The 136,991-nt window shown below is 42.1% G+C and overlaps 9 protein-coding genes across 9 annotated transcripts in view; 5 read left to right on the forward strand and 4 right to left on the reverse strand.

The window, feature by feature from the left end:
* Positions 1-11,269: 11,269 nt before the first annotated feature.
* On the forward strand, positions 11,270-16,844 carry alx3 (ALX homeobox 3). Its single transcript, XM_071903262.1, has 4 exons — positions 11,270-11,612; positions 15,591-15,865; positions 16,072-16,197; positions 16,497-16,844. The coding sequence occupies exons 1-4, from the start codon at positions 11,270-11,272 to the stop codon at positions 16,842-16,844; spliced, it is 1,092 nt and encodes a 363-aa protein (XP_071759363.1).
* A 4,084-nt stretch (positions 16,845-20,928) lies between these two features.
* rbm15 (RNA binding motif protein 15) lies at positions 20,929-25,394 on the forward strand. Its single transcript, XM_071903246.2, has one exon. The coding sequence runs from the start codon at positions 21,051-21,053 to the stop codon at positions 23,607-23,609; it is 2,559 nt and encodes an 852-aa protein (XP_071759347.1). The 5' UTR covers positions 20,929-21,050; the 3' UTR covers positions 23,610-25,394.
* A 6,848-nt stretch (positions 25,395-32,242) lies between these two features.
* Positions 32,243-48,741, reverse strand: slc16a4 (solute carrier family 16 member 4). Its single transcript, XM_071903258.2, has 9 exons — positions 48,652-48,741; positions 43,104-43,239; positions 42,144-42,276; positions 41,760-41,903; positions 41,420-41,581; positions 40,554-41,219; positions 35,628-35,839; positions 34,151-34,244; positions 32,243-32,451 (listed from the first exon to the last, which is right to left on the reverse strand). The coding sequence occupies exons 1-9, from the start codon at positions 48,672-48,674 to the stop codon at positions 32,243-32,245; spliced, it is 1,779 nt and encodes a 592-aa protein (XP_071759359.1). The 5' UTR covers positions 48,675-48,741.
* A 3,446-nt stretch (positions 48,742-52,187) lies between these two features.
* lamtor5 (late endosomal/lysosomal adaptor, MAPK and MTOR activator 5) lies at positions 52,188-56,353 on the reverse strand. Its single transcript, XM_071903257.2, has 4 exons — positions 56,220-56,353; positions 56,058-56,119; positions 54,315-54,432; positions 52,188-52,570 (listed from the first exon to the last, which is right to left on the reverse strand). The coding sequence occupies exons 1-4, from the start codon at positions 56,252-56,254 to the stop codon at positions 52,510-52,512; spliced, it is 276 nt and encodes a 91-aa protein (XP_071759358.1). The 5' UTR covers positions 56,255-56,353; the 3' UTR covers positions 52,188-52,509.
* Positions 56,354-59,927: 3,574 nt separating this feature from the next.
* Positions 59,928-61,460, forward strand: prok1 (prokineticin 1). Its single transcript, XM_071903263.2, has 3 exons — positions 59,928-60,002; positions 60,705-60,830; positions 61,263-61,460. The coding sequence occupies exons 1-3, from the start codon at positions 59,928-59,930 to the stop codon at positions 61,380-61,382; spliced, it is 321 nt and encodes a 106-aa protein (XP_071759364.1). The 3' UTR covers positions 61,383-61,460.
* A 4,703-nt stretch (positions 61,461-66,163) lies between these two features.
* Positions 66,164-68,798, forward strand: LOC139914824 (pepsin A-like). The gene is made up of 9 exons (XM_071903233.2): positions 66,164-66,222; positions 66,488-66,629; positions 66,886-67,003; positions 67,128-67,246; positions 67,358-67,554; positions 67,643-67,759; positions 67,865-68,009; positions 68,280-68,378; positions 68,583-68,798. Exons 1-9 carry the CDS (start codon positions 66,164-66,166, stop codon positions 68,718-68,720), a joined length of 1,134 nt encoding a protein of 377 aa, XP_071759334.1. The 3' UTR covers positions 68,721-68,798.
* An 835-nt stretch (positions 68,799-69,633) lies between these two features.
* On the reverse strand, positions 69,634-91,337 carry LOC139927685 (uncharacterized). The gene is made up of 46 exons (XM_078288034.1): positions 91,031-91,337; positions 90,389-90,627; positions 90,005-90,153; positions 89,730-89,858; positions 89,435-89,608; positions 89,151-89,324; positions 88,886-89,059; positions 88,491-88,646; positions 88,169-88,376; positions 87,935-88,074; positions 87,677-87,827; positions 86,896-86,999; positions 86,642-86,764; positions 83,772-83,965; positions 83,175-83,451; positions 82,940-83,017; positions 81,400-82,533; positions 81,125-81,307; positions 80,862-81,026; positions 80,491-80,749; positions 80,218-80,395; positions 80,004-80,116; positions 79,873-79,891; positions 79,524-79,640; positions 78,564-78,640; positions 78,206-78,366; positions 77,856-78,076; positions 77,616-77,715; positions 77,449-77,537; positions 77,030-77,286; positions 76,435-76,549; positions 76,142-76,339; positions 75,586-75,728; positions 75,296-75,435; positions 74,192-74,289; positions 73,974-74,060; positions 73,678-73,761; positions 73,533-73,592; positions 73,322-73,427; positions 72,708-72,826; positions 71,259-71,298; positions 70,855-71,166; positions 70,494-70,632; positions 70,277-70,383; positions 70,062-70,108; positions 69,634-69,924 (listed from the first exon to the last, which is right to left on the reverse strand). Exons 1-46 carry the CDS (start codon positions 91,163-91,165, stop codon positions 69,754-69,756), a joined length of 7,644 nt encoding a protein of 2,547 aa, XP_078144160.1. The 5' UTR covers positions 91,166-91,337; the 3' UTR covers positions 69,634-69,753.
* A 13,474-nt stretch (positions 91,338-104,811) lies between these two features.
* Positions 104,812-108,080, reverse strand: adora1b (adenosine A1 receptor b). The gene is made up of 2 exons (XM_071919864.2): positions 107,740-108,080; positions 104,812-105,610 (listed from the first exon to the last, which is right to left on the reverse strand). Exons 1-2 carry the CDS (start codon positions 108,078-108,080, stop codon positions 104,812-104,814), a joined length of 1,140 nt encoding a protein of 379 aa, XP_071775965.1.
* Positions 108,081-136,624: 28,544 nt separating this feature from the next.
* The window catches only part of dclre1b (DNA cross-link repair 1B), a 2,758-nt gene continuing 2,391 nt past the window's right edge, over positions 136,625-136,991 (forward strand). The window contains exon 1 of the mRNA XM_071919921.2: positions 136,625-136,880. Coding sequence (XP_071776022.2) covers positions 136,683-136,880 — 198 coding nt within the window. The 5' untranslated portion in view covers positions 136,625-136,682. The remainder of the gene's footprint in view (positions 136,881-136,991) is intronic.

Consider the following 136,991-nt stretch of genomic DNA (forward strand, 5'->3'; position numbering starts at 1 on the left):
AGAGAGAGAGAGCGAGAGGGGAGAAAGTGTCTAAACTCCTGCATATCCATCAGCCTTCTCCATGGTGTTTGGTAACGGTATCCCCTGGTCGGAAGTGCAAATCCAGCTGCTGCGAAGTGGCCATAAATTAGATTTTCTGGAACCTGGTGCAGACGTCGTCTCCGGTGTGCCGTTTACTGGAGCGCTCAGGCCTCGCTAGCCCACTGCAGCTTTCATTATCATTACCTAAATCCCTAAAACCTAGCTGATCAGTTGTCATGTCTCTCAAATTACCTCAGTTGTGCATCAAATCTTTTGTCTGGAGGGGGGCTACTTCCCTAACAGTCAATGCAAGAAGTTGGTTTCAGTTTTACTTGAAGCTCCAGCAGAGTCTATACATAATTTATCTCCTTTAAATAACGGAGACATGTTGAAAACATTACACACTCATGCTTTTGCACTGCGAGCCTAGAGGTTAGTGTGATGTGCCTGCTGAAAGCTTTTCCAAATCACAGAGAAATCAACTAAGTAAGTTCAGATTTTTGCAGCTGCTTTCTATTCCTCAATGTGCAGAGTAATTCCAAACAGTTTATTTTCTATCCAGCCACTTCAACCCCCAAGGTCATTTACTTTTTCTCTCTCTAAACAGGCAGAAATCTCACATGTCCTTTCTTTGTAGAACTCCACTCTTTCTGATTCGATATGCTAGTCTGTTCTTCCCCAGCTGAGTTGTGACAGTCCCACTCGGATGTGTCAGAGCCCAGAGTTCCTCTAAAAAACTGATAGCAGACTGTTTCCCCCCATCTTCTGCCTGAGATCTTCTGATAACCAAATGACAAGGCCGGCTTCAGCTGCCTGAGGCCCTTTACCCGGATCACAGACTGCTAGTATACAGTGCTTTGATGGAAAAAGACGCACTCTTAATGTGTGTTTTATTATCTTCAGTTCAGCGACTGCACAAACAGCACAGTAAAAGAATGTGTGTGGATCTGTATCTGTGTGTGTGTGTGTGTGTAAGTGGTTCATGTTCATATCAACATCTGTATGTGAGTGTTTGCAGCGCAGCTATTCCCTCTATCATAGAAAGAAATTTAAGAAAAGTAAGTAAAGTTAATTTATATAGGACCTTTCACAGAGCAAAGCCACAAAAGTATAGTTAAAATAAGACCAGAAAATAGTACAAAACAGTAAGCCATAAAAGCAATAAGACAAAACAAAACAAAGGCCAGTCTGAACAGATGAGTCTTCAGCTGCTTTTTGAAAGTGTCAACAGAGTCCGCAGATCTTAAGTCCAATGGAAGATGCGACAGAGCCAAGACAAAACGCCGGCCGCCATGCTAGCAAACAGACGGCTATGGTGGGTGAAGCGGGGCATTATGGCCAGCGTCTGGGTGGCTGTTTGGGGGGTCACGCTCCGTGCCCGGGCCCTCGGGGCACCAGTAGCAGGATGGGCCCGAGCATCCGCTGGGAAGGATGACCCCAGCTATCCCCGCCGAGCTTGGCTTGTACAGCTGTATCTGATTGGACAGGAACAAAGGGCTGCGCTGCACCAGGGGGTTTGGCATTCAGCACATACACCGACCACTCCTCTAACACTAGAATCACACTTTCGCCAATATTTTCCGCTTGTGCATCTTTCTTTCCTACACTGAGAATGATGGGGGACATTTGGGGGTTCAAAGACTGATCCAAAATTTCTCTTTTGTGGCTCAATAGACTGTAGACTTGATGCTCTACAGTACTTGAGGCCCCTAAAAATTAAAAGTTAGTATGAGGAGTTGGTTTTGTTGTGATAGGAGCAACCTACCTTTTTGTATCAAGCAATATGGCAATTTGTTTCTGTTGAACTCTCCGACTTTGTCTCAGTTCAAGTTATTCACCAAACAATTAGTCACAAAGTTCAATTATTAGGCGGAATTCAACTGGGCAAATTAATACACCCAGTCCCTCTTTTCAAGACATTGTGAGGTCTATGATGATGGTGTAGACCTAATTATTGGATATCCAGTCAGAGGGTGGTATCACTGCCAGACTCTCATTAGAGAGTAATAAAAAATGGAAGCATTATGAGTCCTCCCTCTGGGCCTCAGTCATACTGAACTGTTTTCCTGTACTTGGGTTCACTTCTGCAGAGAGGGAAATATGATGACCCCCACCACACACACACACACACACACACACACACACACACCACACACACATTCACCCTTCACTGCCTAACTGTACAAGAACCAGACTCCAAAAGGTCAAGACTTTTTAATAAGCCACTTATTTTAATTTTTATCACGTTTATTATAATTCTAATTGGAAAATCCGTTAAATTAAATAAAAGCAAGCTGTTTGAATCCACGTCAGAATGAGGTTTCCTCGACACAGTTAAATGGGAATTTGTAAAATCTATTAGGCATCAAACTCCAACAAATCCCATACTGATAGCAACACTGTCAGAGAAATATGAGCACTTAAAATTCCCTGCGTCGTTTTTTATTTTACTGTTTTTATTTTGTTTTTATTATTATTATTTTTTCGGTTTCTCTGTGCTCATTGCCATCCTTTCCCTCAACTGAACTCGCAAAAAACCGACTGATTTATTGTGAGGCGCTGCGGACAGAAAAAAAAAACTGTTTTTGCTCATAAGTATTTATCCAGAATATAGCTGACAGGTTTCTCCCAAAAAAGTGAGAAACTTGGTCGGCTACCGGAGATCTCCTGTGCGTCAGGAGTTTTCTCATTTGATGCGCTGCAGACGGAGGCCGCTGCCAAAGCCGCAGGTCCTCCTCTCTGCTGCTGCTGTCTGCTGCACGACCATAAAGCTGTGTGTGTTTCTGTCCTGCATCCTGATGCCGGTGTCATGATGCCCGAGTCTAATACACACTGACACACACGAATCTTTATGGTTTATCCAAATTACAAGCGGTGGTAAAAAAAAAAAAAAAAAAGGAGGGCAAACTATGACCTCCAGTTAAGGGATCATCCTGAGGAAAAACTCACCACTGTCAACAAAAATCAATGATATTTTCAGAAAAGCACACATTTATGTTTTTTTCCTTAAAAGATCTTGTTTTCATATAATTTGGATCAGTTTTATGCCACTTACTGTGAATTTAGGTCAAAGGTTTATGTCAGCCTAAAAAGGTGGTACAATTCCGCAAAGAAAAACGTGGGCAAACTGTGTTTAGGTGAGTTTATACTACATTCCTGCTTGTAAACAGAAAGAAGCTATTTCATGCGATGTTGTATGCAGCCTACAAGGAACCAACAGTAGCCTAAAACATAACGGGTGCAACTGGACTAAAGTGAATAAATTGATAGGCTATTGTAGGCTAGATTAGTTCTTCTGACCTGCAGTCTGACTGGATAATACTGACTGTGAACACAGAGTAGCTATAATCAGTCCGATTTAACTCATTTGGCATTTCACTATTTAACTTATTTGGCCCTATTTGTCTATGTAATTTCTCTCGCTCCAAGCAATGTCTTAGCATTTCAAGACGTATATCACCATTCGCAATATAGCCTCAATGTGTGCAGCTATTAGATGAATGTTCTTATCTTTTTTTCTGCTGTGAAATTATCAGATACAAAATTGTAAATGTCAAAACTGTTGCCAAAGAATGCTATAGGCTACCAGAATGAAGGACATATTTTTAATAGTGCCCATAGTTAGTTTATTCCTTTTATTTTTTTCGTTTTAATTAATGGTGATAAGATATTGAATTCATTTGGCGGCATAAAACTGGCAGAAGATGTGGGGAAGCCCCCTTACCCGCTCATTCATCCTTCAGTCAAAAATCAGAAGAGACACCCTCAATCACGAGTGAAAAATGCCTTATTTTATCTCTGGAAAAGAATGCACCATTGTGTTGCAAGTATCTGGAAGGCAAATAGTGGGGAGATTATACCAAAAGGCTCTCTATAGCCTATGGATAGGCCTATATGATTTTTTTAGTAGGCCTACTTCTTGTACTTCTTCTAGTAGGCCTATGTTCTTGTTCATAGGCTAGCCTACTTGCATAGAGACCATGGCAAAATAGTCTATTTTGATAAGCATAATTGGCCAAATTGCTATAAATGGAGAATTTAACTGTTTGCTGAGTTTTAGGAGACATTATAGCATGTTTGCATTAATTAGCCCCTCTGTAATGCGTTCCATTAGAAACCAAATTTTTATAAATAGCCTTGCATTTTCTAATATTAACTGCTATGTCACACTGATAAGCCTATGCACTACAAATAACTTTTGTGATTGGCAAATAGCCTACTTAACCACACTGTTTAAGTTTAGCCTAAAGGATGAAATAGGTCAATATCTCATATTTCAAAATAGACTAATTATCTCACAAAAAATCTACATTGATTAGGCTGTGAAAAACTTGACGGGACAGCCACATTTCAGTTCAATGAAGCCATCAGCAGTCACACAGTAATTTTAACGGGTGTTTGTAGCCTATGTTTTAAGGTCAAATGTTTAGTGGCCTATGACATCTGTGTATCAAATCTTAAACGGCTTACTTCACGTAAACTTTTTACTGGGGCATCTCCGGTAATTTAAACCGGCGTGCTTAGATGAATGCTGGAACATGAACAACAAACCTTGCAGGTGCTATCTTGATCCCATGTGTGATGTCTTAAGCCGGAACCTGGGGTCCGGGAAGGGGTTAAGCGGGACACCGAGCCAAGTGTCTGCAGGATGGGAGGACCTGAGAGGAGGTTCCTGTCCTCTGGCTCCGGATAATGAAAATCCCATGGTTTTGCATCCGTGCCTCATGGTCACTGCTCGACCACCTCTAATTCGATCAGGGCCCCGGGGTCACAGGCTGTTTTGGGCTCGTTACTAAAAAAAAAAAACAACCAAACAAAAAACAAACAATGTATTAGGCTACTCATTATTCATTGCCTATTTCAAAAGTTATAACCTGTGTTGTTACTTTACTTATCACTCCCAATGATCAGTAATTCGTTACTCGTTACATTAGACTACTTTTCCGTTATACCACCACTAAATTTGCGGTTGCACCCTCTCTTACCTTCAGAAATGAGGCTAACTTAATAACCTCGGTTGTAAATGGTCAGGGGAACCAAATTAGCGTTGATGTCCAGTGTTTTTGTCGTCTTTTTGCTCGATACAATCAAAGTAGTGGTAACAGGCAACTTCCACCCCAAGAAGTAAACTTTTCTGTCATTTTTCGTCTAAATTAATCTAAATTAGCTTGGGGTATCGCGTCAACTGAGAGGATGACGTAGGCTACTAGCTTAAATGTGATGACAATGAATCTGAGGAAGGGGTGGGATGTTTTTGGATAATTCAACTAAAACCTTATATTTAAAGAGGCTGACAATGAAAGGAACTACTTTTTTTTTATTGGCAGCTGTATTTTAACTATACTATTTACTGGGAAAAGTAATACTATTGTAACGCGTTACTAACGCGTCACCACCCAACCGTAGTCACCGGGTCCAGGACGCTTCGCCAACGGTTCCCCGTCCACTCTAAACACATTTAGGGATTATTTATTTTTAGCGCTGGCGTGCGTCCACTGCATCGGGGCCTAGCTGCATATCCAGATGGTTTTTGCTAAGGTGCATGTTTACGGATTCCTGGAGATTGTGAGTAAGGAGCGAGGTTGTACCGGCCTGTCCTTCATTAGGAGCCAGTCAGAGCAGAGAGACATTCATCACGATAGACAGAGCTTTCATAACCCGGTGTTCCTGCACACACACACAGCGTTTCTCTCACTGGGCTACTGTTCCGTGGTCTGGAGAGAGAAAAGCCTCTCCCTAACCGTCGTTACACACACTGTGAATTCACTAAGCTCTTATTCAGCTTCCAGGAACCAATATAAAGAGGTTTAGTGGTCATAAAACTGCTAAAATATCACAAAACTGGCACCTGTGTGGGTTCTCCAGCTTGTCACTATGGCAACATCAGAAGTGCAATGTAGAACCTTTTTGATAGAACTCTTTCTAGGCCTGCAACAATTTTTCAGAGGTCTCACATTTGTGGGTTGTATCTACAGTACTTCATGCTCAAGAAGTAAAATTGGAAAATAAAAACAGGATTTGAGTGTATGTTGGCCTTTGCAACTTATCTATTTTGAGCCTAGACCTAATCCCTTCTATATTATACAGTTCCAGTTTTATGGTTGTTCTGTCTTGGATTTAACATAAGTGCTTTTGATTGCCAAAACTAGGAGAGCCACGCAGTATGTGTTGTAGCAGCAAATCTTTTGTGATAAATCAACCATGATAGGAAACAAATTCCATGTTGTGATGAACTAAGGCTGCAAGATTTTAATGACATTAATAATCTGTGAGACTGCACTGTCACACATCAATGTTATTTTGAATCACTAAAATAAAGCAGAAGATTAACAGAGGGTTAAATGACTGGCTTGCTATGTCATAATCTTTCCAACTGTGAATCTCATAAAGAAAAGAATGGAAAATGTTTCCTTTTCAAACTTTTATGCTCCTGTGTGGAAAAGAACATTTTCAGACAATAAAAAGTCTAAGCAAAACAATACCACCAAAGAACAAGCCTGTTGGAGGCTTTATTTTGAGTATCTTTTGTCAGGATAGGGCAGTGTCAGTTTGTTCGCTACTGACAGAAACACACACACTCATCTCTTGTATGTCGCGGCTGTGGATTGTGATTTGCTGCTAACATTCACTGGACTTCAGTGTGTTAGATGACGCCTCATACGAGGTCAGACAGAGGACAGCGACCCCACTTCCCATTCCCCCGCCGAACCTCCACCCCCCCAGCGCTCGCAGACCAGCTCACGCTTCCCAGAATGCACCTCTCCAGCCGGCTGACCCCGGGGTCGGCAGCTGTCAATCACGGCCTCAGCTGGCTGTGCAGCTTCTGGACACAGATCGGAGGATGTGAGGGAGGCCTCTGAGAGGAACCCGGCCTCTGCATATGGGATCATCTCTGTGCATTCATGGCGGGTAATTCAATTATCTATCCCTTCTCCTATTCTAATGCAAACCTCAGGTTGAATCGCCACCCTGTACGTGAGAGGAAAGGCCTCGGGCGGTGATGGCCAGACAAAGACAGCCGCATGTGCCGACAATGTGTATATGTTCAGTCCAGACAGAGTTGTGCTTCATACTGGCTGGCTGTCTATGTTGGTGTTCATCTCACAGGTCTATTCTAATGACTTCTCCATCTACATGCTGTTGGAGGATCACACAGGTTGTCGGTGGAGGAGGTCAGCTCTTTGTTTTCTCTCCATACACATAACAGGCTTGCCATTATAGCATCGTCAATATATTCTATTACCGCTTTTTTGCTAAGTTTTGATGATCTTATTCACAGTCTGACGTTACGTAATAAAGCAAGTCAGTGTCTCATTACTTGAATAATTTGATTACAAATGTGTGTGTGTGTGTATGTGTGTGTGTGTGTGTGTGTGTGAGGATGTAAGGTGTAGCAGGGTGTGACAAAGCCCTGCAGGCCGATGACCAGGCCAGGAGGATGTAGCGGAGGGAGGTTGGTGACGGTGTTGGTGGAAGCAGCCGGCAGCCCCGGGGCCCCAGGGCGCACGGTGAGAGTGTTCAGGGGCTCAGAGGGGTCGCCTTTATCCAGGCCGTCTGTGCCCAGAGCCGGGAGACTCCCGGCAGGCTGAACTGATTTCCTGTGCGGGGTCATGCCAGGGACAGGTTCAGAGGACGAGGGTTTAGGACCCCGGGGTGCTCGCAGAGGAGCGGCGAGCGGAGCTGCATGGTCACGGTAAAGACGGTGAGCTGGTGCTGTTTTCTGCCATTCCCCCGCTTTTCTCCACTGGCGAGTGTGTGAAGACAAAATGGACACATCTCTGGCTGAGGTAGGATTCAGTCAAAATTTGTCAGTGATAGTTTCTTTCACATAACGTGTGTATTCTTAAGGGACAGGTGGTCTGTTTGGTTTGATGTGGCTCAGATTTCAATGTCATATTTTGCCCTGAAAGTTGGGGTTTTCAGTGTTTGAGCTTGTGCATGAATGGACTTATCCCCCTCCCTCCCCCCTCCACCATAATTAAGCAAGCCATGGTAAACACAGCACACAGACGTCTACACAGACTCGTAGGAGACTCCGGTTCCTCCGCAAATAACATACCCATAATCCTCTACATCTTATGCTCTCTTGACGCAGGATTCATATAAACACTGGTACCTGGGGCGGCTCGGAGATCATAGCGCAGACGTTCTTCCTCTTACCCACAATTCTGGAATGCATTTACTCAGCTGGGCTCTCGAATTCAAGAGCGCTCCGCCGCCTCGGGCTACAGAGGACATACTTGTCACGAGATTTGGGAAACATAACCCTGTCCCCACTGTGTACATCTTAAAACTTACGCTCCTCTAACAGAATTATGAGGTTTTTAATGGTGGCCGGCCAGAGAGTTTGATAAATGCTGGCAACTACCGAGGCTTAAGTTCTCGGGGAGGAGTACGCTCAGAGTGAGGGAGTGTAAAAGGTGGCACTGTGGTTGTAATTAACATGACAGCACAGTCACTTTTAGCCCCTACACTCCCCTGACCCAAACATGCTAATCTAAGTCATGTTACACATAAATGTCATTATTCCTTATGTCAAAGGACACAAATCATTTTAAGCTTAAAGAAGCTTTTCCTTTCCATGTAAGCAGCCATGTCTTTGGAATTTGTGTCCAACATGCTGATGAAGACTTGAATTTTAATTTTGTTCACAATTACCTTTTTTGAGTAATTTGGTAAAAACGTGAACTTAGTTTGAGAGTAGTTTGAGCACACTGTAGTATAACCAGATAGTCATTAAACTGCATTAGAAAATGTTTTTCTGTTGAGTTATTAGTGTCAATTGTTTGAACACACACAGCTTGATAGCAACTTTTTTCTATTGTTTATTGAACATGTATGTCCTGATATCAGGCATAATTTGTAAAAATCAATGCAAGTCAGTATTTGAGGTCACAGGAGCCATCATTCAAATGCAGCGTTAACAACTCTACATTTCTGGTTGCACAGTCTCTTTTGCTACTTGGATCTGTTACAGTGATATGTGCACCGTCGACACTTTGAGATTTCAGAACCCAAAATGGAATCAAATGGGCCTTATTGCCCCTCTCCGCCCAAATGGACCTCATGTTTACACACTTGTCCATCAGCTGGGCAGCAGGCGGCCTCAGGTATCCAGACAGATTGTGAGATGTCCTCAAAACCAGTGTTACCGTCTCTGAACTTGGTAAGTGCACTGTGTTTAGACGTGGTTTGGCCAGATTGGAGATAACATGTCAATATCAACAGCCTTCAGAGGCAGCCTTTAATCATACACTGCTGAGTCCCACTCTGCATTATAGGATGAGAATATTCACTCAGTTTTCAGCTACATGTCAATGCTAGCAATAGACCTATTATTTTGTTTAAAAAATGAATAACACATTCTGTGCTCTGTGCCATAGAGAACACATGATTTCACTGTTTTTACTTTAAATATTGTAGTTTTTTATATTTAACGACTAGAATGAAAACAAATGTCAGTTAAATTAAAGGAAAATGTGCACAAAGATTTAAGAAGGAAGTTATTTATTGAAACTATATTTTAGTGGAATAAGCAGGGAAATGTTATGACCATCTTGACTAAGGATTGTTTTGCTATGTTTCCATCATTTCTGAAAGATATATTATTCAGTGTTCAGGGCTTCAGCGCCTCAGTTCACAGTTAAACGACAAAGAATAGACGAAGTGACATAAATAAATATGAACTAGGCTATAGGCTATCGGCCTTTGTGCGACAGACGCATCAGTAATGTAGGCTAACGAAACGAAAATTTTGTATTTAATTGGTTTGCAATATGAATGATATATCTAGCTTTCTTTATTCTGTCAAGTTTGCTTTTGCATTATTCTGAAGTTTACACGATCGAATAATCAGTTTGTTTAGATTAATAATTTTAAAAGTAAAAAACAAAAATCATTATAGGCTATTATAGATAATAACTAATCTACAATTAAAAAAAAACTATAGCTACTATAATTATGCCATTTATTTTTTGCATGAGTAATGCCAAACTATTTTAAGCGAAAATTAAGGCCTATAATTGTGATCAATAAAATAATACAAACGTCAATCACAGTAGACAGCAACTAAATTAATTTATTAATAGTTAATTATGACATTGTCCTTTTACGGGGGATTTCTTTGAATGTTTGGCGTGATTATTATTCAGTTTAGGCCCATATATCGTTGTAGCTTTGCATCCTGTTTGCGTCGGGATTTGAGTCTCATTTATGAACGAGCTTCGGCTGTTTGAGCTCGACCACAGCCGCTTTTTGAACTTAGAACTTTTATTTGTTTGCTAAATGTCATTTTCTCTCTCCACATTTGTTTAATGTAAGATGATGTGCTAGAATTAGATTAGTCTTTTGGTTAAAATACTCAAAGATGTTATTGGCTTTTCTTCTTTTTTTTGTTGGTCTATCCAGTTTCCATTTGAGTTGTTATGGAGCATTGTTTATCAGTGCCTACCTCCCTGTATGTGTTTTCAAAATTAAATGGAAACACTTTTTAGACCGTGGCTTTATCAACAATGTAGGCTAGTAATTCATCTAAATTATAGGAAAAAAATGAATACATGGGCTTTTTATTATGTTAAACACTCTCAATTGTGCATGCAGACATTTTAAGAAAATGCAAGAAAAAGTCTGAAAATCCTTTCTAATTTTACAAAGTATAACCAAAAATGAAAAAATATTTAAAACCATTATGCCTGAATGTATCCAGATTTAAAAAATCTTAACAGAAAGGCGCATCGTGTCCATCAGTGAAAGTTTGGCGTGTTTTCATTCGCTCAGTTTTCCGTGCCTAAAATGTCCTGCCTGCTGTCGGGTTCTCCCTGTCCTGTTTGTTTTTGGTGACTGTAACAATATATGAAAAAGGAATTAAATGGTTAATTGGAGGGACAGAAACCACACGTGATTGAATTTTTGGCGGATTATATCAGACTGCTGGACTGCTGTCACCCCCCCCCCCCCCCCTCCCTCCAACACACACACACACACACACACACACACACACACACACACACACACACACTTCCCATCCATCCTCCACTCTCCACTCTCCACAGACACACACACACACACACACACACACACACACACACACACACACTCACTCCACTCCCGGTTTCACGGGTCTTTGTTTCTGATCTGCTAAATCCCACCCACTTGACATGAACAGAAGGGAAAAAAAGTCTCCGTTGCGCTCTCACTCAGGCGCCCACACTATAGGCGCCCAGTCATTACTGCGTGCTGGACCCGTAAGATGGAGACGGAAAGTTGTTTGTCTTTCTCTTCGCAGACAAGCAGGACCACGCCAGAAGACTCTCCGGGACTCGAACATGGCTCTAGCTCCTTTCTGCCTTGCGACGAACTGCAGAAGTGCTCGCACCTTCCTCTCCCGCACCGCCTCAGCCTGCGCGGGGATTTCTACACTTCCACCATGGGAAGGTTTGGAGATGCTCCGGCGGACTTTACGCACGGCGCTGCCGCGGCGAACCCCCCCGCCTCACCGGCCAAACACAACAAGTACTTGGACAATATAAACCAGGATCAAAAGGGGAGAGCAATAACCGGGAAGCCGGCGTTTTATGAGAGCAACTCGGAAGGTAAGCCAAGGAAAATATATACAGGAAAAACACAGCTAACAAATAAATAGAAACAGAATGACCTTAGCAGCAGGAGCAACAGCAATATCAATATAATAATAACAATAACAACAATAATATTGATAATAATAATTATGATTATTATTTTTGTTTGCTTGTTAATTTATTCCTCTGAGCTAGATTTGTGTTTTTATTGAAAATAACACACATATTTGCCTGGCAAATATGCAGATTTTATTTGGAGTTATTTATGAGCCATAACTTACTTTTCAAAGATAAAAATAAAATTAACAAAAAAAAATATTTTGTTATGAAGTCAATCCTGGACTCAGAAAGAACTTTAAAATTTCCTCATTTAGTCCTTACAGAAATAAAAATATGGATTTTGTGTGAGAAAAATTCAAAGGGCCAGAATTTTAATATTTCGTGAGAAAGTTTGTATAAGCGACACAAATTTGGCGGATCAATTTTCCAAATATTTTCCAGAAGGCCTAACATGATACAGCCAGGCATTTTACATGTTTTGTAAACTCTTTTCAACTAATAATTAGACCTACGGAAACACATAGCAATACAATTTTACTGACTAAGTTGTGATAAAAATGTCAGCAAGTTTTCTCTGCACTTGACACTCTTCATGTCAATTAGGCTTGATGTAGAGTGAGAGAGGTTAAAGGTCAGCCTGGCAGCAAGTTGGGTGTGTCATTAGTTAGCTGTAAGCCTTTTAGGCCAAATCCGCCATTGGCCGACACTCTACAGACATGAAGACATATTTCAACCTGTAGGCCATCTCTACTCATTGTTTCTTATTTTCTTCATTTGCAAAATTTTTTTTTTTTTCATATACAATAAGACAGATATTACATATTTATGAATTCTGTGATAGCTGGCTTATACTCCAAGGCTGTCAGACATAATAACCAACAAATTCTCCTCTTGTGAAGAAAACTAACAACTGTGTATGTTGAACCGAAGCCTGAAGCAATGATGTGGTCTTTAATTTTATTTATTGGTGTTGATCATCCTGCAGAGCAACAGAGGAAGGGATATGAGTGCTGATACGGTCTTTGTGATATCTGTGTCCAGAATAATATACAGCAGCTTGATTCATGTTCCTGCCAAAGTCAGCCAATAGCCATTTTTTTATACAATTAGTTACGATAACGATATGAGCTATCTTATTTGAAAATGGCCTTTTCTTGACTTTTCTTTGAAACTCTGTTTAAATAAGAAAAAAGGCATGTGATGGCTCCCCCATCCTCTCTGTCTCTCTTTCTCTTTCTCACACACACACACACACACACACACACAGAGACACATGCATGCTCGTGCACACACAATTGTTCAGTGTCTATTTAGTTTTACTGAATTAATTATTGGCTGAAATATATACTGTTGTATAGGGCTTTGTGTGTATACATGCATATATATAAATGTATACATAGGCTATATACTGTATATATGTATATACGTATACACACACATAGTCATACCTACATATATATACGTATGAGTGTGTGGGTGTGTGTGTGTGTGTGTGTCCACACTTGGTCCTTCAATAGTGAACCGTTTTAGCGCTCGGGACTCGGGCACCTTCAATCAGACAACATGTCTTCCTGTTTTGTCTATAGTGAGAGGAAGGTTAAGAGATGGCAGGACAGCCGTGAGAAACCCTTCAACCTTCTTCACATTTTCATTACATTTTATTTTCATTTTGCAGTCGACTTTCATATAGCTTTTACAACTTGCAATATAATATCTACAATTTTATACAACTCTTTCACAGTGAATTACTTATTTTTTTATATTGTACATTTTTCCAATAAGAAATGCCCAAAACTATGTCAGTGCCGCACTATCTCTAAGAATAAAAGGGGCTTAATAGGTCAAAATAGTGTCTCTTTTTCTTGTAATTATATAGGGGACTTTTGACACTTGAATGTCTTTATTAAGGTGCTACATAAATGCTACATATACATAGAAACATGCTACAAACAAAAATATTATTCTTATTTCTCCAAAATATAAAAATCATTCCACAACTATTTAAACCCTGTGATGGAAACAACAGGTAAATTCAAGTGAAGTTCAAACTTCTGGTTACCAAAATTAGAGGCTTAAACTACGTCACCATTATTAGCATTATTAGTTTGGAGATAACAACTATAGCAGATAAATTATGCACTGCCACTCAAGAACTTTAGCAGATAAATGTAGAACCAATAACATCCAGTAGAGAGCCAAGAAGAAACACTTGTTCTTCATTGTCTAAAGCTCCATTTTGCCCACAAACTAACTCTGAAAATCCCTTTTTTATAGTGTAGAACTTCATATACAGAACAAGAGGTCAGGAAAAGAGCAGCTCAAATTTCTACCATGACGATGTATATTAAAATTGCTCCATACTTTCATGATATTCCTGGCTAGTTTTGTACATTTTGAATTTATCCTCTATATGTCCTGCCCTGCATTTCACATAGCTCTCCAGTTACATTGCAGTGGGGGGAGAGCGGATGTGGGTTCTTGACAGGGTAAAAGCTATACGATGTCCTGTGGCCCCATAGTTTGCAATCTTGACGGAGAATATTTTCAGCATGAACTGTGGTGTGAGGTTGGATCTAATGGACACGAGGAAATTAATGTTGCAATGAAAAGTGCTCTCGGTTGGGCCCAATATTGAATTAAGAGAATAGCAAAGTAGTGTCTCAACTCTCCCCTGCGAGCGCCTGCAGATAGATGGAGGGAGATTTTATTTTGGAGCCCAGGCTTAGACATAATGAACATGGACAACAACATCCAAACACTGCAGGAGGGGAGCAGCGCTTTTCATGGTCTGTCAGAATGAAGGAAAATAATGGCGTTAGATTTCCTCTTGCTGCCGTGCATACTACAAGAATTAAAGCGCAAAATGTGACTAATTAATTAAACCAATCAGATGCATTGTCAGATATAGCTGTATTATCTTTCAGTGCTATATCCTTTTTCATGTGGATATTTTGATATGGTCCAAGCATTTTCACTGAATAACTTTTAAAAATTACAATAACATACACATAAAAGAAATGGATGTATCTGTCTCAAAGGTGAACATTTAATCTCTGTGAACCTAAAACTCCTTAGTCTACTTATTGGTTTGTGGCTTTAATTCAAGCCAATTTAGGAGAGCTATGAAGGCAAACACCAACCAGACCCACTCAGTGTATGGTGTGCCTGGGCAAATCTAATTAAAACGCAGCTCAGCTAAAGGCAAAGGAGACCGGTGGAGTTCAGAGTTGTATATTGCTTCTCTCAGGCTTCTCACAGTTCAGCCTCATCTCTTGGCGTCTCTTGTTTTGGGATCAAATGGGGAAGCACAGAAACAATATGGGAAAGATTGCTATTTTCTAACAAAACTTCCCCTGCCAGACCATTTAATGATACCTCCTCAGTCAAGCTGAACCTTTGATGTGATACCCTGTGTATTATTCACAATACAGTTATAGACTGCTTTTTTTTTGCAATGTATAGCATTGATATGCATCGGTCTTAAAAATCTGACTGCTGTGTGACGGTAGTAGACTTTATTTTTGATACAGACTTCAAATAGCAATATTGACAGTGAAAAGGGGGCGGCACGGTGGATCAGTGGTTAGCGCTGGTGCCTCACAGCAAGAAGGATCTGGGTTTGATTCCCGGCCCTGGCCTTCTCTGCATGGAGATTTTATGTTCTCCCCCGTGTTCGTGTGTGTCTCCTCTGGGTGCTCTGGTTTCCTCCCAGATTCAAAAGACATGTTGGAGACCTAAATTACTTATACGTATGAATGCATTTGTGTTTCCCTGCCTCCCACTCAATATATCCTGGGGTTTGACTCTAGCTAATCAATGAATGAACAATGAAAAATGCTCAGATTTACACATACAGATTTATACATTTATACTAATCTTTGTATATCTTTATAAATGTCTGCCTCTGCTTTCTGTGTGCCCTGCATGCCTCAGTCAGAGAGAAAGCGGCTCCAAAAACCATGGGCTATCCTGTGATTGGCTCAGACTGTTGTGCCAAGCTGAAAGAGCCAACCGGCGGCATACAGGGGGATTCTATCGCCGACTCTATCGACCTGTCGGGCAAGAACAAGAAGCGGCGCAATCGCACCACCTTCAGCACCTTTCAGCTGGAGGAGCTGGAGAAAGTGTTTCAGAAGACACACTATCCTGACGTGTACGCCCGGGAGCAGCTGGCCCTCAGGACCGAGCTGACTGAGGCGCGGGTTCAGGTGTGTGTCGGGCCAACTGCTGTACACTGCACTTCACATCATCTTCCTTTACACCCTTTCATTTCACAACTATTATCAAAAGAGAATTTATGATAACCTCAATAAGGCAACGTGTGTCGTCTTCCAAAAGTCTTCCAAAATAGGCCATTACATTTCTAGACTTATGTACATTTTCTGCCTTTCAATGTCATGTTTTTATTCGTTAGGTTTGGTTCCAGAATCGCAGAGCCAAGTGGAGGAAACGGGAACGCTATGGGAAGATCCAGGAGGTGCGCAACCACTTTGCTGCTACATATGATATCTCTCTTCTCCCTCGGCATGATACATACCAGGTAGGCCACCGCAGTCTGATCACAAATAACATCATTCGTGTTGTAGTAGTAGTAGGACTTTATTGCCCCCACTGTGAGGAATTGCTTTATCACTGAAATGCCACAATTGACACAGAGCAAGCTCAATCAGGAAGTTGCCTGCATAGACAGAAACACAGAAATACAGTAGTTGTCCAGTGTTATAACTATTTGTCAGAGTATGTGTTCATAACAAAGTAGGAAACAGTTGCATATCCCTTCCATGGAAATCCAAAGGCCTTTTCCTCACAGTTTCTCACCCTAATCCCCTCCCTGTCTAGATGCAGGGCAACCTGTGGCCGGGGGCGGCTTCAGGAGGAGGCGGTGCTTCAGGCGGGGGTTGCGTCCTGGGTGCCGACTCCATCCCCTCGTCCTGCATGAGTCCCTACTCCCACCCCCACAGCAACCTGCCCGGCTTCATGGGCATGCCCGCGTCTCCCAGCCACCCGCACCACCACCACCCGCCGCACCATCCGGGCATTAACGGCCTCTACTCGCTCCACGGCTTCCCGGGAAGCCTCGGGCCGCCGTCCCTCGAGGGGCCCGAAACTGAATACAAGCCGACGGGCCTGGTGGCGCTGCGGATGAAAGCCAAGGAGCCGGGCAGCCTCCTCTCCTGGCCTACATGACCACCACAGTGCCAGCTCCCTTTTATGCACTGACTGAGCCAAAGCATATTACATTCCTGACCCATACACACATTCATACACAATCCCAAATGTACACACCCACCTCAGCATATGAGTCAAATGTTTCCTCTCCATTATAACATTTATGTAAGCCAACTTGCAGACTTTTAACGATCATGTCCCAAAAGCTCTTGGATTAGAGACTTCATGAACATGAAGGGCGACTTGAGCCTCTTGCACGAAAACCCAACATATTAATAGGAATCTTCTTGTTTCCAGTTTTAGTTTAATATTACATTGCTGAGACCAAAGAAGTGAAAAACGGTGTTATTTAAGCATGTAAAAAATGTAATTATCATATTAATCATTGTTTTATGTCTGTTGTGCTTTATAGTGTGACCAATAATAAAGACGTCCATCTATATCATCTCTCTTATTCAGTAAGAAAATATTTTTGGAAATGAGGTTCAGTGGTGGACAGATTAGAATGTCCTACTCAAGTACAAGTACTGTTACTTTGCTGATATTTTACTAAAGTAGAAGTAAAAGTACTGATGTAAAATCTACTCAAGTAAATCTAAAAAGTAGCTAATTTAAAATGTATTCAGAGTAAAAGTTACTGAGTTACTTTTTTAGAGAAGATAACATTGTTAGATGTGATCTTTTCCATGGAATTCTAAAAGGATGAAACTAGATTCTTTTAATTGGAGAATTTGGAAATTACAAAAAAAGTGCACAAACAAAGTAAAGCCAGATTACTCTTCTCTTCTCAGCTGACTGCCTGTTCACTGCAAATGGCTCCACAATTGGCCAATTTGCATCCATGGAGAGCCACAAAATGTGTGCTCTGTAATGGATGCGATTTAAAATGTGGAAGTACAATACTTCAGTAATAACAGTACACAAAAAAGCAACTCAATTACAGTAACGAGAGTAAATGTAATTAGTTACTTCCACCCTTGAAGAGGTTCAATATATGCAACAAAACAATCTGAGCCAGCTGAATTATTTTAGTCTTCACATGACTTTTTTACATGATGATGACCAACAGAGCTAACCAAAAGTCTGTGTCATATATCTGAGTGTGACTGGGGATGCAGTTGTGAGGTAAAAATGTTTTACAGGCTGTGGTTGCCATAAACATAAAGTTCTGTGCAGTGAGGGCAGCGAGCCTCTTGGTGCTGGGGAGCGCACAGAGGGACCGTACATGTGCAGCCGAGCTGGCTTCACTTCAAGACGCCTTCGGGTGGCACCTCATGCATCAGGAGCAAGTGGCAGGTCCATTAATGAAAAACTAACTGAGCGACCACACTTCACTATTGATGATAAAGTAGAGGGCCTCCCACAACAGTCTGGCTTAACATTGAGGCGGGCATTCCCTATGCACATCTGGCAGCAGTGGTAAACCCTGACTAAATGAATGATGAGCTACAGTCTGATAGAACAACCTGGGGTTACCAGGGCCCAGGCCGTACTTTGTTTGGTGATATTATTTTTCACTGCATCCATTCAGTCTCTAATCCATTACTCAGTTCTGATTGACTTGCAACATTATATCAGTTCACTCCTTTTATTTATAAATTGATGCCTATATGTGTTTATGTGTTGTTGTTTAAAAAGACATGACATGAATAAGTTGTTCTTTTTCAAGAAATGTCCTTGTTGTGCTGCTCCCAAAGCAATTTACTCGATTGTCAAGGAAACACTGAATTGCATGGCACCATCCCATCTGGTCTACATTACTATGTGCCCACATATTCATGTCAGATGTGCAAACATTACAATCTGTGTGAGATTGATAATGCAACTTGAATTGGGCAAAAAGGGAGTTCCACTAGTGGGCAAAACCCTCCCAAGCTGCACTTACTCCCCAGGAGTGTAAATGGCTTACGGGGGAATATTTGGTTCTCCCTTCCCTTTGGTTGCTTCACTGTGACAGCCATGCTGGGGCAGATTAGCTGCCAGTCCCTTTAGTCTGTGCCGGGGTTTTGTGCGAGCCGCTAACATGTGGTTCCAATAGAAGAGCGCACAAACCCATCAGAAACACTTTCCACACCCACAGCTTCAAATTCCAGCCAGGCCCTGGGAGACGGCAGCCCTCGCTGCAGTTACATAGTCCCTCTGATTAAATCCCAGATTAAGTGGAGAAGATAAGAAGACCCGTCAGTAGGGATAAGGAATTGAGGAGATGGCCATCTTGAGGAAAGCTGAGGAAATAGTAGATGGGGGATCAGTGCTCAATTATAACATGTATTTTTAGATAGAGGTGGGTTATTCAATTCTTTCTGTCCATAAACAAAAGAAACATCAGGCTTAGTGAAACTGATATGTTAACTCTTATACACTGTAAGCACTTACAATATTGTAAATGTAACATGGTTCATTCCACTTAAAACAAAATACTGAAAATAATTACCCTCAACTTGCCATAGAGGCAATCAGTTCTCACAGAGTTGTCATCAAAGTGGCAATGCTGTGGCACAAGCTTTAATCTGTCTAGACTCAATATATCAGGCTACAAAGGCCCTAGATTATTTGTCATAAATAATCATTAATCAAAAATGTTTAAAACAGCATGATGCTGGGGGCAATCATTAATTTAGCATCACTTCACTCTCTCTCTGTCAGGGTCGTTGGGTGAAGACTGTCACTGGAGTCTGTAAATTACTATATCATTAGCCTCATTATGGACACAAAATATGATTTAATGCTCATTAAAATCTGTAAAGCTGTCTGCTGACCACAGTCCCAAGCTTTGATCTCAGGAAGATTTATCTTGGCCTTGCAGTGCAACTATTTTAACCCCACATCCATGTATTTGAAGCAGTTGAAGGGCATTAACAATTTTACTCCAGTAAGCTAAATAACTGGTAGCATACAGTGTGGCCAGCTCACTAACACTGTCAGTCAAAGCTTTAATGGAATTAGGCAAGCTCAGAAAAGTATGCCACATTGTATTTGGTTACATTCAGAAAAGACATGAAGAAGCAGAACTTCATTTGGCAGTTCATCACCTAGAAGAAAATAACTTCAAATTAGGAGGTGCCACATTCAATTTGCATGTATAGCATGTACAAAAACATTTTGACAAATATCCAGAGGTGGAAACAGTAGACTACAGAAATATTTAACTCAACTACAAGTGTTGTTATTTCAGTTAAATTGTATTCAAGCCAGAGTAAGAGTGCTTGTCGAGAAAATAACTCAAGTAAAAGTCAAAGAGCAGCCAAATAAAAACAAGTCCACAGTAAATGTGTTTTAATGTGTTTTAATGTAAATGACAAACGCCATTACTTAAGTAGTAATACCAAAAATAATTACTCAAGTAGAAGTTAAAGTACACTTTTAAAGTATTCAAAAGTAGCTTACTTAAAAGTACTAAAAAATACAGTTGCTGAAAAACCTCCCTAAATACAGTAAATAGAGCAGGTGTACATTACTTACAATTAATTAGGGTGTATTAATTACTTTGTTACTTTCACCTTTACAAAATAAAATTAGGGTAATATTATAGTGTGAAGAAGGGATGACAGGTGAGAGACGTGAGAACAAATATTAGTAGCTTGCCTTTCCATTTGCAAGGTCATTTTTAAGGATTAGGTGCTCAAACCTTCTGCGTTACTGAACAAACACTGCCACCTTCTGGCAATGTGTCGACTTGTTCTGTTGAAATGGAAATATTTCACTATCCTTTCCCCCAGGAAGTATTATATTGTCTTAATATATCTTTAAATTGTCTTTTCCACATTCTCTCAACAATTTCCATTTTTGTCTTCCCTCTTGTGAAACTGCAGATTCACTTTTTAACGTTTCAAAATTCCATTGTTTCATCTGTTCAATAGATCTATAGTCCACAAAGGTCACAGTCAAAAATCGTGTAGTTCAATCCAAAACAAAGTGTAAAACAGAGACTATAAATAGCTAATTTTGGTTTTCTTTACACAAATGTCAGCATAGTCAAACTGGCGTACAGTAGTCAGCTAGATGATTGACGTGCACTGCAAAGTTTTCCACCCACTTTTTCTTCCAATCAGATCGAAGAGGCGGGCCTTCGCATTATTCTTGACAAAATGGCGAATGTTGTTGTTTTGCCGCAGGGTCAGTGAATAAATCTATTCTTCTTTTCTGATCTTTTCTGCAATAATCTGCAGAAATAACACTAAGAAACCCCTAAGCGTCGCCAGGGTCGGTTCCGTGTGGACTGAAATGAAAGGTAAAGAGCGGTCGCCGATTAAAAAACGCTCCCGGGCCTTGGACGATATCCGAGACAGGGGAGGATGCCACCCGACCAGCAAGAAAATGGGGGCTATCTCGGTTTCCAGTGGGAGTAATAATGGAAATAGCTCGACTAAAAGTGACGGCGGCTCAACGAGAAGGAGTTTGCTCGGTGAAAAGAGAGACAGAGATTTCGATGGACACAGCCGAGCCGGGAATAATCATAGCTATCAGGCTGCCGCCGCTAGCTCAATCGGTAAAAACCACAACCTAAGCCTGACATTAGATTTAGCCACGCCGCGGACCAATTCACGGGGGGACCAGCGGGCTCAGCCGCCTAATGCCGAAAGTGAGTACAAAACTCTCAAAATCAGCGAACTGGGTACTCAGTTGAGCGACGAAGACATAGAAGACGGACTTTTTCATGAATTTAAAAAATTTGGAGACGTGAGCGTCAAAATTAGCCGCAGCAACGACGAACGGATAGCCTTTGTGAACTTCAGGAAGCCGGAGGACGCCCGAGCCGCCAAGCACGCCAGGGGGAGGTTAGTGCTGTACGACCGTCCGCTGAAAATCGAGGCCGTGTACATCAACAGGAGGAGAAGTCGTTCCCCCGTGGAGAGAGATCCGTACGGTGCGGCTCAAGGCCACAGACATTTGCACACCCAGAGACCCCTCTCGCCCACCGGGCTGGGATATAGAGACTACCGGCTGCAGCAGCTGGCCTTGGGGCGGCTCCCTCCTCCTCCACCGCCCCCCCTGCCCAGAGACCTGGAGCGGGACAGGGAGTTCGCCCTCTTTGAGGCCAGGGCGCGTCCAGCTTTCATTGCAGAGCGAGCAGCTTTTCGTGAGGAGGATTTTATATCTCCAGAAGATGACCAAAGAGCCAATAGGACGTTGTTTTTGGGCAACCTGGACATAACGGTTACAGAGGCGGACCTGAGGAGGGCTTTTGACAGGTTTGGGGTTATAACAGAAGTGGACATCAAGAGACCCACGCGGGGACAAACCAGCACATATGGATTTCTTAAATTTGAGAACCTTGACATGGCCCATCGTGCCAAGCTTAGTATGTCTGGCAAAATAGTGGGCCGCAACCCCATAAAGATAGGCTACGGTAAAGCGACTCCCACCACACGCCTGTGGGTGGGTGGACTTGGACTCTGGGTCCCTTTAGCTGCACTGGCAAGAGAGTTTGATCGCTTTGGCACTATAAGGACCATTGACTACAGAAAGGGGGACACTTGGGCCTACATCCAGTATGAAAGCTTGGACGCAGCACAGGCAGCATGCACACACATGCGTGGCTTCCCGCTGGGAGGTCCGGAGAGGAGACTGCGAGTGGACTTTGCAGACACTGAGCACCGCTACCAGCAGCAGTTCTTGCAGCCTCTCCCACTGCCACCGTTTGACATGGTGGCAGAGTCATTTGTCCACCGTGCAACACCTGAACCTCTGAGGGTCAGGGAAAGGACTCCACCGCCGCTTCACTTCAGAGAGAGAGAGCTCTTTCCTGGAGCAGAGTGGACCAGCCCTGCTATTCGTGACCGGGTACGTGCCTCACCGTTTGAGCCTCTGGAGCACTTGGAGCGTGAGCGGCGGCCACGGGAACCCTGGTCTCTGGAGCGAGAGCTGCAGGGCAGAGAACCTGTGCGCAAGCGGCGTGTAATGGAGGACGGACGCCATCTAGAGTGCTCCCCTGACAGCACTGAGAGGACAGTCAGGCGTAGACGCGCCTCCCCAGATGGCAGTCCTGGGGGGAGCAGCAGAGAAGGAGGGCGCTTCAGTGACTCGGAGCGCCCTCTGCGGGGCGAGAGACCCTCTCCAGCACGAGAACGTCACAGCAGCCTGGAGCGAGGCGGGGTCGAACGGAGACTCAAAAGCCAGAGTCTCTCTGAAAGGGGGCCCTCGAGCAGCGGGGTTTCCGCAGCGGGAGAGCGTAAGCGCAAGGCAGCCGACGGCAGCAAAGGCCCGACCAAGAGAGAGCGCTCCGAGAGCAGTTCTAAAGGAAACCAGTCGTCCAAGCCGGACGGCGCCAAGCTGGGCCTGGCCTGGCACGGTATGCTGCTGCTGAAGAACAGCAACTTCCCAGCCAACATGCACCTGCTGGAGGGCGACCACAGCGTAGCCAGCGACCTGCTCATTGACGGCCCGACGGGGAGGCAGGTGAGCGAGCTGAAGATCACCCAGCGCCTCCGCCTGGACCAGCCCAAGCTCGACGAGGTCTCCCGGCGCATCAAGGTGGCCGGCCCCGGAGGCTACGCCATCCTGCTGGCAGTTCCCGGCAGCACAGAGGAGGTGTCGTCGTCGGACCCCGCAGCCTCGACTCAGCGGCCGCTTCGTAACCTGGTGTCCTACCTAAAGCAAAAACAAGCGGCTGGAGTCATCAGCCTGCCTGTGGGAGGGAGCAGAGATAAAGACAACACGGGGGTTCTTCATGCTTTCCCTCCCTGTGATTTCTCCCAGCAGTTCCTCGACTCCTCTGCCAAAGCTCTGGCGAAAACTGAGGAGGACTATCTGGTCATGATTGTAGTTCGTGGAGCATCTTAAAAAAAAAAAAAAAGTCAGAACACACTAACATCAAACGGTGTAAAAAAAATCTGCTCTATGTCAGTAACTATTGCATGCTGTGTGTTCTGCATTATGGGGTACACTAGTATGGTTCTTTGGGTGTTTGTGTGTTGCCATGTAATCCACTAAAAGGAAAAACAGTGCCCTCTCACAAAAGTAACAGGATGTGTGTTTTTAAAACCTTTTTTTTTTAAAGGGTGTATGAATTGCTCACCAAGAGTCATAAACCTGCAGTAATTGGTTCTGAATATTTTAAAGCAGTGAAGTACGAGGGACATTTAAGGAATAAAATTCAAATTGATACGTCAACATCAGATGTATCGTATAGAAGGCACTCTTTTTTTTTCATTTACAAAAACTACTTCAAACATTCTTAGAGATTCAGCTCTACTACAAAAAATCTACAAAAGTTAGGCAGTTTGGTCTTATAAGAAACGAGAAATTCTGCTCTATACAATCAGCAATCCTTTAGAAATATCTTCAGGGGAACCAAAAATCCCCTTGTAAAAGCTTTGAATTACAGAGCAATAATATTACCGTTATAGTCACATTTTTAGATGGGATACAGCAGGCATGACATCTTTGAATTTTGCCATTTTAATGTGAAGGTGTTTTAGTGGATGATTTGGTACTGCAGTTACACAGCTAATCTCTCTGGAGAAAGAAACCTGATAATATTTGGAAGGCCACAATGCTGAAAAATTCTAGATATAGTTCCTATACATTTCAGTTACCTATGTTGTGAATTCTGTTGAAGAAATTGTTGACTTATGTTCAGCTTCACGGTTTGGATTTGAGTGAAACTTTATGAAGGCGTTCCTGGGTATTGGAACACTGAATTATGTCAACTTTATGTGGAATGCTGAATACTAATAGATATGAGAACACTGCCCAGTAAACAGCCCATAACACAATACATATAGTATAGTAAAGGAAATACTAACATGTTTTTTCCAATTGTCATATTTTTTACTTTGTATTTTATTTCGTGCATCCCTACCCTAGCAATGGCTGTGTATTGTGATATATAAAAAAAATTGCAATAGTAATGGATAAAAAGGCTTAGACTAAGAATTTTGTGTTGATATTTGCCGGTCTGTTTCATTTCTTGCTTTGAAACCAGTAGGTCTACCAAGAATACCCTTCAGTATCTGCATATTAGTGAAATGTTCGTACTAAGTAATGAATACTTGCTATTTGTTCAGTAAGTAGGTCTGTGTAATTTAAAATTTTTTAAACGACTTTAACAATTTATGTTTGAATCGAAATTTTAGATGTCTAAATTGGACATTATTTTACTCATGCCTCCCAACATATTCTGAAGGCCTACTTACAGTATTTTGTTGATGCCATTGTATGTTTGTCATGCAATAGTAACCCACACTGAATTATAATTTGCTTAGTTTGGTTTTAATATGTATTGAAAAAAATCAATATGTGGAAAATGGTTGTATGTGTGAACTTCACACCCACCTCAACGTTGGACTCCTGAGGAGACAAGAGTGCAGGGCTCAAAACCTCTGCAGAGAAGGCAACTAGTGTTTGTGAGTCTTCACTGATGAGGCAGCTGTTAAGTTGTGTAGCCCATCTGCACCTGTGATGACTTCTGTTTTAAATGGAAAATTGAGCAATGTACACTTGATGTCATGGGAAAGGAAAAGCCGTAGAGCCCATGCGAAGCTGTTCACATACCTGCAAGTGCATTTGTGCACTTATGTGACCGAATATCAATAAATTGTTTCATTTGAAGGGAAACCTGTTTCTTCGGTGGAAGTAAATTGAAGAAACAAGCTGCCGTGCCTTATTGTGTTTCGAAGGAGTTGTCACTTGAAATGTTGTTTCTGCACGCGAGAAGGGAGACATCTGTTTGCAATTTGTTTAGAACCAGTAAGGAGAGACCCCTGGTTCGTGTGAGGATCGCTGTTTGCTTACAGGCCTTTTCTGACCTCCTGAGTTGCCCATCATAAATTACTCCCCCATGAATCCCCATTTACCCCCAACTGTTCCTCTTGGCACAATGTGAACACCTGGGCAGGACCGAGGAGCCTCCGCTGCCCCGTGTTTACAACCAGTGTCCAGTTTGCAGTGTGAAACAGTGGCAGAGGCACGCAGCGTTGCAGTTTGGGAGGCCAGGGCCGGAGCAAACAACAGCACATGCCACTATCCTGTTGTCTTGTCATCACAGGCCCCCCACCATTACTCTAAAGGTTTGATGTGCATTGTTCCTGGTTCTGAATAGGAGCTGAGGGAATCCCATCACCGGCCGTCACACGCTCCACTTGGGAGATTGTGGGTGACATCACTGAAGTTTCCATAGCATCTACAGCTTGAAGCTGTTTCACTGCAGAGGCCGAGTTGAACCTTTGGCCTCATTTGTCTTTGTCTTTAGAATACTTTGCCCAGTTATGATTTGATTTGACTAAATGTTTGGCTCAGGGAAGAGGATTGGCCCAAGTCTCAGCTAGGAATATTGTTTGCCCAATCATTGTGTTTTGCGTCGTCGTGTTGTCCTCTGACCGAACCTTCTCCGAGGAGATGAGGGAAGATGTTTACTCTGCTCAAGCTGCATGAAAACCTTCAGAATTTGTTCCAGCATCGCCGGAGGTCTGCGCCAACATGGAAATGAAACCCGAAAAGGCAAAAAAATTGAACCTTTTTGATGCCGCTGGAAGGAATCCACACTGCTGATCCCCTCCCCCAGTGTCCCCCAATTCTTCTTCAAGACCTGTTTATTTTGACGTTAATATGCCCTTTTATCAGTTAAGCCCCTTTTACACAGGAAAAAAAGTTTTCCATCTCCTACTACCATCCCTCTTAGTCATATTAGTGTGAAAACAAATGTCCTGTGCTGAAAAGGACGCCTCGCCTTGCCTCGCTGGAGAAACATTGCCATCTTGAGGACCAGGGAGCACCTGCTTTCCCCTCACACAGTCAACCACCTGACACATCACACTCACGCACACCCGAAATCCTGGATGGAGCTGATATCACTGTACTAGTGCTGTAAAAAGAGCATGATGGTGAGTAAGGAGCAGAAGTGCTGCCTGCCTGCCTGCCAGGTCTGTATCGGTGGCTTAGGCAGCAAAGGTAAGTATACAGTGTCAACACCACATGTTTTGCCATAGTAAATGCAAGATGCCATTCTCTAGTCTTCAGCTATCTTATCACCAAGGCTATTTCCGCTGATAAAAATCTGCAAAAAACCCCAAACCCAAAAGATAACAGCACAATTCACTGCCTACAATCACTTGTAGTTGCTTTAGTCACTGCCAGCTCAATAAGAATCAACACAACATTCAAATAGTGATAAATGAACCTTTGTTAATGAACATTTTTAAGTGCCTTCTAATTGTGTAATTCATTTGATAATATACCGCTGCAGAGGCTTTGTTCTTAAAACTAGGCAAATGTTTACCTATATTGCGATATTGCTGTAAAATGATATATAGAATGCTTGAAGGGCTTTTCACTCACACAGGCTTGTGGCCAGTAGTATAGATGGAGAGGAACATGTATTCAGACTGTGCATATTGTCAGACAATCAAAATTCGGCATCTTAGTACAATTGAACTGTATTAGATACATTTTGGCAAGGTACTGTGTGCTCAGTTGTTTTTTGCAGCCTCATTGGGGATAGTAATCTTAAAGGGGGGTACCACTCACTTTAAGGTTTAACATGTTACTAATGGCCTAGGGCACTAATTCAATAGTTAACAACTCTCCTCCAAAGCTAGAAACTAAAGAGGTAAAACTGTGATGCCATGTACAGTCTGGAGCTGCCTGACTTTGTAGACTCTGTACTGCTGTACTGTACCTACAGCTGGATGAGGAGACAGAACATCTCTCCTGTTCCTGGCTGTGGGAGACAGTCCAGTAGTATAGACTGGACTGGTCTCGGCCATAGGAAGAACATTTCACAGCTGAAAGTCATTGGTATTCCCTTGTAAGAGTCACATTCCTTTATATTATAGCCAATTTTGTCATAGATTAAGTGGGTTATAGATGAAACACAACTAAAAGCCAGATATAGATTATTTCCTGTTATTGCACCAAGCATCACTATGTGAAGCATTAGAAAAATTGAGTGAAATATCCTAAACTCTATTATATGAAGGTGAGTAGAAACAGGAGAAAATGACATCCTTAGCTTGTGGCACTAATGTCTCTTTTGCAGTAGGTGATGTTAAAGACCACACATGATAACCACAGTTAATGAAATGGCTCCATCTGAGAAATTTAATCCGAGATTTACAGAAGCCCCAGTCCTGGACCCTATAAATCCATCACATGACAGCAGTTAGCTGTTCAAACATAGCTTGTGTAAATGAATGAAACAGACAGCCTGGACCTCACTGATGCCAGTATGCCTTTCAGCCTGGTCCCAGTGTAGTCAGGCTGTATGTGCTGCACACTACTGTAGCATACACATGCCATTTGAAATAAAGCCACAGTTTCTGTTATTTGACGATTACAGAGAGTTAATCTAAAGCAGTAAGGTGTGCAGCAAATATTCTCTTTCACTCTTCAGTCTAACAACTAAGCCTGAGTATTATCAAGCCCTTTTGGAGCAGCTGTATGTTCCTTGGTAATGTGCATTTAAAGTGTTTAGTTCCAAAATGAGATATCCACCATGTCAGAAAATAACAACCAAATCAGACACCTACTCTTACAAAACAACATATAGCATGAAAAGAGAACTTCTAAGAAATAGTAGGTAACATAAGTTCTTGTTTGACAAAGTGAAAACACTTTTACAGACTGGATTCTCTATATCTTTGAAATATTGAGTTAATTATATACAGTATGTTAGATGTTTTTTCCCCACAAAATTGACACAGTGGTTTGGAAATGAACTCACTTCAACCTCTTTGTATTAAAACAAGGAATTTTGCAATTTCACAAAACTATACTGTATATTAGACAGGTTTATTTCCAAAGTGCATGTATCCAAATTTGGAAAAATCATTACCTGAAGTTCATCATTAAATATCTCTAAAATATAGAGAATCCCGTCTGTAAAAGTGTCACCATTCTATCAACCAAGGGCTTAGTTACCTATAACCTTTTCTAAAGGTACCATGATTTATTCTAATTTAATTTTGTGCTTTTTGTGCAATTTCTGTAAGAGTAAGTGGATATCTCATTTTGGAGCAAAACTCTTCATTTGTAGATTATTCCCGTGGATGATCATCCCAGTTTGACAGATATTTGATGTCATTGTGTATTTGCCTCCACATTACTGTTAGAAGGATCATTCAGTTTGACTCAGATGATTGGTGAAGGTAAGCTACAAAAGGTACAAATTTGTATCAGTAAAAAAAAAATCACAATTGACTAATAGTACCTACCGGATAATTGCAGCGCAGTTAATTGAAATATAAAGCAGTTATTTTAATATTCTTTACCCTTTGTTGATTGTGATTGATGATTTGTTGATTCTCCTTTTTAGTTGCACAAAACAAATTTTAATCTCCCAAACAAGCCTTTTCTTTTCTCTCACTTGCACAACATACACAGTATTGTAAGTGAATGAACATTTAATATTGTTAACTGCTGCCAAGATTAAAGATTAAGACATATTTGTATGTTTCCCATACAGAGTTTCACTGGAAAGCAGTTGGCACATCAGTTTCTGTTCCCAGGCCGCCCAGCACACCATCAGGTGTCATCTACTGTGAGTAGCCTGTTGCTTTCATGTACAGTACATTGACAGTCTGAAATGATGTTTGAGTAACTACTGATGGATTGTATTTTTTTTTTTTTAATCGTAATCATTATGCCAAGTATTTGTTGGGTTTACATTTGAATTTGAGATGAAAATCAATGAAAATGAAAATTATTTTGTGTTTATTCACATCAGTATGTCTGAAAGGTTTTTGATGAGTGTGTCAATAAAATGTGTTAAAGATGTTGCGACCTGTGTTTCTTTGAGAAGAGATAAAACTTTGTCTGGTATCAGTGCATTTATTGCTGAGCTGTCAGAATCACAGAAGGACAGACTGACCAAGTCACACGTCAGTTTATTGCAGCTGATTGCGCACTCTGTTACAAGGCTTACAAATGAACTACATCGGCTTTGAGCATGATGTCTATGATTGGTTAAGCATATTTTCTAAACTCAATCAAGAAACAAAATCCAGGAGCCACATCAGTGAAAAAAGAATACTTCCACAACAACTGCATTTGCTGCAATTACAATGTAATATTAAATGTCATCAAATACATGAGTAACTTTAGTAACTCAGCACCATATCAGTGGTGTTTGAGACATTACCCAAGGGACATAAAAATTCATCAAGATATTGCTTAAACATACTGTTCCTTAAAATACCCAACATTAACTGTAAAGAGTATAATAATCCAAAAACAAAATCTACTTTTAAAGCATTAAATATCTTTCATACATGATTTATGGTACAAAACATTCAGTGGCCCTCAATCACAGAAGTAGACTAGTGGTGAATGCAACTCACGAGCCAAAAGAGCCTTTGTGCATGACTGTAGTTATTGAAACAATACAAAGAGCCTTGCTGAGCATTGTGAAAGTGAGTTGAGGGGGAATAATTTGGTACTAATTGAGGCAGCATTCTTTGAGTATAAACCTTTTAGTGCCACAAGAGGGCAGCGTAACAAAACAAATGTCCATCGCTGGATTTTGGGCCGTTCTCAAGTAGAGACTTGGAAATGGCTGTGAATTATGGGTGGTCATAGTGGTTTAAATTGTATACACACTGTCCAGTCTAGCATTTCTAGAAATAAAGTTCAAGTTGTAGGTAGGTTTCTAATGTGTCTTTGGCTCACATTACAGGAAAGTTAGTAAAGATACAATACCTTATAAGGCAAACAGTGGTGATAAACAAGGAATCCACTGAAAACACAATAAAAACCTCTATTACATAAAAAAAAGATTCAACAACCAATAAGACTCCCATATATAATACAATATAATTAGAAGTTGCATCGCCTGCAGGCACTGTAGAAGTAGGGCAACATCATAATCCTACCAGCCCAGTTGGGGTACTGTGGGTAGTATTATTAGCAGGTAAAGGCATTGATTTGTTTATATGGGCAAAGTCGGCAAAACATCTCGGAAACACAGTTGGTCAGAGGTTTACACAGAAACATACAGATAACAAAATGCACCATAAACAAAGAAAACCCTGCTATTTCAGTGGAGCTGGTCAGCTCCTTCGCCCCCATCTGTCCAACTACGATCAAAATATTCAGGCATCACAGTCACTTTAAGTCACTTTAACCTCAGCTGAACAAGTTACTTCTTTCAGGAGCTTTAAACTTTCTTCTTTCAGGAGCTGGTGTCATTGCTACAGTCAAAAGGAAAGTGAGTGCAAGCGATCGTTCTCTGTGTGCGTTTGCATAGAACAGCAGCTCGGCCTGGGTTTTGCCTAATGTACAGATGCTGCATGTACTGGTTACAAAAAGTCCTTAAAATGTGTATTTGCATTAGGCTACTGTGCCTTAAAGACAAATGACAGTAACTACTGTTTGTGTGTGTGTTAAAAGTCAAAGGTCATGACTACAGTTAGGATTTAATATCAACAAAAATTATACCTATAAATGCTATTAAATGATATACAACCCAGTTCTGTGCCAACAATGCTTCTGTTGAGGCATGAGATGAAGTCATTTTTCTCTGTTTCACTGCTCAGTTACTGCTTTTTGGCTTTGAAGGGCAGATTATACATTGTGTTTTCGAAGCAGGTTACACTGAGCTGATTGCTCAGAGTCTGAACTATCTGGCAGCAGAAGGTCAATGAGACGATGTCATGCAACATGATCTTAATGTGGTCCAAAGTGCATGTGTGTGAGTACAGGTATAAATATAGAGGTTTACAAAGAAATCAGTTGAACAGTATTTCTTAACGGATATGCCTTTTTCATGAATAAGAATTCAGTCACAGAAAAACTAGTTGTTTAAAAAGCTGTAGTTGTAGTATCTTCAAGCTCAACAACACAGTCTAGCTTACATATCAGGCAACGTTATATGCGATGAAAGTCAATACCTCACCTACACAGCTCTAAACATTTTGGAGACATGTCGTCATCACTGGAGTCAGGCGTTAACCGTCAAATCATTAAATTTCATTTCCCATATTTCCTTGTTTGTGAAGAGGCAGAGGTAACAGACAGAACGTAATTAGTTTTGTAGTGTTTGCGTTGGAGAACAAAGTTAGATTATTTTTAAGTTATGGTTACAAAGTTGCTAATATTAGCACAGTGTGGATGTCTTGTGCAGGGGATGTTGTGGATGTCTTCAGTTTTTGTTTACAGTTCACAGAGTGATGCATGCACTTCTGTTGAGAACACAGGGATCAAATATATGGCAGAAAATTAAGTGAAATTTTGGCTTTCAAAGGTTACAAAACATGATCATCTATTCACTAATGTCCCCGCTATCTCCTTGGACTTCATGTAACTGTAGTCATAATCATCTTCTCCTCGCACTGTCTTCTGTCTTGTGCCCCTGCGAAAATCTAGAGCTCAATTAGGTCCTGACCATGAGCCGGGGTCACATTCAGGTCCGTGGTATGCAGGCCCATGCAAGACACGAGCGTGCTGGTTCAAGATAGAAGGCTTTCCCTGCTTTTTTCCCTCTACACAGTGCCATTGTGCAGCGGGTCGGGGGTGAAGCAGCCGTTGGTCTTCCAGCTGCTCTCTGCTCTCTTGGCCAGGGCCAGTTTCTTCCTGGTCTGCCAGCGCTGAGCGAGGGGCTCCATGAAGAGGGAGACGGAGGAGAGCAGATAGCAAACCCCAGCCAGGTAGAAAGAACAGTCATAGGTCTGGGTGTAGTCGTATAGGAATCCTGCAACACAGGAGTAGGAATTAGCAATAAACATCATGCATGAATGCAAGGTGTGTACATTGTAACAAGCAGCAATTCTCTTATTTAAAATATATGCCATTTAGCGTACACTTTCATACCAGACAATTCGTACTACACATTTTTAGCATGCGTGACCCCAGTGGGAATTCACCCGCTAATGCTGATTGGTGTCGGTGCCACACTAACAACTTTGCCAGTCTTGTGTTCTTATTCGTTGTTTTATAAAGCCACTTTGATATTCCACTTCACACAGGTGATTCAGACTGCGCTAAGTGGCCAGAGAACCGATGAAAAGCATGTGTGGCAGCATTAAAGCTGCTGTCGAGACAGCTGAAAGGCATCCTGAGGGCAGGGCTGGTCAACAGGAAAGTTAACACGACCTGTGGTCGGATCTCAGGGAGGGATCCTGGTTTGCCTAACGTCAATTCTTTCCTACATGAGCAGCAGGGACTGTAAACAGAGCTACATGCTATTTCCGTACCACCCTAAAGGGGGTCATTAGTCACGTTTCGACCCCGAAATCCATAAGCTCCTCTCAGGGATTGCCTAACAAAGAGGGCAGGGACCATGTCAGTGAGTTCAAGGGGAACCCCCCCCCCCCGATTGAGGCCAAATGTTACCAGCAAGGGCAAGAAGAGTTATTTTTCCTGGAAATACATCAGAATGTTCACAGAAAAAGATCAATATAATAAGGTCAATATGTGTTTATGAGGATCTTAGTGAAACACTGTGGAGAAGATCAGTGTAGGCCTCAGTATAGATGAAAAATGATTTGCTTCATTCGCCAGTTCATCTGTCCAGCAGATGATTAATTTGGAGCGATATTTGTTTAGCCGTCTAAGAAAAGGCGTGCTCACTACAAGGAATCGGTAACAACCCGAGACGTCAATGGAACCTTGAAAACACTGGAAGTATAAAACCTGTTCCCGAGATTAAAAACAGCTTTCTAAGACAAACAAAGACAATCTGTCACCACTTAAAACAATGTGACTCAAACCCAGCCATGAACACAACACTGTTATTCCAAGGCTCTGACTTGCCTGTGGGCAGGATGAAATCTGACCCAGTCACCCCTCTATGCATTTCTGTCAAAGCAACCCCAAAAACCCCTGTCTGTGTTGAGGGCTGGACTAACTATAGGTTGTTTTTCTCTTGTGCATTTCGGTTTACTGACACATGCATGTGCTCACACACTGACAGACACACGCATACACACACACTGACAGACACAAGTGTACACACACCCACACACACACACACACTCACACATATGCACACTCTGGGGTGTTGCTAGGAATTCGGGGCCCCATAAAAAGATATGCTGCGAGGCCCCTCAAAATATATGTTCTTAACAAAGGCTTATCAACCCCGCTGACTGATCCCCCACTCACCAATATGAAGCCCTTGTGGGTAGGCATGCACACACACACACACACACACACACACACACACACAGACATACACACACACACACAGACATACACGCAAAGACAAACACACACACTTACAAAAACACGTGCACAAACTTCATCTTTCTATATCACAAATCACTTCAAAATATAGGTCATGGCTACAATCCCATGCACATGCAGTGAGAGTATGGGTGTGTGTGGGTGTGTGTGTGTGTGTGTGTGGGTGTGTGACTCCATGAAGGTTTTCCATGACGTGATGCACTCACCTGCCAAAGGAGGCCCTGTGAGACAACCCAGGCCAACGAAAAACATGGAGAAGCCCATGGAGTTGTTGAGTTTCTCCGACCCAACCAGGTCTACCTGCATAGGGGAACAGGGCATTAAACCTCAAGCACTTCACCATCTGGCCTAGAGTCAGTGTCTGTTAGATCAAGCATGGGTTTGTAATTGTCAAATGTTTTTTGGGGGATTTTGTAAGATTGAGAGAGAATATAGATGCTATTCCTGAAACCATAGCTCATCAGAGGCTGCCATCATTTCAATTTGATCTCAATGTACACTAGGTTATGTATTGATATTAATAGATACAAATCTGCCTGATCATTGAAAGGTTATGTATTGAGATGGGGAATGGGCAACGGTTGGCTGTTGTATGCAGTGTAGTTGAACTTACTTTATACTTTGCAGGGGGCAACTTACAGATTCATTTTTGCAATTTATTTTTCTTGCAAGCCCTTTCTACCTGTGTCAATACAATTTTAATGAGATGCAGCTTAAGAGATAGCGTCCGACAGCCTGGGGTGATATTTTCCTGTTCAAGCCAGCTGAGGTGACTGCAGCTTTATGAAGTGCAAACTGGAGTCTGTTCTCCTGCTCAACCTGGCCACCCAACAGGCCTGTCCTGTGAAAACCGCAGGACACTCCTTGACATCCATCAGCAGGCAGCAACTAGCTTTATGACAAGCTTATATCCCTTTCTTAGTGAAGGGTAAAACTCGTCCGACTGGTCCTCCCGCTCTCTTCAGCAAAACCAGATCACGCTGGTCATCCTTCCGGCCCAGAGGCGCAGCACCGCCTATCTGACTGCAGTGTCCGGAACGGAAATGTCTCCGATTGAAATGTCACCACATTTTGCACTGACGCTTTTGTTTTCAGGTGAGATGACCTCAAGATATTGGATACTGGGTGACTGTATAGTACCACCCATAACGACGGTTACTGACTAACAGTGTTGGATGACACACACACAAGAGTTTGTTTCAAGGATACTTCTCTCTTGTGTGCTTGAGATAGAATGATGTAATGAAGACATTTCACCGTTTACGTAGTACAAAAAGTCCCCTCCCCAACACAAACATACTGTGAATGCACTAGATTAGAGTGGCAGCTAGGGTCCTAAAAGGTAAATGAACTACAGACTGATAATATAGTACGATGGAGTGGTGGGACTATATGAAAAGTCAAGGGGTATAATAGAGACACCAAGTCCTGGATTATATTTTATGGGTCAAAGATGCTGCAACACATGAACGCCTACGTTTTTTTTTTAATCAATTTCCTCAACAGATTTGTTCTGCATTCCTTTCACTCTTAACTCTCTTACCACACACAAACAATTTAGTGTTTTTTTCTGGTAATATTTCTAGTTTCAATTGTCAATGAAAATGAACCCCAGCTGAATTAGTGATTGATATGAATCTGACTGAAGAGTGAACACAGGCACAGGTTGGGTGGTCTCCTTACCAGGACGGGCAGCAGCAGGGCCATGTAGCCGCCGCAGAAGATGGCAAAGAAGATGGCATACACCATGAGCAGGATGTAGGAGGTCGCCATAGGGGAGAGCAGGTTGACAAGGCCGCACAGGATAAGGTAGGCCTTGTGGTAGTGGTACTTATGGAACAGGTTCCTGTCTGTCACCCAGCCTGAGGCCAGCTGGGCGATGGTCTCTGTGATACCTGGCAGAGACAGGGAAACAGGTGAGGAGGGAGAAATGGGGGCAGAGAACAACAGTGAACAAAAAATGGTCAAAAAGAGGTAAAGAGAGGGGGAACGGTGGGAGCAAAAAGTTCATAAAATGTGAAGGAAACGGGAAGATGAGGGTGAGGCAAACAGATAAGGGAACAAGGAGAGAGACAAAAGAGGGAGGGTGAGAAATAAGGCAAGAAAAAAAGACAGGAACAACACAGCAGACTGAAATTCAGTAAAAGTACAAACTTTCAGCTTCCAAAGCACAATGACTTGTGATGGGTCACTCATTTTGGGTCACTTTAAAACACAACATAATAAAAAACAATAATAGATCATCACAGAATGTTGATAGCACCCCTAATCAGTATTAAACATGTGGAGAAACACCCTGAGGTGTGTGTAACACCCCGTTACACACACCTCAGGGTGTTTCTAAGAAGCTGAACACCTGAGCGTGTTCTTGAGTCTCTCAAAGGAAAGAAGAAGAGAAGAGAGAGCTACTGGGAAACACACACAATAAAATATTCAGGTAATAACCAGATGCTGCTCTTTGGTTATAGGAGTTTTTGATGGAATCCAAAAAAAAAGGAGCATCACTGCACTCTTCACTTGTGCCTTTAAAGATGAAGCAGCTTTACATTTAACATTTAGAAAGACTGATCTGTTCCAGCCATGTGCGTTCATCAGGTAGTGTGAGTAACAAGCAGTCTCAAGCAAACTGTATACATATTGTTTGTCTCGGATGTCAAAAATAAGCAATGTCATGACCTGCAAAGTTAAAGAACAGTAACTGCAAAAATGCATTAATGTTTTGCTGGTACAGAACAGGACAGTATATCATTTAGTTCCATTTAATAGTGTCAGTTTTGTTGATATAAATTCTAAACCCAAGAGTGGAGCTTTAACCTGTAAAATACACAAAAAGTAGTTACTTGTGTTTTCGTTTGTAGGGCAAATGTAGTTAAAGCTGCACCTAAACCTACACTGAACCGTCGTATTCGTATCTCATTACTCCCTGGAGCCTTCACCTCCATCTCACCCCCATCCCACCTCCAGCACTCACCATTCCCTCTGGTCACTAAGATAATTACATGCAGACATGCTATGTTAAGCTGAACTATGCTACGTAGGCACAGAGTTATGATATTAATGTCATAAAACACTACAGTAAATTCGTTAATTTGGAGTTTAGATAATGTACCTGGTGGGACTTTAAAGTTTAAAAACAGCTATAGCGGAGCAGCGTGGAATACAGTGGTCAGAGGCTGAGATTACTGAGTTTATGTTGAACTGATGCTCGGTTATATAGAGAGAGTTAAATGTCAAAGTCAGCCATAAAACTCTGTGTCAGCCCACGTTGCACTGTAGTGTGTATTTGAAATGCAGGCATCTAGCCAGGTTCTATGCAGGGACCTGTCAACGTGCCACATCCAGTCCCATCAAAATGATCCAGTTAATCGATGCTAAACCAAGCTGTACTGGGTGGGAGTATGTGAGCGCTCGCACGTGGGTGTTTGTGTAAGAGAAAGAGACAGGGGAGGGTGTGCGTGTGTGTGAGTGTGTGAGAGAGAGTGTGGGGTGGGGGTGGGTGGGGTAGAGTAAGCGAGGAAGGAGGAGGCGCTGCAGCACAACTGCACAGGTCTCTGCACTAGCATCAAACGTGATGTCTGGCCATGTGGACACGAAGCCAGAAAACAGCGGGTGACAACACATCCGCACACCTATCATCTGTTTTACGCAGGCAACAGCAGATAACACCCAGCAAACAACTCATTATGCACTAAATCCCATCCTATTGATCTGCGTTCTGGTGTGCTAGCTCCAGCAGGTATGATGACTGGGCAGATATCTGCTGCTCTCTGCTGAGGTCAACTGGAATGCGATAGGCGGTGCGGCAACTGCAGTGGTGTATTGACCGTCGCAGGAATAGCAACAAGCAGCCAGCACCAAGCCATTGATCAATGAAACAAACTGGTCCCATGCAGATCAGAGTTGCCCATCCCTTGCTCAGCCACTGCACCACAACTACTACAGGCTGTAGCCATTAACACACTCAGCCTGAGCCCAGAAGCTCGCAGTTGTTGCTGATGTAAATATGGATGAGTTTGCATCTATTCGTAGAGATGTTCACTCAAATGTGAGTGGTATATATTAGATGAAATAATACAAAAGGAATTAACATGTTGCTGGCAATTAACATCAATTACACCTTCACCAGATCAAGCTTACTACAAGGCTATGAATGAAGACAAAAGGAATGAATAATGAAACGCCTTGTCACTGAACACCTCTGCTTTTGTTACATAATAGAACCTAGTGCATTTCTCCCCACCAAGGTTAGAGAGATGACATGAGACAGCTGTGCTGTGTTTATGTGTCCTCCTCTAGTGACCAGAGAAGATGTCCTGGGGCGTCCCCTGCTTGCATACAGACAAGTTGTGAGCTTGTTTGTGTGTTTTAAACTCAGCAGGTTAGTCCAGGTCTGCAGCTGTTCCTGTTCAAACTCAGCACAGTTCTGTTTGAATATGGCCTCTCTAAGTGGCAATTTGGGCCAAATGCCTCGGGGACATTATTAATTCTACTTAACATGAAGCTCTCTCCTCGGTGCAGATACACAGGTGTTTGTGCATGCCTCCGGGCTTTAACAGACCATAGGGGGGTACAAGGCATGGACAGATTGCCACTCACTTTGCTTCAAAGGGGGACATTGAGTCACTAAATAAAAGCAAGGGGTATAAAAGGCATGTTGGTTTTCCCAGCCGTTGGTTTTCTCATTATTGAGAGGTCGCTGTTGGCTCCTCTTGCCTCCTCTTTTGTACACATTGCCGCCTCAGTGCTCCTCGGCAAAATATCAGCCACTTCAGAATTGGAACCGAAAAAAATTGGGAGCCCCTCTTGTCGCCACGGCAGCAACTTTACTCAGTTCGCTGTTGCCTAGCGACTCCAGTCCAGTCAGTTCCAGTGTTAGTGATTGTGGGCTGACACATGGACACGGCCCGGACGATAGTGGCCTCCCTCCCCGGGCCAACTCAATGGGCCTCTGTGACAGGCGCTGGGCCGGGGGAGAGAGTGGGACAGCGGGACAGCAGGACACTGGGACGGTGGCTTTGTGGTGTGGGTGGCACCCAGTCTCCCTGGTGCTCTCTCTCTCTCTCTTTCTGCCTCTCTCCCTCTCTCTCGCTTTCTCATTACACTGCACATGACCAGAGAATGTGACAGAGCAAACGTGTCTGTGTCCAAAGAATCTGTGTCTGTCTCCCTGGCTCACTGGCACTAACTGTTGGCACGCTGCTCATTTGAGTAGACCCACGGACCACCAGGGGAAATTGAGACATCTATATCCTCTGGTTTGTGCCTGGCTTCCATAGAAACAATGACAAATAGGCTTTAAGGTCCCTTTACTCTCTCTGTAGAATATATTTTAGTGTATCCTCTGTAATTCTATGAAGCAGTGTTGCTTGAGCTTAGTTTTGGTTCAATATGTTTTCATCCCAATTGTATTTCTAGTGCAGACAACAGTGTTACAAACATTTTTTCTTAGGATCTTTTTCTTTTAATGTGCCCATTTTCTCTAGCAGTGGTGGTCGTGTTCTTCTTGTTGTGGCACACCAATGCTGAATGAACAAAAAGGAAACCCTGCATTTATCCTGACAATAATCTACATAGTTTGCAATGACTTATTCAGGCTGACCACTTAAAAAGCATTAGCTAAATGGTCCTTGAGGTAACCTCAAACCCTACGGATATGGCATCAATAGACAAGCATCATGACAAACAGACAGAGGGTGTTTTACATTAAGATGCACGCTACAACCATTAGAATTCTTTAGATTATTAAGTGATAAGAGACGCAAGGATTATTAAATAAAAGAACTGGCTGTTGTACTGTGATGATAGCCTCTGTCACGGCCTCTCCTTTTATTACATCCATAAAATTGTGGTAACAGATGCCGTGTTTCAAACCATTTAGCCGGCATTAGCCTTATCTACAGACATCTTTCAACTAAGGTCACACAATCTCGCTCTACTCAGAAGTAATTACCATGGGATAAATTACAAAACAGAAGCTTGTAACTTACAAACGCACTAACCCAACCCAGTCTGTAGTGTTTCAATTATTCACTAAGCCAGACCAAGCACTCGTACAAGATTTATATGCACGTGTGTGGTTGGTGAACAAAATGTTAATGCTGTTTTTTTTCATATGTAGTGGCCTCATCAATGGCATACTGCTGAACCCACCAGCCCTGGCCAGTGGACCAAAGTTCAGCTTTTATGTAAGCACATTCATTACATAAGACTGCAGAGTCTGAGCAGCTCACAAATAATTAATGCCTAGAAGTTGACTGAGGACTTTTGTGCATCACTTCTTAAACCCAGACGTAAAGGAAACCTGGACCTCCCTCTTCTCAATCACAGTGAACATCCCCGCTAGAAGCTACATTCAAAGACAAATAGCAGCAACCTGCAACTTCCCAGACTTATATATAATAGCGTGAAGAATGGATCCATGTTTGACCTTGTGCTTTTTCCACTCTTGGGACATAGTCAAATGCATGTCTGGTACACAAAAATGATGTAGGAATTGTCATCACAATTATCTAATTCATTGATTTTGGAGCAGGGAGAGCCTAATCTAATAATATCATTTTCTTTGTTAGAATGGATCCTAATTAGAGATGTGACCGATGTGACCCTCACCTGCCACAGAGATGATGAAGGAGGCATCCATGGCATCGATGCCGAGTGTCCTGGCTCGGGCAGACAGGTGGAAATAGGGGATGAAGTAGGCCAGCTGGCTGAAGACCAGGGACCAGGTGTAGATGCAGAAGAACGGGTTCCTCAGCAAGGAGAAATCCAATACTTTGGTTTTTCTTACGGACACCTCAGCAGGCGTGCTGGCGTGGGACGAGAACCCAACAATGGCGGACCCGTTCATGCTGCCATTGAGTTCCGTGGAGCTGTCTGGGCTTCTGGGTTTACCTGGACTCAAGTCATGGTGGGGCTCATGGCCATTTACACCATTGAGGACCAGCTTGGTCAGTTCAGGGTTTACTGAGTGGTCCTGGGGGCCCAGGGCGCACTGGCCCCCTGGGTTCTCAGTGTCCCAGTGAGGCAGAGGAGGAGGAGGGGATGGAAATGAGTCTGATCTGGAGATGCCATTGGTTAGGTGAGAGGAGCCATTCCCATTCAAGCAGCTCTTAGAGTATTCCTTATCAGAGGAACTCTTGAGGGAGGCAGCGGGGCTCTTTTGGAGGGGGGAGGAGGTAGGGGTTGATGCAGTGGAAGGCTTCACGTGGATGGGTCTCAGCAGCATCCCAGAGGCCACCAGGTTCAGCATGAGACCCCCGAGGATCAGCATGGCTCCTGTGGAGGACAAACAGAACATCCTGAGCCTTCCCTCGGGTCCCAAACCTGTCACCCGTCATATTATTGTATTCTTATAGCAACCCATACAAAATGGAAGCACACCGGAAAACATTCTATATGTTGTACAGTGTGCAACAATGAAATAAATGCATTAGGGACTGCCACCACCTCCTAAATAAAAGACCAGTCCCACCCACCTTGCCAAGCATATTGGTCCAGGAGCAGTTGAGTGAATGGAGCAAGGGCGAAGGTCAAACCCATCCCAGATCGCCCAATCGCGTACGCCGTTGCTAACCTCTTCCGGAAGTACAACGCTGTGACAACTGAGAAGCCTTGGTATAGAAGTGCAAAGCCCATTCCTGAAGGGGGTAAAGAGGGTTACATTCATCATCAAACACCATGCAAGTCATTGGGATGAGGACAGAGAGGCAATTTCTTTATGTTCACAACCAATGACCTTATATACATGTAAATGGCAGATTTGTATGCCTTGTAGTTTGCAGTGTAGAGTTTTGCTTACCACATATTTCCACTTACCAACTATCACTCCCATGCTAATGTACAGGAACACCACGTTGGTGGCAAAAATACTCATGAGGAAGCCTCCACTGACCAGCACCGCCCCGGCGATGGAGGTCACCCTGGTTCCCAGCTTGGCACAGGCCACAGAGGCAATGGGTGCTGCAGAGAATACAGGAAAAGAACCACAATGAAATGTGATCGCAAAAGCTTTTCCTGTTTTTCAACATTCAACATCCAACAGTATGTGTCAACACACACTGGAGGACACACACACTTTGCTCTCCTCTTTCAACTATTTTTGGGATTGGAAGCAAGGACAGAGGACACAATTATTTGAGGAAAGACTTGTGAGACTCAAGCCGGGTGATGCAGACAGAGCGGTGTGGTGCTGAGCCGAACCTCCAGACAGACGCAGACTGGACATGATGGACCCGATCCAGCTGATGCTCTCCGCTGAGCCTCCGAACTCGTCTTGGAATGCCACAAAGAAGATCCCAAAGCTCTTCAGCGTTCCCATCACCAAGACATTTACCTGCAGTCATTCACAGAAACACACACAATAAACACACACCGGCATGTACAGATAGGCCCACGTACACACACACACACACACACACACACACACAGGCTCAAACACATGGACACACACAGACACACGCGGTTACAAATGGTCAAGGGAAGGGAGTCAAGTCAAGGGAGCAAACTATGGAAAGAGATTATATTTTAGTTAAATTTTAAATTTGTCTTCTCTCAATTCAAATTCAGTTTTCCCAATTCAGATTCAATTCAGCTCTCTGAGATACATACAGGGATTTAGGAAAAAGCAAAACGCAAAGCAGATATTCAATCCAACATTGCTGGAGACGGAACTACTACTATTTTTTAAAGTTTTGTCCTTGTCTCATTTCTGCACTTTCACTAGCTAGCGTTTGGTTGGGAACTCAACAAAAAAACTGCACCATAAGACCAGAATAAACCATAAACCACGTCAGAGAGTGTACATTCAGACTTGGCCTTTAGTAGTAGTAGTACCAGTATGACCTTCAACATTGGTAGATTGAATCTTTGCTCGTTTGCTTTTCCTTAATCCCCGGATGTGTCGCAGAGATCTCAATCTGGATTGAGAAAACTGAATTTGAAAGTAGAGTAAAAAGGTAAATCAATAATCATCACATTCAAATTTAAGCCACTGCATTCAACTTCAAATTGTGTCTTAAAAATTGTATTTTTGTTTGCTCTGTTGTATTCTTATGCAGCTGTATAGATACATTACATCTATTTAAATGTGAAACAAGTCTGAAGTCTTTCTGTGTGTGGTGGAATACTTTAATCTTGGTAAGAGAACCGAGCCGGACATACCAGGAAGCAATGCAGCACCACCATCCAGCCCCATCCCCCATCTGGAGGGTCCACATACTGGATCTCTTTCTCCTTCTCCTTCTTAGTGGTCACTGCATCCCTCCTGAACAGGCTGAGCATGGCTGCCTTGGTTTCACTGGAAACAAATGCAGTGACTTCAAAGTAAGTCGCACAGGCTGCCTAGCCACAAGCATTCTTCTGATCATAAGCCACAAATCTCCTCTAAAATGCATGGAATAAAATGAGAAAAAAATCCTTTATCAAAATGCATAATGTAGGTTTTGAGCTGTTGTTAATACAGCAGTGATTACTGTAGGGAAAACTTTAAAGTTTGCATGTATATGATTTGTTGTAAACAGTGCTTAATACAGTCTTAACTCAGTATACATGTTACAAAAAGGGTGGTGGTAGGTTTCACACTTTTCAGTTTCAGTCACTTTATTGAATGGGGGCTTTAAATGGAAGATTTGCTAATCCATGTGTCAGACATCTAAAACCTCGAGGTAAAATATGACTGTTCTCAAACCTCTACAGGCTCTTGACCTAGCTGTCTCACTTTTAACCCCGTTTCTACCTGCAGCTACTCTGGGTCTGCTGATACATGTCATAACTTGGCTGTTATTACTCTGTTACCACTTTACCAAAATACCTATTCAAAGATTACTTTAAGCACCATAACACACAACTCTAACCTCATCATATACACTCATCACTTCTATAACCTGAAAAATGAAGGAAATATAGTACATATTTCAAATTTGCAGCAGACATATTCATCTAAGGGTCAAACAATCTCAATTATGCTTTAAATGTACCTTACAAAGGATCCATTATCATTACTTAGAATTTGCATTACTCACATTTGTGGTAAATGTGAATCAATTTCACTTAAACAAAGGTCAGCAACTAATTATTTACAAGGAACTGTAGACAAGTCTATCAGAAATCCATCATAACATTGACATTTATTTGTGATCATGATGTCATGGGAGATGTATGATCCTACACCGGGTAATTTTATCATATTTATCGTAAAATCGTAGAATCGTAAAAAAAAAAAAACAATCTTTGAACTGTCCCAAATACCACACAGTATATTATAAACAGTAGCTAGTGATGCTGCAATAACTTGGTAGTCACTGATTTGTGAAACAGGCGAGTTACAGTGTAGCCAAACCTGGTTACTCCTCCACCTCTTTTGCTCGTATTACAGCTACCGGCCTGGACTGAGAGTCTCATCAGTGTTTACATCAAGTGTCTCCGTGTCGCAGCATGTGTAAATATTTAATTACTTGAATCTCTAAACTCTATCCCTGTCAGCAACTTTTGTTCTCTCACTCTCACATAACCTCACATCTCCTCCGCATGAGAGGCTAAAGTTAACTTTTTGATGATTCTACTTACATTAATTCAAGGTGACAACACATATTAGATATTAATTAATAGGAGATTTCTGACTTGCCAAAGCCTGAACAACATGAGACCACACATTCTACAAAACAGCTCGCACCATTCTGAATGCAACATTTGTTTCTTTTGATCTACAAAGCAGTGCAATTTGATGTCTGCACTGGCACATGGCAAAAGGGGTCAGTGAGGTTGATAGTGCACTGAAAATAATTACATCTAATGTCTTTTAATGAGAGTGTGTGTGTGCGTGTGTGTGTGTGCGTGCGTGCGTGTGTGTATAGGTGTGTGTCTGTACAGTATGTGTGTGTGTGGGTGGGTGTGTGCATGCATGTACTGTATGTGTGCGCATGTGTGTATGGATGTGTGTTTGTGGGTGAGTGCACGTGTGTATGCATGGATGTGTACTGTATGTGTGTGTGTGTACACGTGTGTGCATACATGTGTATTTTATGGAGTTATGACTAAAGTCATAAGCTTGGAAGCAGCTTTGTGAAGTTGAGTCTGAGCACTTGTTGTGAGGTGATGCAGGCGAGTCACTTGTCGTGCCTCTGTAAGCCAACTGTGCTGCAGTTTGACTTGGCACCCCATAAACGGCCAAAGTGTGCCTCTGAATTTCTTTGAAACCTTTTTCTGGGAAAACTTTTCCCAGGGATCCTCCTCCCAAGACTTTGACTCTTGTCTGCAGATTTTTAAGCAGCCTTGTTAAACATAAACATAAAATACATTCTGTGCATTCATCCGTGAGCCACATACTGTCTTATCCAACAGCAACAAGGCAGAAAGGCTTGGGGCACAGGGGATCAATTATGTTTGAACAGAGGATGAATCACATTTCAGTCAGACAACCCACATATTGAATATGAATATTTTAATTGAGAATAAATGTAAATCTAGATTTTATTTTAGTGTCAAGGCTCGTTTAATCTAAAGCCAGTCAAAAGCGAGAGCAGGGAGAGATCAGCTACAACCCCCTCATGGGGGAACCACGAAGACACAGATCCCACAGGTGGATGCGGGGGTGGTGGGTGGTGGGTGGGGGTGATGCAGGCTGCAGCAACAGTGGCAGCGGGGTGAATAGCAGCAGAGAACAAGGAAGTGAGTTTAACAACGTAAATAGACCATTGGCACAATGTGCGAGTTTAGCTAACACATCAGCTGAACCGCAGCTGTAGTGAAACTTGTCTGTCAGAACTAGTTTAGCGGGCTTTGCTTCATTTTTCGTGGCTTCTTCATGCTTCACGTTCATGAACAGAGAAGCTGACCAATGTGCTGTAATGAAAACACCAAGCGGCGACTGAATGAAAATATCCTGAAAACTGACACTTAACACTTTGGTGAACAAATTCAATATCTCGCTTTTAAGACAACAAAGCAGTCATTGGTCCGTCGTCATTTTGCATTTCTATTCTGGGTTTACACTAAAATTAGTATTTAAAAATAAAAGTAGATCCGGTTTCCCAAAATTATGTTCTAAAACGTTGGACCCACAGTCAGTTGAAAATCACAGTAGCAGGATCTGTTGTTGAATGATGTGAGTTTTCATGGCAGGTCAAGTGCCGAATAATCCTCATGTTAAAACTAAGTGGAATGTTGCTTTAATGATAGCTATGAAGGAAATAATAACCAGAAAGATGTTACTGGCAACCATGGACTTTAATAATTAATAGTATCATATCTGGTTGTAACAAGTTCTCAGGATTAGAGAGAGGCATCTCCTAACATGTCACATACCTCAAACTCTGCCCGTTTAAACCACACCCAATACCAACATGTCAACCGCTCTCAGATGCTGAAAAGCAAAATAACTGACTTCTGACAGGAGTCCAGGTAAGTGGAAAGGGCGTACAGCCTTTTGCAGCCTTTTGCTGCATCACTGACTCAATCTGACTTAGACATGTATAAGAAGCCAAGACCAAATTAGGCAGAGAGCGCAGAGCGGATTAAAAGGGGAATGAATTGGGCCAGTGTACTGCAAGGAAAGCATTTCCTCCCATGTGCTGTTCACAAGTTGTCCCCAGAGTGCATGTTTGTGAATGTGGTTCTGAGGGTTTGGGCGGAGGGGGATTGGAGATCAGCACCTTGTAGTGAGGTATTAGCTCCATATTATTGCAAACCTCCACCAAGACGTTCCCTCGCTCTTTCCGTCTCTTTTACATTTCACATCCTCTTTAAGGTTGGATTTCAAAAAATGAGTCTACTCGGCATATAATGCTCTCTAAAACACACGTCCTGATTTGACCCACAGACAACTTAAAGTGGTATGACACTTGACAAGAACACTTAAAAAGCATTTCCTTTGAAAAAAAAAAAAAAAAAGCACACGCCACATTCTGGGAGATACCATTTACAGGTCCTTCTCTCCTAACCCAGTTTGAAAGCCAGATTTATGTGTGTGTGTGTGTGTGTGTGTGTGTGTGTGTGTGGAGCGAGTCTGGACGGAGCTAATTCAAAACAGAAGAGGAACCAAAGATTTTAGGAAAAAAAAAAAAAAAAAACACAACTGCCCTGAACAGGAACCCCAAGACTTGGAAAAACATATGTATGTTGTAAAAAAAAAAAAAGCCCAATTTCCCACCTTGTAGTTTGCTTTAAAGTCTAGGCCAATAAAACAAATAAAAGCACTTTGTGGGGTGACATGTAAAGGGCTCTTGTTTGACTGTTTTAGAAGTCGACAAAATGCTGCATGTTTACAATACGGAGCCTCAGACTCGACAGAGGCAACTACAGTTACAGCACTGCAGAGTGGAAATCTGATGAGTGTCACGGTAGTAATGCGCATTATTACAGCATAACAAATTCACTTTTGAGTGAAATCTCCCTACACAAACTAAACCTAAACACTCACCTAGCGCCAAATATATTCACATCAGTTGAACATGTTCAGCTAGATTTGCGCCACCGTTGCGTAAGATTACTTTTAAGGATACATAATCTCAGACAGAGTTGCATCAGTGTTGCAAATGAATCACTCAAAGTTTGAGAGGTTGAAGGAGGGAGAGAGGGACGGTCATATGAAAGCAGGTAGGCCAGGTCATCAGTGAGCCAATGGGTTTGTTGGAAGAGATCAGATCTTACACAACCATGATGGCAGCCCCATATCATTAAGGGGAATATCACTCAATTTGAGAATTTAGGTTATTAATATGGTCTTCGACAACCCAATCGTTATTTCTAAACACAAACTCTCTCTTTGTGTTCGATATACACCAGAAAACCGAGCCTCTGATCTCTGCTATAATATCAATATCAAACTAATTCCTTTTGGGAACGAAAGGGAGACTAACTTAATGGATTAATAGTAAATTTGTCTGAACTTAAAAAATCCAAATGATCTTACCCTGTTCTCTTGTTTCTAGCTCTGGGAGACAATAATGCTCCCTCATACTTCAAGTAAGCCAAACTTTAGTAAGGCAGAGGAATGACATATCTTAACGTTTTAATTATAATTAAATGTATAAATTAATTTAATTTAATTCCCCTTTAAGGTAATGAATCTCCTGAATTATCCACTGCAGCATTTTAAGTCAGATCAAAGCCCACCTTTTTCAGAGCGCATGTGAGAGACTAGTGAAAGTTTGCTCTGTGGTTGCCATTTCCTGTGACCCCACTATCCCACCACACACACACAAACCACATACACACACACACACACACACGCACACATTCTTTTCAATTGTGACTGCAAATTGACTGCACTAAGCTTCGGAGATCAGGGTCAGCCTGTTATGGATTTAGTCAGCAAAAACTCTGAGTAGAGCTTGTCCTTGTCCAGTGAGTTCTTTTGATTATTGTTTTTTTTTTTTCTAACGTGAAATTTAAATTCATTTCAATAATCAGAAATCACAAAAGCTTGTCAAAATGCCTCATAACTAAATGGTGATTAATTATTATGTTGGATTCAGCAGAGTATACATGTTTTCTCTATAGAAGGAGACATGGAATCGATCTAATCTAATTTGTAATTTAGCATCAAAATAAACGTGAAATGCGGGGAAATTGCAGGTACAGTGAGAGAATGAAACATACATGTGACCTCTACATGAATGGTGAGAGGATCCAGGTTAGTCAATGACCCAAAGAGTCAACAGCACAAGAGATACTCTGACAAAACCAGCTGCACACTTGAAGAGGGTTTTACCTGTTATGCTCTTTTGGTAGCATGGTTGACGCTTCTGGAGGTGGAAGAGAAAATTCAGAAGTCCTATTCTCTGAGTGTCATTCTCAGGCTCGTCGACTGGGACTTGAATCTATATGGCTGCCTCAAGATTAGCCTTACACCTGCAACAAGAAACGCACAATGTACATAAAGTAAACCAGTTTGTGATGTATGAAAACTGAGTTTATTTAAAAAACTTCTGATCCACGCCCCTCCACAGATGGGGAACAGTTATGTGTGTGTGTGTGTGTGTGCGTCTATGGCCATGTGGATACCTACATGCCTCCCTAGATTAATTTAATTGAGGGCATTACAGGTATATTGGATGAACAGTTAGAGAACCACAGCTCTTTTGTAAAGTCCCACATTTTGGCGTGTCAAAAGTGTTTGGAAGGATTACGAATATAGTCAATAAAGTAGTCATTTTTAATTTGTAGTCAAAAATCCATAGTAGAGTAAGGACTTCAAAAGATTTGAAAACCACAAACAGCACTAAACCATCACTTCAAATCAGTTCTTAAATTGACCTCTCGCGGTGTCACTGCGCTGCAGTTAGAAACAAGTCTCCTCAGGTGATTTCCTCAGATTGATGACTTAAACCAAACAGTGGACGGTACAAAGTGTGTTACAACTTCCTTCTCCAAAAATGGGTTGTCAACAAAGGCCTAGGGCCAAGTAGACATGTAAATCAGCTTCAAGGCAGAGTAGGGAAAGCGTACAGAAAGTAGGTCAAACAAACGAGATCCCATTTACCAAATAGTTAGGAATTCCTCTCTGATGCTGGAAAATGCTCAATTTTACATCGCGAGTAAAATTATGAAATCAGAAGTTAGTTTCTTGAAAACACACTCTGCTGACTTCAGTGTAATACAAGAGCCATTACATACAGTAAGCAACCAGAGAGCAATGTTTGGTAAAATGATACATCCTCTAGCATTATTGACATTTAATATGGCCTGTAAAAAAAGAAGAAGAAATGGTCTCATAATCTAACATGCCAGCACAAAGAATAGTTTACCTGCTCTTCGCTGTGTGAGATGCAAAGTCCTGTTCACACGCTTCAGGTGAGAAGCAGAGGTGGAAAGCAAACTACGAAATTATATGCATTTTTATATCTAGGCTTGCTTTGCATTTCTGCCCTGACTCCTACTCCTTTTCTCCAATCAACTCACAGGTTAGTGTGTAACTCACTGCCTTCTGTGCTGTTTCATGTAGGTTAGAGTCTTTTTGAAATGCACACTTTCTGTATGCTGTTTTGTTTCGAGTTGGGTTCACTGTCAGCTGCAGTCGGAGCTGTGTCAGCAGTGTCCAGGCCAAACTTCTCTATTAGTGCACCTGAGCCCAATGCTAAGCTTAATTCAGGGTTATTTACGCAGTATTCATCTATATGTTTTATTTATTTGTAGTATACGCATAGGACATTTCAGACTCATATATTATATTTGTTCACAATGTAGTTTGGAAGCGAGTTGAACTACTTTTTTTATTGGCAGGATTGCTGTTTCTTTCATTGTGAAGCAGTATAAGTTTCCCCGGGACTGATAGTAATAGTGTAGAAAAGTTGCATTTATCTAAAAATATACTGTATACTAAGTACAGTTACTAGAGAAATTGTAACTACCTATTTTCTATATAACATGTAAGGTTATGAAGAGCCTGTCATGTACTTCTACATTGTATTCCCCTGCCTGACTCTTTCAAAGTCGAGCCTGTGAGACACCAACCCAACCCACTAACCCTAACCCTAACCCCATCAGGATACCGCCCCAAAAAATTCACAACCTCAACCCTGTAACTATTCACATCCTTGCATCAGCTCGGGTACTGGGGCATTAGTCCTGAGGAATTGTGAGATTATGTAGTAAAGTACTTGAAATCTTGGCTTAGACCATTATCCCTGGAAGGCGAACGGGGTAAACAGACAGCCCAGTATTGTGAGCAGAGGAGGGAAGTCTTACTGTGTGTGTCTGTGAGTCGGTTGGTACCTTCAGTTCACTGGCCTGTTGCACTGCGCCCCTCACTCAGCATGCTGGCAGGGGAGAAAATGTTGGAAATCGGTTATTCAGCGTACTGACACTATAGCGGTGAATTTCAAGAAGATGCTTTGGGGGCAAAATCTGCAATCTGACAAGGAAAGCACAAAAACTGCATTGACGCAATTTTGGTGAAAAGTTTTCAGTCCCAATAATAACTTTAAAATGTCACAAAGTAATAGAGTAACAGTTTGAGGTATATGACTTTTGCATGACTGATTAACACTCATCCAACTATAAAACAACTATAACTAACTATAAAACACTCATCCAAATATAAAACAACTATAACTAACTATAAAACACTCATCCAACTGTAGTTTGATGAAACACAAAATAGTCAATCGCCAATAAGAGAAATACACATTTAAACCCCTTCGTTCTTTGTCATTGTTTCTTAAATGTATACTGATTCCTGTAAATTTATGTTAAAAAACAAGTGAAATAGTCCATACCTGAAATCGCCTCCAGTCCTTGACTCACTTTTGCCCCAAATTCAATTAATTAAAATTAGACAGGTATTTCGCGGGTTGTGCGTCCTAGAAAGGTGTGCGCGTCATCCCTCTCAGGGTGCGGGAGGATGCTATGCGGGGATGTCTTGCACAAGAAAGTTGCAGTGGGACGCTTTTCTCCGAGGATGCCCGTGCCATAACTTTGCCTCTATGAGTGAATTCCTCTCAGTTGCGTCTCGGATCTCAGCCACAACATCGCTGGTTGAGGATCGCAGAAAACCAAAGGCTTCACAGGGGGAAAACCACGTGACTTGAGACGTAGCTCAAAACCTCATCTAAGGGCTGAGAGGGGGAAAAAAAACCCTCTGCGGTCAAAACATCAATGAAACCCCTCCTCGGTATGCGCGCAGAAATGTATTCAGATGTTATACACGGATAAGTCCTGGTGAACGGCGGTGCGCTCATTTACGCAGCTTACGACAGACTGCATTTTTACATATTTCATTATCCGTTTGTGCTCCAAATCTACGATATAGCCTATCACAGGCAGTCTACATAACCCGCTGTATGTTTGAGATATACAAGACGACCCATTATTACTACAGCAAATAGGACTTTAGTGGGATAAAGTTATTACTAATGATGGAGAACTGTGAAACCTCATTTTTAATTCCATGGAAGAATGTCGTGTAGGCCTACCTGCCAACAAGAAACACTCTTTAACCAGACACACTGAGCAAAGGAGAAAATAATGAATACTTAACACGGATGAGAGCAGCTTAACACCAACTCAAGTTAAAGTTTATTAAGGGGTCGTTATGTGCATGACTGCCTTGGACGGGTGGATATGAATGTTTGGATACTACAGTGTGTGTGTGTGTGTGTGTGTGTGTGTGTGTGTGTGGGGTAATGTCAAGAAGAAAAAGAAAAAACAAACAAACAGAAAAAAGACTGTAAACTGAGAGCAAGATTGGAAATACCTGATATCTGATACAGGGCGGATTCTGTACATCAGATCAATCCAATGACGACAGATTGGTCCATGTTACATTTTTTATTATGAAATCACACACAGATTTTCAGTATTAGAAAGTTAGCAACATTGGCAAAGCTCACAGGGTTTAGATTTTATTCACACTTGACAGGAGAATTGTCATTGATCTCTAATCACGGGTTCAGACATGGAGTTGAAAATACACAAAGCAAAGCAGACCGGTTTGATAACTCAAGATTTATCTGATGACAGACAGACGGCAAACCTGACCTGATTCTCAAACTTCATTTAGTTTGTGGGTGAGCGCGCGTTTACATAAATTACTGTACAAGACCTCACACCTCAGTGAGTCATGCTGTCTTCAGGATGCCATCTTGTGAACAGCCACTGTGATGCTTCCATGTGTTCTCACTAGAATGTTTCTGTGAAAACCAAAATAAACAGAAAGTTAGTGTAATGATGCCAAACGATGCACACAATGTTGAATTGATAAAAATCAACCATATGGACAGTGACAGTGACTGCTTAGTCAAAAATAGGGTGTGACGAATATATTGGTTTGCTGATATATCAGGACAGAGTGTATTGATCTTTTATTAAAAACAAACCATATCAGTCTGTCAGTGTCGGCCACTCCAATATGATGTATATGATGCAGTTTGATTATATGTTTATTGTATGATTGATCACGGTTGTCTATAGAAAGCCCATTATCTGACTTGACGAGTATGAGTATGCATTAATATGTTTTATTCTGATCGTTATTATGGTGATCATCATCATCATCATCATGGGTTTCAATGGAGTTTTATTGTCCTGTGGTCTAAATGCTATTAAATTACCTGACAATATTTGTTGAGCCATTTCTAATAGTTTTCCATTACTAATAATTGAGAATCTAATAAACACCTCACTGTTAAGCTTTAATGGGCAGCTACATTTTGTTTTGGAAATTTGATGTTTGCCCCAGATTGCCCCAGTTGTCAGAATGCCATCAAGTCATTTATTTACAGCTTGTTGACATATTATAGCATTATCATAAAGCATTTAGAAAGCTGCCAGCCAGTCTTTATAAACCAATGGTACAAGGCAGCAGGTTCATTTCTCTATACAATCAGTATTAAATTACTTTTAAATGACTTCTTTCTAATAATCAGAGGTGTGCAGAGTTGAAGACACTGATGATCATGAACCAGATGATGCTTTGCAGCGTCCACAAGGTGGCAGCATAACCAAGCAGATGACAGCTACATTCATCTGCCAAGGCTTGACCCCAGTCTGAGGTAGAAATAATGGATGTTCGATCTTTGATACTGGATCTCTTTCAACAGCTTTTTCCCGGCTGCATCAGTCTCACCTCTCTCATACATTGGAGGTGTTAATCATAACCGTTACAGGCGAACCTGAGGTGCACCGAGACGGAGTCAAGCGAGGTAAGATGTGAATCAAGTGAAGGAAGACAAAGGCTGCATTTGGATCGATGTTACCATGCTGTCTTCCCTTGATGTGACAAAATGTCTGACGTACAACAAGTAAACCTTCTGGTTCTCAGCAAGGGAAGAAAGGCGAGGAATCAGCACGAGTCAACACTGAACAGCCACAAAATAAAAAATGTTTGAAATCAAATCACTGCAGCTAAAATAGCTTAGTCTCTATAAATGATGTAAAGCCTTTTTGAGGATATTGGGTTATTGAAATACTTAAAATGCTGCTGCATTTTGACAACCTGCCCACTTTTGGATGGTGCAGTATTATGAAAAATTCAAACACAGAAACTATATCAAAACTAGAAGTTGCCAAGTCAGCATACATTTATAGAATATACACGATTTCTATTATCCATTGTTCTGTTATATTCAGCAGGGATTCAGCAAACGGAGCAGAGAGGTGGATTGTGGGATACACTTCACGCTGAAAGCATTTTTTACCCTTTGTGGAAGGGAGGAAAAACGAGGGAACGAGGGAGAATAAATGCTCCCTTGTTTAGCAGAAGTTGGAACCGAATTCCACTTTATTCGTCAGCCATTTCTCATCCTGGCATTTTGGGGATTCCCCCCTCCATTCGAGGGAAGAGAACATCCAGAAGAAAGCATTTTACGTGGAACCGAATGCAGCCAAAGATTCAAACCACACCGAAGTGAAAGCCCTCTTCCCTTCTCTACTCACCCTGAGTCAGACTCCAGGCAGACGGTGGGAGTGTCTGTTGGGTCTCTGGTGAGAGCTGCAGCTTGTTTGGCCAGAACCGACACGACGCCTCCGTGCTCGTCAGACAGGGAGCCGCGGCCTGGTAGTTATAGGAAATAAACAAGCATTATTGTTCAGTACTTGGAGAAACATTGAAACAAGTGCTAACTGAATTTCCCTCTGGGATAAATAAAGTACCTCTATCTATCTATCTATCTATCTATCTATCTATCTATCTATAGTATCTATCTACAGTATCTATCTATCTATCTATAGTATCTATCTACAGTATCTATCTATCTATCTATCTATCTATCTATCTATCTATCTATCTATCTATCTGTCTATCTATTGCGGATTATTTAGCTGGATAACATTTACAGTTGACATTGAAATGCATCTCTGGCATACACAATGATATTGGATTTGTCTTTCTTGAGTAAAGTGTAAATTGCCGCGCTTTTCATTACTTTTCACAATATTTATATGCCCGAAATTGAAACACCTTGTCTTGCTTGTTCACCATCGAGTGTCCTGACAATCCATTTTTGGCAAGTACGTTACTACACGAGCTGCCTGCCACCTGCTTGATTTGAATGGGTGGTGCATGAAATGTTCAAAAATGTATTTCCCTTTACACAGATGTTAGATGTGGACTGGAGATGGAATGCATTTCTTCTTTGTTGTTAATGTGGCCAAATGCCTCTCTGGTAGTTTGGGTGATCAGATCTTCAAGGCATATTGGGTGCATTTACACCTGAATTTAATCTGATCACAGATAGTGCCAGGAGTAAAGGGGTCTACAGCTATTTTGGTTTAGTAAAATAATAGATCGGATTGGTATTCAATATTGGACAATACTTAAAGTTTAGTACCCAGAATCATTACTGGCAGTGAAAAGAAGGAAAGTTACTTTTACAAAACAAAGTTCATTTGGGTGTGAAAAGTCAGACAAACCTTCTGATCCACACTGTCAGTCTCCTCCTAAGACATAACGGATGCAAATACATAGCTGGAATGTTTATCATTAACTTCGGGAGAGAGTCGTTCATGTCCACAAACTCATTGAACTCATCTCAGCAAGCCAGGGGAACAGCAAGACATTTCTTAAGTGGTATTCCTGTTTAAATGTCATCTGGCCACACCACAGATGGAAAATAACTAATTAGAACTACTCTAGATACTACACTTGAGTGACTTTGTAAAGTGTACACTTTTACATCATGGCCATTTTCAAGCATTTGTACATATTTGCACGATTATTTGCTGTAATTTGCAGTAAAAGTAATTTTGAACTAGTAGCTTTGTTAATAAGATTAAAAAGGGACCATCGGCAAATATTGGGCTGATGATGATGCGTTATACTGCTTCAGAAAGGTGCACAAAACTGTACTTGAGTTTTGGGTGCTTTTAAGGGAACTAGTTTACTTTAAGGCAGAGGTGGGGAGCGAGTCACATGACTTGGACTCGTGTCAGACTCAAGTCACAATTTGAATAGCTTGATAGATTTTTAATAGCTTGAATAGCTTAAATATTCAACCAGTTGATACATACTGAAACATTTCAGTTTCCTTCTCTTTCCACCTGAGGTCGTTAGCATCAGGAACAACCAGCTGCACTTAAACCAGTCAACCAGTTTCCTACCGGCTTCCCATTAAAACAAGCTGGACAAGGTTATGGACAAGAAGGTATTATATAGACAAAGACAGGGATGTGTTGTCTTACAGCCCAGGTTGTGTCCTTGTTGATCCGTACACAGCACTCCCACAATTGCTGGATTCTTCATGCTGCCAAAAAAAAACAAAAAAACAAGACAAGGAACGAAAATCGTCTTTAACGTTCAAAGATTTAAAATATAAGTTAAATCAGAGTCGGGTAAGGACTTACGTATCATCGAGATGCTGTTCGAGTGTCGACTCCATGATTAACAATCGTATATAAGTGTCAATTTCAAGTTTTGTAAGGTTATTTGTTGTTATGATTTTCTGCTTCCTCAAATCTTCCTGGGCCAGAGTCAGCTGACTGTCACGTGCGCTAACGGTCCGCGTAAGGGACAAAACACACGAAGCTCTGTTTTTTACAGTCTATGTTTTTGTCTATGTTTTTTTTGTGTGTGTTTTTTTGCGATTGGGGAGCAGCTTTACTGTTATTACTTGTGTCAAACCTGTCTTTTTTGGATGTGACTTATGCTTATGTATGCTTTCATACACGTTTAACTAAAAGGATTAACATAATATAATATATATTTTAATAGTACTATAATTAGGCCTACGTATATTTTGCAAATCCCTTTATTCAAGAATAACAGTTGTTCTGACCATATCTCCATCCCCAACCTTTCAGTCAAGGTTTGTGATGTTTTCAGATTCTTTGATTTACTTTTTTTTTTTAAATCCAATTTTTAAATTATATGCTTTTGAGTATGAGAGAGCAATCAATCAATCATGAGACTGAGATCTCAGCAGGAGGCAGCCCCTGAAGAGTTTGTGACCCATAACATCACTTCTACAGGTAACATGACTGACAAATGCTTAAGGTAGTTGAAATGTGAAACTGAAAGGCAATTGACACACAGCACTACATGTAGCCTAGGTAACAAAGATGTGACATGCTGACTCCCATCTGCAGTCTTCACCCAGCAGGCCGAGCCGCAGCAGCAGCTCTGGGGAAACAGCTGAACTGTTTCTTATGCAACAGACTTGGCTCTCTTATTAGCCACTGAACTGCCATTCTCTTTATTCAGGCAGACATAAAGAGGTGAAAAGGTAGCGTTTTTCAATAAGGTGCTCAGAAAAAATGATGAAGCCTATTTCTGAATATCCATCCTGTAATTTGCAAATAGCGTTACTGTATGTTCTGCACTATATCACCTACTGAAAGCTGGCAAATTACAGTAAGTTTGTTCCATATAAAGAAATGCAGCCTATGTGAAAGCTTTGCCCCCTTAACATGAACTGTATTTAACTCATTGGATAGTTTTTATATGTCCAAGGCAGATGTCATATTCTGCTATCAGAATTTGATATATATGTTTAATATATATGCAATGATTATGCCGGGCTTCTTCTAGGCCTATGTGGTTATGACCCCAGTCACTACAGTCAAATGGAGTTATTTTCTAAACTGAATCAGTCACATAATGAAACCCTGCCAGGGTGAAAAAGTGATTTTGATATTCAGAACTGCATGATTATAAACTACATTAACTTAGGCTATGATTTCTTTTTCCTCCTCAATATATAATCTGTTTTGGCAAGCCGGTTCCCTTTCCTTGCCCAGGTCACAAGGATGAAACTCAAAACTCCAGCTGAAGCAGTTGCTCTGCAGCAGCAGTCACCTAAAGAAACTACAGTAGGTCACATGCTCTTCCATCATGAATCATTGAGTCAACAGAGATGTGAAGTGTTGACGCCCACTCGGACCTCATCAATATGAATTGAAATCATGCCCAGAAAGAAACTCATGACCAGCTTCACTACCATCACAGTAATCATTGCAGAGTTGAACATCAGTACATCAGTGACAATGGAACCATGACAAACACGTGAAACATTTACCAACATAATGATTAACTTCCCTGATTTCCACATGCTCTCTTTTACTGAACATAAAATATAGTATTAATATCATGAGTACAAAGTAGGAGTGTTGTTGCTCCCAGCCTGGTGCTGATGGATTTTGTTGATGTGTTTCTCCTGCAGGTGGCTGAAGGCCACTGCCAGGTCTCACCTCCCTGTATGATTTCTGCTGCCTGTCCCAAGACGGTGAGGCTTCAGTACTTCTGCTGACAGGGCAGAAATGGGTGAATGTAATTATGTGGCCGGGGCATCGGAGGAATCCATCACCTGCAGAGCAGCAGCCTAATGTCCTGCTGACTAACCCATGGGGTATCCTGCCCCTCCTCTCCTCTAATTCTTCTATCTTTTCACTCGTCCTCTCCTCTTCTCTCACTCATATTTCTCTCCTCACCGCTTAAATCAGAGTCTGGCTGCTCCCACTGACACCTTGCTGCCCATCACTGTGCGAGCGTACACGCACACAAGCACACATGCACAAACACACATACAAATGCAAATGCGTGCACATGCATATACAATACTCAACCTCTCTCTCTTTGCCTCTTGCACACACATACACACACATGCACACGCACACGCAAAAAAACATTCTTCAATCTAGTGCCAAAGGGGGGTTTGGCATAAATTCTGGATCCCACCATTTGCTGCTTATAGCCACTTTACAACTAATGGCACCACAGTAAATCAGCAAATGAGTTGGACCCTGAATAGAGATGTGACTCAGAGTCAGTGTATCACCACCCTGCCATATATCACGGCTGCCCATTTTTCATGTACATGACCATTATTTATGTAATTTTGCAAAAAATAAGGCTCATTGTTCATATTCTGCTATCCATTCAGTCTGCTTCACCCTGTAGCCGAACAAGTTAGGCCAGTAAGGTCTAGTGAGGAGGAATTTGACCTATCCTCTCTCCAAAAGTATTTTGCTCAAAGTTTGAAAATTGGGACAAATTTGTTTGTAAAAATGTAAATGCAAATAGTCAATCAAAGAGAGAGTAATCAAAGGAAGCTCCCTTTAAGGCCTGACAAAAAGGGGACCAAGTTATTTTCTCCCACAGCAGAAAAAAGACATTTTTCAGACTTCAGCAAAAACACAAAAGATAAAAAACAAGTTTTATTGTCAAATTATAAATTACAGTTACGCCATACATGCACACCATACAAGTCATGAAGCTCATACACCTCACACTGATTTTGGAGGAACCTATGTGGCAAAGCAGGTTAGTTCAGTTTTTAACCTTAGGCCTTATTGTCTCTGGTGGATAGATGGGTGACTTGCAAACTCAGAACATCCCACTTCAACTCTGGACAGACAAAGTTTATGACAGCTATTACATTACATGGCATCATGGAATACATGTCCCATAATAAGATCAAAAATATCACTTTCCAACCTATAAATACCTTATATGAAGCCCCTGTCCATCAGTCAGCCGGTGGTAATTCCAATAAACCACTTAGATTGTTTTGACGTTGATTTGTCTTGTCCTGGCTGCCCTCACAATTTCAATTATTCCCTGGCACCTGTGCTCAGCCCCCGTTGTGTCGGTTATATCAGCCCTTTTACTCACAAGCTGGTGTCATTTTAGTTATTTTATGAAATACAATCTATGGCAGAATATCAGTTTTATATTGTTTGTGTTTGTGTTTGAACCCACTTGGGTCATGGTAACCCTGTCAGCAAATATACGGTGTCTGGTTGGACGTTACGTAACAGGCAAAGATCTATAAGTAGAGGGAACTACTGCGAGCCTCCGTCAGCCCTCATCCGGATGAATAAGATGACGAAGATCCTGAGGAGACAGGAGGAGAGAGGGCGTGGGGAGGCTTTAGACATGGGGAGGGAGGGAGGGAGGGAAGGGGGGGGTCGGCAGAGGATAAAGAGAGGGAGAGTGTGTGGCTCCCCCCTCTGAGGAGTCCTGGGAACCTACATGACTTGAGGTGCCGGAGAAAGTGCGAACAGTAGTAGTTGAACACGGTGTTGAGGAGAGAGTCCAGTTCTCCTGTTGCTGCCATGGGCTCCAGGGCGGTGCTGCTGTCCATCCTCCTGGTGGCTCTCGGCGGGACCAGAGGAGCCGTCATCACAGGGGTGAGTGGGAGGTCTCACTCTTACTTTGACACTGTATTTGGCAAAAAAACAAAAACAAATTGTTATCTATGTATTTGTTATCTATCAGCTTTTAGGTTCATATCTAATCAATATTTGTGATTAGTTGTCTGAATGCAATAACCGATGGGTTGTCTTGTGTACAAGCAGAATTTCATTATGTAATATTGTAGCCATAACTACATAATAGGAAGCTTTCTGTACATACATTCAAAGTTCTCTATATACATTCAAATCGTTACTATCCCTTGACTTTTCATGTCTGGTTTGTTTTCCTCATTCCACTGATATGCGAACTGTATATATGCAAATAACACGATTCTCTCTGGCTGTTCATTTGTGTGATTTAATTACAAATGACTGATGGGAGACCACATCCTTCGCCCCTTCAAACACACTGGACAAACAAGAGGAAATTATTCGGTCCGCTGATTGAAATTCAGTTCTAAATGGATTAGGGAGATGACAGGCAATGGATAAAATGGCTTTCACTGCACAAGCATAAGAGCATATTAGCATAAATAAAAATGAAATAGATTCAATCCAGCATCAAAAGAACACTCTTCTGACTCTCTCTCTCAATTTGTCTGTCTTCCTTTCTGTCTACCTCTCTCTTCTCTCTTCTCTCTCTCTCTCTCTCTCTCTCTCTCTCTCTCTCTCTCTCTCTCTCTCTCTCTCTTCCAGGCCTGTGAAAGAGACGTACAGTGTGGTTTTGGACAGTGCTGTGCTGTCAGTCTATGGCTGAGGGGTCTGAGGATGTGTGTCCCAAGAGGTGTGGAAGGGGACGAATGCCACCCCTTTAGCCACAAGGTGAGGAGAAATATGTTGTCACTAATCTTGCTGCATCTCACTCTCTGCTACACCACACAGACACACACACATACTCTTTCTCTCTCGCTCTCTTTCTCTCTCTCACCCACACTTGTTTTCTGTATTAGCAGAAATTAAGATGATATCAACTGCTGGCAGGTTGGCAGGGGCTTTAGAAAAGCTGCTGATAACTGCAGAGTCTATTGATCTACTCTACCGTGAATCAAGTAATCGGAGCCATACATCACTTTGATCGTCTGGAGATGGCAACAATTAGTTCTGCTAACACAATGTCTGTCTCTGAATGCTGATCTTTAAAGAACAGCTTTCTGAGACCTGCAGCTGCACTTGCCAGCAAGTTGATGAAGGATTGAAAACGTCAGACAAAATCCTACATGTCTCAGATTATCCCCATCTTATTCCCACTTTCAGGTGCCCTATCCAGGAAAAAGGCAACATCACACCTGCCCTTGTCTTTCCCATTTGGTGTGCACCAGGTATGCTGATAGCAGATACAGATGTACTGACGACTTCAAAAATTTGGACTTTTAATGGACGCCCAAAATCCAAATGAAGAAGAGCACAGCAGAGGCAGCATCTCAACGTGAAGACTTGAACAATAATTTATGAGAGAGCACAAATACGTATCCCATCTTTACTGACTATATTCTTCATTTGTGTACACTATGCACTATTGTTTGTCTGGATTCTATTAATGCACCTCAAGGCCCAAAAAGGAATGCTAAGACAATGTACTTGCTACACAGTGCCACAGTAGACATCAGCCATCATTAACTTTTTACTTGATAGAAAACAAGGGCCCTGGCAGGCTATTTGTGAATCATTAAAACACTACGCTATTTAATTTTCATTTTGTGTTTATCAACGGAAATGTATAAATATTTGCAAATAAAAGTATGATAACAAGATTATAATTTGATATGTACTCGTGTAGGGTTCAGTTCATGCTGCTTGAATAAACATAATGTCGCACAGTGCTTGTTGTGCAATGAAGTGTCAAGTGGTTGTAATCGTGATCTTGAAGGTCATGATCAGAGTCTCACTGCCTTTACGTTCATGAACAAATTCATGACCTTTCTATACAACTGAATGTATATTAAAAGGCATCTGACACGTGTCTAACATCTGATTACTGCAGATATCACTTAAAGGGCAATTCCACCGAAACTGACTTTTAGGTTTTGGTTTAGATTTTTGTTTACTGACTTTATGAATTTAATGAGCTCTCAAAATTAGCGAAAAAGTAATCTTCTTTGATATCTTCAAATTGCGTCACTTGGGATGGTTAAAAGAAAACAGACAGAAAGAAAGAAAGACACATTCCTGTGCCTATACATGTGACTGTACATAAATTGCTGTGCAACAATTTCAGGCATTGCAATTTGATGATATCAAAGATATGTATTTTATTTTATTTTGTGAGCAAACAGAGCAGCAGGGTGGTGTCGTGCGAAGGCAGGTTCAAGCACCTATGTTGGCAAGAATCCGCCCTGCTTTAAGTATTCTTGAGCAACACATTGAATCCTCACCCTCTCTGTTGTGTAGCTGAGCCTGGACTCTGACCTCCCTTTCCCTACAAGGATCAAAGCATATTCATATTAATGAATGAAAACAACTGAAGAAAAAAATGTGAAAGAACCTATGAGAATAGAAATCTTCAGTGGAATTTCTCTTAAATGACAAATACCAAAAGATCACCAGAAATATAATAATAATAATATAATAATAAACTTGATCTATATAACACTTTTCAAAAAGCAGAGTTTACAAAGTGCTTTACAGAGAAAAAAGACAGACAGAAAAGCGAAACCGTAAAAATGTGTTTTGAGACGTGATTTAAAAATAGTAACAGATTCAGCCAATCTAATAGTGAGAGGCAGTTTATTCCACAGTCTAGGTGTCATTACTGCAAACCCGTTGACTTCAGTCTAGATGTTGGAACAGCCAACAGTCCTTGGTTTGAAAACCTAAAGGGCTTTGTGGTAATAATGATGCAGCAGTTCAGCAGTGTACTCAAGTGCCTGGTCATGCCTAAATAAATAAAAACTCAACTTTACTGGAAGCCAGTGAAAGGATGCCAAGATGGGTGTAATGTGTGACTCTTAGTCTCGGTCAACAATCTTGCTGCAGAGTTTTGAGCTAATTGGAGCCGACCCAAGGCAGACTGACTCAGACAGGTAGACAAAGCATTACAATAGTCTAAACACAGCGTCACAAAAGGCATGAATAATCCATTCAGTGTTGTGAAAAGACAAAAAGGGACTGATTTCGGCAATATTCCTCAATTGAAAAAAGCAGGACTGTACCAGTTTCTTGACATGTTGCTCAAAATTTAAGTTTGGATAAAAGATGACAGCTTGACACAGGCTTAACATTGCTTGTAAAAGAGCCTGGGGACTGCTGAATTTGTTTGGAAAGAGTTTAGGACCAATTATAAGAACTTTGAGAGATACAAATGAGTATTGTCCGCATAAAAGTACTAGCAATAACATGCTGATGAATAATTTGCATCAAGGGTATCATATAAATAGAGAAAAATATTGACCCAAGAATTGAGCCCTGGGGCACACATGTCATTTTCGAGGCTGATGATGTAAAGCTGCCAATCAACACTATCAAATTCCTGTTGAACGAATTTCCAAAGTGTACAATGTGATACAGAACATATATTCCCCTACGTGGGACAACACAAAGGCTGCTTGGGAATCAGACATAGGAGAGGAAATCTCAGATGAACTATGGGACTCCATTATTTCACAGATTCACTCTTTATCTTTCTGTGTAAGACTCAATCTGATACAATTTAAAATATTTTTTCGCCTGCATTTTTCCAATGATAAATTGTCCAAAATTGCCCAGAATGTCCTAGGTGCCATCATACGCCGGTCTCTCTAGGGCATATGTTCTGGTCCTGCCAATCTCTAAGCAGCTTCTGGTCCTCAATCTTTGAATGTTTTTCATCTCTATGCAATACAACACTGAATCCTAACCCCCTTACTGCCATTTTTTGGGATAGTCCAGTCAGAGGGGGGCCTCCTTGGTCACCAAAGAAATGCAATTGCATTTGCCTCTCTGCTGGCCCATCGACTTATTTTGTTTAATTGGAAGGCAAAAAAGCCACCATCCTTATGCAGTGGATTCAGGAGGTGATGTCAATGTTGAAATTAGAGAAGGTCAGATATACTGTACATGGATCATGCCAAAAGTTTGATGAAACCTGGTCTCCTTATATTAGTTATTTTGAAATTCTATCCTTTGACTGATCTGTAGCTGTCATATATGTAAACTGGTTAATTTACGTACCAAAAATGTAAAGGACAAGGCTGGTAACATTTTTTTTTCTTTTTTTTTTTTTTCTCCTTGGTTGTTTGTGTGACCCTGAATGGGAGGATGTGGGTGGGGGTGGGTGTTTATGTTAGAGTGGGGTGGGGGTGATAAGTCAGTATGTACATGTAACCATGTTCCAACTTGAATATATTTTGTATTGTGAAAATGTAAATAAAGTTGTTCCAAAAAAACGATAGGACGATGTTGAACGATAGGATATAAACCAGTTTAGGGCAGTTCCAGAGACACCAGCACACTGCCTTATGATGTGTGACCTCCAGCACAGTATACTTGAGTTGATCATTTTGAAATAAATTCAAGGCAAAATATATTTAATAAATATATTTTACATTTAAATTATTTATTTTCAACTGGGATTTTGTAACCCCTTTATGAAATAAAATTTCATGGCAAAGCTAGACTACAGTATGTTTAATGCTTGATGAATGGATTTCCAAACAACTTTACAAATGTCAGTGTTCAATTGATTGTTCTCTATAATATATATTTTGTGTATGTTACATTGGTATCAAATAACGCTGACAAGTAGTCTGGGTCCATATCTTTTTATGTGGAAAGTGTGGATATCAACATTAAACAAAACTCTGAACATCAAATCTCCTGATCTGAACGTCAACATATTAATAGCCTGCCAAATCTATGAAAAACTTATCTTGTACCAACTTTGTATAAATGATTTACTTAATTTTAAAGTCAGATAATAAAGGTCAGTCCTCTGCCACCTTACGTCAATACGATTCATATTGCTAAACCAATTAGTTCTTGAGCTATGGAAACCAAAATTGACAATTTTTATGGTATTTCCTACTTATTTTGAATGAAGGTTTCTCATAGAGGACTGTAGTAGGCAAAACACCCAAATCTTTCAACGAATGGATTGTCACACATCATTAAGCATCTTTTACAAATTTCAGTCTGGTTTCCGTCAGCAGCACTCCAGTGAAACAGTCCCCCTGTGAGTTTTAAATTACCTTCTTATGCTTGCTGACGAGAGTGAAGTTGCCATCTTAGTGTGTTACTTTAGACACCACTGATCATCATGATTGATAGACTTAAGGACTGAGTTGGTATATCTGGTTGTGCCCTTGACTGGTTCTCCTCTTGTCTGGGATCATGTCTCTTTCTATGCTCCACTGACATGTGGGGCACCCCAGGGGTCAATTCTCGGGCCTATTTTGTTTTCTCCTTTTGTACACTTGACTTTGTACCCCTGGGGCACATTATCTGCAGCTTTGGTTGAATTTTTTATCATTGTTATGCAGATGACACAAAACTTTATATTTGGGTTAAATCCAACACATTTTCCAAAGTTGCTACCTTGCATGACTGCCTGACTATGGTACAGCCTCCCTCAGAGTGTGAGATCAGCCAACACAGTTGATTGTTATAAACGGCGTCTCAAAACTCACCTTCATATATTGATTTGTCTTGTCAGTATTTGTTTTATCTGTGGCTCTGATTTTATTGTCTGCCTTTCCATTATTTCTTTATTTCTATTAAGTTTCTTTTACATATCTGTTGCACCATTTGTTGTGAATCACTTTGTAGCCCTGGTTTTGAAAGGTGCTATATAAATACACATTATTTACTTACTTACTTAAGCAGAATTCTCTCAATTGTAATTCTCTTAATTTTTAATTAACATACCAAAACAAGTAAAATATTAGTTTTGCTCTATAGTGCAACAAGTTGGTCCTACAAGTTGTTCCTACAGAAGAATTTTACATAAAATTTTTATAGCAAAAAATAAAATCACTATGATTGTTTAATGGGATATTTGCTTATAGATAAGAGGCTATTTATCACCATATCACATATTTCTTATCTCCATTTCTCACAATATTGAATTAGGCGGAAGGGCATTTTGGGCCCCACCTTGGGAGCAACCTTGACATGCTGTATATAAGGGACGGAGTCTGTGACTGCGACCTCACTCACTCAGTGCAACAGCAAAGTAACCAACCATGATGAAGTGGCTTGTCGTCCTCACTGCCCTCGTGGCTCTCTCTGAATGTCTTCACAAGTAAGTGTGACTTGCCTGAAAAGCAACCTCTACCTTAATTTGTTAAACATTATTTTACACTTGACTTGATTGAATTGTTGTAAGAAAATCGTTCTATCTATCCTGAGGGAAAACCACAGGCCGTCTTGCTTTAATCTATCGAGCCTTTTCAAACTTGCACAACCCTGCAAGTAGGAGACGAGAGTTAACTTCCTGGTCTCCTCAGCTTGGAATTGACGGACAGCCTTGCATTTTGCTGATCCTTTGTCCTCTGTGCTGTATGCAGGATTCCTCTGATCAAGGGAAAGACTGCTAGGGAATACCTGCACGAGAAAGGGCTGTGGGATGAGTACAGGAAGCAGTACCCATACAGCCCAATGGCCAAGTTCTACCAGTCTGGCAGTGAGCCTATGACCAACGATGCTGATGTAAGTCCAGACCAGAGAGTTGACATTTTGTAGATTTTGATCTTCTGATTGAATTGTAAGTCTAATAATGCATAAGCAGCTGGCAGATGATAATATTGAGTAAAGTGAAATGTACATCCACCTCTTTCACTGTTGCTGGACAAGGATTAAACTGTAAAACACAAAATGGATCCACATACAAACTTTTTAGTTTGGTCAAAGTTGGTCTTTGTCATGTGTTTAATGTTAATGTGCACCTCTGTTACATATGTTCTAGTTGTCCTACTATGGGGTGATCTCCATTGGCACCCCTCCCCAGTCCTTCAGCGTTATCTTTGACACTGGATCCTCTAACCTCTGGATTCCTTCAGTCTACTGCAACAGCCAGGCCTGCCGTGAGTAGCCTACCACTGAGACTAGCATTGCAGCCCACATTCACTTCAGTTACTCCACAAATAAGTCCAAGTTGCTTGACATTGTCTCAAATGCACAGTTGAAAAATACACAATTCCTTTGCAGAGAACCACAAGAAATTCAACCCATCGCAGTCCTCCACCTTCCACTGGGGTAACCAGCCTCTGTCCATCCAGTATGGCACCGGCAGTATGACTGGATATCTGGCCAGTGACACTGTTGAGGTAACCAAAACACCCAGAACAAAATGCATACTTCTCTTTAGACTTATTTTTCAAACAGGCATGTCGCTATGGTCTGTTGAATTGTGAGTGACAGCTGCCTTGTGTGTCCAGGTGGGTGGCATCTCTGTGCAGAACCAGGTGTTTGGACTCAGCCAGACAGAGGCTGCCTTCATGGCTAACATGAAGGCTGATGGTATCCTGGGATTGGCCTTCCAGTCCATTGCCTCCGACAATGTCGTGACTGTCTTTGACAATATGGTCAAGGAGAATCTGGTGTCCCAGCAGCTCTTCTCTGTCTACCTGAGCAGGTACTGAAATAGTATGGAGTGTTTGGCGTGTGCTATTTTCTGTGATAGTAAAGTGTATATATGACATCTATCATTCCTGCTCCCCCAGCAACCAGCAGCAGGGCAGTGAGGTGATCTTCGGTGGTATTGATGCCAGCCACTACACTGGACAGGTCACCTGGATCCCCCTGACCTCAGCCACCTACTGGCAGATCAAAATGGACAGGTGCAAAGAAAAAAGTGACTCTTGGCATAAAGTTGAGTAACTTAGCAAACGTAAGTCGTAAGAGGCGTCCTGGCCTGATCTGCTTTCTGCTATTCTTTCTTACAGTGTTACCATCAATGGACAGAGTGTGGCTTGCACTGGTGGCTGCCAGGCCATCATTGACACTGGTACCTCCCTCATTGTTGGCCCAACCAGTGACATCAAGAACATGAACTCCTGGGTTGGAGCCTCTACAAACCAATACGGAGAGGTGAGTCACACCATGCATTTGACTTTACCTTAAACTTTCCCAATTTTTCAATCCATAGTGGATACAATGTATGACACTGTATTAAAACACTGACACTATTAAAAACCCTCAAATCTCCTGCCTGCCAAAATAATTAAACTGTCACCCCTCATAAGCCATTATGTTGTGTAAAAGTTGCTGTTCATAATTCCATCAGTAGGACTACAAAACACCAATGAATACTGCTAGGGCTGCCTCACAAATGTCTACTCTGTGATATTCTGCACACAGGCTACAGTCAACTGCCAGAACATCCAGAGCATGCCTGACGTCACCTTCACTCTCAACGGAAACGCCTTCACCATCCCTGCATCTGCATATGTCTCTCAGGTCAGAACCCCCGCCCCCCCCCCCACACCCCCAAACCACCTTCTCCCTCCTCTACGCACACACACACACACACACACACACACACACACACACACACACACCACCATCATACGTGCAAACAGTGCTGAATGGCATTATTGTCTGTAAGTTAACAAGTCATGAACATTTTGGAAGTTAAATCCATTTTCTCCTGTCTCTCTGTAGAGCTACTATGGCTGCAACACTGGCTTTGGCCAGGGTGGCAACGACCAGCTCTGGATCCTGGGAGATGTCTTCATCAGGCAGTACTACGCCATCTTTGACACCCAGTCTCAATACATTGGTCTGGCCAAGTCTGTGTAATCAAGCAAGACACCTGATGGATCATCTATAGATCAGTAATTTTCTATAGGTGCTGTATGATTAAAGAATGGCTGTAAAGTATTGATGAAAATGTGAAACTAAGATGTAGAAGTTAACATGTTGTAGCTGGTTTTGCAATAAATAGATTATAAGCAATTAAAACAACTCTGCGTGCGTTCTTGTGTGAGTCTGACTGTGGTAACTACAACCGAACTGAAGTGGATTATATTCATAGAGCAAAAACCATAGGAATATCTTTAGTTACCTTAGTTTTGTCCTGTTGCACTGAAATGTCACAGGAATAAGAATGAATGCCGAGACTGTTCATTTCCGCTCTCTTTGGAGAAACACTACCCTTTACAGAGGATACACAAAGGATGGCCACTACCCTTTCTGTGTAAAGGAAGAACGGACCAAGAATAGAATATCGAGCGGTACTCAGAATAGCGGAGGGCCAGGTTCCCTCCGAGGTTGTAATCTAGAAGAAGCTGATAAGGACACACATGGATATGCCACAAGATAACCTGATGACCAGATCTCACCACTCTGGCACTATCTCAGCCTGTGAATAGGACCAGCTTGTTGAAAGGTGGACAAGTTTCAAACTGAGAGGAAACCATGGGGAAATCAACACAAATATTTTAATTTCACAGGATCATGTACACAGTATCATAACAGTGTTCGTTTCTTTATACCATTATCAGAATCACCTTTAATCACTTTTGCAGATGACACTTGAAACTCAGAGTTCAAAGCAATTAACATGTTTTTAGTTTTCTTGAATTAAGTGACATTTTGCGCAAGTAGGGATCACAAGTATTTAAAGATATTGTCACCAGTTTCAAGAAAATTCGATTCAATCTTATTATAAAATGGGTAGAAACTTCTGACAACAAAATTTAATTCATTCAAATGTGGGCATTTATGACAATATTTTTAAATTTGTTATGCTATGTTAAAGCACTGTGGTATATGAAATGAAATGGGCCATACATTCAAATTTATTCAGGAACTTCATTTGAAATTGCATAATTCACTGGTTGATTGCCAGTGTGGAGTACTCCACTGTCCCAGCATGCTCTATGCTCCAGGCAGGGTCAGGGGCTCTTGGTCTGGGGCTGTGCATCCACAGGTTAGCATACAGCTCTGTGGGTTTCTGGTGAGGTGTAAAGTCCACTGTGGTGTAGACTATGGCACTCGTTTCCTGGGGGAGACAAGACCGTGTCAAGTCACATCCGTATAGAGGAAGTCTGAAGTAAAAACACAAGTCTGCCACTCAGTCTCCTTTAAAAACAAGTGACACTGAGTCACAGAGGCTTTATGTCCTATTTTAGCACTTACTGGGGCCTTCTGCTTCGATGAGTCATCTAGAGTTTCTCCACACTGGTCTATGGACAAAGAAAAACAATATTACATCAGTTATTTTTGACCATTCAAAGAATAGTACAGCATGTGCCAGTCATGCTAAATTAAACTAAAAAAAATCATGAAATATCTCTAAATATCTATTTGAGCATAAACTTTAAGGAAACTTTTAAATATGTTTGACTGCTTACTTTTTGTCTTGACTCTGCAGCAAACAACACTAATCACAGAACTGATGATAATCATAATTGCGATGGACACAATGGCAGCCAGTGGCAGGCCAAAGCTCCAGGGAACTCTGGCAAAGAGACAGAACACTGCATTTAGGTTAACAATTATATTTCCTCAATTAGAAAGCACCGTTTGACCTGTGAGCAACAGAAAAGGAGTAATTTGCAGAGTGCATACCTGGGACTGTCGCTGTGGTCCTTGGCCAGACTGGGCCCAGTAGGGCCAGTAGGGCCAGTAGGGAGCGTCTCAGAGGTGTTGAGGGGTTTGATGGTTGTTGTCAGTGGAGGCTGAGGAAGGCTGTGGCGACCTGAAGCTTCTGCAAAGTGCAGGAATATCATGCAAGTTTCCTGTCTAGAATTACATTAGAATTGCTCCTTTACAACCTAAGGAAAAAACCCTAAACTAAAATACGATTGTGCAAGTAAACAATTAACTATTGTAATGCAGTTTTGCAGTAGCATCATTTTATATAGAGGCTATTATATTGTATAATACACAATTAAAACATTACATTAGTAGGCATTATATGATTGCTTACCAGACACTTCCACATAGTAGTCACTGTAGATGTGGTTTTGGGTTCCCAGCACGATACATCTGTAATAGCCTGTATCCCGTAACTGTGCATTTACTATTTTGAATTCAATCCAGCCATCTTTTTCAACTTTCGTAACTCTACCTTCCAGAAGGTCGCAGGTAAACCCCTTACTGTCTACCACCTTGTAACATTCCCCTGGATAGAGTCTACAACAGGACTTGTTGTAACTATTGTAGAATGAAGGGAATTCAAGTCTAAGCAAAATTTGTTCAGACTCCTCAATCTTCTGCTGTCCTTTCGAATGAGGGACATCTGGAAAACAAACATTTCTCATCAACATTTCCTTACAGGCACTGGCAAACACAGAAAATGGTAAAACTTGCCACAAAGTCTTCCCACCGTACCTAATAGAAGAAGCAAGACAAAGGGAAACTTCATCTTCAATCAAATACTCACTGAGGCTCAGCACTTTTTGCCATTAGAGTTTTGCACTCTTTTCAAAAGGTATATGGCCCCTCCTAGCCAAGGAAGAAAGGGGAAGTTGTCGGTTCATCAGCTGGAGGGCTGCAGAGAGACATGTTACTCAAACAGCTGACTAGTCCTTTGAGAAATGTTGCAGAACAGTTCTGATGTAAGAGTTCATTTTCAACGTCTTTTTCAGTTTGTCTGACACTGCATGTGTGAGGTAACTGTATCCAAATTGCAGGTATATTGTTTTATTGCAAAAAATGTTGACACATGATTTAATCATATTGTCATTTAAAAAAATATTACTTTTCTTAACACATTAAGGATTCCATCAGTGGGGTATGATCATTCAAACAGTATCATTCAAAAAGCAATTATGTTTTTAGTTTTCTTGAAATAAGTGACATTTTTGCACAAGTAGGGGGGATCACTGTTGCTTTTTATTACTATTATTTATTCTCCTTCTTCAATACTTGTACAGCACTTTGGTCAACCCTGGTTGTTTTAAATGTGCTCTATAAATAAACCTGACTTAAAGATATTGTCACCAGTTTCAAGAAAATTCTATTCAATCTTATTATAAAATGGGCAGAAACTTCTGAGAACAAAATCTAATTGATTAAAATGTGGGCATTTACCACCACATATATCTGCAATATCATGGCAATCAATCAAAGAATCCTATCATATTTAGGGACACATAAAAGAATACAGACAAAAAAAAGAATATAGACAAAGTAATAGCGATTTATTTGGTGTCAGCTTTTAGCTTATTAAACACTTCTCATTCACCAAATAAAACACATCGTCCATCATGGAACAGAAGACAACTGCAAAAGTTATGTACAAATTACTCAATTAATATTCAGTTAACACAATGTTGTGGCATTCTGACAATAAACATATCTTTTTACAGATAAAAAATAAACACTCCCTTCACATTTCACTCCATTTGAAAACTAAAATGTCCATTTGAAAGCTCAGTATATTTTCTAAAACATGATTTAAGCCAATCTTCTCATCTTCTTTGATAACATTGTCTTGCAAATCAAAGCAGTTGAGGCACATGAACACCAATCAGTTTAAATAATTACATAAAAGACCAACCTTGTTTAACTTAACTCTTAAATGCACAGCCCCTATGATTAAATTAGAAGCAATGGGTGCAATATTCTAAATTTACAAAAAGCTGTTGATCTCTTTAAACAGTGCAACCACCCCAAAACGGATGATACCGTGCAGGAGTTTATCCTTTAGTTCACAGCCCAGGTAGCTGAATGCAAAAGCTGAGGTCGCTCATAGTGGTTCGTAGGGTCCGATTGGTCCTGCTGTGCACAGGTTTGGACCCCGGCAGTCAAAAGTGGACAGGATCAGTGAGCAGTCTATTCGTCGGTGAAGGTAATGACATCGTAGTGGATGCCCTGCTGCTGCAGCTGCTCCAGCTGTTCAGGTGTAGCTTCAGTATAGACCGTCTGGGCCTGTGCCATGGCTGCGTCCGCTACTGCTGGAAGACGGCAAAGATCGGACCATGTCAGTCAACTATGGGGGAAGCTAGATTTTCTACACCAGCGCAGTGGTTGTTCTTTACAACAGCTATTATCCACTTAATTTGATTTGTTACATCAATTGTCAGGCATTGACACTTCTTACTATGGGTTGCTTACAATGATGGTGATCTAGAAATTTAAACCTATTCCAATATTGCACTCATAGCAAGTCATTATATAATAATATATAATAAACATTATTTATATAGCACTTTTCAAAACCAAAGTTACAAAGTGCTTCACAACAAGTGGACAAGTGCAAGGAATAAAACATGTAGCGCAAAAATAAAAACTGAAGGTACACAGCAAAGAGTTACAGTTACATAGCAAAGAGATAAAAAGACAACAGCATTATGGATAAAATCATCAGCTAGATGGTTAAAATATAAATATAAATATAAATCAATTCAAATCAGTTCATTGAATGTAATCAGTCCATCAAGAGAGCCAACCTGTGACAGCAGAGTGTGCAGCCGCCTCCAGATCTTCAGGATTCACTATCTGCTGTTCTGAGCTGATGGGTAAATACTGGATCTGACCGTCATGGCTGACAGCAATCTGGATACAAGAATGACACGGAGCAGCAAAGCAGTCAGCCTTTTGCAAAACAGTTCTGCACAGTTCATTCTGTAACTGTAGAGTGCTTTATGTTAGCTGCCTCACCTGCTGCTCCTGCAGAAAGGCCCCGTCATGCTCGTACTGGATGATTTGTCCATCTGGCATCTGGGGGACAGAAGGACAGTTACAACAAGAAATTGTCACCTTCAAATACACGCCTCTATCAGGTAAGGTGGCTTCTTATACTTGCCTGTATGTGGTTGCCATCTGCTAACACCACATACTCCTGAGGGAGTAAGTGAGGCACCCCGTCCTGCGAGATGATATACTGGACCTGGGAGAGGACAAATGTCACAAATAGGTTGAGATGACGATTGAAGAATAAGGAGGTCTTTGTGTTTTTATTTTTTTACTTACTCAAGAACTCTTTGAACCCCAACCTTCCAGCTGAAGGATTGTCTCCCTACTCAATTTGCCACCCAGCTGCCCTAAATGTCCTATGTACATTCAACAGTGAAGTGGTACCATCTACAAAATGGCCTGTACCTCAGTCACCTGGTTGTCCCCCGTCATCAGGTGCTGAACCGTCTGTCCATCTATGGTGGTAATCTGCTGGATGTATGTGCCCTCCTCCTGATCAAACCAATGTTCAAATTAATGCATTTGGATATGAAACGAAATGCACAATGGCTATATATGCCAAACTGGTTTTAGATAAGGAAGTTAGTTTACAAGTATGTCCAATATGCTGTGCAAGCTGGTACCTGGTCTGATAGTGCCTGTTCTTGGGCGACAATGATGTGCTCCTGTCCGAGGGCCTGAAGCCGCTCTGGAGAGATCACCGCCTGGCGAGCCTGCAGGGCTGTTAGGCACACAGAAAGAACACACTCACATTAAGTTCAAATAGCAATGTTTCTGCTGAGCATAAGTGGTAGTATGCTCAAACTACTGGTGACAATGTGACCAACTGCATCACGGCCCTCACGCTGCCTCAGACTGTCCACTGGTCTCAGGTTTCAAAGCACAGACTACTCAACATATTCTACTGATGAGTGGAAGTGGACCAGTGGACTGTTCTTTGCAGCGGTGTGGTGGGTAGACAGCAACAAGGCTGCAGATGCAGACAGGATAAACAAACTGGTTGGCTCTATCTTAGACATCTCCCACCCCAGCATCTTCAGCCTCCTCCACGCCTCCACCCCCCCCCCCCCCAGGAAGCCTGCACCACACTGTGTTTCTGAACCATCCTGTACATACAGTAACTCCATCTGGAGTATTGGAAAGGGGACAGCTAGTAATCTATATATCCAATTCAGCACATTCTGTACGTTAGCTGCATCTGTAAGTGAATATATTGACAAGGTGTTTGTCTATACGATGCACATTTGCACATCATGTATATTGCTGTCAATTCACATATCCACTTTCTTTAGATTCACATATCCCTCATTGTTACATACTGCATATTGATATTGTATATTTTTTTATAATATTATATTTACATCTACATATATTTATAGATATGGAAAATATTTCATATTTTAGTATGATTTTCCTATCATCATAAATATTGTGCACTCATTTCTTCTTTGCCTCAAGTCATACACACACCAATTTGCTGTACTTTATTTATAATTTACAATTTCCCATTTGGCAGACGCTTTTATCCAAAGCGACGTACATATGAGATTTTAATACATTCTCTACTCTTTTCCTGCCGCAACCAAATTATCCTGCTCTTAAAAAAAATGTGTGTCTGTGTCTCCAGATTGATTTGGATTTTTAAGTAATTTTAGTTGGATAAACAGAAACTGAAAGCATTATTTTATGTTTGTGGTTACTTGTTGTGTTGTGACTATGCTCCTTACACTGCAGCGTGGCCAGGGCCTCCTCATCATTGTTGACTATGATGGTCTGCTGGGAGGCGGCGGCACGGCTCTTGCGGGTGGGGTGATCCTGGTTGTGGAGTCGCTCCATGTGGAACTTCAGATGGCCGTTACGATTAAACCTTAGATAGTGGACGGAAAACCATCAGCATAGTATCATTGATGGCTATTCATAGCCACCTTGTGGTCTAATGTAGATTTTGCATAAGGGCTCATGAAGTTTAGTAATGAATTTTAAGGCTTGTGGCAATGCAAATGACATTCAGTCCCACCTTTGTCCACACAGCTTGCAAGAAAAGGGTTTCTCATTGGTGTGGGTCATCATGTGTCGACGCAGGTCTTTCTTGTTTTTGGAGGCAAAACTGCAGCTGGGACACTTGTGAGGGCGTAGGTAGGAATGTAGCCCCATGTGGGTCTAAAACAAAACGGGACACAATCAGGGTCAGAAATGAACAGTGTGTTCGGGTCAAAACCAAGCGACTGCATCAAAAAAACAAAAACAAGCAATATTGTAAGGTTTGCTGTGAGTTTCCAGCAGTGGGAAATTAGGATTCACAGTGAAACAAATATTAATGGTACCAATTGTGTGTTTATTTGCTAATATGCAAGGCAAATGTATTATTTCACAGTTAAAATAAAATTTCCCCAGAAATGCCCTTTAAAAACAAAACAAAAAACATAAAATCAAAGTTCATTAGTTAATTTTTTATACTCATCAACAAATGCATTAGGGCTTGTTAGACTTGTGTGGTTACAGAGAGTGATGCTAATCAAATGCTGGATGTGTGTTTGAGTGGGACGCTGCTGGAGAGTATTAGAGAGACTCACCTTGACGTCGGGCCAGGAGGCAGCGGTGAAGTCACAGTCAGGACACTTGAAGGTGTTGGGGTCCACGTGCGCCCTCTTGTGGTTCTCCATGTCGGAGCGGCCGTGGAAAGACTCCATGCAGATGCGGCAGGAGAACCTCTTGGAGCCGGGACCCGGGGAGCCCACCACCGAGGGAGAGGCTGGAGCTTCACTGCTCAGCTGAAAGTAGACAGACAACACAGTCAGAGGGGAGAGATACTGGAGAGAGACCTTTACATGCCAACTCTTAAAAACTTATGAACTCCCACAGTTACCTCCACCTGCTGTAAAACACCATCCGCCAGTGCCGAGGTAAGGTAGTACTTGTCACTTTTCAGGCTCTCTGATCCAGAGACTTCAACAGCCTGGGAAGGGCTGCTCTCACCATTGCTGCAAACACAACAATGATATGACATTGGAGACTGTTGAGACGTCATAACTGTGAAAAACTGGTGGTCAGAAAGCTGATACTAGTCACATCACTGTGTTTTTCATTCCAAGTGTTGAGGAAGAAATGGAAAAGTACCTATACTAAGCAACATTCCTGTATGCTCACTTGATATGTAACCTTTGACCCATATTTATAACTTAAGTGCCTAAAACTCAAGAATACTGAATCTGCTTCACCATTATGAGATTAAACTCTAAAAGTAACACCTTGTGTGTTTCTCACAGAACTGTGAACCTGGAATGTGCAAATGCCCAAATCTCACAGATAACATTGACCAAGTGGCCTTGACAAAATAATAACTTGTTGTCTTCTAGAAGAAGGTGGTCACCTCTTATTACGCATCTCTTTAAAGTGCTAGAACTCTTCCACACATGTATCTTCCATACTGTCCTAACTGGATGGGGATCGGACTGTGTTACCTGTACCCAGGGCCGTGGATCTCTTCAGCGGCCTGCTCCACCACACTGAAGTCCCCTCCTCCCTCGTAGGCCTCGATGGCGATCTGGGTGAGCTCTCCTGCTTCAGAGGTGGCCGCCTCGTAGGCCTCCTGGACCACCGTCTCGCCGTTCTCCGACACGTGGAAGGTCACCACCTTTTGGGACTGGCCCGGTGCTGAGGTCACCCCACTCCACGTGCCGCCCTCCAGAGCCTTGCCGTCTGACTTCAGCACTGCCACCTGAGGAGAACACTTAGGCCATGTTCAGACTATTTAGCTTTTATTCAAACTGCAAGCACCTTTTTTTCCCACATTAAAGTCAATGGGGAGCAGTGGAAATAAGTGCTGCCCCTGGCCGCTTTGTAGATAGAGCAGAAGTTTTTGAGGAGCAATTGCACCTACCTGTAAGGAGTTTCCAACCAATTCCCGGGCGTTGCTCATATTCAACAGCAGGTCAAGAGCATTCTGGGCTGACAGGTCAGTGGATTCAGCTGAGGAGGACATGGAGAAAAGGTCAAGTGACAGAAGTTACAAGACATAACAATGTCTTTTGTGGAGGCGTCACTGACCTTGTTCGTAGATAATGGTGGTGTTTCCCAAAGCATCCTGGGAGACTGCGGCATTCTCCATACCGTGCATGGCTTGTAGTGTCACAGGATCCACTGCAACCTAATGCACAAGTGCAAAAACATAGTTTCCCAACACCACAAACTATAACACATAAGTGTAACTGGTCTTAATCTTTATCAGCCTTGAGATAAATAACACAGACTGTATTACTGTAACACATAATCCTCTGATAGACTCACAATGGTGTTCTGCAGGTCCTGTGTGTCGTCGTGTTGCTGTTTGAGCTCCTCTATCTGCTGCAGGGTGAAGAAGGGTCTGCGGTGCCTCCTGACCGGCTCCTCGGGGTGCACCACGCTCCACTCCTCAAAGGCCTCCGGGTGGCGACACTGCACATGCAGACGCAGGTTCTTCCTGTGCTTGGTCATGAAGTGGCACATATCACAGGAGAAGGGCTTCTCTCCTGTGGCGGACACAAGCGTATAACACAGTGTCAGTTTTGTGAGATATTAGAATATTGACGATCATGAGGTGAACATGAAAGTGTGATCAATTTAAATAAACTTCATGAAAGCCATTCTAGCACACTCACCAGTGTGCTTGATGGCCAGATGGGAGACCAGGAACTCCTCCTTGGAAGTGGAGTATTTACAGTAGTCACACTTGAAGGGCCTGTCGTTGGTATGGGACAGCTGATGGTTAAGCAGCAGCTTCTTGTTGTCACAGGTATAGTCGCAGAACTCACACTTGAACCTGGCACATGCACATTCGGGAGTGATTCATTATGACAATAGAATACTAACACCAAACTGAATGACCAACATTGACTCATTGATGCATATTCTACTCTACATTTCTAATATGGACATTAAAGCTGGTTTGACTGTATTGATAATGGTACATGACAACCTTTCTAAAAGAGGTGGAGAAGGAACGTTTTGAATACTGACTTGCTGTCTCCAAGACTTTGGATGTGGGTCAGCAGGTGCATTTTGAATGTGTAGCGCTTCTTGAAGGATTTGCCGCACTGTGAAGACAGAAAAGCAGCAGCAAGAGATAAGGAGACAGGACAGGAACTACAAACTAGAGCCACCCACAAGAATAATTTGTGCAATCACAGTCCTGTACAGTAATTTGGATAAAGCCATCCACCAAATGTCATGTATAACACTGTCTATTAAAAATACATGTAGTTTTTTCAGGATTTTTACATCAATATATTGCTGTGAAATTAGTTGTAATAACACAATGCCAGCAAAATCATGAAACATAGCCTCGATTATCTGCTTTATACATTCATTTGCACCAGTTTGGTAGTTTATTGGCTCAGTTACCCAAGACATTTAAGAAAGCCCTTCTGGTAGACTGGTAAATTATGTATCCAAAGACCCAGGAAGAGGAAATAATACAAGCATCTTCTAGGGGTAATAGAACGTAGCCCCAAAAATTATTATAAAAACTGATTTTCACAAGGATGTTCTTAAAGAAAATTCTAAATTGGTTACCTGTAACCAACCATTCTGTGCACTAGAACTGATATTACAGTGCAAAAGTGCACAATATGGACCTGGCATGTCATTACAGGGGTTTACACAGCCATGACACTATACTGGAAGAGTGACAGAAAAAATTAGAGATTGTAACATTATCGCCTCCTCCTCCCTGACACCCCCCTCTATTGTATAATTTGAGCACCCTATCCCCACAGAAACTAGGCACTCTCTTTGTTTTGTTTTTATCAGGGAGAAACAGGTGATAACATTACAGTCTCTCCTTTTGTTGTCACTCCTCCAATTCCTCCAGCATGTACCTCATAACTGTCAGTAACCATTCTGTGAATGGCCTCTATACATTTTGTCCTCTCACATTTAAAGAAGTGCTCCTGATTTGTATAAGCTTTGTCATCTGACCTTATCACACATGTGTGGTTTCTCTGCGCTGTGGGTCTTCATGTGCTGGGTCAGTCTCTTCTGCATGGGGTAAACCCTGTGGCAGACGGGGCAAGGGAACTGGGAGACCTTGGGTGCCTGCAAGAGACAGAATGAAAGGCTAGCTGACTACTCCATTCACCCAGAGGAGAGCGGCAGCCAACCCAAACAGAAATTAATGGACTGCAGTGCTTCTGCTACAGCATGAAAGATGCACAACTCAGTACTTTACATGCGTGTTCAGGTGAAAAGGAAAAATTTGCACTTTTTGATCATTTTGAGACTATAGTATGAAATGGCAATCAAAATACGGAAAGGCTGTAAATCTTACCAACTCTGTTTTTCTTTTCCTGGGGGATGGAGAAAAAATGAATTAGTAACAATATCTTAAGACTTGTAAGGCACAACACATTTTGCATTGGGAGTCAGACAGCTGGTGTACATGTTGCTCGAGGCACTTACTTCTCTTTGTTGTGGACTGCTGAGTGACGAATGACATCCTTCCTGTAGACACTGCTGTAATCACACTCCTCACACTTGAATGGCTTGGTGCCCTCGTGATTGAACATGTGCTCCTGCAATACATCACCCAAGACGTTTAAGACACTGCAGGAACATGTGAGTGTAAGTAAATGGAGGTAATCTGAATGTCGGGACCTGTTTTGCTGTAACTGACCTTGAGTGAGGACCAGCGTTTGCAGCGGTAGTTGCACTGGAGGCACTTGAAAAGCTCTGGGTCGTTTCCCTCATGGGAGTCCACATGGAAGCGCAAGTCTTCTTGAGAGAGGAAGCGCGAGCCACAGATCCAGCAGTTGTGAGGCCTCAGGAGCGGTTTGATGGATTTATAGTATCGACTGGAGGATAATGAACAGGAGGCAGCAATGAGCTTGTTGTGAAAGCTATTAGATAATATTTATAACGCAATTGTGTTGAATAACTGGATCCTTACTTGCGATTTATATACTTCTTATATTTCTTGCGAAGGAACCGCTTGGAGGGTCGGCCTCGTTTCCTCGGGAAGAACTCCTCCTCTGGCGCTGTATTTGATGAAGGGTCTTTGTTTTCAGAGTCTGATTGGGTTATTGCTGCCTCAGCGGTGTCTCCATTGGGCAAGGAAGCAGGACCGTTGCCTAACCCAGAAGAGCTTGCCTCCTCAGATACACTGGCTTCCACACTCACCCTGGGCTTCTTAGCAGCACTCTCTGCCTCTGTAACAAACAAATATGAAAAAAGAAGGCTTTATAAAGATGCAAATACCAGCAATTTTACAGTTACGGTTAAGTGCCAGACTGGCTATTGTTTTGCTCAGTCTAAACCAACCTTTGCTGCTGTAGCCTTCCTCCATGAGGCTGTACTTCCTGGGGCGGCCAACCTTGCGGCGAGGACGCCCCTGAGAGGAGGAGGAGATGGGAGGAGGGGGCTTCCTCAGAATGGCTGGTGGTCTTCCCCTGCAATCCTCATCTGCTGGGTTATAGTCACTGTCCTCTGGGTATAAGCAGAAGAGAGAGCAATATGTGAAGAGAGGATATAGTATATGAATGTTTATGAAAAGTTTGTTTGTTTTGACTGAATCCTCCACTGACCTTCTGGGTCATCAATAGCCCCAGCATCCACAACATCGTCATCCTCCTCCTCTGCTTGATGGGGCTCTTCAGCCTTCACCTTTGAGGCCTTCCTCTCCTCTGCTGCCTTCAGCTCTGTCTGGCGACGGGCCAGCGTCTCGCTTTTAGGGGGCCGTCCGCGCCCACGCTTCCTCTGAGAATCCCCTAAACACCCAACATTGTAAAACAAACAATAAGCAGACTGCTTACACTGGCAAAATGATATGTCACTCTGATAATCCACCGTAGTACCTTACCTGCGGGTTTGAAGTGTCTATCTCTCATGTGGTTAATGAGCGTGTCTTTAGAGGCACTCTTGTATGGACACATCTTGCACTTGAACTGCTGTACAATCACTACCTCCATCATCTCTTCCAATTCAGCCAGGTTAGGCGGTCGGTCTCCACAGCCTTCTGCCACCGTTGACATCTCCGACTCCCCCACCAGCTCAGCCTCATCCTGAGGCCCCTGGGACCCCTGGGGCTCCTCTTGGCTGGGAGAGCAGTGTGGGGCCAGCTCAGGCTCTGGATTGGAGGTGTACGTCCCACTGCTGCTGATGTAGGGCCCAGACTGGCTCTCGCTGCACTCCAAGGCCTCAGGCAGCCCAGCTGAACCTGCTGTGTCCGCCAGAGGATGGTCTGACGAGGAGCTTTCGTCAGCATAGAGAGACGCCTCGGGGCCGTTGCTGCTCTCCATGTAACAGGAGTGCTGCGGCTGCTGCTGGGAGTGCTGCGGCTGGTCTGGGTCCTGGTTCTGCTCATCATCTTCATCATCGTCGTCCCTAGCCTGGTACTGAGAACAACCCGGCTGTTCAGAGTCTGCAGCCGCCACACAGTCCCCACCATACTCAGCCCCATACTGCCGACTTGTCTGGGAACGGTGGTCTGCACTACTGTCGATGTAGCTGCGCGAATGATGCGGCTGCTCTCCATCGTCCACTGCACACTCGAGGTACCCGGCACTGCACTCCACCACATAGTGACCTCGGCTGGTGGGGTTTGAGTCGGCCCCACTGCACTCCACATATCCAGGCAGGTCCTGGTCACTGTTGTCCCCACTGTAGTCAGGGAAGCCGGACTGGGAGCGTGTCTGGTCGGGCTCCTCTCCAGAACACTCCACGTAGGAAGACGAGGACTCCCCCGTCTGGTCTGGACCATCTGCACTGCAGTCCATGTACTGGGAGGGGTGGGAGTGCTGGGGCTGGTCGGGCTGACTGCTGCTGTCCTCTGGGTAACCCGAGTGTCCCGGCTGATCGTCGGGTTGGTCGGGGTCCAGGCTGCCCTGCAGGTCTCCCTGGTCCAGACAGGTGGATGTAGGGCCTTCTCCAAGAGCTTCTATGGCTATACGACTGGACAGGGCTGAAGATGACATCTGGGCTACCATAGGAGCACCTACAGCAGACACAAACATATAGCTGGGTAATACACAATTAATTAAAAAAGGGTTCCCATACTTACTTGTGTGTTATCAACTTCAGCAGCTTTTAAATGACTTTCAAATCCTTGTTTGGTCAATATCAAGGCCCCTACAGGGAGCTGAATCATCATTTTAAAGCTGTAATCTAGAGCCTTCTGTTTCATATAATGTTCATTGCAACTGAATGCCAAATAATGATTTTGGATGCAAAACTTGGCTGTAAATTCAAACAATTTCAAAGTCTTCCAATGATTTTCGAAACATGGTGCTAATTTTCTCAAAGTCATTAACTTTAGAAAGATTTTCAAAGGCCATCGTATCTATGATGAAAGAAATGGATTGAAGAAACAATCAGTGTGCAGCAACCACAAGGAAGCTTACCGTCATCCGGTCCTTGTAATATCAGATACTGGGTTGTTTCTGCACCCCCATCTTCTGCACTGGTAACAGCTATGCAACCTAAAGGACAGACAGTAGAGAGGATAAATACTCAGCCGCTACTCTATGGCAAACTAATCAAAATGACAGAAGCTTAAAGCTCTGCAGTATATGACAATAGAGAAAGTGGAATATCCATGGAACACTACACTTCTCAGCTCTCTCTCTTCTCCTGTACCATTCATGATGTCCGGGCCGATGGTGGACTCGATGATCTTGTCTATGGCAGAGCCCAGGTCTGAGGAGGTAGAGGCGGTTGAGTCAGACACCATCATGGCTCCTTCAGACACGGCACTGGAGTGGACCAGCACTTGGGCCGACTCGGACACCAGCACCGACTGAGTCACTGTGGAGACGCTGGACACACTGGTGGACTGGGCCACCGAGGAGGAGTCTGGGAGGTGGACCGACGAAACTCTGACGTCTGTACTGGAGCTGGTCTCTGGGATGAACACCTGGGGGGAAGGAAAGCACATGAAATGATGGTGATATCAAAGGATGGAAGTAACTAATTACATTTACTCACGTTACTGTAATTGAGTAGCTTTGTTGTGTACATGTACTTTCTTTAGTATTTTTGTCAGTAAATTTACACCAGTACTTATACTTAAGTAAAATATCAGCAAAGTACTTATTTTAGTACTCTTTCCATCACTGGTGATATCAACAAACTACTGCTATGACACAAGCCTAACTGCTATATCAGTTGTTGCTGTAATGTAATAGACTTTAGTGTATTGTCGTTTTCTCCTACACACGTAGGAGAAAAACTTACCACGAGACCCTCTGAGCTCTGTCCCACATGGCAGTCTGACTCTGGGGCCTGTGCATGCGAGGCGGCAGCATCACTGCTGTCAGCAGACATGGCCTCTGATGACTCCATGCCCATGCCGCTTTCAGAGGGCTCCTCCATCCCTGAGGGGCCCGCATCACTGCTGCTCTCCACCTCAATCTCCTCCGAATCCATAACTAGCCACAGAATAGACAGCAAACACGTAAAACACCCAGTCAACCTCAAAATTTTGAGTGCAAGTCATCCTAAAAGCATAATATTCTGCATTATTGCAATAATTTCCTCATTACTTGTATGTCCTAAGACGGCTCTTTCTTCATTTGTGAGCATCAATTGAGGTTTACCATAGACAGGCTGCTTGCAAGTGTATCAAGTCATCAAGTTTTAAGAGTTTTTAAATGCCAGAATGAAATGTAAAACAACTGTTGCCTTAGAGTAAGGGTCTGCATGACTGGGCTGGACTTGCACTTGAAATACAGCAAAGAAACCACATTTCCACAACACCTACATTGAAGACTTAAAATATGTGTATTTAACAGTATTGAATGACTTTTAGGCCTTCAATTTAGCTAATCAAATTTAAGACTTTCATGACCTGCAGACACCTTTGTCAGAAACAATAAAGAAGTTTTTCCCACTCCTTAAACTGTGATTTGGATATGGATGTACAGCTCCGTGAGTTTGAGATGATGGGAAAGGTAACTAATAATATCCAGGACGCTTTGATAGGGAACAAGGTATATTTTCTAGTTCGTGATAGAATGCTTAAAGGTCATTTAAGTTACACATTGTGTGCTGCCCATCTGCCACCAACTGTCCATGTAGCAGCACACATCACATCCAAGAGTTTCGGTGGTCTGGTTTCTAGGAAATTGCCGTTAATTCCTTTCATGTACCAAACTAGGCAACTGGAATGGAAATGTTGGAATTTGCTAATTGAGTTATATTTCCCTTTAAGCCATAGGCTTTGCCACATGACGCTTGCATTATCACAAGTTCTCATCAAGACGAGATACACTTACAGGAAGCAATCTGTGTTCATTTCGAAAGAACTATGCAATGTTTGTGCCGTGACAAGTAGCTATTACGTGTTTTTAGTGGCACTATCCGAGGGGCACACAGTTCATGTTTGGGTTTCGATTTTATTTCAACAATGACAGCAGACCTTGCATTCACGCTAACTCGCGTAGCTCAGTGGAAGCTAGCTTTGCTAAACAGGTCAGCTAACGTCAGCTAGCTACGTTGTAAGCGTATCGTGTATGATGAGGTTGCAAAACAAAGACAAATGTTCCGCAATAGATAATGTTATATTAGGGTTTTGTATAGGGTAAGTATGTCGAATGGAGAGGCTACCAAAGTTTTCACAACGCATCAGTGTAAACAAGTCGAAGTAGTCGGTGTTCAGTCTCCGACAACATATACCCTTCACTGCGCTAGTTAGGCACTTTAAACGGGCCTAGCTGCCCTTCGTCCTGCCTGCTCCGCGTCGCCATTTTCCACCAACCGCTTTTACACTCAGGCATTCTGAAAGCTCTACTGGGGACCTCGAGGGCCTCAGCTACCACAGACCGCCCAAATGCTGTCCCTGAAGAAAATGAAAATATTTTCTGACTCTGGCACAACAATCGCCGCTCTTTTTTCTTACCGTATATTTGCGTGTTGAAGTGTATCCCTCGCTGTAGACACGCTAAATAGAATAGAGATTTGTAAGCGATAATTGTTGCTTCATTCTAGTCGGGCGCCATGAGTATCTCCTTGCTTCCTGTTCGTCCAACCGGATCTTATTTATCATTTTTGTTGAAAAGTGACTTGTTATCTAGCTAAATATTTAGTATACACACACATTTAAACTATGTGTGTTTTATTATATTTTGGGCGTCATGGTTTGTTTAAGTTCTTCAGTAAATATGATGTTTATAGACAATTGGTGGACTATTGTTTGTAGAGGAAGGCGTATTACGCAATTTGTTGCGGAGTAATATGCAGCTGGAGTGATATCCAGAGTAGTATCAAAATGGTTGTTTGTGTATCATGTCCTACAGCCTACAGCTATGTATCTATCTTTTGTGGGAACGGGTCCAAATGCTGAGTTGTGGAGGAAAGCATGTTGCATGCGTGTCTAAAACAATTTAAACCATGATAGCAAACAGCAGTCCTATTGTGTGTCAGTTTGTGAAGCGTGTGAATATAAGAGAGATTACTAGAGTCGGCAGTTCTCACAGAATTTTATTGGATTTAAAGTTTAACTTTAATACAAAACATATCATTTTTATAAATAATTTCAGTGAAGGAGACATGCAATGCCATCCAGTGCAAGTAATTGGCCTTTAAGCCATTTTCAGAAATACACACACATAGAATTATACAAAACAAACAAGCTTTTGAACACAAAAATAATATTAGATACTGCTATAAATACCAGACTAATTAAATACTGTTAATGTCTGAGCCTGTCAGACATAGAGAAATTATTTCTTTGCAAACATGGTATCTGATCTGATGCAGATACTGCTATTAAGACTATTTGGGCTGTGGTTATGGGTCTAACATTTTAGGCCACAATAACCTATCTGTTCACAGATAATCAGACTGAGGGCGAGGCAATGCCAGATGTCACACTTCTCTTTCCTGAAGTGAACCATTGAGTTGTTTGTAGGCCATTGCTGTATGTTTTAGAATAGGCCCACATTAATGGTGGCCAATAATTCACATCCTAGAAAGCACACACAAATCATACAACAGGTGCTATACACAAACATTGCATCACATTCTCCTTGTCCCCTACACAGGAGAGAGAAATGGGCGCCCCCACATGGTTTTCCAGCCCACGAGGATCTGTTGATCTGCCTCTCAGTAGCGAGTGCCTGAGGCGTCTGAACACTTGAGGACGTCGTACTTCACATAGCCAACGCGGTCCACCTGTCTGCGGGAGTTCATGCGCCAGTAGAAGCGATCCCGGCAGAAGTAGATGTGACCTAAAGTTGAAATATTCAAATTAGAAACAATAGACCACATGATGAGGATTGTTACAAATATATACTGTAATTTGGTAGTTGTTTCTTGCGGGTATGGTGAATAAATATTTGAAAATGATAGAGATGTTTACCTTTGTACTGGAATACATCATGAGCATCATTGGGGACGCCGCCAAAGACCAAATCTGTGTATCGGGGGTATCCTCTGTCGATTTTCTGGGCCTTCACGTCAAGCCTGTTTAAACACATATTAGAGAATGTAATGGCAAATTATGACAAAAAAGAGCCCTCTAGTTCATCACACATTTTGATAATGTGCTCTGTAATGCTCTAGGGGGAAGGAGGGCTACACAGCTGAACACTAAAACACAGTGCTAGTTGAGGGGGGAATCGATAGTGTTTCTCCCCGATCCAAATTTTCTCAGTTCAGTCTCAGTTGGGAATTTGAATTCACAACCTTCCGGTGATGAGTCTACTTCTCTAACCGCTGCAGGTTTGCACAAATACATTTATTGTAGGCAAGGGTGGAAGTAACTAATTACATTTACTCATGTTACTGTACTTGAGTAGAAGAGAAGAGTAACCTGGCTTTACTTTGTTTGTGCACTTTATTGTGTGATTTTCAAATTCTCCAATGAAAAGAATCGAGTGTGAACTCTGTCCTTTCTTCCTTTATGAATTGCATGGAAAAGATCACATCCAACAACTTTTTGTTTTCTAAAAAGTAACTCGGTAACTTTTACTCTGAGCACATTTTAAATGAGCTACTTTTTACTTTCACTTAAGTAGGTTTTTACCGCAGTACTTTAACTTCTACTTAAGTAAAATATCAGCAGAGCAACAATACTTCTAATTGAGTAGGACACTCTAGTCCTCTTTCCACCACTGATTGTAGGTCTAAGTCTAACTCACCTCCAGTAGTTCTCCCCACTGAACAGCAGGACTTTTCCCTTCCCTCTCTGCAGCGCTCCCTCCACCTTCTGAACACTGCTGGGCAGGCCAAGCTTCTCTATGCTGCGGGGACCCAGAACGCTCTGTCCGGTGTACACCCAGAATCGAGTCCCTGTGGGGAAAATGCAAGAAAAATCAATTATGTGAAGATTATTGGCGCTGTTGTCTATCTGTGTTAATGGTTCTATTCCAAATATACATTGTGTAAAGCTGCGTTACCTGAGAAGAAGTACAGTTTCTTGGTCAGAAGGTCCTCGAAGGCGGTGTCGATGACAGCCGGCACAGCTGGCCACCTCTCAGACATAGAAAACGGACCCTTGAGCCCTCCATTTTGCTTGCTGGACATCTTCCAGTAATGTCTGTTGGATCAGCAAACGAATTAGCACAACGACACTGACAATTTGCATTCATTTTTTTTTTAATCTGTCGCAAAGAAAAGACTGAGCTGCTTACCCGTCCTGGAAGAAGTGCAGTTCTCCGTCAATCACAGTGATGGTGTCAAACTTGGTCACCTGGCAGGCGTCTTTGGATGGATCCACAGGGTGTGTGGTGGGAGAGGAGGTGGGTTCTGTTGGAGCCGAAGTTTCAGGCTCATCAGTAATGTCTGGGGAGGCGGTGGTGGCGGGCTGAGGAGGAGTGGGATCAGGGCCTGTTTTGCGTCCTGAAGAAAACAAATTGCTGAAATTAGAACCTATTGAATGTAATTGGATGTGATTTTAATGTTCGGATTACACTGTAAAAATGTAAGCACGTGCAACAGTGTGTCATGATGTACCATAGAGATACTGAATGCCTTCGACATCATCTTCATTCAAGGAGAACTTCTCTACATAGCTGTACATGGGGAACATGAGGGCCTCTCTGATGTTGGAGTGATCCAGGCCCAGGGCATGTCCAAACTCATGGGCCGCCACCAGGAACAGACTGTAACCTGGGAGACAAAAGGATTGTTATTGAATGATGAGAATAAATGAAAATCTATAGCATTTCCATTGATTCTACTTTGTCTTTTTTCCTTATTATTGAATGATGAGAATAAATGTAAATCTATAGCATTTACACTTACTCTACTTTCTCTGTCTTTTTCCTTATTATTGAATGATGAGAATAAATGCAAATCTATAGCATTTCCACTGACTCTACTTTCGCTGTCTTTTTCATGTTACTCACCCTTGTCAGGACAGAAGCCCCATTTCTTGTCTTCATCATAGTTGTCAGTAGTACTGCACCACAGCTTGCCATCTCCTCGTCCCTCACTAGTGCAGGAGTCATACGTCTTACCCAGGAACACAAATGGGAAGTGGCATGGCTCTCCCTCAGCATTTCCACCAATTACAGTAGTGTCTGTCCAAACACAGACATAACAATAAGGAAACAAGCCACTGTGGCAGCGCTGAGCAGTGATTCATCATGGATTGCGCTTCCTGTCACTCACCTCGACTGGGACAGAATCCATATTTCTTGTCATTGTCAAAGTTGGCTGTGGTGGAGCACCAGCGGTAGCCGTCACTGCGGCCCTCTGTGGTGCAGCTGTCATATGTCTCCCCCAGAAACACAAAGGGGAAGACGCACTCAGCTCCATTGCTGTTTCCTCCAAATGTGTACAGAACTGTCAGGGTAAGAAATAGAAATCTGTCAGCATGACACAAAAGCAGGCACCCTCATCTGGGGGACATTTGACCTATGATGCCTCCAGATAAAAAAACATGTCAATCTTACGTTCACTGGGGCAGAAGCCAAATTTCTTGTCCTTTCCAAAGTCGGCTGTGGTGGAACACCATGGTAAGTTGTCAGTACGACCGTCGGTGGTACAGCTGCTGTAGGACTTGCCCTCGAACATGAAGGGGAAGTGGCACAAGGCACCCTCCGCATTCCCATAGCGAGTCTTCACAACTAGTGGGACAGCAGAAATTATACATCATTTAATTGTCATTCATAAACTGTACACTAGGGGGAAGCATTGTCCCATGCATTATTGATGGTGGAGTTATATCTTCTGTAGGTCTGTGATTACCTGGTCCTTTTCCCAGGGTCCAGAATTCATCATCGTCAAAGTGGGCGTCTCCCTGCATCCCCTCACCAGGCGGATAGGCATGGGCCAGAAGACCATCCTTACCATCAAATGGGTATGGGTCTCCGTGGTCTGGATAGACAAGAATGAAACGGCAACAATATTACACATCAAGAAAGATGTATTTTTATGCATCCTATTATTTTAGACTGAAGCTAAATACATACATACAAATATGTGACATAAAACGTATTAAATGGCACACTGTAACCACCTACCGGCTTTTCCAAATGACACCATGATGTCAGCGATCCCGTTATAGAGGCGGGTGAAGGTTAGAGGGGTCACATCGCTCCACACCTTGAAGGCTCTGGCAAAGGCATCGTCAATCAGAGAGTCATCCATGTCTGGGGAGTAGTTCACGATCCTGTGGAGAAGAGTGGAACCAGACTGTATTCAGACGCTTTACAGATAATCGCCGAGCTCGACAGCATATCTCCACTGGACACTTCTAGATGTGATTGTGGGCATTACATAGCACAAGCATTATAGTATCACACCAATCAGTTGTCACACAGAGCACAATTTGCACTCTGTTTGTCATCCAACCTAACATTAAGGAATGGACGGTCTGTAGTGGTAAATCCTTTCTGTCCACTCACCTGTAAGTGATGTCATTATGGTCCCATTTGAGGTCTCCCTCAAAGGTCTTGTAGCTGCGCACATCAGGCACCCCACAGCGAGGCCGTCTCATGGCGTCCAGGGTGGGCTTGTCCAGCTGTCCCGTCTCCTCCAGCCCCATCTGCCTCTGCATCCTCTTCAGAGCCTTGGAGGTGGACACCATGGACTGAAAGCCACTGCGGTGCAGCGTGTCCATGTAGCCAAACTTCTTCAGGTAGCCCTGGAGGAGAAAACGTCAAAACACAGAAATCAGTACAGGTAGATAATTACATTCTGGGAAAGGCTGTAGTAGGGAGGCTAGGGTGGATGATATTCCCCAATTATTTTCAACTTTTCCCCTTAAAGAGTAGGTTGTTTAGTCTTGGATACTGTAGACTTAATAGCCATACATTTTTCGGGCCATACCCTCTGACCCCAGGTGCATGACTTGCCCTGCATGTTACCAAGTCTTGTCCTGCACCAGCCTCCACTCATATAACTTGCATTGAAAATAAAAGTAGATTTTCTCGCATCAGCATTATGATAGAGAGCTCCGTTCTTACTGAAGCATCTTTACTTCACAGCTCATACACTGCTTTGGGAATGCTAATCTTTCATGACAAAATGAACCATCTGCTACTCACATCTGCCAGTTCCATATCAGTCATGTTTTTGATGACATCTCCTGGGAAGGTGATGAAGGTAGATTTGAGGGGAATGCTCCATGCATCCTGCGAGTAAATCCCCAAAACTACTAGAACTAAAGCACAGCATCTCATGGTGAGACCTAGATTGCTGCAAAATGTAACAATAAGTTATAGTAAAAGCCTATCAGTGAACAAGTGCTCAGTTTGACCAAAAAAAAAATGCTTCTCAGCAGAAGATCAACGGTGTTCCCCCTGCAGTGTTCGCTTCCCTCTTTGTTTTGACTGGTGGCTCTTGTTGTCGTTCTGCTTTGTGCCCTCAGAGTTGTGGACCTGTATTTATGCTACGTAACGTCTTAGTCACTTAACCTCGCCCCCGCCTGAAACAAACCTCAACCCTCCCACTTGGGTCTTGACAGAATACATGGGTTGAATGGACATGGGGAATTTCCAAAATATCCACATTTAGCCTTACCTAACAGCTAATGAGTGGTGTGCTAATTGTTCTTTTTTGGTGTAATTTCAAGACGGAAAGGGGGTGGTGTTGATGATGGCAGTGGGGGCTAGGACCAATTACAGCAAATGATTATAGTTATGATTATATTATAACTTAATCTGCAAAGTTATGCATGCTGTTTGGAAACTCAGACAAATGTTTAACATTGAATGAATTGAATTTCTGATAATGTAAATTCTGTAGGAAATAACCACTATTGAGCATCCAAAATCTTTCAAACTCTTCATAAACATCATCTTTAGATGCTCAATGTACATTATCACTGTCATCATCATCAACATTTTGAGCTCAGTCAGCTTTTTAGCATATGGGAAAAGCACTACTTGACATGTTTGTGTATTTTCACCTGAAGTGTGTACTTAGCTACAGTTGTTGCAAGGTTTTCACACTCATCATGGGACCCAGTCAGACACTTCTGTTATTTCTAAAGTCAAAGAAGTAATATAAAGGCTTTTGGTTCCAGTTTTCTGTTTTCATAAATAGAAAATTGTTTCCTCTTTATCCCAAGTCGGATACTGAATAAGTTGTCAAACTGGGTCAAGCCGAAAGTAGATTCCCTGCAGAAAAATTGGAAAACATGCTGCCTATCTTATTTCCTAAGATGATAAGCCAACAGTATAAAAGCTTTTCAGTTTGTTTTTGGAGTGCCTTGGGTTGTCTGTATTTCCCACGGTAGATATTGTAGGTTTTGTATGACAAATGATCATGAAAAAGGAACTAATTTCAAGTGAGTAATAATCCATGTCAATTTGATTAATTGCAAAATATATACATTATTAGTATTGCAATATTTTTGACGGTTAAAGTTTAGGGAACCATCTGCTCCATCATCACCATACACCGAGGTGACGCAATGTCTCCACCGGCTTGATCACTAGAATGACCAAATCACACTGGTGCAATGATTTATAACCCTTATTAGGCCATGAGTAGGCTATCGCAACAATCATTGCTGTATTTTTCCTTGATCTTGTTTGTTGTTCTCGCTATCTCTGCTACACAACAGTTTGAGTTGTGTAGCAGAGATAGACATTTTCATTGTAAAGACAGACTCTTGTGCAGCATCTAATTTGTAATCGGTCCAACTATGTGCACTAGCGTGTGTGTGGGCATATGTTGGTATTTTGGGGTATGTGAGTATCAAGGTGGTGTGGGCAAGGATGGCTGTGGTTTTGTGTTCCTTGAATCTGCTTCATTTTGTCTCTACGCCAGCATATGATGACTCACTTTGGTTCCCACATGAATGACCAAAGCTGCATATGGGGGCTTTTTTCAATGAGCGCACTGCTGACATCCCTTCTGTCCTCGCATGCATGTTTACTTAGTGGCTGCCCTGAATTTAGGATGCAGGGAAATGTACAACTCTTTCTTCAACTGATATGTTAAAACACACCATGTCATATACGGTAGTTTAGTTCAGTTCAGTTCAGTTCAGTTTAGTTTAGTTTAGTTTAGTTTAGTTTAGTTAGACAATTGTGAAATAGAGCATTGTCAAGGATTACACAATAAAGTCAAAGCCTTATTTCCATTCTAGTCCGTGACTATAATAAGACATGGTGGAAGGGTAAATGGCAGCATACATTAACATTAATACAACAATTTAAAAGTGGAAATTAAAGTGCAATTATCTGCTAAAGAATGCTACAGAAGAGTCAGTATATAAATTGTCAAAAAAACAAGTCTAGAATGGAATACAGATTTCATATAACAGTATTTTGTCAACAGAAAACATCATTTGAGTTCCTCAGTGACTGGATCTAGCAGTCATATTTTAACCTTCACCCTGAACACATGCTGGCTTGAGGTCTGTTTAATATATAGAGGAAGTTTGTTCCAATCTTGAGCCGCAATGTATAAAAAGGAGCATTGTCCTAATTTAGTTCTGAACCCTGGTAGACACAGATTGACTAAACCTGTTCTGGTCGAGTGGCTATATGTCCCATTTTGTTTGTAAGGTGTTTGGGGGGCCTGGTCGTTGATAATCTTATGCACATTATGGAGCCTAAATTTGTACAGAGGGAACACTGTCTGAGCTCCTGTAGATGGGCTTTATTGTTCAGGATGTTTTTGCAAATCTCATCATGTGGCTTCTGGGAAAGGCAGGCAATTGCAAATGGTTGAAATTGAGAGGGACTTCCCTAATTTGGAGAATTGCAAAGAAATAAGTAGATCTCTTCTTTCAGCGTCCCAAAGTGAGTTGCTTGCCTTATAGGGCCAAGGAAATATATTGTATACCTAGAAATGTCGTCATGCAAGAGGAGGTGTGAAATCTCGAGGAAGACCTGTAGTTTGGTTAAGTTTTAAGGAAGGTTTCCTTCCTCATAACATCATTTCTGGTTTCCTAAGACCGTCTGATAGCAAACACATTTTGACACAGAGAAATGTTGCCATATCCTCTCCTCAATAAGCACTTTTTTCATCATTATGTTTACAGTGCATGGATGAAATACTGAAAAAAAAATATAATACTCTTCCCTCCTAGTTACCTCCGCCATGAGGCCATTTGTTTGTTTGTCTGTTTGTCAGCAGGATTACGGAAAAAATAACCCATTAAATTTTGGCGCGAATCCGGATCCGACTCACGAACAAGCCTGACAAACAAGCAATTGGCCTTGGCGGAGGTCTGCGCACTCCAAGTGCCCTTCTAGTTTAGCTTTGTTGTGATTTTTCCACTGAACACAGAACACCAGGCATATGAATCCGGGAACATGCATTGACCTTGTTTGTTGCTAAAAATACCCTGTGAAGGATATACGTATAAAATGAGGGTCAGCATAGGGTAACAAGCATCATAAAATGAAGGAAATTAAAATTTTCGAATCCCTCTTAAAACTAAATACATTTTATTGACTTGCCCATATTGTCAGTAAGGTCAAACTCTGGAGAGGTGTGTCTTATTGTTGTTCTGCATATACATAATGGATTTGTCTTTATGGTGCCTGTGCGAAATCTTTCTATTGCTTCTAGACACATTGATATATTTAAATGAAAGATATTTGTTAAATGTAATAAATGTAATTCCCCATGGACTGAAAAATGTCCTTTTTACTCATGTTGTATAGACATCCATGCCCAACAGACATGTTTAGTGCTGTGTTGAAGGTTTAGCTGCTACATTTTTCTACTGACAAAAACAATACCAGCTATATTATAGTTATATTACATGCATTTATATTGCACACATATTTTTGGTCACAGAGATTGAGTTTGTCCCAGACTGCAGCAGCTCTGCCCAGCTTCAAACAGAAAGCTCAGCACAAGCCTCCTCTCATTTGATGCAGCTTTTATGCCCATTCAGACACAATCATATGGTTATTTCTGTTTATGTGTGGCTCTTCAGAGGATCCCCAGGCCCGCTTTGAAAACATCTGCCACTGATTTCACATGGCGTCAAAGGCTTAATGAATACGGCTCCATGCACGTTAACAAATGCCACATTTCATTTGGTTTCGCCACTTTACTTCCAAAAAGACGTCTGGCACAGAACCTTGAAAAATACACATTTTTGTGTGGCATGCTTCCCAAAATTGACCTCAATCGCCACGCAGCCTGTTGGCGCACACCGTGTAGCCATAAGAGGTGGCCAACTGCGTCATCACAGAGCTGGATAATATCATGGTAGAGCAGCAAGACCCTCACAACACAACACGGCCTGGATGTATATGATTAGGTTAACCAGCCATGCAATGAAGGGGCGGTTCCTCCTCTGAGACGTCATATCACCAAGTCATCATCTGTGGCCACGCTCCATTTTTACTGGAACTGCTGAAACAGAACACAACAAAAACCTTATCATACCAGGCCTGAGATATTGTCTGCATGTTGGTATTGTAAGTTCAGTGACAGCTGGAGGTGAAAACTCTTATCATGTTTGGAGATTCATGAGAAATCTGCCCATCAAAACCCAGCAGGCTTCCGTCTCTGATTTCATTTAGCGGGGCCTGGATTCTTGAATGTTTACAATTCAACACTTCTGCTTTACTGCAAGTTTTGAGACTTGGTCCTTAATTGTGACATGCCCTGTTTGGTTTCAAGCTGCCTCGTTAAAGCAAACTGTTTATGTTTTATTCTATGTTTCAAGCAGGCAGTTATAAATGCCAAAATCACTTCCTGTCTGTCAGAGTTGATGTGGTTCCTTGGCCAGCTTCCCTCTTCACAAGCCTTCAGCTGAGTTGTGTTTTATGGTGACTGGTTTGTTGACTTTGTGGCGGGACACAGAGACTGTACAACACACAGGTCCCGCAGTGTTTGATGTGGGGTATGTTAACCCCGTCGCTCTGTCCAGGTACTTTACCAAGCCTTGCTGACTATGCTGCGCTTTGCATTTATTCTGGGAAAGGTTTTGTATTTTTAACCCACTTAACTCCTGCATCATTTTCTCCCCGCTTGCGAAGAAGTTCTTGTTTCTCCTTTTATGTTTCCTCTTTTTCGATTAATCATCTTTATATAGTTCATTTTATTACTACTGTAATAAACCAAAGCAATTATGAGCAGTGTAGTGGTGTCTTATGTATTGTTTCTCAATATTCACAATCCCTCTGAGGTTGTGAGAGAAAGATTATGCCTGGGGGTGAGGCTGGCATACAAACATCCTTGGTGCATGACCCACAAAACAAATGAACCAACTCAGACTTAAACAAAGCTGATCAAAACAAGTAATCACCTGGGCGGAAACCATGTTGTGCCACTCACGGCCGTAAGCGTCACACATACAGCAGCGTGTCTGCGATGAGTCATGAATCAAGTAGGATAAGCTTGACAGAAATAATTCCATGAACAAACGCTAAACAGTCGCCATAAAGTTCTGTACAGTCATCTGAGCGGGACCGTAGGAGCCGAGGCTTGACTCATCTCTCCCTGGAACAGCAGACAGGAGTGGTTACTTCTGCTCCACTAAATCTTTTATCAAAACAGATTCAATTAAATACTCTAGACTGTTACTCACCATGGGGCATAATGCATATTTTGTGTGCTAACATTGATTTTTAATACTCGATAGTAACATTGCGATATGCAGTTGTAATAGTACTATCAACAGCCAACTATATTCTTTTCTACATGGAGTGAACCAAAATGAATGATATCAATCATAACATATTACATTACAAGATATTAACAAACTATTGCTTCTACATCAGTATCATTATTAGATGCATTATTACACAGTCAAATGCCCAAATGAGAATGTATTATAGTGGAACTCAAGGTGACATGTCAGTCTTTCCAGTATCACATTCAGCTCAGGTTGAATACTGGAAGATATTGAGGTTAATTCCTGATATATTGGGGGCAATCTGAGATAGCATGCTTACACTACAAGAAAACCAAAGAAAAAAAACCCCAACAAAAACCTAAAATTAGACGATGGTTGGGATGATCTGATACTCTTGAATCCTAGAATCAGCACTTAGTCAGCACTTAGTCTCCATCTGTACACCGGATAACAGCTAGTCTTTATCTGATCTGGGAAATGAAGTTCCAGCACATTGCCGGGGATCAAAGCATCGTATCGTTTAAAGCTGATCAAAGCTGGAAGACGCAGGCCATATAGAGCATTAATCCTTATCGTTGCTTGGTTCTCCCCTGCTCTGGCACCAGGCCTCCGGTGGCCACCGCAAACCACAAACACACACTTCCTCTGCTTCCAGGCAGGTGCTCCACAGGATTGGGTCACTGAGTGAATGAAACAGGATATGACAGAAGCCTCTCAAATCAAAGGACGCATTTGTGGTAATAACATATTGTAATGACTTTTGGATGCATACATCATTACTTCATTGACTAACTAGTACATTTAAATGATGAGCAATGCATCAGGTTGGTTGGGTTTATTACAATGTATGTCCCACTTGTGTTGTCACCCCACAGAAAATGGGAATCTATCATGATTTAAGTAATAGATGGAGATATGATCATCGTCTAAAGTTAAAGTGGTACAGTGTATAATGTGTGTGAGTTCATGTGATTCCATATTACTGAAAAGCAGCAGGCGGACTTGGCTGAGGACCAGCTGTGAGGGTAGACTGCGTCTGTTGAGGCCTTGGCTGCCGGTGCAGGGCAGGTCCAGGCAGGCGGAGCTGTGTGGCTGTGTTGGCTTTATGGACCACCATCTCTCACCACCACAGTTAAAAGCTAATTACTACCAGGCATAAGCAGTGCCCTTTATGGGCGTGCCATCCTCTGTCCTCCAAAGCACAGCCACAGGGAGTGACAGCACGGACCACGATGGGAGCGCTGATTGCCCTGAATATTATTATTGCTTATTTAACTCTTTTTGTATATGGAACAACGCCTTCATAACTTTTTTAAAGAGCTGTTTTCCAAATCTGTTCTGCCTCAAGCAAAAGAGGGACCAGACCAAAACAGAGAGTGGTGCCTTACAGATACAGCAGCTCGCAGATTCTGTTTGGCTCCTTTTGCTGGCCCTCACCCAAAGAAAACGTGTATAGTGGAAATGTATAGTAGAATTTTATTGGACCTGACATTTGTGATCTACTGTTTGAGGTCTTTGAAAAGGACTCCATTCAACAAGTTTGGAAAACCACTGTTGCAGAAAAGGGGAAAAGGGATGGGAATTTCCCCTTCCTGATAAAGGCCAAGCAGCTGATAGCAGGCGGGAAGTGAGTCAGGCTCAGCACTTTACCAGCCTCTGCGCACACTGGTTCAGACTTGTTGAGGCAGGCAATTATCCTCCTTTTCATGTGTGTTTGCTGGGGTTTTAACTCACTTTTACTGTATTTGGGGTTGCTGGGGTTTGAACTCGCGTAGCCAAAGATGAATACAACATTTCCCTCCAGGACATAAACCTGAATCATTTTTGGGCACACTGTATCGTTTTCCTGTAATGCAGCAAAACAACTCAAACCATAACATTACTGTCATGGTTAGTGGTTACACATCTGTTGATGACTCTACTTGTGTCACTGAATTGGACTGCAGTACCTCTAGCTTAACATTTTTCCCTTAATTGCATATTTAGAAGTCCTCAGTTTGCATTTGAAAAACACAAATGCGTCATAAAAGTACTGTCTAACAAAGCAGTCACCACTTACACAAGTGACCTATTTACAATGACTGAGGACTGAAGCAATACAGAACCCCAAAACCTGAATTCACAAACTTTATTTATACAGTAGGTTATGTTGAAATTCAGTCTGGATTCATGAATGGGTCCCTCAAAGTTAAAAACAACATTGCGGGTGCTGATGCTACGCTGGCACAGAATGGCTTTGTGGACACAGAGACAGTGTCCAGGAGATTTCATGGGATGTGGGAACATTTCCAGGTTCATACTGTACCTGTTAGGACTGCGATGAAATAAACATCAACTGGGTGTAAAAGTTCAAGCCAACATTTTGCAGGTCCACAGAGCTGCTCTCCAACTGATTGTCAGTGGAGCAGATTTTGTCTCCTCATGATATCATCTTGGCTCCATGTCTTACATTTGAAGTGACTTTTTCATGTTCACAAATATAGACTGGATTGTTCAAGATGATATAAATCTCTTGTGAATTCTACTGTGGATTCTATTTGACAGTGCATTTTCCTTTGTTCGTTTTTTGTTTTATTGTTTTTTCTGGACTGAATCCAGTTTGTACAAACCATCTGTTTCTACAAATTGGATTCCAGTACACCAGTTATGTTGCACTGACATGCCTGTATACGAGATATTGACTTTAAATGACTAATCCTTATTGTTGCAATAATTATTGTTGTAGTAATCTGGGCCCTGTCCATATTGGAGAGGGGTGATTACATAAGGGACTTGGTATGTGCAACATGCCAGCCAGTCCATTTCAAAACTGGTAGAGTAACAGCTCTTGTAATTCTGCACCAAACAGGATATTTCTACCACCCAAGTTGTAGAGGAAGATGCTTGGTCATGGATTCAAGTTCTGTCCCCGATGAGCATTATGTTTATGTAACTCTGTTGTTATCTAAATCTGTTGTTATGTACCATAACATTTATTGAATCTAATGTGTAATTATATGTAATAGGGTTTTGGTCTTGAGTCTTTCAACCTAGTTCTGTGGTCTAATTCAAGATATGTCTTGAGGATGTGTCCTCTTGCGTTTTAATTAGTTTCATTCAAAGAGCCAAGCAAATCCTTGGAACTGCTATCAAAGGATTTCAAATAGAGGTCTATGGACGCTGAACTGTCCATCCGGACCTGTGGGAAAAGTTTTAATGAAGGAGCCAGCTGTGACCCTCGTACCCTCTATCAGAGGACCAGCCCACCAGTGAGTCCTCCTGGCACTGCTCAGTTTTAATCAAACCATACCAACACGTTGTTTACCAGCAGGTGGCACTGTGTCCCTAAGACTGTCGAAGAGCTCAACAGAGATTTGCAAATGGAGCTGTAGTACAGGGAATTACTGAGAGGGAAAAAAATGCAGCATCTAGCCTGAACAGCCACATATTTAGAAAATCTCTTACCTAGCCCAGGAGGGGATTTATCCTGCTAATAAAGCACAAAAGCATCTGTGTTCAGTCGGCTAATGCAATAGTATGAACGGTTTCATATATCTTCTTCTCTTTCCAAAGCACAAGAGATTAGTTTGAGATCGTAGAGGAGGCAATCCTCCCCTGCATTTTACGGCCTTGCTTCAAGGCTGCGTTTTCACAACACCCTTTGAGGCAAGATTTGTTAAAGATAAAAAAAAGAGATGAAATATTGATGCTGCCCTGATTTTGTGAGCCTGTTTGGTGAATAATTGATTGTTGAGGGAAAATGAGTTTGTTTTATTTGCAGCACCAAACTACTCTTTTTATTGGAGGATATTTACACATGCTGTGAGCCTTTATTGCTTTTCAGTCATTATTTCACAGAGGTCCAGCAGGGAGATGCAATTGTTTCTAATAGCTGGTGAGGACAATTGATCACACAGTTTTGCTGTTAAGACACCTCTAGTGTAAATTCACAGCTAAAGATGATGGCAGATAAGCAGCTTTGATGTGTAATTGCTTTGTTATATTGGCGCCGCTCAGCTCGTCAGCGTTGCATACCATTATATCTGAATAGGCTGCGTTCAGTAATGCGCATCATGGACATCAAGCAGAAGTAAATTTGCATCCTTCTGTTTTTGTGCCCATCCATTTGGATACAAGAATCATCATGTCTGGCACCAACTAGGAATCGATGCTCTCACACTGCCTTGTCATAGCACAGATGGGTACAGCACAGATGCTCTTCCAGCAAAGCCAAAATACAACTGTTGTGTTTATGACTAATGCAAAACACATGCAAAACAACACCAACAACCACTTGGATATAAAGTTTTATGGATATATATTTTTTCTGTATCACACCTCATAGTATCATACTGTGGAGTATCCCAGGTTCATGAAGGTGTTGTTTTTCTTTCAACCCTCAAAGGTCTGTGCCGGAGCCGTGTTATAGCTGCTCCCCAAGCCAGAGGAGGTGATGGCATGTAGCGCTGTTCTGACAAGGAGCCTGTTTCCTGCGGTGCAGCGGCACCTGGGGCACAACATGTTTGCTTTATTCATGACGCCTGGTCAGAGCCCAGGTAGATCAAACCGCTCCTCCATTTTTAATGCAAAAAGCCCTTTAGTGGGGCATAAATATCATGCCATGCATTTTCTCCTCAGCCTGCCCTGGTGAAGGGAGACCCTGGGGGATAGGATGGTCTGTGTCGGGTGGATCTTCAGTTAATGGACAGAGAAAATATTGACCTGAAACATGGTTAAAAAAAGACCATCCTGAGGAAATATTGACATCTGGAGCATTTCACCAGAATGGATGAGGGCAGATACAGTACTTAATCGCCGTACATACAGTACAGAGACTTCACACACTTTACCACATTCAAAAACATCAGTTGCTAAACACTATTGTCTTATTTGCTTATCAAAAGTGTGTGTACTGACTCCTTCATTTCCTAACACATCATTAAGACAATACACATTTCTTAACAAATTATCTTTGCACATGTTATGTACCATAACATCTATTTGATCTAATGTGCAAATGTATATATTATGACTTTCCAGTGTTTCACAAGATCTGAGGTTGCTATACTCCGAACAGAGGTTGGTATTACTGCAGAGTGTGAATATAAAGCGCTGGAAAGAGAATTCCCTCTTGTTCCCTCAGGGTCTGCGGTTAACACCCACATTAGCCCCAAGGACAGTGAGGTCGCTGCGGAGAAAGGTCACCTCTCCTGTTCTGTTAGAAATACAGAGCTCCAGTATTTCCTTTCCTCTTATTTGACGTTCTTATCTGAAGTCTCCTTCCACCTGATATCCAATCTTAGCCTGAAACTGAGGGACTTTGCCCAGGAAAACTGGCCAACATGATAAGAATAGCCTCCAAGAATGAAGCATTAGGCTTATATGTAAAATACCCCTAATATTGAGCTAGGCCATTGATTTGTATAGGCTGTGTGGGCAACACTATATCACATAGAAATAGCTCCATGTCTGGTGTAGTTCCTGTGATATCGATTCAGGAGCCGTAATATTGAAAATATGAGACTTAAATCTGTTGAGGAGTTATTAGATGGAGACCAGGCAGACACATCAAGAGAGAGGAGTTAGCTCTTACATGGCCTGTCCAGGAATTTTATGCGCCACCAGATATCAAGAGAATTCATATTCTGAGGGGAGAAACGGGCTGTCAGAGCCATGACAAGTCGACTCTTATCTCAGAGGCTCTCACTGCATTATTACACCAAGCCAGTAATGAGACTTTTGACAGAAGTGCTGAGCTGCAGCAAGGTACCAGTACAATGTGTTGCGATTTTCTGGGCTTCAAGTGTTGATTGCTCTGGCATAATTATAACCCAGGAAGTGGCGACTTCTTGCTGAGAAGTGTCTTCATCTCATCAGCCCCCCCACCTCCTGTCTGCTAACCAACGGAAAGATAGATAAGAGCCTATAGCTGTCACATTCAAAATGATAGATAACATCAGCGGTTTGTACTTGAATATGCTCTATGCTCTAAGGATCTAACCTTCAGTCAAAATCTGTTGCATAAGGGTTTAGTTTGCACCAGATGTCCATCATCAAGCTATAAAATAACCAGTGGTGTAAAAAGTACCCAAATCCTTTACTTCAGCAAAAGTAGCAATACCATAATAGAAAAATTCTTCATTAAAAGTAAAAGTTGTACTTAAGTATCAAAAGTAGAAGTACTCAATCTGAAGAAAGGTCCCTTTCAGAGTGTTAAATTATTGATGCATTAACCTGTAACACATATTTTAATGTTGTAGTACTAACTACTGCATATACTGTTGGGGAGTTTAAACTCGAACAATGCAACATATTTTAGCCTATTGTATGTTTTGCATGTAAAACCTTATTCTGCAAAGCAACTAGTAACTACAGCTGTCAGATGAATGTAGTGGAGTAAAAAGTACAATATTTCCTTCTGAAATGTAGTGGAGTAAAATGATAAAGTCTCACAAAATGGAAATACTCAAGTGAAATGCCAGCACTTCAAAATTGTACTTTAGTACTTGAGTAAATGTACTTTACACCTCTGAAAATAACATATACATTTGGTGGACAGTTTTTCCCAACAGTATCATACATTAGTATAGGTGATCCCTATGGGAATTGAAGCTCTAACCATAGAAATGGTATTGCTCTATTTAAATAGAAAGGACCAGAAGAAGTGGCAGACATCGTTTTCATTTTCTAGTGGAAGTAGGGCATTACCTGTAGAAAAACATGTTGTCATTGTTATATCTTTATTCATTCACTTTTATCCTCAAGTATGTGTTATGTACAAATACGCCTGACCTAAATACTTTGTAGACACATCAAGATACAGCTAGTGTGGATTGTATTAAAGGTTTCTGTTCTGACACTCCATACAATTGATATAATTCAAGCATCAGAGCATTCACTGATGTTCACTTCATGTTGCTACCAGCGAGCGATAGTTGTCATGATAGCAGTAGAAAATGTCTTGGCCTTACACAGGAGATTGTCACCCACTTAAGGGAATATCAGTGGTAGGCAGTCTTAACATGGTCTTTAAAGTCTTTAAAAGAGTCAGAACAGAATTACTTTACATTCTCATACAATGTACTTATGCCAGTGACGTCAAAAAAAAAGTTGAATTAGTAGTCTACAGATGCCATAGCTGGACATTAAGTAAATTGTTGAGATAACACTGTAGTAAAGATAGTCACAATCTTCAGGTTGTCTTTTCTAGGCCTTTTAAATCAGTCCAGTCCAGACTAATTAAAATACTGATTAAGGCCATGGAAGCCACCATCTGTAGTGGTAATTTGAGATAAGGGTATTCACAGTCTAAGTTGGAGGGAGAAAAAAAAACAGAAAAGCCCACTAACCACCAGCTGGCATGGAGAGTGGATAAGAATGAGTTTTAAGTGCATCTTCTCTTTCTCCCCCAAGAGTAGCTGTCGTCCTCCAGCCATGAATCTCAGGCACGCAGCCTCTGAAAGGGCACCAGATCGTCAAAAGCTACTTGGAACGAAACCCTCCCGCTCCCTCCAGCTGCCTATTTCTTATCCCTGTCCATCTCCTCTGTAATGGATCAGAGCTGCTGGAGCGCTGTGGGACTCGACTCCATTGAAGAATTCAATTGAAGGATTACAAAACCCTGTTGTCAGCACAGACCTTGGCCCAAACACTTTCTTCTAGAGCGCCGCCTGCTCTACCACTGTTGTGCCATTAAGACCCTGAAGAAGAGATGAGTGTTCTCATTTACATTATTATTACATTCATATTCTTCAGCCACTGTCAGTTTAAACAAACACACAGTATTACAGCAGTAAGACGAACCTGGAGTATTGACAGTACAAACTTTGATCCTACAGTAAATCACATAATTGTGTTGATAAAACTGATAATCCGATACTGATCAACTACAATAACTTATATTGCACATTTTGTAATGGCCACACCAACTGTTTTACCATAATTAACAAAAAGAGTTAAAGCTTAATGTCTTCAGTCAGTTACTAAGTTAGACACATCTCATTATCAAAATGACTTACATTATTGCAAGTTTATGGATACCCTTTTTGCCGTAATTCTTTTGCACTCCCGTTCCAGCCAAACTCATACACAATCCTCCTGAGTAAAGATACATGATCTCCCAGTATTTGAGATTTAGGCTGCAAGTCGCCATGCCTCACTCGCTACAGCATCCTAGCGTTTTGCACCAACTCATACTCCTCATTAGAACGCATTCGAAATGAGGAGGCAACCAATGCTCAGACATGCACTGATCATAACTTTCCAAGTAAGCAGCCAGCTCCATTCCTTGGATTAGATTGCGTTGTGCTCCAGTATGGACGGTCGTTCTTTAGGTTGTTGTGGCGGGTCAGGTTGTTCCTGCTGCTGTTCAGGTGGAGCTGACTGGTGCTGTGGAGGATCAGGGTTTGGCATTTCCTTCTGAGGGGGCTGAGGTGGCGCTGCCTGCTGCGGGTCTGGATTGGGGATCTCTTTCCTCTCGCTGGGCTGCAGCTCCAGTGCTGGTGTGTCCTTGCAGCAGAAGTATTGCTGCCAGATCTTCTGGAAGGCGGTGCGGAACTTCTTAATGCGGAAGGCGTAGATAATTGGGTTGACTGCCGAGTTGCCGTGGGTGAGCAGGATGGCGATGTAGATGAGGAACATGGGCTTCTGGCACTGGGGGCAGAAGAGTGTGATGCAGTTGAGGATGTGGAGGGGGAGCCAGCTGATGGCAAAGAGAAAGAGGACCAGGGCCAGAGACTTGGCTAGGTTCAGCTCCTTGTCATAGTACTTGTTGGGGTCCGTGTGACTGGTGGTGCTCTTCTTCTTGTTCAGCTGCTTGTGGATCATGTAGAAGATCTCTGCATAGATGACCAGCATGAGCAGCAGCGGCGGCAGCACCCAGCCAAAAAAGTTGAAGTAGACCATGTAGTCCATGCTGATGACGTTTTCGAACTGGCAGGTGATGATGAGGTCGGAGCTGATCGAACCGTTCTGCCGGAGGCGCCAGAGGTTGTTCCAGCCCAACATGGGTGTGAGGCCCACAATGAAAGCCACCGTCCAGCATATCACCACCGCCAGCCCCGCCCGCCGAGGGGTCACCACCCGCTTGTAGCTGCAGGGACAAACAACACAACATCGGGTCAGCACTTTGGCACACTGCACTAACAGAGCCTGCATGCTTTTTGTGACTTTCATTTTCCATTTCGCCAGTGTCCTCAGGCAAACAAAAGGTTTGATTCATAATGAAGAGTTACCATTCAATATAAAATCCTCCAGCCGCTTTCCAAGCAATATCATTTGCAGTATATATTCCCACTTGGACAAGACCACTTCTCCTACAAACCCATATCATTAATCCTCACCACTTGCAGCACTGCTGTTTTTTATGCTTCTTTTGCTCAGGGCAGAACTGATTCATATTTCCTAAAATTGACTTCATACAACCCACTAATTTATCAAAGCAGTACAGTGAACGTGAACTGCAGTACTTGGTATGCTACAGCAGCAGTGCATGGCTGCAAGGGTTTAGTTATTGGCCTTTTCATAATTATTAATGTTTTATGGACTGGGATCAGAAGGTGAGGAGAGAGCCTCAGCCTGGTCCATGCTTACAGGCAGTGATGAAGACACTGTGAGCTAATCCACCTCATATGAAAGCAGACTATAGAGCAACGATTGATTCCTTTTGGATTACTAATGCTTGATGTGTACGATGTTTGACACTGTCAATGTAAGGGAAATGAAAATAATCTGACATTTGCTGAAGCGTAGCGTAAAACATTGCAATTTAGCCCAGCTGTCACAGGTGGCATGTGCTTGACTGAAGTATTGATTAGATGTTTAAGTATTAAGATAGGTCGGAGACTGAAGAGCAGCAAGGGAATCATTATTCACACGCTGAGTCTGGCAGCCGGTCTGCTCAGAGGGGATCAGATACTCATCATCATATCTAACAACAGGGAGTGTGCACAATGAGAAACAATGGCACAGTTCAGGGTATTGGTAAACACACAGTTACTATAGCAACACAATGGTGGATAGGCAAAAGACATTCTTATGAACTGGAAAAGATGATTGCTACCCTCTGTTTGTGTTCTTAAACTGCTGTCCCTATTGATTATGAAAATGAGGTGTGGGATGGGAGTGGCAGCAGCAACACTAGAGAGGGAAGCTCTGATTTAAATAACATGAGTGTTTTCTGGCTGAAGTACTAAAATAGTAATTGTCTGTAGACGATGTAACAGTACAACTCTTCCTTATTTTGGATTCCAGCTCTACTGTAGTCCTGTCAATTCATAATTAAGCTATTGTGGGACACTTCTATTGTATTTAATGTCAGACTGCATGAAGTGCTGTGTGATAGTCCTGTAAAAGAGGTTGTATCAGACATAAAGGGAAGGACTTGGAGGGTTTTATACACAATCCAAGCCTGAGAAAGGAAATCAGTGAAACCAGTGGCAGTCAAAAGCTAAAATGCATGATAAATTGCTATCAGTCCCATAAGCATGAAAGGTCGTCTCACACAGAAAATGAAAATGTGAGGCTATTGCTGACAATATTCCTCCTCTTCTAACAAGCTTATCTCTCCAGCCTTTCAGCCTGGCTGCTCAGTCTTTTGTTTCACTCTGGCATGATAAACCACTGGTGGGCTTGTGCATCAAATACAAAGGGAGAGCACATCGCTGATTGCAAACGTGTCTTCTTTTCTGCTCTCCAGAAACACAGAAAAGGAAATTCTCCCATACACCAACCCCAAAATATACACTGCAAAAGACTCTGGCGGAAACTAATTATTTTGATGTACTACACTACACATATTAGACTCCTCTCTTGCAATCCAGAGGACAGAGGAGCTAATTAAAGCTGCCGGTTGATCAGCCATGCTCTAGTAAGCTGTCATATCAATACTGGTGAGTCAGATCCCCATGCCTATAGGGGACTGGCAGGATGTAGGCTTCCTATAGTGAAATAAGACCCAGGAGGAAATCAATGACAGGGAGCATACTGGAGATAACAACTTCTACTGTGTGTGGAGGCTTTTCTGCAAGGTTGCCACCACCACCATCACCATCATCAATCATCACCATCATCATAATCATCATCATCATCATCATCATCATCATCATCATCATCACCTCTCCACATCCCATGGCACAGGCAGTGGCAGCAGTAACTGAGTATAAGCCCCATCTGCTCATGTATCTCTGGGCTGTTAAAGTCATGACCTGACTGTGTCGTTACCTGGTTGGTATCTTGACCCTGAGATAGCGGTCAATCGCAATAGCCAGAAGGGCCAGGATTGAACTTTGTGTAAGCACGAGCACCGTGCACGCGACGAGCAGGCAGCTGTAAAAGTGAGTTTGGAGTCCGATGCTGATAGTTATAGCCAGAGGGATGACGAGGGCTCCCACCGCAATATCCGCCAGAGCGAGGGAGACGATGAAACAAAACGTGGTGTCTCGCAGCGATTTATTAATTTTCACCGCCCAGACCACCATCACATTCCCTATTACAGATGAGACTGCAATCACCACCTCCATTCCTATGTAGAGCGCCTGGGCTGGAGAAAGTGTTTCGGGCATCCTTACAGATGATTATGTCCTCGATAAGAACAAAATTGATTCCAGTGAAGCGGGGCTTTGAGGATCCGACAAAACAGTCGTTTGATTTTTTTTTTTTTTTTTTTTTACTTCAGTATCTTCCAAATGAGCCGCGCGTCCAGCAGCTTCACAGTGTCCAAATTCCTCTGATTACCACACAGAAGTTGTAAGAGAAATACAGTTTGTGAGAGGATGTAGCATATTAACCAACAGCACATCTAGGGGTGAATGGTTATCCTTTGGAGCAGGTGTTGTGGTCCGGCGGCTGTTGTGCGCTGCTCGTGCTCTGTGCCCTGCGCCTCCACTTGGCTGAATACACCTGCTCCCAACAGCACCATCCTTAACGCGCCTATTTATCCAAGACAGCGCTTCAGTATCGTTTCACGTACAGCAGGCTATGTTTACTCCTCTTCTTCCTTCCTTTCCTAAATTTGATAAATTGGGTTTTAAGAAAGCAAACACGCAAGTATCTTCTGGATGAAAGAGCGCACGCAGTTGCAGCTCCAGTGCAGACGACTGCTCTCTCTCTCTCCCCCTCTCTCTCGTTGTGCTTTCAGCAAAGAGCAATAATGCAGTTACCTAAAATAGATCTGTCATTCGCTCTCCATTTCTGCTCCATTCAGATTTGTTTTCTTTGTTTGAATGAAAGTGATAATCTTTGTTTTTCTGCAGGCTCTATCTGTTCCATCTGGTGAAAATATGCAGCATTGCTTCGTTTTCCTTGCAGTAATATACTGCAGGACCGTCCCGAAGAAGTCCATTAGGTGCTTTTAAGTCACACTTTTAAAAAAAAAAAAAGAAAAATACGTCAGCACACACGTATTTCACACGCCCTGTCTTGCAAACGTTAGTGGACCTTTCTCGGCTGCCCATTATTCTGATAAGAGGTGAGGGAGTGCCACAGCTGAGCACTTCTAGCAGGAGGAAGGCAAAACAACACAGACAAAGCTATTGGAAATGTCAGCGATCACCGTGGCACAGACTCCCAAAGTGATAAGGAATTAAAGGATTTGAGTAAACAGTGTAACAATACTGTATGTTTCTATTGTCATTCCCCCTGTACATGCCCACCACATACACATAATCTACTTCAGTTTACCACGTTTCTGAGATGTACTTTGAAGCATAAATATGCAGTACAAATGTAGAAATTCAGGTCATTCTAAATATATCTGTGTAGTTCAGACATCAAAGAGCTCCAGCCTGAGGCCAGCCTAACCTCAAAACTAATTGTGAATCTATAACAATAGGGGCAAGCCTGGAAACAATATAATTATATGAATGATCTAGGCCTATTGACTGCAAAGCTTTCCAAAGGGTTCACGGAAGGCCATTTGATCCAGTGTATTTCCTGCTTCTGACCAGTCTGGAGCAGGAGCCCGGTGAAACGGTGACCTGTCCCCGATCAACCAGAAGCAGCCATGCAATACGAATATACAGTAGTAAAATAGAGCATTGGCATCTTGCAGGCAGGGAGCGCTCCTTCACTGTGGTTCAAAGGTCGACGACAGGCAGCTGCTTGAGCTCTGGCCTCAGCAGGGTTCATATTCTCGCATCCAGGCAGGAATGACTGTGTGGACTGGATCTGAAGGGAATCCCAGATGGCGGATTTTAACTTATGTAATGTGGAGGAAGGCAGGCTGGGCGACCTGGGTTTCAGCTGACGGTGGGCCAGCGATTCAGAGAGAAACAAAAACAAGAAGCGTGGCAGTGAATAAACAGTGGTTAGTGTCCGGCAGCATCGGGACACCATGTGTGATGGCGGGGCGGCCAACAGTCAGCAGAGACGTCCAGATGACTGCTTCCATCTGCGGCCAGCTTCCTGGTTTGGGTAGCCAGCAGGAGGGGGTTTAGAGGTCAGCCAATATCTACTGATGGAAGGAAGCTGCCATATGGTTCTCTGGCACTGATTGGCATCCAGCCCACATGAGACTGTAGGATGTGTATAAGGGTTCTGGTAATGCATGAGAAATCAATCATTACAGACTAAACAGAGTGGGCTAGTACACTATGGCCAATACGGCTGACAGTAAAGAGAGATTTAAATAGATTTCTCTTTCAAGTAAACCTCCGAGTCAAGGTTGCATTTATTTCCTTAGATCAACAACAAATCATTTTCACCTTGTCCACGTTCCAGTGTTGTATGTCAAGCTTCAGTTGAGAGCAGCGAGGGATCTGGAGAAAGGCTTACTCCATCATTTCAGGTTGTTTTCTCAGTGTTTTTTCTCCTTTTAGCAGCTTGGAGACCCAGAGCAGGGAATACATTCGTGCTCAACATGGCAAAACTCCTAATGCTGTTTGCGTTTGCTCACAGTGAGTATGCTCGCTGCAGACATCACAGCTACCTGACATGTCTGTGTAGGACAGGGAATGTTCCCTGTGTCTCATACAGATAACCTCCAATGGCCTGACTATTTTCTGTCCAGGCCTTTTGGGGGTGACTTCTACTGCGACCATATACGCAGGTACTCCTCAGACAGACAACTCAATTACACTGACTGCCATGTCCATAGAGTCTGGAAATGAGGAAATGTTTCAGTGAAGGTCTGTCAGATTTTCCCCATTTGGGAGTGTATGACCAATGAAGTGCAGTGTGCTTCAGTTTTATGACATGGACTCTACAATAACTGTGAGTCACCAGACAGAATAGGTTCAGCGCACTTTCCCTGTTGGGTTCAGAGTCAAAGATGTTTCAGCCATTACAATAATCTACACTTTATAAATGGGTTCTGGCTTCAAAATATGCAGCTCAACGTTTTTGGATGATGAAGAGGCAGCTGTTAGGTAGTCAAGTCAATTGCTTTCAACAAAGTGCCAAAACCTTCTTCATTAAACATACATTGTCCTGACAGATGACAGAAAGTCCCACTAATGGGTACGGGCCAGCATGGCTTGTAAAGCACATCAACCTTTTTGTTCTGGCATAGCACAATTTATACGAAGGCTTGAACTGCTCGGATGAAGCACCAAGCACTGAGCCATGGCCATATGCAAATGAGCAGAGATCACATACAGAGTCTTACTCCCCAACGTCTTGTCTGCTGAGCTAAGTTCAAAAACAATATTTGCTCAGTCATTAAAAAAAAAAAAGCCCCGGCAATGAACTGCAGTGGTATTCTCAGTGGGACACTGGACCAGACAGCAACACCATTATTAAAACCGACAAAGACCTGGGACCTCGTTCTATTAGCCAAGACACCTTTCAGGGGAAACAGTTTAGCTATTTCAAACAAGACTGGGGCTATATAGGGGTAAAATTGGAGTGTTGTTATAAGGGACATTCCAGGAAATGCAGTATATGATAGATAACTTGGGCCGTGTCGCTCAAAAGACCTTCAGCGAAAAGCTCAGCCAGGAGGCAGAATGAGTGCACTCAAGCGCTCTCATGTATCCCCCGGACAATCAGAGGCACCCAAACCGCCTGTAAACTATTACAGCCACTGGGAATTGTTGTGGCCCTGCGTAATTTACATGGAAATTTTCCAGAAAAGTGGTGCATCACAGAAAATAAAATGAACACAATGCGCTCAAGCTTGCTAATCTCTTGCAGACAAGCTCTCTCTTTAACACACACACACACACACACACACACACACACACACACACACACACACATAGCCAATAACTCAGTTCGTTTGTTTGTTTCCTCTATGCAATTATTTTAAAAGGCATAAAATTAAAGTTGATTTTGTTTTTAGCAGCCACAGCCACTGCGGTACACAATAGAGAATGAGAGCATTTCCTGGAGTCAGAATTTATTGTTGCAGGAATAATATATTTCATAGTACTTAACAGCCAACTTTATAGATAGAAATACTGCAAATTGCATTTGATTGCAAATGGTGAGTTTTATAGATGAGTTTGACCAAAATTTTGCCCCACATTATCCATGTGACCCAGTTCTTGGGTTATGTTCCGCAATAACAGAATTAAGCTGGTTAGAGTCCTGACCCTTGAGCCTTTTTACGGCTCATGTGTAGTAGAAATACTTCACTTCACTTGGACAGTCAGGGCGCACTTTAATGTATTTAGATTTTCAGTTAGTTTACAGTTCAAACTTCAGCACTAGCGGCCCTCGGACAGGTGGTTTCTGTGGTGTAAAAGCCCTTCTCAGAGCCGCCAACTGTCCTCTGAACCGTTGCCATCTTGCCACCTCCTCCTGACCCACTGTGCCCTGGCAATTACCCAGCGCTCCCACTTATAGCTTGAGCTGACGAGGTGAAAATGAAAGATGTCAACAACTTGCCTCCCAGCTCACGGCTGGCATCACACACAAAGCCCCTGACATCAAAACAGATATTTTACTGCTGAAGTAATATGTGCTGTGGCCAGTGTGCTTCCACATGGCCTGGTGATAAGGTTTTGCCAACTAACACTTTACTGACATTACAGTAGGTTAATGCCTCAGCAGAGCCCTTATATCAAGGTTACTGCTTTGTTTTAATGGTGTCTCCCTCTTTAGATCTTTCTGTGGAAGAGTAGTATGCAATGTATTCTCAGTGTGTTGGCTGGAGTCAGATAGATTACTTTTAGATTGTTTTTTGTCCTTTCTGTGGTTCCCCTGGTTGGAAGGTGATAAGGAACTCCCCGGTGTACGTGTGTGTGTGCGTGTGTGTGTGTGTGTGAGGGTCTGAGGAGAGCCACTCCAGAAAATAACTGATCTCCACCACGGGCCTCCTGATGCAGCTATCGAGGGCGCGCCTTCACGTCATGCAACACCAGTCCCAAATAAGATTACTGTGCACAAAATAGTGGGCTTCTCAAATGTTCCGCTGTATCACACACAGCTCTTGGATTTCATCCACCTACACATGGAAAGACAGAGCACAACAAGGCAGACAGAGAGCCACAAATGTGATCCTCAGCTTTCTCAAAATGTCAGGGTTAAATATCTAGTTTACACATTGCATGTTGACATTTCATGTTCAACACCGCCCTGCATGTTGATGAGCAATTGATTGGGGCGGATGCAGTTCAACTCCCACAGATTGGTTTTAAAAAAGCCTACTCACCCGTCATGGAGCTACATATAAATCTATTTGTGTTTCTATGGTGAAAACCAAATTTAGACTTGACAAAGCCACATCCTGTTTCGATAAAGATAGATGTGTTGGCTGTACCATGTTGCTCAGTGTTATTCCTGATATCGCTTAAATTGGCCACCATGAGACCAGTGTAGCATGTACTAACTATGTAGAAAAATGTGTAATTTGTCTCAATCTCACTGCGTGGCTGCATGTATATTAAAAGGCTTCTGGATAATGAGGAGGAATACTGAATGTCTTTTTCCTTATATGTGCTCCTATTACTGCTGCATAACAATAATTGGGAGCAACTTTCAAACAGCATGTACAGTAACGCCCCTCCCCCGATCACAGCATGTATATGAAATATTGATGCTCTATATTATGTCAATCGTTAATCGCAAATTTCTAATTTGTAAACAAAACCCCTAATTAGGGCAATACAGTGTGTAATGGCATGTTCTGCATGTCAGTGTACATGTTATTGTATCAACAAGTCTCAAGCTATACAATTAGATCGCTCCGTATTCATAAGAGTGGTGTGCAGGAATAAAGCCCATCCTGAATAATTATTATGGCTTTCAAAACACAAGTCAGCATTTCCCTTTTGAAATCAGATTCTTGTTCTCGTTTGCCTCAGTTGCGCAGAGGAAATTGGTGGAGAATCAGAAGGCAGACACAGAATATAATTAGATAGTGGGAGTGGGAGAGAGGCATCAGTTAAGGCTTTACATAGTGACTAGATAGATGAGAGAGGAGATGAAAGGAAATGGAGGGAGAGGTGGAAAAACGGGTGGGATAATGACAAAACTCTGAATCTCATCTATTTAAGAGGTGTGGTCAATCTGAATCAAAGGACTTGATTTGGCCTCTTGTGCGTTTATTGCTTTAGACTGTATCTTTTAAGTTGTGACTATTGTCAAGCTTGTTTGCTGTGATTCTTCTTTGAAAAGATGCTTTAGAATAAGGGATCCTGATGAGGAAAAGAAAAGTGGGTCAAACGTGTAGCTTCATACTCTGTGGGAGAGGATGTTGTTCCTTCAGCCTCGGCTTCTTTGACGTTGGCTTGGAGGTACTGGAGGCTGTCGAGCTCTGAGAGTGTTAACTTAAAAAAACAAAAACAATAACCAAGCCTAATTCTAGCAGGACAGACCTGGCAGCTGCAGTGCTCAGTGGGCACGGTGCCATGTACTAAACACTGCGTGTGTTTGAATCCTGGCTGTTAAGCTGTCGCAACTCTATCCTCACTTTCCCATCATTGTCCCCTACAATGAAATCAGGTTAGGGACTATGGATCGGCCCCGGATCCATCCACCATCGCAGACACCACTGATCGGATTCTCACAAAACTTGCGGAATAATGCATTGGGGGGGGGGAGGGCGCTGCATCATCTGTGGGGGACAACATGTTTACTGTTTACTTGATCTTTACTGTATCTGTCACAAAGCTATGCTTGAGGAGGATGGATTCCCTGATCTCCATTAAACAAATGTCCACCCCCAGCCCTCTGGGATTTGTTGGTGTAGAGAAGACCAACCGTAGGCCAACATCTGCTCCACCCACAGAATAAATGAGGCAGGTTACTTTTGCTTCATTGGACGTGTGCTACATTCATATTCCAGGGCAGCTCGGCTTGCTGAGCTATTCTTCTTGTTCACCATCTCTCAGTCGCCCGAATCCCCAGAGACTGAAATGTGGAGAGGTAGATGTATAAAAGATGCGTCACGTGGGCCTTCTGAAGCCTTTGACACACACAGTACATGGTGGAAATACTGGAGGCAAGAAAGCATCTTCTTATCTCAATTGTTTCCAGCAATGACAAATCTCTATGAAGAGGTGAGACAGCGCAAAAACAGACTGCAAGTCTTATTTTGCTGCTGTTATTACCTGTACAGAGAAAACTGCAGACAATTACAATAGCTGTTTGGTCAAATGGTCTATTGGTCAAATTAAAGGATGTCCAGTATCCAGTCTGAGCTTGACAGAGAGATTGAGTTCACATGTATTTAAAAACCAATATTCTCTTTGTGCCCTCTATTAAAATCTGCAGCCAGACTCAAAACTACCAAAACCATCACTATCTGTAATACTTAAAAACAGACAAGCACTCCAGTCAGACAGAGAGAGGAGGGTGGGGCGCGTTGCGAATCTAAAAACTGTTTTTATCCCCTGTGTAATTTCTAATTTTCTTACAGCTCCTTTCAAACGGCACATTTGAGGCTCAAGTGGAATATAATGATGAGTTCAGTCCCTGCGCTCTGTGGCCGCCCGTCAATTCACTTCAAGAGCAATATTGTGAATGAAGGAAATTGGTTGCGGATCTGGGATTATTAAGCATCAACTGGAGAGTGATGTGTGTGTGTGTGTTTACATAAATGAGACGGCTAAATAATGAAGATAGAACAGGACATAATTACAGCCATGTGAAATGCATTTTGGATGGCTGGAAAGCGCCGGGCAATAAAGAGAGTTCTGCAGTATGAGCGTTTCCGTAACTGGGGGGAGGGGAGGAACCCCGCTGAAATATGAGGATGCATTATTAACATTCAGAACAGAAAGAGTATAGGCACCATTTTAGCCCATCATTTGGATTGTCATGATTAAAATATCAAAGCAATCATCAGTGTATACCGCTGTGCCATGCATTAAAAAGCACTGCATCTTTAAACTGCAACACATTTCACTGGATTTACTGTATGTCTCATTGATTTGCTGAAGGCAGGTTTTCATCGTTGATCTACACTGCAAAAAATCTCCATCTTAACAAGTCATTTAGTCTATTATTGAGTCCTAAAATCATAATTTTCTTAAAATAACTGAAAAAAATCTGCCAATGGTGTTTTATACTTTTATTTTACTTGTTTCTAATGAAAATCAACTTGTTTCAAGAATTTTGTAGAATCTTGATAGTAGTGCAGTGATCTGCCTTATTCTGACTTGTTTCAAGATATTTACTAATTTCTAGAAAATTCCTGAAACAAGTGAAACTGCATCGGAAACAAGTGGAGCTATCTCACCGCATTGGCGGAATTCTTCTCTTGGCTTAAGAAAAATAAGATTTGAAGGCTGAATATGAGACTAAATGACTTGTAAGATGGATGCTTTTTGCAGTGTATCCATGAATTTTAAATCATAGAACAGTTATGATTGAAGGGATTAGTGATGACTGAGTGGCAATGTGAGAGGTCACAGTGCAATTTTAGAGATCAGGATGAATATGCGGTTGGTCATCCCAGATCTTGACTTTTATTGAACAGTCTGACCCAGGGGTCAACAACCTGCTCTGTAGCGGTTCATTTAATCCGGTCTCATCCTCTGTCGTAGATTCAAGTCATCATCCATGTAAATGCTCCAGATTGACTCTTGATAGCAACTTGACATTGATTCTGGCACTAGATAGCAAAGATAGGACTCCGTTTTTATTGACAGTTATGTTAGATATTACTTCCCTCCTTCATGTAAAGTGCATCGCCAACCCTGAACATTAACACCAGCAGAGGATAGATCCATATGAATGTGCAGCCCACTCAGAGGTTAACATGTAATTTCCATATACGGATTGCTTCGTGGCCGTGCATGTTCATAAGAAATTCCCTCTGATCACGTCTTCAACCAGTGGACCTCCCAGTGCATGTGACAGCCATGCAAAAAGCATTTGATTAAATGCTTTGTTTGGAGCCAGTTGCATTCCTTATGCGCTGATATATGCGCCCCCACCCTCCACCCCCCATGCGGGAATGCATGATTGTTTCTATGGCAACAGCTTTAAATGTGGGAACGAATGCATTTTTAAATGTTCAGTGGAGAGAACATCTGTGAAGTTTAGTTTGGGAACAATCATTGATCTAATCATTCATAGATACAGACATAAATACAGACATATGCACACACACACACACAGACAATTATTAAGCTCTTCTCATTACCTGTGCTTAAGTCTCGCTGAATATTTTAGTTTTCACCGGTAACGGGCAGGGGTTGATGGTAAACACCTAGAGAAAACAGATGAGACTGCTTCTGCAAAACCACTCAGTGAGCATTTTTCCCCTCATTTGCCTCAGCGATCCTTTTAACCCAGGCATCTGGACCATGGGTGCAAACAACTTAAAGTTTTACGCGTGGGCAGTCTAAGTGTATTCACACAGCGGTGGACGGACTGAATGACGTTAGTGAAAAATAAACAAGATGAAAAGAAGAGGTGGCCTCAAGAAATCAAGACCACCTAATTGCAGGTGTATATGGTCCATTAAGAGCCTGATGGGCCGTAGGTGTGGGAACGGGATACCAGACCCGGGGGTCACATGAGGCCAGTGGACTTCTGGGTTGAATCGAGAATTCGTCAAGCAGCGTGGGAATCCAGGTAAGTGTAAGGAGTGTAGAGTAATCTAAGGATTTAACCAGACTTACTGTGCAGGACAGGAATAACACTGGCATTTCCTTCGATCGACAGTTTTCTTTCCAGTGGCGATTTGAGCACTCATGCGTCATTACACTGAGATGGAGAGAGAGTTTTTCACACACCAGAATAAACCTCAGGTCCGCTGGAATGCATTAAGGACACTCCTGGCCTCTGGACCAATCACTGTCTGCTCCGGCAACAGACAAACTGCTGACTGATTCAATGCTCTCAAAGCTGAGGTGTTATGCGGAGTGAGAAACAGCCAGCGGCACCTACCTCTTCTATTAGCATATTCATATGCAAGAATTGGTGGTGTCTGACACAGCTGAACACACACGAGCTGCAGCTGCAAGCTACGTTTGAAATTATTTTTCAAATGCGACATAAGGTAGCAATGAAGCCTAGAAATTTTCTGTTCACTGGCCACAGGGATACTGAAATACACCGTTAAAACACTGACCGCTATGTTTATTATCACACCATAAATGCTAATGCCACCAGGGCTGTGAATAAAACAACATGTACTACCTGGGAGAGCTTGTTTCTCGGATGCCAATTTTTCACCTACCTTGTCTATGTGAGTGCATCCCGTGCCATTTCACTTCAGGCAATGAACAATCAGCTGCCAGAGTCTTTTCATCAACATAAAGACGCTGCTGGCTTAAACTGACCCTCTCCATCACAGATACTGGCTCGGTCGCCACACATCCATTATAGTTCAGGTCGCGGTGATGGATTGGCTTGGCCGAATTTTCCTCATCCCGCCCCACGGTTCACTTGGAAGACTAAAATTCCAAAACCTTGCCACTTTGTCTGTGCTAATGGCCGAGGAATGATGTCTTTGTGCTGACAAAACAGCAGCACAGTAACCTCCTGGGAACACAGGAGATTTATGGCCGCCGTAATGAGGATGGGAAGGTCACTGCTGGACTCTTGTGCATGGGCAGTGCAGTAAGCAGACGCACCGATGCTCTACTACAGCAGTTGAAAGATCGCTAATTACATGTCCAGCTAAGAAACATAGACTTAAGACCTTAATGATCACACAGTTCGATTTTTGTCATCTTTAACCCTTACAGCCCCTTCTAAGCAGCCCATGATAAATGCTGTATAGTGGTGCCATGATGCTTCTTCCTCCATGATAAACACTTGCCAATAGTGCTGAGAGTATTCTCACACTATGAAATGTTGTGGAGACCAGTATTGCACAACGAAACCTGCATTTGCATATTGTATACAGTTGTCATTTTTCAAGTAGGCAGCAACAGGAACTGCACAGTATTCCTACTGAATCCACACACTGTGGGCACCAGGACGGCTGCCAAGTTTTCCATTATTCCAATTGCATTTCTCTCCTTCTGCTTCATGTATATATTTATTTATTTATTTATGTATCGAGTGATTTTTATCATAGTCTGGCAAGGTAAACTGATACTTTTGTCCTCTCTCGCTAAATCCAATTATGTAGGATGAGGAAATCTTGCCACACCTTTCCAAGGAAAATGATTGAGTCAAGAGTCTCTTAGACAAGAGCAGATATCACTGCCTCTACCCCGGCCACTCTTCTCTAAGCCTGTCAGGGAGCAGAATATTTCACAAGCAGGCCGTGAAATATTCACAGCAAGTGTCATCGTTCAGTTTTCCCTGTTCTTTGGTTTCCCTTGATACTGTCATGCTGCATCGACTTGCACTACGCTACCAGAGATGAGTTTCAGGGAATTAAATCAGTGAGACAGATACGTTAAAATACTGTGAAAGTAAATTTTCACAATATAGGTGGAGTTGGAACATGCAATTCTGTTTTAAAGGCAGCAAAAAGAAGAGATCTATAGCACCTGCCCTGAGAATATATAGAAGAAGAAGAAGTGTCCAGAGATGAGCATAATGATCACGCTACTTGGAAAGATCACTGCATAAAATCAAACTGCAAGGGGCTTTTAATATTTTTACACAGAGCCATGCCTCTTCCAAAAAGAGATCTCAATTTTATAGATCCCCATTCATTTCATGGAAGAATCTGAACTAGCACACACTGCGTTTTATATTGCCTTCATATATCTTGATATTAGCAGCCATAAAATTCTCCATGGCATACTGAGCAGTGTCCTGTGAGGGGGGATGAGACCGTCTCTGGTGAGTTAATGTTGTGAGGTTCTCTGACAAATGAGGGCAAAGGAAAAAACAGATGGGACCAACATAGATGCAGTAATCTCAGAATAATCCAGCTGTTGTTGAGATATCTGCCGAGATTCTTTGGTCAAGTCTAGGATTACATAATCTGTCTCAGTCCTTACATCCTCCACTGATACCCACTTCTGAAACGACGGGGTTTGTGGAGGAAATTACACTATTATACTATTCTATATGTCTTTAATATCTGTACTGTACTCTCTTTGTATTATTATGAGAGCTCATCTCTGTGTGGAAGTTTACAAACTGCTGTTCAGCGCATCTCTCATGCCTTTGACCTGACCTGAGACAGATAAGACAGTGGCTAGTTGAATTGGTCCTTGTTTGCACTGGAAATCTTTTATCTCCGGAACGTGGCCATTCTATTCATCATGTATCAAGCATGACACCATTTCTCAGTTGAATGCTGTCTCTGTCTTCAGTCATTTTCCATTCTCCACCAGTTTGAGATAAACAAAGGTTCTGACCAGAGGAGGCCTTGAGTGTCCGGTTGGAACTGGATTTTGTCTTGCACAGATGCACCTTAATGTTTCAAGTATAAGAATGTGTCGGACCACTCATGACTCATGTTTCTACTACATGATTATAAAAAGGGTGGACAAAACACATTGGTTTCGTGTACACTCAGGGTTCACTTTGCCCATTACCTCTATTAAGAAATTGATGTTTGAAATATTGTGTAACTACTGTGATGACTATTTTGCCAAATTTGAAATTTGAATAAAAATATATTTAAAAAAAAAAAACCCACATTGGTTTGCTCTTTGTCTCACACACTCGTTGGGTGGGCATTGCGCCTTGCTTGCAAGCAATAAAGATAACAGAGGGACAACTTCTCATCTCCAAGTCTCTTTATTACAGAAAACTTCCACCACAGGGCTGTAAGAGAATACATTAAAATGGATCCTCTTTAGGTTTCTGGTATGCTAAACTGTAATATTCAAGTGATTTTACACTTTCACTTTCACTTTTGTGTGCTTGTTGCCACCCATATGCTACTATTACTTACCATATTTGCTTTCAAATAGCTTGTAATTACCTTTACATTAGAAGTGTTGTTCATTACCCCATTGTAAATGCATATGAATAACACATGCAGTGTTGGGTGTAAATCCTAGCTGCACCAGTCAAGGTCTTCTATCAATCTACTTTAAGAGCTCCACTTAACAGTCTGAGTCGCTACACCAGGGCAGGACATTATGATCCTGCATCTATGCATACAGATTGCTTATACATGTCAAGAATTCAACTGTCTCATTAAAAATATTATGCATGTCTATTTAAGCACAATAGTGCTGATTTGGAATTATTCAGAAGTGACTGATTTCCATTTCGTGGTTTTCCCTTGCCAATTTCTGGAGAAAAAAATCTAACACTTTTCAACACGGAGGTTTTGCTTTGATGCCCAAAGGTCACATTGAGTTAATTAGTGACTTTACCGCAAAGCTTTTGGGGGAACACCTGATCTAAAATCAGATCAGCAGCACTCCTGGTTATACCACAGGGACCGAAGAGGCCGGAGAGAAAACACAAATGCTCTAAGTAATCAACTTTCCATCGGGACAAACTTGCTAAATAATTGATGACCTGGACAACTCAAAGTGCAAGTCCTCTTAATGGAGAACTTTTTGAGCAACGCTGAGAGATGGGGAGAGTGAGAGAGAGAGAGAGAGAGAGAAAGAGAGAGAGAGAGCTCTTTTTAAAGAAGAAGCCCTGTACCTCAGAGGAGAGACGGTGGGTTTGGAATGAATATTTAATCCCTCTCTCTCTCTATCTCTCTCTCTCTTTCTCTCTCTCTCTCTCTCTCTAATCCATCTCCTCTCTCTGTTGCTCTGTCTCTATCTCTCTCTGTCTCTCTCTCTGGAGTTCTGCTCCAGCAGAGTGTGTGTGTGTGTCTTGTGCTGCAGTGTTTCGCGGCCTCGGCTCCAGCCTCGGTCTCAGTCCCCTCGCTCCCACTGCGACCAATCAGAGGTCACGCCTGCCTTCAGTCACGGCAGCCCCGCGCTGACGGCCAGCCGGCTGAATTTCAAGATTTAGTACGGTGAAGATTTCTCCTGCCTTCCCATCGTACAGTCTCTTTTTATCACACTCTTGCATTCCTCATCCCCTTTATTATTTTAACCTCACTGCCTGGGTTCCTCTCTCTCTCTCTCTCTCTCTCTCACACACACACACACACACACACACACCATGTAACCTGTTCTTCTCCCTCCATTTGTCTGTATGTCTGATTTTTCTCAAACTTTTTATCGCTCTAGTTCAGATCTCCACTTCACTGCCCTCTCTGCTCCTCTCTCTTTTCGCTCTCTCATTTTTTTATTTCCACACTAACGGTACATATCACACCTCCCACACCACCCGCCCACGCACGCACATTTTTACACTCTCGTAACCCTGTGTTGTATTCGCTGTGTTTTATATTTCAATAGCTGCTGCCATTACACATTCACCGCATTCGCATAGCTTAAGCATTAAGCTCACGTTGGCACGAGGGTGTTGTTAATTAGGAAAGGACAGTAATGTTAAACACTGGGGCGCTCTCAACAGGAGGCTGAGTGCCATCTCAATTTGAATACAATCATGGATGACGCTCAGCTCCTCCGCTCATCTATAACACCAAATCCCTGACATGCAATCATTGCAATGCCAATTTAATGCTGATGGTTGAATTTAATCTCTTTGGAGCTCTTTGCATTTCAAATTACCACATTATTTTGTAATCTATTATAGTGGGTTTTTTTCTTTATTTCCCCCATGCCAGCATCTGCCATGATAGCATGACAGCTGCTAATAGGTGTTAGCTGACATTCTCCACCCTGATATGCTGGCAGGTGTAACGAGCAGCGGTATTCCTCAGAGATCGTTTGCTGTCTCAGCCCCATCGCTAACTGCTCTGAGAGTCGCCTGGCTTGTTCTGAGGAGCGCTCGTCTCACTCCAGCCAGGAGAAACCAAGTGTTATAAAGCAAGACTCTCTCCAGGGACGGAGACATCTCCGGGCTGGTGGCATGTCATCCGCTCACTCTGCATCTCGAAGTAGACGAAGTGCCCAGCAGTTGCAGAGGCGGCCTGAAAAGTTACTGTACTGTGGGTATATAAAGAAGACACACTGTCAGCGAAATAGCTGGAGAAAATAAGCTCTAGTTTATTGAAGTCATAAATTTTGTCTATTTCTAATACACACAGTACCAGTCAAAAGTTTGGACACATGCATTTTTCTTTATTTTTACTATCTTTCACATTTTAGAATAATAGTAAAGACATCAAAACAATGAAATAACACAAATGGAATTATGCAGTGACCAAAAAAGTGTAAACAAATCAAAACTATCTTATATTTTAGATTCTTTAAAGTAGCCGCCCTTTGCCTTGATGGAAAGGCAAAGACTTTGGAAAGAAATTCATACAAAGGCATCAACTTCACTATTTATATTTGTCTAAAAAAAACTCATTTCAAGCATTTAAGCATAAACCTTTAGATCAAAATGGCTTTGAGATAATGAAAAACATAGTACATTCAATTAGGGGTGTCCAAACCTTTGACTGGTAGTGTATATCATGATTCTGCAGCCAGTTGTTACAAAATGCTGCACATGCTGCACAGCTACACAGTGAAAAATCTATATACAATAAATGCATACAGTGAGTGTGCTTGATTGCATGAATAATGAATGCTCACTCACGCTGTTCTCAAAATAGTCCACTGTCAACATGGCAGTCTGGCATGACGATAGGAAGATATCGAGTGGTGGAGTGCGTCTCTCGTTCCTATAATCAATAGCTGGCAGGTCATCATCATTTCACTATAAGAATCTGACGCACCCAAATTAAAAGGATATTCAAGGTTATAGAGAGGCTCTAGTGCATCTTCCAACTTTGGCCCGGCTATGGAGAAACTATGAACTGCAATGGCATTAAATTAACTCAAAAACTGAATCTCAATGAAAGAAAATAAAAGATAAGAAAAGAAAAAAACAAACTAATAGAGAAGAAAGGGAAACAAAAAAGAAAACATGTTATGAGCATATAGGCTGGATGTGGCCAGTTTTATGTAGATCTAAGTATTTCCTCTATCTCACTGCATCCCTTTAGCTATTACTCACAGTGAGAAAATGTGGCCTCGAGGAAAACATTAAATCTGAGGCAGAACTGTGATTAAGTAAGGCTGTGGTCCTCCCATGTGGGATAGCTTCCTCATGACCTTAATTGCAAAAGCACTCCTTAATGAGTCAAATGGTGTGAGGATAGATAGGGGGATGTGGGAGTTGCAGTATGATGGGATCGTTGCCTCGTTTTACTACTACTGCAAATCCCCGCGTTTTGTACAGCGTCCTCTGGGCCGTTGCTGCTCGCTCTTCCTAGACGCAACTTGAGTAACTATCTGAGGGAGATTCTGAGCTGCGTTTTGCCTCAGATTTAGTGGGTAAAGACCAGAGGGAGTCCAGCTGCAGGTCATCACGCTGGATCATGAGTTGTTATAGGGCATATTTGAAAATGTTTTCCCTCCAAGCCTTTGCATATTAGTCTGAGCAAAACCAAACATGACCCAAAACACATTCTTTCCTATCGCTCCTGTTTGCACATAACTCTGTCTGTCTGCGTAAGAATTGGCTAAGCAATTGTCAAACACGCTACCTGCATTTTTGGACACAGAGATAAGGTTTACAGCTCTTTATAAGTGCTGTGGTGCTACGTTTTCAAGCTCTATTTTTATTCAGTCCCTCCCTTCTCAGTCCAGTAGGCTTATCTCTTCCCTCCCTGATAAGACAGGACATTTCCCAATATAGGATCCACTGAAAGCTGCTGTTGATTTCTATTCCTGCTGAATATCATTGGCATGAGCTGTATAAATGCTGCGACTTATTCATCCAAGTAAACTGGTGTGACAATGAATACTCCTGGCTCCAACCAGATATTGAACAAGCGTACAAATGACTGCAGCATCGCAGCATGCCAGGAATTATAGGTCTTAGTTATATTATTAAACAATATTGTTCCACCCATTCATTCAATTCTACCTAGGGAGAAATGCCAGGCTGCTGCATTTAAAATGGGCTTCAGTTTCAGTCTGGTATTGATTTCTCTGGCTGCAATCAATAGAAACTTGTACTTTCGAAATCTCTTTTGCCTTAGAGATATTTTGCAGATTAGGGGACCCATTGTTGTGATTGTTGTGTTGGAAGCCAACGACCTTAAGGCTGTGCTCAGCTAATGTTGATGTACGTGAGAAGAGAAGCACACTGAAGTAAAAGTCAAATAATCTACAGACTCCAAACTTCCCGCAGCATTCTTGATCCCTTCCTATTATCAACTCCTGTCGCAGGAAAAGTCCCAGCACAGATTTCTTCTTATTCTCTCTGTACTGGACATTCAGTCTCTGCAGCCTCAGCCTGAGAAGATACTAAAAATATCTAGGGCAAACTTCTGAATCCTGTTTTAAGTTAATTCACTCCAACAGAGTGCCAGGCATACAGCACTCTGCCAAACACTCTCTGCCAACTGGGCCTCATAAAATGGTAATGAGCACGCTGCTGTCTGCTGACAATGAGATAGACGCAGCTAACACAGATGCACCAGCAGCAGGCAGAGATTGGCTGCTTATTTTACTGTTCAGAAATGCTGCATATCAGAAAAGAGAATCGACTTGGAGAAATATATTTTACGGTAGGTTGACTCCAACGTCTACAGTGGAAAAAGCATTCACTCAGCGCTGAGCAGTTCCTCTCCCTGACACTGAGCGCCACGCTCTCCCAAATGATAAACTTGTGCGCCCTACTTCTCCTGCCACCACTCCTGAGAATGTTTTCTACTTGACAGCACCAAATTGAAAGGAGCAAATTAATTTATCATAACTTATCATCATAACTTCTAACTGAAGTTAGATCCAAAGTGTGGTGGCTGCTATTTCTGTAATCCAGCCGCTCTTTGCTGCAGTCCCAAATGAATAGCGCAAATCTTTTATTAACTCTTTGAGGACAAAGTAAGACCTGAACTGTCTGGGGATACGGGGGGGGGGGGGGGGGTATTAATATTGCACTCCCCGAACACAAGATACAACTTAAAAGACTATCAAACTGACAGAGATTGTTTTTCTCACGGGTCAACTGACACAACAGATGGAGAGAGATGAATGTGGATCCAAATGTTTTCGATCTCAGCGGAGGAGAGTATGTAAATCTGCCTCCTGTTTTGTGCATCAAGATGTAAGGAATTAACTGGCTCCTGCTGTGTAAACTAGACTCAAGATCCTGCTGTTTCTGAACAGAGCCAGGGAAAGACCAGTGTAAGGCAAGAGCGGCGTTTCGTAACACGACTTAATTCATTTCTAACCTGAGGGCAGCGTTGACCTGCGTGGCCTGCTGTCATGCTACCAGTCCACTGAGTGCAGCGCTGCCTGTGTACACCTTCACTTTCACTCAGTCTTTTAAGTCTAGGCCAGCAAAGAGATAATGAAGACAAACGGAGGCTTGTTGGTTGGGGTCATTATTGGAAATCACTCTTCTATACAAATGTGCAGCCCTTTGTGTTCAGACCTCAGAAGAAGCAGCTGCCGGGGTCTTATTGAACCAAATAATAGTAATTCGTTCCATGACTGGGCCGTACTGCTAACTTCAATCCCTCTGAACCACACCGACCTGCTTCTGTAGTTTAATAGGATTCAGAATAGTCAACATTAAGGCAGCTTGCCAAGTCAGAGACGCAGTCATGTATATTAAGTGTCCAGTACTTGTACATGGAGCTACTGTCCATTCTGATTCCCATCAATGCCCCTATCGTGTCTCAGATGAAGACCTCCCTGTGTGACCTTTAAAAAGTGTTGTATCAGCAGCGTCAGTGCTCCGCAGGGCCGTGACATTTGCACCCATAACACATTCACCTCAGTTTACACTGGCTGTAATTGATGCTGAGCAGGCCATCTATAAGCATTAAATATTGGCACAGGAAGAAAGAGAGGGGATGAGATAAAAGAGCATTTTTCATTCACTCCTCTCTCCGTGGCAGGAGCACTCTACGAGGTGTAGCTGAGTGTTTTTTTTCATTTTTACGTGTGCACATCTGGCTCTCTGTGGGACGCTGGAATACACTGTCGAGCCTTCTTGAGGTGTTGTGGGCCTAATTCAATGAAACATCAGTGAAGGACGGTGCACACTTGATAACCCCAGTGACTCGCCTGCACTCGCTCACCGAAGTGAAAGCTGTCTTCTGGTGCTGTAGATTTATGACGGTATAGCCTGATGTTTTCTATGGTACTCATTTGCATGGCAGTTTATCATTCTGTTAAACTCTGAATTGGGCCTCTATTTGAATGCTCACCTCGGATTATGGCACAAGGGATCATAAAAATGATATCATAATCAACAGATTATCATCGAAGAATATATAAAATATATTCCTCAGTACAGAAAACAATATATCCTCCTAACTCCCTCCTTCCTTTAATTATTGCACTCCAGATATCTAGAAATGTTGAGTTATGAATTTCTCTTTAAGACAATCCCACTGCGTCAAACTCTCAGACTCTCGCAGACGAGGAAGCCCTAGGGTAAGATACGACACTGTGTAATGCTTGTGTTTTCACCTTCAACAGTTACTGCTCCCACCATTATGATGGGATTAAATTATATTGTATGCATCAGGATGTGAGAACATCAAAAGAAAATTGTGGTCTTAAGCCCAACAAAACTGTTAAGCCAGATGAAAAAGCTTCCTGTGCTACTGTGGTTGGAGAAGACAACTGAGGGGCATCTGAAAAAAAGGAGAAAAGCAGCATCCTGGGATAAAAGACAGGGAGAGATGCCACAAATGTGTCTTTTATGTCAGCCCAACTGGAGCTACACATGAATAAATTCAACGAATAAAAGCCGTTATCTATTATTACGCTGCGTGAATCCACAATTCTGAAGATGATAACAAAACCAAGACAAAAAGTGGGTTAGCCAACAAGCCTCCTAAAAGCAAATCCAGAAGTATCATCTTGTTATCCTCGTGCTCGTAACCCCGCCACGGCCCGGTTTTAGTGCCTCAGCCATCTCATATCACCCAAGAAACAGGCACTCATCCTCTAAGAAGCCATATGAACCGCAACATGAATGCGGTGACAGCTTCTAACGCTTTGATTAAAGACACTCAGTAACTACTGTTTCCAAATCAATTGTCAAATTGATATGGATTACATGAAGCTCACTCTCACTGGAGAAGTCTTAATCCATGACTGACTTGCTGACTATTGCTCTCTCTCTCTCTCTTTCTCTCTGTCTCTCTGTGTAACTATCCTCGGCTGCCTAATCCTGGGGGAGATAATAGTGATTCAAACTGCTGTCATAGCAAAAAGTACTGATCTCATCTTTGATATTTGCAGACTTAACTGCACATTTAAGTGATTACAATCCCTGCAGACAGAGGTCTCCCAACACTGTGGCAGGGCGTTTAGAATAAAAGCTGCAGTGTGACTCTCCAGAGCCTAAAGCCCCCTTGGCAAATGAAACATGCTGCACCTTCAAGGCTCTTCTCCTCCTGTAAAATGTTCCTCCATTGCTGATACACGCATGAAGTAAAGCCGATCTTGTGCCTGCAGAGGCTGCTTTAACATATTAATATTGCAGAGAGTATTGATTGCTTTGCAGTCCCATGAGAATACAGCTGAGCTACCTTTTAATTTATTGCAAATTAATCTGTAATTATAGTTACATGCAATTTAATAGAATGGGGACATTGTTATATATAAACTGATCCAGCTAATGAGAAGTGTTACCCAAAGCCTTGTACAGACTGGCACCCTAATGCCTGGATTTTCCTCAATCTGCTGTTCTGTCCTCTTAATAAAGTGTATGACATGGAGACTAAAGTCACAGGGGAGACTCACACCAACCTAGTTTACTCAGATTGGGCTCGGAGCCTGCAGTGTGTGTGTGTGTTGCTGCAGCCCTGCGTGCCTCATTAGCAGTGGTGTGCTATGTTGTTCTGACGTTTGCCCGCTTTACCAGTAAGCTCCTAATAGGCCCAAACAAGATTGCCCCCCCCATCTCGCTCACTCTCTCGCTCCCCCTCACACACACACACACACACACACATAGCTGCTCAATGCCAACATCTCCGAGCGTGCTGTAAGCAACTAACCAACAAAAAAAAACACCTCCACAGCCACCTACAATAACAACAGTACATTTACTCCTACATATTCCCATCGGGGAATCGCTAGGAATGTGTGAAATGACGACAATAAGTTTTCCCGTAGCCTCATGAGTGCTGTGATAGTGTTGGGAAGTGATTAAACAGTTCTTCTGCGGTAAATGCAACTCTTCGCTATCCTGTGTCATACATGCATAATGCACATGGGGAGCACTTTGCTAAATCATGAGCTAAAGCATCATTTGTCATGCACATTGATACACTAAAGCATATTGCGTCCCTCTGAGTAGGGTTTCTTTGGGGGCCTATGTTATCAATTATTCATCGTGTCTTTTATTACGGTTTAGCGTACAGTGAACCTTTGACACGAACAAATCTGTGACATCTGTGTAAAGAGTTTGTGTCACATTGAAATGGTCACATTAGATAAATTGGCACAGTATCAATCTGCTCACTCTGTTCACTCTCTTCTTTCCTTTCCCTTTGACATTGATTTTCCGGGACATAACACACATTATGAAGACTTCCTGTAAGCACAATTGATTTATGCTTTATTTAGCACAACTTTAACCTTTTTCCTCTACAACCATTTTCACCCATGTTATTCACAAATGTACTGTCACTCCCTGTAGCCAGTAAAACTTCCCATGTCAGCTTCCGAAGCTCCACTTGAAAACCCACTTTGCGTGACTGAATGAGTGCTTCTCTTCTAAGTGGATGGTGCTTAGATTCTCATTTTCCCTGTGTATCCCTTTGATCATCCAATGGCCTATTTCAGGAATCCACCTACAATATTAACCCTATGTTGTGATATATATATAAAAAAAAGAAGAAGACACAGTGTTTCTAAAAAGCTTCTTAGTGCTAAATTCATGTTTCCCCTACTCTACACCCAAGGGACGATTTCATCTAAATGCCAAGATGCTGCTTAGAAACCAGGTGCAGATCTGCATCAGATGAGTGATGAGTGACAGTCAAGTGGACTGACATGAAACCTACTGAAAATCTGTCATGATAGGAACACTAGACGGAGCCAACCAGTCATGCAAAAAAAACAAACATTACTTGTGCACTGAGAGAAAGGTGTTATATAAATCAGATAAACACATAATCGCATCGCTGCTCGCTCATGTGGAAAAAGAAAGGCATCTCACCCCGTATATATGCAGCTCGGCGTTCTTCTTGTTGTCGACAGCAGGCTTCTGAGGAATCGTCAGCCAGTTGTCAGGACTTGTCATGTGCTGGAGGATAAGAAGATCTGTCTGTAAAAAGGTAGCAAACAAATATCAGCAAAATTGTGAACAAATTGTGGGACTGAACTCAGAGATTGTTTCTCATCTCAGGTTTTTTGCACAAAAAGCTTTTTCACGCATAGCTCAGGGCTTGAATTCGATTTCAGTCTGTGCCTGAGAGAGAAGGGCGAATACACACAACATTACACAAATTCAATAGAGTACATGAAAACTATTTGCAGTGTCGGTGTGGTAAACATTGCCTGAATCCCCTTGGTACACCTGGCCTTCCACTTCTCTAAGCATTTAGGCCATGTTGGGCATGTTGGGGCAGTGGCACCTCGACAAAATTATTTTTTTTTTTTACACAGATTCTAGCATGTAAGGACACACACCATATATGATTCATCAATAAAGAACACAGCCCTTACATAGAGTATTTTTCATGCACACTGTTATTCTTTACAGTAAGCAGTGACACTATAGCAGGTCATTCATTTAACTTAAGGCCAAGGCTGTGTGCGAATATCATTATGTTGCCTTTGTCCTTTATTCCACACAGGAGCACAGGTGACATCTGTTGGGATTCAGGACTCATATGGTTGATAAATTGACCAGAGTCTGCCGTCCTCCCATACCTATGGAGGAGAATTAATGACTGTCTCCCTTCTCCAGCCCTATTCAACCCTTATGAAGCTTATTAGCAGCGCTCTGTCTCAGTGCTCGTCAGCTATGATTCGCTCCATGCCCGAGCCTCACCAAGAGAAATTCAGAAAGACTCAGAGCCCTGCAGGAGGACAATTAGAGTCATCTTTCTCTCAGTATGCAGCATTGCCGTGACAGCCAGCTATGAACACATTGCTATGCATTATGCAGCCCCTAAAACTGCACCCCTCGCCGGTCCGTGGGGGATCTTCAGCAGACTGCCTGCGTGCCACACCACTCGGCCCACTTCTCAAAGTCTAATGAACTGGGCTAATCAAATCAGATGAGGAGGGAGAATCAAATGGAATCCGTAACCCACAGTATAGCGCTTCATGCCTTGAAGCAGGGCAAGAAATAGCAGCTCATCTACTTCTGACACAAGGTGTTATTTTGATGGAGACCCACTGTATACGGTTTAACAGCAGAGCAGAGGGGCGGCGCTCACTAAGACACACTAGCTGTGTCTCTGTCAAGATGGTTAGATGGCAATCCTGCTGCTGGGCTGTGGTATCGTGTGTTTGTATGTGTGTGTGTATGTGTGTGTGTGTGTGTGTGTGTGTGTGTGTGTGTGTGTGTGTGTGTCTGTGTGTGAAAACGACATACAGCAGGAGCAAAAAAGAAAGTGCTCTTAAACCTCATTGGGAATGACAGAGAGAAAGGGCTGTGAAGTGAAGAAAAAGAAACATATCTGTACAGAGTGAGAGAGAGAGAGAGAGAGAGAGAGAGAGAGAGAGAGAGAGAGAGTGACAGACAGATAAACAGAGAGAGACAGATGGAAGAAGTGAGAAAAGCGTGCCAAAATGAGAATACATGCGTCTCGTTTTGGGAGTATGCCAGATTCACCAGCTCCTCTCAGAATCCTGCTCTTAGTCCTCCAGAGACAATCTTTGGCTTCTCACACACCGCCATAAATATCTCTGCAGGATAGGGAGTGTGTGTGCGTGTGTGTGTGTGTACGGCACCACCGCAGTGTCCCGGGGGGGGGGGGGATATAAGAAATAAAGCACCTCATCGCGTCTGACTGTACAAATCTGTTGACTCAGATGAATGGCGACAGAGATATGTCACACTTCTCATTCACAGAGGATCGATAGATGGTGATGCCACAGATAAGATATCAGAGAAAGCCTCGAATGGGACAAATTTTGATATAAGGGACAAGTTGGGAGTTTCAAGCTGTAGTTCACAGCATAGCATTGTTTTCAGCTTTAAACAAGAAAGTATGGAAAAGGTCACACTGCTTTGAACGGAGGATTTAAAGCATTGCTATTATTAACAGCAGTGTCATATCACAGGCAGTGCAGCCATCTGGCCCGCGCGGCTTCATTGACACTATATGACAGCACTTTTGTTTTTCTCTGAAATAAACAACATGACAGAGAAGACGACTCATCCTCCTGGCGCCGGAAACCTTTGGCTTGAAGTGAACTTGAAGTGGTGCTGCTGCTGTTTCTTGTCATTCTGGAATATAAAATAGTGCTGCTGGGTTTACAATGTATTGGTAAGATATGAGAGCTGTAAGGAGAATATTCACTGGTACTGATGAATAACAGAAATACAGCATGCGCTCATCCCTGTTAACTGTGTGTTTTACTATTTGCAAAGGTCAGATCCAAGCCCATCACATATCATTAGTCTCCTGGATAAATAGTAGGAATATTTACCCAGAGACGAAGATATCACATTGATTCATGTTTTTGACTGAGCTGGAAAGAGTGCAGAAATATTTTAAGTGGAAGCACTGCTACCGTACTTCAATTTTAATATTTATAATAAGTGAGAGTAGGAGTATGTGTGGACAATTACTCATGTAAAAGTAAGAGTGGCTCAGAGATAGATAGATAGATAGATAGATACATACATACATACATACATACATACATACATAAAATCAACAAAGCTCTAGTATCAGTTATGGAAGAAAATGTCTGTTTTACTGACTATGCCAGATTTCATTTTAGTCACTACTCAGTGTGTCTAAAAGTAAAATTGTAACAGGGGAAATTGGGATCAAATAAAATAATAAAGAAGAAGAAAGTAGGCCTAGAAGTAAAAGAAACTTTTAAGACTACTATAGAGTGGATCTACTCAAGTACATCCAAAGTAATTGTAATTAGTTACTTGGCCTCTTGCTCTGACTGTGTAAAATTGCCCTAAACTGTGCACTAGGCCAATTTAAAGGGCACCCAACTCTGTACCATATTCTACAGTATAAGATGTGAGTAGTAGCAGGGGGGTCGTGTCACATTGGTTTCCCAGTGTGAGCTCGGCCTGGTTCTGTTCAGTTAATCAGCAGCCCAGTTTCCCGGCCCCACAGAGCAGAAGAGCGGCGGATAATTAACTGTAAAGGAGAGTTTGATTAATGTGCGTCTTGGTGCAGAGGGGAGGATGCGTGCTGTGTGATAAGAGAGTATAGGCTACTGTACAGACATCCCAGGTATAATCCTGAGGAGTGAGCGGTGTGCAAAAGTGTGTGTGTATGGGAGGGGGCGGGGCCTGCTGTAGCAGCACCATTTCCATGGGAACGGCTGTGCCCATTTAGTTGTATCACACAACCGTTTCCTCTCTCTTGTCTCCATCTGGTGGAGAGCTGAGCACAGTTCAATAGGTACTGGTAAATGAATGAGTAATAACTAGTAGAATTGGGTTGGAGACTAGTGACTATGTATAATTTAAAAAACTACTAATAAAAATCTTAATTACATGTTGATATCTAAATAAAGAAAGAACAATAGTTAATATAAGACACAAAAAACTACTAGTACAAAGTACTAGTACTACCTAGAACTAGTATATTATATTAGCAACTAGCAAAATTACAATAACAAGTAGTAAAAATAAGTAGGCTACTAGTGGCTATTTTTAGTGACTAGTGCAATTTAACTGGCAGAATAGTGACTAGTAACTAAAAAATAAAAAATAAGTACTAGTGCCTAATTTATAGATACTAGTGCATTTTAGGGAATAAATGACCCAACGGCCTGTCATATTGGACAGCTGTGAACATGAACAACTCTCCCAGCTATAGGAACCATGAGGAGGAATGAGGCTCTATCTGTGGGAGGAAAGTCATCATTTCACCATGTGCTGTTTGACCTCTCCATAGGGAATTTGATAGACAATTATATTACAGAGCTATAGTGAATGAAACATGGCAGATACATAATAATATTCATTTGGTGGTTGTAATTAAGGCTTCAAAGAGGGGTTTTACAAGGTTTTGTTGCAATTAACTGTATCCACTGTTCTGGAAATCAGGCTGTTAGTTGTTCCTGATTAAATTATTTTGGGGAAATGAATGTTTGTTTTTTTTCATAAATGAATGCAGCCAGCATGAGGCGCTAGTGGCCTGTTTCACCCTTCAATATGCCTTTAAAGGTGGGCGTTGTGTGTTAAATTGAAAACATTGAACAGTGTTCTTTGGAATGGGGATTGAAATTTAGGGTTGAGAAAACAAAGACTCTTTTCTTTTTGCCAAAGAAAATTGGTAAAAAAAAAGTCAAACTCTATTTGAGAACTGGTTTGATGCTCAGCTCACTTGAAATAGGCCTACAGTAATACACATCTAAATAAAGTTATTAAAAAAATGTAAGAAGGTTTTAAATGTTATGAGGTGTTTGGCAGGGAAGGAGCGGGGAGCGGATAGGTCTGCTCTATAGGTTTAATAAAAATCAGTTCTGCATTATGGGTGTGTTGTTTATGGGTCAGCATCACAAACTCTGATGGGAAAGTTGGATTTAATTCAAGCACAAGCACCAAGCTGCTGCAGGACTTTTAAATCTACATCAGTTTCAGTAGAAATGGGAAAAATGCCATTGGAGATTAGAAAACAACAATTAATGACAGGATACTGGGTTAATGTACAAGGACATAAAAGTAATCATCCTAATAAAAATATTGCTGAACCGTGCTGGGAACATGAAAGAAGGCCTGTCAAGAGCTTTGGGTGGTTGTTAAAAAGCAGGCATGTGAGTTGGGAGTAGGCCTAAGGGATAGGAGGTTCTCTCATGGCAGCTACAGTATAGGCCTACCTCTGTGGTTATTGACCATGGTTGCTTAACCTACTGGTGAGAGATGAACATGGGGATAATTGTGAATACATACTTATATCAGAAATAATTACCATTTTGGTCACACTTTATTTTGATAGTTCAGTGCTCAACTTATTATCAAATGACTGTAATGTGTCATGATAAAGTCTACTGAGTTTCAAGTGAAACTCACAATAGTATGAAAAGTAGTAAATATTCAGCGTCTGGGTTCGGGTCAATCTTATGGTTGGGGTTAATGTTAGAAATGGGGTCAGGTTTAGGGTTAGTGTTGGGATTAGTCTGTAATGTCAGGTTTTTGGGATACATAGTCTGTAGAGAAGCACCAAATAGGCAAGTGACACTTTATTGAACATTTACTTTTTGTCACCTGATAGTATAGTTGAGTAGCCTATCAATATTGGACTATCCAAATAAAGTGTTACCATGCTGGTTCTAAGATCCTAAAACAGGAAAAGCATCAGCATCTTGGTATATTCCACATTTTAATATGCAAGAAGATTAACTAACGATGTATGTTTTCTCCTGTGAATTGATGGCAGCGGTTATTGCTTTACAATGAACAGAGGAGGTGAGACAGAGGAAGGTGGTTATATGTTCAGATGAGTTTAAAGTTCTTCAACTCTAGAAGTAGAGAAGATTTGTTACTGGAAATTTTACAGTCACTATTCAGAATAGATAAAAATTACATTTATATGGATACCAGCTCATTATAGGAATTGATGGGAATGACATGGCGGATTAATTAGCAAAACAGGCTATTAAGAGAGATAACGTTCAGTTCCACATTAAGATTAGCAAAACAGAAGCCAAATGGCTGATTAAGGAAAACATTAAAAAAAGATATGGCAAAATAAATGGAACGGAGAAAGTAAGGGGCGTCACTTATTCCCAATTAATCAATTAAACAGTGGAGCATACACAGTCTGAGGGATAAATAGGAGAGATTTCGAGAGGCTTCTTGATTAGTAAAACACATTAGTGGAGGATGTGATCATTGTTGTGAGGAAGAGACAAATGTTCATGTTTTAATACACCCAAGAGAGAGAATCATTCATATCTAGGTTACAAGAAGGTAAAGCAGTTTAATATTAATATAATTCTGAATAGTTCATCAGGTGACCAGGTGCCTTAAATTAGTATTTGAGTAATTAAGATCAACAGGGATGTTGAATAGAATCTGAGTAGTATCTAACCTTTTGTTTTATGAGTTCATGCATGTAGTTTTTTTTTTCTTCTATCCTTTGTATTATTTAATTATTAAAGATATCGCAAATCCTCAGTTCACACTCCAGAGCAGTGGGTGGCGGTAATGCACGCGTAAGTTTTTTTTTTTGCCAACCGCCGATACAACCGAAGAAGAAGAAGAAGAAGAAATTGAAAAGAGAGATGGCGCGGTCCGTACGCTGCTAGCTGTACTGCAGCCAATCTCCCTGTCTGTCTGAACAGCTGCAGGTAATAATACTAAGTTAGGCAGACTAGATGAGGAGACGTTACACAACGTATCGTGCGAAGTAACAAACTGCTGACAACAAGCAACTATTTAGCCTGATAATGCTAACTTAGCGGTATAATGCTAACAATTACAGACTGCGTAACGTTAGTTCCTAACTTTTTTTATTTGTTTTTGCCAACGACGTGTTAATATCACCACCGAGAAAAGTATTTTCACCTGCATGCCATGCGCGCTGAACTAACACTACACCTTATTTCCATAGTGAGGGCTGTAAGTGACAGTCCAAATATCAGTTAGCAGTCTTAATTACAGCCATACTTGTGTTTTTCCACTGGTTAGAGACTTGTCCCGGCTCGCCTGTCATGCCGCTGTGTGTCCGACGTCCTGTCAAGGCTTAGAAAATGTCAGTAAATGGAAAAGTCATCCCACACACCCCGCTGGCCGTGGACTTCTGGCAGGTGCGGAAGTGTCCAGGCACCCGGCTGTTCTTCCTGTCCCACATGCACAGTGACCACACGGTGGGTCTGACCTCCACCTGGAGCAACCGGCCCATCTACTGCTCACCAGTCTCTGCCACTCTGCTCAGACTCAAACTGCAGGTGAGGCGCTGACAGGGAAATCCATGCACGAATGTATGTAAACATGCATATGCGTATGGATTAAGAACTACAATCAAAGCCTATATAATTAACATATTTGTGAGTTCAATA

Source organism: Centroberyx gerrardi, chromosome 14, assembly GCF_048128805.1.
Source record: "Centroberyx gerrardi isolate f3 chromosome 14, fCenGer3.hap1.cur.20231027, whole genome shotgun sequence".
NCBI lineage: Eukaryota > Metazoa > Chordata > Actinopteri > Beryciformes > Berycidae > Centroberyx > Centroberyx gerrardi.

What these genes read in the sequence shown, in the direction of transcription:
- rbm15 (XM_071903246.2), top strand. Translation starts at nt 21,051, where the DNA reads ATGAAAGGTAAAGAGCGGTCGCCGATTAAAAAACGCTCCCGGGCCTTG.
- adora1b (XM_071919864.2), bottom strand. Translation starts at nt 108,080, where the DNA reads ATGCCCGAAACACTTTCTCCAGCCCAGGCGCTCTACATAGGAATGGAG. An exon ending in AGGGTCAAGATACCAACCAG is followed by an intron (nt 105,611 to 107,739) that starts GTAACGACACAG and finishes TTGTCCCTGCAG; the next exon opens with CTACAAGCGGGTGGTGACCC.
- lamtor5 (XM_071903257.2), bottom strand. Translation starts at nt 56,254, where the DNA reads ATGGAGTCGACACTCGAACAGCATCTCGATGATAC. An exon ending in GAACAGCATCTCGATGATAC is followed by an intron (nt 56,120 to 56,219) that starts GTAAGTCCTTAC and finishes TTTTTTTGGCAG; the next exon opens with CATGAAGAATCCAGCAATTG. An exon ending in TGCCTGGAGTCTGACTCAGG is followed by an intron (nt 52,571 to 54,314) that starts GTGAGTAGAGAA and finishes TGGTTTTCACAG; the next exon opens with AAACATTCTAGTGAGAACAC.
- alx3 (XM_071903262.1), top strand. Translation starts at nt 11,270, where the DNA reads ATGGAGACGGAAAGTTGTTTGTCTTTCTCTTCGCAGACAAGCAGGACC. An exon ending in TTATGAGAGCAACTCGGAAG is followed by an intron (nt 11,613 to 15,590) that starts GTAAGCCAAGGA and finishes TGCATGCCTCAG; the next exon opens with TCAGAGAGAAAGCGGCTCCA. An exon ending in CTCGGCATGATACATACCAG is followed by an intron (nt 16,198 to 16,496) that starts GTAGGCCACCGC and finishes CTCCCTGTCTAG; the next exon opens with ATGCAGGGCAACCTGTGGCC.
- LOC139927685 (XM_078288034.1), bottom strand. Translation starts at nt 91,165, where the DNA reads ATGAGATGCTGTGCTTTAGTTCTAGTAGTTTTGGGGATTTACTCGCAG. An exon ending in TGCACACTCTGCTGTCACAG is followed by an intron (nt 72,827 to 73,321) that starts GTTGGCTCTCTT and finishes GCCGTCTTCCAG; the next exon opens with CAGTAGCGGACGCAGCCATG. An exon ending in TCATTACCTTCACCGACGAA is followed by an intron (nt 71,299 to 72,707) that starts TAGACTGCTCAC and finishes GTGAGTATTTGA; the next exon opens with TTGAAGATGAAGTTTCCCTT.
- LOC139914824 (XM_071903233.2), top strand. Translation starts at nt 66,164, where the DNA reads ATGATGAAGTGGCTTGTCGTCCTCACTGCCCTCGTGGCTCTCTCTGAA. An exon ending in CTGCAACAGCCAGGCCTGCC is followed by an intron (nt 67,004 to 67,127) that starts GTGAGTAGCCTA and finishes ATTCCTTTGCAG; the next exon opens with AGAACCACAAGAAATTCAAC. An exon ending in CTACAAACCAATACGGAGAG is followed by an intron (nt 68,010 to 68,279) that starts GTGAGTCACACC and finishes TTCTGCACACAG; the next exon opens with GCTACAGTCAACTGCCAGAA.
- prok1 (XM_071903263.2), top strand. Translation starts at nt 59,928, where the DNA reads ATGGGCTCCAGGGCGGTGCTGCTGTCCATCCTCCTGGTGGCTCTCGGC. An exon ending in GAGGAGCCGTCATCACAGGG is followed by an intron (nt 60,003 to 60,704) that starts GTGAGTGGGAGG and finishes TCTCTCTTCCAG; the next exon opens with GCCTGTGAAAGAGACGTACA. An exon ending in GCCACCCCTTTAGCCACAAG is followed by an intron (nt 60,831 to 61,262) that starts GTGAGGAGAAAT and finishes TCCCACTTTCAG; the next exon opens with GTGCCCTATCCAGGAAAAAG.
- slc16a4 (XM_071903258.2), bottom strand. Translation starts at nt 48,674, where the DNA reads ATGCTACCAAAAGAGCATAACAG. An exon ending in CTTCATCATCTCTGTGGCAG is followed by an intron (nt 35,840 to 40,553) that starts GTGAGGGTCACA and finishes TGTCTCTGCCAG; the next exon opens with GTATCACAGAGACCATCGCC. An exon ending in CCCTGCTGCTGCCCGTCCTG is followed by an intron (nt 34,245 to 35,627) that starts GTAAGGAGACCA and finishes TCCCCTATGCAG; the next exon opens with GTAGACCTGGTTGGGTCGGA.